Source organism: Heterodontus francisci, chromosome 1 (genome assembly GCF_036365525.1).
Source record: "Heterodontus francisci isolate sHetFra1 chromosome 1, sHetFra1.hap1, whole genome shotgun sequence".
NCBI lineage: Eukaryota > Metazoa > Chordata > Chondrichthyes > Heterodontiformes > Heterodontidae > Heterodontus > Heterodontus francisci.
In genome coordinates, this window is record NC_090371.1 from 140,124,895 (window position 1) to 140,251,307 (window position 126,413).

A 126,413-nucleotide genomic window follows, 5' to 3' on the forward strand; every position below is an offset into this window, starting at 1 on the left:
AGGATGCTGAGGACTTACAACAGGAAAGGCGCATGGGCCAACAGAGAGCATCCAGGCACCGCATGCAGGTCGAGCAGCGAGCAAGGGATGCACAGCAACGCCTTATTGATCAAAGTTTCTCCATGCCATAGGAACCACCATGGGCTCTGCAAGCCACACAGCGCCCTTGTTTACCTATTGTGCAGCAGTCCGCATCTGCAACACCTTTGTCTCAACCTTTAGAGGCAGCAGTAGACTGAGCCATTGGGTGGGATTTCATTCTAGGCGGATGGGAGCCGTCCACCAACTGAAAAGTCGGTGGCGAACCCGCTTCCGCTGGCCTAGGGAACTGATCCGTATTTTGTGGGTCCCCGGGCTTAAATTGGTCTGAGGCGGGACTTCCACCCGCTTGAAGTAGGATGTCCCGCCAATTGGAGCTGCTGTCCAATCAGTGGGCCGGCAGCTCTCTGTCCCAGCAGCTCCACCGGGTACGGTGACTACAGCTGGGACTGCACCCAGTATCACGAAGAAGATGTCAGGGAGCCCCGGAACGCAGATACGTTTCTGTTGCCTCGCTGGGCTGATTGGTCGGGCCCCAGTAAGGCAAGGGTGGTTGATTGGGAGGGGACGGGAAGCATGTTGGCTGTTGGAGGTGGTTGGGGTATCGGGGGTGGCCCTCCATCGGGCACAGGGTGCCCGATCATGAGGGCCTCCCCCAAGGCCGTCAGAGAACCGCCTGCTTTTAACATGCGGCCTTTCTCGGGCCTGACTGCCTGACGGCCATGGGTAAAATCCCTGTGGAGGTGGGCGGAGGCCCTTAAGTGGTCATTAAGTGGCCACTTAAGGACTTTGATTGGCCTGGGGTGGGCAGGCTGTTTTTAGCCGCTGCCGCCTTGCGTATAGTGGCGGCGGAGGTGGGAACCGGTCGGGAAGGGCCCCCGAGCCTCCCACTCCATTTTACGCCCCCCCCCCCCCATCACCTTCCCACTCTTTAGGGGAGCGTAAAAGTCCGGCAATTGTCCATGTTACTGCATCCGTGGACCTGCACACGAGTAATGGTGGCATTGCAATTATGTTATTCCATACATTGGCAGTTCTGAAAGGCCTGTGATGCAAAGGAAGGAGACATGAGCGTCATTCATACAATAAAAACGACACACATGTTAGTGAATAACATTTAGTGAGATAACGTTTTACAGTGTAGTGGCACCCGTGCATACCCATTTGTGTCATGGTGTTTTTTTTAATGTTTGCGAGTGCTCCTTCGCGGTGCAACCTCTGTGCTAGCAGCCTGATTGGAGGAAGGCTGCTGATCCGATTGCCCTATGGATGTGGATGACTTTGGCGGTCTGGAGGGCCCGACTGGCTGGGAGAATCCTGTGTCAGCGCAGAACATTCCTCAGACATTGTGGCTGCTGGAGCTTGACTCACCGGTGAAGGGGCCGGGGTCCACATTGGAATCACCTGGAGGGGGCACTCTAGATTTGGTGCGCAGGCTCGCCTCCTCCATCTCAGGGTTCATTTGAACCCCTCTGCTCTCCCGGGAAGGACCAGGGGCAAGGACAATCTCCATGCCCCTTGTCCCTTTCTTGCCTTGCCACTGATTTGAGGATCTGATGGCTTCGGCGAGGGATTGCAGGTCAGCATGGATTAATGGAATCTGGCTCTCCAGGAGGGCCGCCATCTTCTCCATGGATGAAGCCATGTGTTCATATGCCTGGGACATGGCAGCTGTCATGGCCTGGATGGACTCCCCCATCTTCTGCTCAAGGCAGCGCACAGCTTGGGGCGTGTCCACCAGATGTTGTCAGGACTGCTGATGCAACTTCAGCATGCCCTGTGCTGTCGAATATAGAGGTTCATCAGTAGCCTGGGGCTCAGCGTGGACCTGGCTTCCCAAAGCCCTTTGACTGTCAGGGGCGTCGGCCTTCTCAGCCTCAGTCAGCTGCTCAGGTGCGTGTGCAGTGCTCTCACCAGCTTGTGACACAGACTCTAAGGCCGACCAGATACACACCGACGTTACAGTATCTGTGCTAGTGAAAGGTCTGTTAGTGTTATGTGACGCTGCTTCCATGGAGGGTGTCTCTTCCTCTGAGGTTCGGGAGGTGTCATGGGCTGCCAGGGTCATTTCAGAGCATTGACCTGGAAGATACAATGAGAAGAGCACACTGTCAGTCTTGAGGTGGTACATATCATGATTATGACAGCATTTTCTCAAACAATAACAATTTCACAGTGATCATTGTGTATATCAAATGGCTGTATGTTCACCCAGGACTCTGAGCTCTACGTCACAGAATGAGCAATCTACATGCATCGAAGATATCTCCAGGGCCTCCTCCTTATCATCGGTGAGCCTTCTGATATTTGGCACACCTCCAACAATGCGGTTTGCCTCTCTTGCATTGTGGGCCCTCCCTTAGTCTGGGGGAGCAAGGAGGCAGATAGTAAGCATGGAAGATCAACAACACACCACATGTCACAATAGGGGTGCTGGGCACAAAGGTGGGGGATGTTCGATGTGCACTACTGAGTGAGGCACTCATGTAGGTGCCATGCTCCGAGCAGCAGACAAGGGTATGTTCTTTCATACATTCATCCATTTATGTCACGTCATTTCTCCATGCCCAACTTCCATGTCTATGGCACGGCAGTGGCATACAAGTGCCATTCTGTGTGGGCACACCCAGTTTCAGTGGAGCTATGATATAAAGTGCCACTTACTTTTGCGGAGCAGAGAAGATCATTCATCCTCTTGCAACACTGAACCCAGTCACGCTGGATGGCCCCACGGCTACAGACCTCCTCTGCCACCTCCAGCCAGGCTGCCTTGTACAGGCAGGAGGGCCTCTTCCTGCCATTGCTAGGGAAGAGGATCTCCCGCCTTGCCCGCACAGCCTGGAGGAGAGTGAGCAGGGCAGCATCACTGAACTGTGGGGCCATCCTTAAACACTCCTCTGACATCTTCTGAATGTGGGTTAGTCAAAAAATCTGGCACAATTTTTTATTTATTTATTTTATTTAGAGATACAGCACTTCAGAAACAGGCCCTTCGGCCCACCGAGTCTATGCCGACCAACAACCACCCATTTATACTAATCCTACATTAACCCCTTCCCTACCACATCCACACCTTTCTGCTACCACCTACCTACACTCGGGGCAATTTACAATGGCCAATTTACCTATCAACCTGCAAGTCTTTGGCTGTGGGAGGAAACCGGAGCACCCGGCGGAAACCCACGCGGTCACAGGGAGAACTTGCAAACTCCGCACAGGCAGTACCCGGAATTGAACCTGGGTCGCTGGAGCTGTGAGGCTGTGGAGCTCAAAGCTTCAGTGCCTTCTCTGTGCAGCTTCCTTATAATGGCTTTGAAATATTAATGATGTGCTGGCTGCCCTTTAAATAATCTCATCTTTCCAGAATATCAACCAGCGTCTCATTACAGGAACTAGCTGTTTTAAGTGAGTCCAGCAGCAATCCATGGCAGTTGCAGACCATTTCCTGATGTCTGTCCTAAATTTGCCCTTCACCAGATTTGCAAATGTTTCTTGCTGAGACTGCCAATTAAAAGTAGGAAAGTGTTGTATTCCTGAGCACGGACATCTCTCACTATGCCACTTTCATTACCCCATATCTGAGTCCCTATGCTTAACATTTTGGCTCAATTAGCTATGTTTACCATGAAGATAGATGTGTTCCATTTCTTGAGAGAATATTTTGTCCTCATACATGTGAATGATGTCCACGTTAGGGACTCAGGACAAAACCACACCTGATTCAAATGAGGATTAATGCTACTTTCTGCCTGCTTATGCTAGGGTTGAGTTGGGAACTCACTTCTCCCATTTGAAAGGGAAGTTCCTTAAACAACTAAGCTTTTAAAGGGTTCAATTCTTTTCGTTTTTGCTTATTTTGTTTGTAGCTTTACAGAAACATTTTTAGTACAGGTTTTTGTAATTCCTTTTTACTAGCATTTTTATGAAAACTTTTTCTTTCAATTTTTCAAGCATTTTTTCTTTGGTTCAAACATTTTTAATGATTTGTTACTGGAATGAGGGTAATGCTGGCATGGCCACATTTATTGCCCATCTCCAGTTGCCCTGATAAGGTAAGATATTCCAAGTTCATTGCTGTTGTTGTTATGACCAGGTGAGAAAGCGGTCTTGGGGTTCCTTTCAGCCTTCACCTTACTGTGACAGGGGTTTATTTTTAAACACACTGTGTTTTTAGCTCCCCCTTGGTGAATCCTTGTTCACTGCTTTCCAATTATAAGGTAAAGAAATGAGCACAAACCGGCTTTCTTAGGTTAAAGAAGAAAGGTGAAATTTCATTAAACCTTAAATTTAGACTCAAACTCTAATTTGGTTCATGCCTATGGATACACGATGCACCCATGCTAGCACGCCTATGTGATACATACATGCAAATAGAGACAGAAAAGAGAAGAAATAAAGTGGAAAAGGTTGAGGCAATATCTGAAGAGTTTTTTTGTCATGGGTCTTCGAGCTCACTATATAGTCCTTGATTGTAGGTCATTCTTGCTTTTCGTTGGGGCCCAGCATTCTTCTTAAACCTTGTTAACTGTAGGAGACTTTTCTCTCTTTGGTTTCATGTGTTTACAGTCGCTTTTTGGAGTTCCGTGAGAAAGAGATGGGAGCAGACAGGAGAGGCCTTTTCAATCCAGGAGCATTCAGCTTTCTGCCAGTTCAAACACTGTCTCTACAATTTAAAACTCCCCAAGTTGGCCAGCAGGGTGGTCATGTGACCTACTGGTTTGACCAGGTCTGTTCTGTGTATTGTATTGGAGCAGGGGACAGCTCCTTTTTTCCAACACTGTCTGCTAATATGCAAAAATGTCCTTCTGGCCAGGGGCCTGGCAATTCCTTGTAACAGGTCTTCTCTTCTTCCCAGCAACAATTTGAAATTTAATGTCCATGTGGTGAAATTAATGTGCCTCATTCTTGGCAGATGGGGGCCTGCATGACATTGTCCTTATCAGTGGTGGGCCTTCTCCTTAAACTGCTGCAGTTTTTGCAGTGAGGGTACTCCTACAATGGTGTTAAATCAGAAATAACAGGACATTGACCCAGCAATTATGAAGGAATAGGGATATACCTTATATATGTATATATATGCCCAAATCAGGATAGAGTATTAGTTACTTGGAGGGGAATGTGGAAGTAAGGATGTTCCCAGTTCATTGCCATTATTGTCCTTATTGGTGGTAGAGGTCACAGGGGAGGGAGATGTTGCTAAATAATTCTAGTGAGTTGCTGAACCCTGTAGACCATACATATTGCATAATGCATTGTACACAATGTTCTGGTCATGGAGGGGTTGGATATTGAATGCAGTGGCAGGGGCACCGATCAAGTGAATGGTGTCAAGCTTCTTAACTGTTGTTGCAGCTGCATTCATCCTGACTTGAGCTTCTAGATGGAGGAGAAGCTTTAAGAAGTTAGGAGGTGAGCCAAACAAAACTTAATACCCAGCATCTACCCTGCTGCTTTAGATATGGGGCCCAGCACCTGACAAGCAGCTGACCCGGTGTCGAAATACCGTCACCTCCATGTAATTTGTTGGGAGGGGGCGCATTGCGTGCATTCTAATGAGCCACCGCACTAAATATCACAGCAGCTCCGCGATGGGCGGTCCACGCGGGTAGGCCATCATCTTTGAAGTGTGCCGCCAAGATTGGCAGTGTGCTAGTAAAATCCAGCCCTAAGTGTGTATGTACTCATATATGCACATATATATATACAAAGTAATTCATGACAACGCTACGTTCTGGCATACGTCATCAGGATGCGCTGCGGTGCGCACATGCGCAGACGGTCTCATGCCCCCTGCGCATGCGCTGCGGTCCGGCTTGCCAGGACTGCTTTGCGCATGCGCAGATGACGCGGCACACGCATGCGCACACCGTCTCCTCATCTCTGCGCATGCGCTGCGGTCCGACATGCCAGGACCGTTGTGCGCATGCGCAGATGACGTCATCGCGTTACGTCGTCTTTCTCGGGCAACGCACCAGTTTGGCCTCTGCGCATGCGTCAAAGCTTCGGCGCGACTTTTTGAAAGTGGAAGGAGGAGAGGTTTCGTTGGGCATTTTCTCGCATTTTATCTGAATTATTTATTCGTTTTGGAGACTTGCTTCATTTTTATTTGACACAAGAGATTGTTCCAAGATAAGTTGCTCTGCCTTTGTAAGTTGCTCTGAAAACATTTCCATTGTCTGGGCCACCGCATGTTCTCCAGTCCCTGTTGTAAGTTGCTCTGAAAACATTTCCATTGTCTGGGCCACCGCATGCTCTCCAGTCCCTGTTGTAAGTTGCTCTGAAAACATTTCCATTGTCTGGGCCACCGCATGTTCTCCAGTCCCTGTTGTGAGTTGCTGTGTGCAGGCAGTACATGTGCTGCAACCTACCGTCTTAATGGTCACTTTTGTTTTTGTAACGTTTTAATGGAGTGCATTCTGTATTTCTTATCTCATGTCATGTTTCCCGTGTGGTCCCTTAATAGCCTTCCTGAACCTCAAACTTCGGTCATGGCAACGTCAGTAGATTCCACAGAGCAGTTCCTTGCCACCTTCACAACCCAGGAGTTCGAGAGTTATGACGACTTCAGCAGTAAACTTGAGATGTTTCAACAGGTAGCATGGTCTGCAGGCACATCCTGTGATGTGCCTTGTTATGTTTCACTATGTTAACAATGCTATTTAAATGCGCTTTACTGTTGTGCTTACAGGCAACGGGGAGTCTATTTAAAAAAGTGAGCACCCATACGCTTGAGAGGGAAAACAAAAGACGGCGAGTCGAAATTCCCATCCGCTTTAAGTATGCCTCGGTGAGGCTGTGCTGTGTACACTATGGGCAGCCACGCATCCGTTCCACTGGAGTGAGACCGAATCATAGGTAGGTGCTGCAGTCACTACATTTCCACTTGTGTAGCTTGTCAGTCCTGTAAAGCTGTTCCTTGATGTGCATTGAACCAAGACTCGATTTGCAGTATCAATACATCTCGTCAGTGAGATCCTGTGCCCACAAAGCCACGCGCATACCGCCCCCGTGTCTACGGACTGCCTTTGTTGTGATTTCCTGGATAGACCAATGGCTGGGCGACCACCTCAGTGCAACCTCCTCTGGACTGCGAAACAGGTGCGCACCAGATGTTGGGACCTTGTCATGGTGCACATGTAAACTGCTGCCAGCAACACACCTGGGGATGGCTGGCGTTTTCGTGAGGGCACGAGGCACGTGGGGCGTGCTCATTGAATGTCTGTTATTTTTCAGGTATCTTGCCCTGGGCTGTGAGGTCTTCATCAGTGTGAAATTCAATCCGAGCAAGAACAAACTGTGTGTCAGCTCCTACCATCTTGTGCATACCGGTCATGTTTTGCATCCAGAATGTTTACGCTTCTATGCAAGGAGACGACAACTGAACCACGATGAAAGGCAGAAGGTAGAAGAGTTGGTCAAGCTGCAGGCCGGGAACAAACAGCTGAAGGATTATATCGAGCGTTCGTTCAATAAGACCGTGACCCTTAGTGACATTAGAAATGTAAAATCCCGGCTCAAGACAGGGGATGACAGCATGGATGCGCTGTGTGATACGCTGGAGAAGATTCAGCAGGACGGGGCTGCAGTGCGGGTTGGCCTGCAGGGAAGCAGCATCCTCTATATTGCCTTCATGACACCAGCCATGAAGGCCCACATGCAGGCCTTTCCTGAACTGCTGTTCATGGACGGAACGTACAAGGTGAACAAATGCGGCTACCCTCTGTACCAAGTGATGGTGCAGGACAATGTTGGTAGGGGCAGGGCTGTGTTCTATGCCATGGTGAGGAATGAGACGGCTCAGATGCTGGACGAGATTGTGGGTGTTTTTGTTGATTTCATGGGATCCAGAGCCTGCCGCGTGAGATCAGCCATTGTGGATAAAGACATCAATGAGATCAATGCGATCAGAAAGCATCTCCCAGCTGCAACGGTTCTCCTCTGTCAGTTCCATGTGATGCAGAGCATGAGGAGGAAGATCAGCAGCTACCCACTGAATGGTGAACTGAGGGATCAGTTGTTTATGATCTGCAAGGAAATGGTTCATGCACCTTTGGAGGAGAAGCTCACAAGTTGTGTAGAAAGGATTGGACACCTCTACCCACCCCTGCAGGACTACCTGCTTACAAACTGGATTCCACAGAAGGAGATGTGGGCAGCATGTTCACGCAGTAAAGTCCTAACGTTTGGGAACAACACCAACAATTGCATTGAGTCAGAGAATGGCAAGATAAAGCACCTGCTCCACTCCTCCTCATCCATGAAGGAATGCATCTCAGCGCTGATCTTCCACAATAGTGTCCTGGATCGGGAGCGTGCCTATTACACATTCCTGCAGGGAGCCTCTTTCAAGCGCATCGCAGAGGCGCCAGCAGATCTGCAATCATTTTACACGGGATTCACCGGTCATGCTATGAAGCTGATGCATCAGGATCATAGCCACATTCAGCGAGTACATGTCAAGGAGCAGGATGAAGGCACAGTGACTGTGATTTCTGGTGCCAAACAGTACACACATGATGGCCAGGCTACCTGCAGCTGCATCTTCTCCATTCAGACTTTGTTGCCCTGCAAACATGCTGTTGTTGTGCAGAGGCATCTGGGTCTGCCTTTGGACAGGCTCGCCCCCAATTGTCGCTGGCGTGCATCTCAGACACCAACGATGACAGGCATGGCTGCTGCCATTGTGATTACAGAGGAACAGCCAAGGCCCCTCAGCCACAATGAAAAATACCGCTTGCTTTCAGATCAGTTGTACCAGCTACAACAGGCCGTTCTGCAGAGTGGAACGGCAGCATTCATGAGGAGACTGGACTGGCTGCGGCGACAGACTCTCCGCTGGCAGCAAGGACTGGCTGATGAGATGGAGCCATTTACTATGCCCAACAATTGCCCGGAAGCACCTTCGGATGGAGGTGGCCGCGCGCTGGACATCAGTCACGTGTCACAAACCCTGGATCCTGAGCGTCTCACCCCCTGGCCTAATGATCTGATGGACTATACATATGCCTGCCTGTTCAAATCTCCTCTTCCCCTACCTGCGGTATCCTCTCCTTGCTGCTCCGTTACACAGTCACCTGTTCCTACACCTATCAGAGCAGTGCTCATGGACACACAGTTACCTGCTCCTACACCTATCAGAGCAGTGCTCATGGACACAGTTACCTGCTCCTACACCCATCAGGGCAGTGCACATGGGCACACAGTTGCCTGCTCCTACACCCATCAGGGCAGTGCACATGGACACACAGTTACCTGCTCCTACACCCATCAGAGCAGTGCTCATGGACACACAGCCACCTGTTTCCCCATCCGACGTTGAAACAACCATGCAGAGCCTTGTGAGACTAATTGCCAGTTGCTGCCTGTCAAGCAGAGAGGGCGTCCAAAGGGGTCAAGCACTTGGGGAACATTCAGCAAGAAGAGACTGAGCACTAAAAGAAACAAGCATGCCGTGTCCAGTGGTAGCAGAAATGTGAATGCTCTTGCTGTGAACACAACTGGTGATAGTAGTAGGCAGGATTAAATGGGAATGGATGGGAAGATGCACGAGTAACATAACCACTAGCAGGGAACTGCTGGGCTAAATGGACAGCTTTATGTTCATAGCCCAAAAGAAATGTGCTTCTTTTCCAGCACCCTCACATCATTCATGTTTTCCCTGAGAGCAGCATTGAACCATCACGAGATAGGGGCAATAACATCATCCTGCCTCCTACAGCTGAGGTGGGTACTAAGTGATTCATTGGCGGTGTTATCAGTACATGCCTTTGCCGCAGAACACAAAGCATGCTCAACAGTAATTCCATTGGAGGGAGGGAAGCTCTGACACTGATGTTCTTTCCTTATTTTCTTTCATGTAAAACGTGCCCTTGAGAAAACAATCCTTGACACTTAAGGACGGCATTCAAGCAAAGGAGGCAGTGCGGGAGAGGACGCAAGGATGTGCTGATTCCTGCATCTGAGGTGGGTAATAAGTGCTTCATTGGCGACGTTATCAATTCGTGCCTTCACTGCAGAACTTAAAAAGGTGTGCACAACAGTAATTTCAGTGGATGGAGGGAGGCAAGCTCTGACTCTGATTTGCTTTATTTCTTTTCATGTAAAACATGCCGTCGAGAAAACAATCCTTGAGACTTAAGGTCAGCATTCAAGCAACGAAGGCAACTGGATCATGCTGCGGAGCTCATCACGATGTGGAAAGGAACATTGCATTTATGGATGAATTGGGAATGCACATTGGGATGCGCTTGGGGAACATTCACCAAGAATAGACTGAGCTCAGACTCTTGTGACTTTGCCTTCTTCACATGGACAATACAGTAGTGGAATAGAGAGCCAAGCGTTCATTCACCACAAGGCTCTCCAGGAACAATCTCTTTAGCTGTGCATAGCAGAGACTCGGCCTGTCTGTCTAACGGGAATGCTGGACACAACACTCATGTATCCATGCGCAGCAGTTCCTCGGATACTTAATGAACTTAATAAAACTTTTCAATAATTAAACCCAGAATTGTTGAGGTTTTGTTTTGCATGCTATTTCCCCGACTTTGCAACTGCACTTCAGATATTCAACTATGGTGGGGGGGGTAGAGGGAGGGGTGGGTGAAGAGGGGGAGGGGTGGGGAGTGCGGGGAGGGGTGGGGAGAGGGAGCATGCAAAATGCAGGGACCAAACAGTTGCAATGCCTGAAGTACTGTGGAGAAGTAGAGAAAGCAACTGGGTAGGGGAGAAAGCAACTGGATTGGGCATCTGCAGCTGGAGGGAATGGCTGAATGGAGAGGGCCGGAAGCGAGAGGCCGTAGAGAGCCGCGGGGAGCAAGCGTGCGAAGACCTTGGTGTCACCGGGTCCAGGGACTGGCCAGTAAGTCTTTTGCTGTTGTGTTTATGGCGCATGCACAGAAAAAGGCACTCCTCTTCCGTTCTGCTGCTACCCCCCCACTCTCTCCCCTTCCTCCCTCTCCCCCTCCCCCCTTCCTTACCCCTCCCTCTCCCTCTTTCACCCCCCCTCCCCCTTTCTCTCCCTCTTTCTCCCCCTCTCCCTCTTTCTCCCCTCTCCCTCTCTCTCCCCCCTCCCTCTTTCTCCCCCCCTCCCTCTTTCTCCCCCCCTCCCTCTCCCTCTTTCACCCCCCCTCCCCCTTTCTCTCCCTCTTTCTCCCCTCTCCCTCTCTCTCCCCCCCTCCCTCTCCCTCCCCCCCTCCCTCTTTCTCCCCCTCCCTCTCCCTCTTTCTCCCCCTCCCCCCTTCCTTACCTCTCCCTCTTTCTCCCCCCCTCTCTCCCCCCCCTCCCTCTCTCTCCCCCCTCCCTCTTTCTCCCCCCTCCCTCTTTCTCCCCCCCTCCCTCTTTCTCCCCCCCTCCCTCTTTCTCCCCACCTCCCTCTCCCTCTTTCTCCCCCCCCCTCCCCGGCACCGCTACCGCTGGTCTCCCCGCGCTGCTCTCCCCGGCCCCCGCGCTGCTGTCCCCGGCCCCCGCGCTGATCTCCCCGGCCCCCGCGCTGATGTCCCCGGCCCCCGCGCTGCTCTCCCCGGCCCGCTCCACTCTCTCACTCCGGCCATTGTATTCTGCCACGTGTTTGTCAGGTTTCATCTGTGTGATTTTTTGAGCAGCGCCATCTTTAGTCCTGGCAGCTGCAACAGTCGCAGGCTGTGACGTTTTCGTGGCACATGCTAGATCTGCGCATGTGCCAAAACAGCGCCACCTACCGATCGCGTTGTCAACAATTGCGGTCATATATATATACACACACATATCTATCAGGGTGTGACAATTTAGTGGGTTCACTCACTCAGTTGTTTTAATTGCTGTTTTTGACTCACTGGAATAAATCTTTAGCGCAGGAAAAGGGACTTTTTAAAATTGGTTTGATTAAGGATCCTCCCACATTCTGCTTGGGACTTGTACACTACAGATTGTTTAATATTCTCTTAGTCACAGCAAATAAACATATGCTCCTCGAATTGAAATTCAGTATCTTTTGATTACAAAATGTAATGAAATAATGCTTTACTTCAAAGTAGTTTAGAAAATTTTGTATACTCTTTATTTACTAAATGACTTGCATGAAAATTAAGTTTAAGAAATATAACAATTGTTTTTACTTTTAGAAAGCAGCAATCAGTAGGAAATGGGGCCCCTTGGCCACAGGTTTTGAAAATAAATAAAAGTCTGGACTGAACCCAAGAATTGATATTGACAGGCAGGAATTAGTGCAATTCAATCTGGAAGGAAGGGAAAATATACTATTCCTTTTCTTCACAGCCACAATGCTGCAGATCTTTGTGGCCCATTTTAACGCAAAGGGGATCCAAAGATGCAGTGAGGGCATAGACCTTGTGTGAAAAGAGAAACTTTGCATTTGAAACGTTACATTGGGCTAGATTTTGGGCTGAAGGCGGGGTTCTGCCTTTTCATGCTCCCCCAGAGCGATCCTCCGGTCTTTTTAAATCAAAGTTTCAGGAGGTGGGATCCCCTTCCCTTGAAAGACAGGGATCCCACCTCCATGTCCTGTTGGCCAATAAGAGGACTGGCAGCTTAACACTATCAGCAACTCTACTGGGATCGATGGCCACTGCTGGTACTGCAGGGGCCTTGGACCCAGGCCCAGCGCTGGAACTCCATAGAAGAGGTAGGAGGTGGGGTCACCGGGAGCAGTCCAGAAGGCCCCATGAGGACGCGGGGGGAGGGGTAATGGGGAGGGGGAGGGGGGGGGGGCTGGGGGCCGGTCTTGCAGTCCAGGGATAGGCGGGGTCCTGGGGGGTGAATTGGTTCCTGATGGGGGTCCTCTGTGGGCCACAAATTGCCCCCGGAGGAAGGACACCCCCCCCCAAGCCTGCAGGGTTGGTGCCTCATGTTACAAGGTAAGATCCCAGTGGTGGTGGGAAGAAGCCCTTAATAGGCCACTTAAGAGCCTCAATTGGCCTCTGGGTGAGAAGGCTGTTGTCAACCTATCCCGTGCCTGGAACAATCGCTGGGCGATGTGGAGGCAACGGGCCCTCTGCCCCGCCACCCATCGTGATACTCCAACATGCCCCACCTCTGATCCCACCTCATGGGGCCATACGAAATCCAGCCCATTGTTTGTTTATTTCGTAATATATTCTGAGGAGACATATCGCACTCAATTATATATACTTGTCTAGAAATATGGAACACAAAGAACACAAAAAATAGGAACAGCAGAGACAGTGTTAAGTTGAAGAAAGACCTTACAAACCTTGAAGGTTCAGCACCACTGGTCACTCCTAAGTAGGCATCTTGTCTACTATAATCCAGAATGTACCTTTTTAATCTAATATCTAATGAAATAATAGCATGACTTGAGGATCATAACAGAAACCTTGTTGCATGTATAACCACATATGTGCTGCCGCATGTATTAACCTGTCTTTATAGTAGACTGGAAAGCACGCTAGTGAGATGAAGAATACTCCAAACCAACAAATTGGTCTATTTTATATCTAATACATGAATGACCAAAATACAGCTTTCATAGTGAGATTCATCAATTTTGTACTGCTCCTCATGCAATGAAAACAACTGCTGCTGTTCTGGGCAAAAACTCACTTTCGAGCTCGCTGTTCCTAAGCTAATTAGAATTGACCTGATATGTAGTGGGAAATCGGTGTCTAACCCTGTGGCACTTCTGAATGCACAAAGCCCAGCAAATATTTGTTTTATTGACCCGTAGAAAATGTGAAATCTGCAGAAAGGAACAGAACGGATGCTTCAAACCCTAAACAGGAATTAGACTTTAGCACAAAATGTACTGGGGTTATTTTCAACAATAGGCTGTGGGGGGACACAGTTGAGAAGACACAGTTGCCTGAGAGAGACATTTGCCAGAGTGAATTTGGAAATTTGGTGCACGTGGGAATTCGGTACAGAGGGGGAAAGAGGGGTTTCTTTTCCTATCCTTTTCAGCCTCCAGCAGTTGGTGAGTCTTCTTCCTCTGACTCCAAGGTAGGTGAGTGCAACTTTCCATTACTTCAGCTTGAATTATTAACTAATTGACTAAAAAAAAGATTGTACAGAGATGGCAGGGCTGGTGGTGCCGCAACTGCAGCATGTGGGAATCTGCAGAATGCACTACAATCCCGGACAACCATGTCTGCAGTAAATGTCTGTAGCTTGCATGACTTCAGCTCAGAATTGCTGAGCTGGAGACTGAGATGCAGACATTGTGGAGCATCAGGAAGGGGGAGAGTTACATGGACACTTTGATCCAGGAGGCATTTACATCCCTTAGAGTAGGGAGAACATTAGAGATGGCCAATGATCAGGGACAGGAGGGTGTGACTGCAAGGTGAGGGGAATCAGCATTTAGTGATATAGGAACCTCAGCCCCTGACCTTGTCCAACAGGTACGAGGTCCTTGCTACTTGTGTGGATGAAGAGAAGGTCTGCAAGGTGGATGAGTGGACTGACCATGGTGAAAGATGCCATTCAAATGGGGGGGGAGTGGATAGGAATGTGGTAGTGATAGGAGACAGTACAGTCAGGGGGATAGATACTGTTCTCTGTAGCTGCGACCGGGAAGACCAACTGCTGTGTTGCCTGCCAGGGTTAAGGACATCTCCTCGCACCTGGAGAGGAACCTAGAGTGGGAGAGGGAGCATCCAGTTGTCATGGCCCATGTGGGAACCAATGACATAGGTAGAACCAGAAATGATGTCCTGCTTAGAGATTTTGAGGAGTTAGGAGTTAGGAGTTAAACTAAAACGCAGAACATCAAAGATAATCATCTCCAGATTGTTGCCTAAGCCACGTGCAAATTGGCACAGGGTCAAGCAGATTAGAGAGCTAAACCCGTGGCTCATACAGTGATGTGAGAATAAGGGATTTAGATTTTTGGGGCTCTGGCATCTGGACTCAGGGAAGAGAAAGATATTCCATTAGGATAGGCTTCACTTGAACCGAGCTGGAACCAGTGTCCTGGCCAATCACATAACTACGGCTGTGGACAGGGCTTTAAACTAATGGCAGTGGGGGAAAGGTTTGGGTAAAGGGAAATTTAGAAATCCAAAGAGAGAGGTCAGGGCATCGGAGCAGGATAGTGATGTAGGTAACTCCCAACAGAATGGCACAGGAAGGAACAGTGAGTTTAACAAAAATTGTACATTGGCAAATAAGGTAATTGTAGGGAATAGAGGTAAAAAAATGAAACTGAAGTTCCTTTATCTGAATGCACGAAGCATCTGTAATAAGATAGATGAACTAATGGCACGAATAGAAAAAATGAGCTAGATCTAATTGTCATTACCGAGATATGGTTACAAAGAGACCAAGGTTGGGAAATAAATATTCCAGGGTACACAATATTTCGGACAGACAGACAGAAAGAATGGCAAAGGAGGAGTGGTAGCCCTGATAGTAAATGATAGCATAAGGACATTAATAAGAAGGGATCTGGCCTCAGAAGATCATGAAGTAGAATCAGTTTGGGTGGAAATTAGGAATAGCAGGAGTCAGAAAACACTGGTGGCAGTAGTTTACAGGCCCCCTAACAGTAGTTATATATTGGACAGAACATTAAATGGGAAATTATTGGAGCATGTAAAAAAGATAATGTGTTAATTGTGGGGGACTTTAATCTGAATATAGACTGGGACAATCAAATTGACAACAGTGGTCTAGAAGATGAATTTGTCGAATGCTTTCGTGACAGTTTCTTGGAGCAATACGTTGTAGAACCAACTAGGGATAAAGCTATCTTAGATCTCATATTGTGTAATGAAGCAGGGTTAATAAGCAATGTCATAGTAAAAGATCCACTGGGAAATAGTGATCATAATACCATTGAATTTCATGTTAAGTTTGAAAGTGACATATTTCAATCACAATCAAGAATCTTAAACTTAAACAAAGCCAATTACCAAAGTATGAGGGAAGAACTGGCTAAGGTTAATTGGGTAAATAGACTGGAAGGTATGGCAGTAAATGAACAGTTGGAAGCTTTCAAAGGGTTCAACAAAAGTACATTCCATTCAAAAACAAAATCTCGTCCAGAAAGACCCATCTGTGGTCACTCAGGAAGTTAAGGAGAGTATTAGACTAAAAGAAGAGGCTTACAATGTTGCAAAAAATCGTAGCAAGTCTGAGGATTGTGGGTGTTTTAGAAACCAGCAAAGGGTCACCAAAAAGTTGGTAAAAAGGTAAGAAATAGAATGAGAGTAAACTGACCAGCCATATAAAAACAGATTGTAAGAGCTTTTATAAGCACATAAAAAGGAAGAAAGTAGCTAAAGTAGACGTTGGACCATTAGAGGCAGAGACAGGAGAAATCATCTTGGGGAATGAGGAAATGGCAGAGACATTGAACAAGTATTTTGTGTTTGTCTTCACAGTAGAAGACACAAGTTCCATACCAGAAATAAACAGTAACCTAGGGGCTAAAAAGAGTGAGGAAATTAAGGATATTGATATCAGTCGAGAAAAAGTATTGGAAAAACATGAGGGACTAAAATCTGACAAGTCCCTGGGACCAGATAGCCTACATCCTAGGGTTCTAAAAGAGATAGCTGCAGAGATAGTGGATGTGTTGGCTATAATTTTCCAGAATTCCTTAGATTCAGGAATGGTCCTATCAGGTTGGAAGTTGGCAAATGTTATGGCACTTTTCAAGAAAGGAGGTAGAGAGAAAACAGGGAACTACAGGCCAGTTAGCCTAACATTAGTCATTGGGAAGATGCTGGAAACTATTATTAAGCAAGTCTTAACATTGCACTTGGAAAAGCATAGTATGATTAGAACAATCCATACATGGTTTTACTAAAGGGACATCCTGTTTGACAAATTTATTAGAGTTTTTTTGATGATGTAACTAGTAGGGTAGATAAAGGGGAACCAGTAGATGTAGTATACCTGGATTTTCAAAAGGTATTCGATAAGGTGCCACATAAAAAATTAATAGGCAAGATAAAGGCTCATGGTTTTGGGAGTAATATATTAGCATGGATAGAGGATTGGTTAACAGATAGGAAGCAGAGAATGAGCATAAATGGTGCATTTTCAAGTTGGCAGGCAGTGAATAGTAGGCTTCCACAAGGATCAGTGCTGGGGCCTCAGCTATTTACACTCTACATTAATGACTTGTGTCAGGCAACTCCACCCCCCCCCCCCCCCCCCCCCCACCACATCTGCCAACACTGAGGCACACATTATTTTGCCACATGAACATTAAAACTTAAAAATTGCAAGTTCCTGATTGGAAGGACATTTGCATAGTACCAGACAGTGTGGAAACAAAGGGAGTCAGTCCCTGCCCCCAATACACAGAAAGAGACCTGGTCAAACCAGTCGGTCATGTGATCACCTGCTGGCCAACTAGGGGAATTTTAAACTGGAAAAACAGATTTTGAACTCAGAACGCCGTGTGCTCATGGACTGAGAACATTTCCTTTCCTGCCTGCCTGCCTCCATCTCTTTCCCACGGAACCGAATCTTGTGAAGACACGTAAACTCAGAGAGAGAAAAAAATCTCCTTCGTGAACAAGGTTTACAAAGAATACTGGGCCCCAACAAAACGCAAGACCATATCTTTAATCAAGGACTACAGCAAGCACTAGAAACATTAACAAGATATTGCCTCAAACTGTACAGCTTATCTTTTCTTCTGCTCTTTCCTGTCCCTATTTGCATATGTGTATCACGTGTACATACTAGCATGGGCGCGTCGTATATCTGTAGGCGTTAACTGCATTAGAGTTTAAGTTTAAGGTTGAATAAATTTCATCTTTCTTCTTTAAACGAAAGAAAGCCTGTTTGTGATCATTTCTTTGTCTTATAATTGAAAAGTTGTGAGGATTCACAAAAAGGGAGCTCAAAATACAGTGTGTTTAAAAATAAACCCTATAACAATAAGACCAGGTGAGGATAGTAAGAGACCCCTGTACACATTTCTCACCTGGTCGTAACACTTGGATGAACAGACAGAGAATAATGTATCCAAGTTTGCTGATGATACAAAACTCAGTGGAAAGGTAAGTTGGGGGGAGGATGTAGAGAGGCTGCAAAGCGATATAGATAGGTTAAGTGAGTGGGCAATAAGATGGCAAATATAGTATAATGTAGGGAAGTGTGAAGTTGTTCACTTTGGTCGTAAAAATAGAAATGCAGAATATTTTTCAAAAGGTGTGAGACTGCTAAGTGTTGATGTTCAGAGAGACTTGTGGGTACTTGTACAAGGACGCACAAAGTTAACATGCAGGTGCAGTAGGCTGTTAGGAAGGAAAATGGCATGTTGGCCTTTATTGCAAGGGGATTGGAGTACAGAAATAAAGAAGTCTTACTAAAATGGTACAGGGCTTTGGTGAGACCGCACCTGGAATACTGTGTGCAGTTTTGGTCTCCACATTTAAGAAAGGATACACTTGCACTGGAAGCAGTGCAGCGAAGATTTACTAAATTGATCCCTGAGATGAGGGGGTTGTCCTATGATCAGGGGCTAAGTAAATTGGGCTTATATTCTCTGGAGTTTAGAAGAATGAGAGGCAATCTAATTGAGACATACAAGATTCTGAAAGGGCTTGATAGGGTAGAAGCTAACAGATTGTTCCCACTGGTCAGGGAATCTAGAACACGGGGACACAGTCTCAGGATAAGGGGTCAATCATTCAGGACTGAGATGAGGAGAAATTACTTCACTCCAAGCGTTGTGAATCTTTGGAATTCTCTACCCCAGAGGGTTGTGGATGCTCCATCATTGAATACATTTAAGGCTGGGATAGATAGATTTTTGGTCTTGCAGGGAATTAAGGGACAAGGGGAGCAGGCAGGAAAGTAGAATTGAAGCCCAAGATCAGCCATGATCGCATTGAATGGCGGAGCAGGCTCGATGGGCCATATGGTCTACTTAGAACATAGAACAGTACAGCACAGTACAGGCCCTTCGGCCCACGATGTTGTGCCGAACCTTTAACCTACTCTAAGATCAAACTACCTACATACCCTTCATTCTACTATCATCCAAGAGTCGCTTAAATGTCCCTAATGTATCTGCTTCTACTACCACCGCTGGCAGTGCATTCCACGCACCCACCACTCTCTGTGTAAAGAACCTACCTCTGACATCTCCCCGAAACCTTCCTCCAATCACCTTAAAATTATGCCCCCTGGTGATAGTCCTTTCCGCCCTGGGAAAAAGTCTCTGGCTATCCACTCTATCTATGCCTCGCATCATCTTGTACACCTCTATCAAGTCACCTCTCATCCTTCTTCGCTCCAATGAGAAAAGCCCTAGCTCCCTCAACCTTTCTTCATAAGACATGCCCTCCAGTCCAGGCAGCATCCTGGTAAATCTCCTCTGCACCCTCTCTAAAGCTTCCACATCCTTCCTATAATGAGGCGACCAGAACTGAACACAATATTCCAAGCGTGGTCTAACCAGGGCTTTATAGAGCTGCAGCATAACCTCGCGGCTCTTAAACTCAATCCCCCTGTTAATGAAAGCCAACACCCCATACGCCTTCTTAACAACCCTATCAACTTGGGTGGCAACTTTGAGGGATCTATGGACGTGGACCCCAAGATCCCTCTGTTCCTCCACACTGCCAAGAATCCTGTCTTTAAGCCTGTATTCTGCATTCAAATTCGACCTTCCAAAATGAATCACTTCACACTTTTCCAGGTTGAGCTCCATCTGCCACTTCTCAGCCCAGCTCTGCATCCTGTCAATGTCCCGTTGCAACCTACAACAGACCTCCACACTATCCACAGCTCCAGCAACCTTTGTGTCATCGGCAAACTTACTAACCCAGCCTTCCACTTCCTCATCCAAGTCATTTATAAAAATCACAAAGAGCAGAGGTCCCAGAACAGATCCCTGCGGAACACCACTGGTCACCGAGCTCCAGGCTGAATACTTTCCATCTACTACCACCCTCTGTCTTCTATGGGCCAGCCAATTCTGTATCCAGACAGCCAAATTTCCCTGTATTCCATGCCTCCTTACTTTCTGAATACTTCTGCTCCTATTTCTTGTGTTCTTGTGTTTTATGGGAAAGTTGAAAAAATTTCTGGTTAATATCTCAGCTTTCCATGTTTCCTGTGTTATAAATTGTAGTCTTGATTTTCTTAATAATAATCGTGATATTTGGCTGCTGAGCTGCTTGTTTAACTTGTTTGCTCTGTTTACAGCCATTGTAGGTACTCCTTGTGGGGAAGTGCTCCAGGTAGGCAAATCTTGCTATCAATTAAAGACTAATTTCTGAGAGTATTTTCTGTGGGTTGGGAATTGTATATAACTTTCTGGAATCTGCTGTTTGGAAAAGATCAGGCTTCCAAGGTCAGAAAAACCATCAGGAGATTATTAACCCTCTTTTTTAAATAAAAATGTGACACCTTGATGGGTGATGAATGCTTGCTAGATGCAAGACTTGTAACATATATATCCCATTCTTCAGAAATCTACATGATTATTCTAATAATTTTATTGAATGATTTGATTGGTCAATTTTATGGTATTTCCTGGTTCATGGATAGAAGCTTTGAAAAAAATGAGGAAATTTAGTGCATGGTTTTTATCTGGTTACCTGTTCCTCGTTGGTACTTTTGCTGCCTGCCTGGAGATTATTTTGATTGATCATATTTAGTAAATTGAATATTTGATTGTTAACTTAATAGTTAGTGATAATTTAACCCAAGTTAAATGTTTGCACGATAAATGTGCAACGTTTTTAAGATATGATGCTTTGGAGGTGCCATATTTTAAGGTGCGATGCCTCAGATGTGTGCTAAATGCAAAATCTTGAATAAGTGACTCCTAGCAAGTAACACCTGGCTTATATATAAATAAAGAAAAAAGAAGGAAAGAACAAACAAACTTGCACTTTCCATGACTTCAGGAAATCCCAAAGCGTGTTACAACTAGTGTAGTCACTGTTGTAATGTAGGAAATGTGGCAGCCAATCTGTGCACAGCAAGGTGTCACAAGCAATAATGAAATAAATGATCAGATCATATGTTTTAGATGTTGATTGAGAGATAAGGTTGATCAGGACAACCACAACAACAACTTGATTTTATGTAGCACCTATAATATAGTAAAACATCTCAAGGTGCTTCACAGAAGCGTGGTCAAACAAAATTTGATACCAAGCCACATAAGGAGATATTAGGGCAGATGACAAAAAGCTTGTTGAAAGAGGTAAGTTTTAAGGAACATCCTAAAGGAGGAAGAGAGGTTGAGAACTGGAGAAGTTTAGGAATGGAATTCCAGGGCTTAGTGCCTGGACAGCATAAAGCATGGCCACTAATGGTGGAATAATTGAAATCAGGGATTGCAAAAGGCTAGAATTGGAGGAATGCAGATATTGCTGAGGATTATAGGGTTGGAGGATGATAGAAAGAGGCAAGGACATGGAGGAATTTGAAAACAGGAATGAAAATTTTAAAATCAAGGCATTGCTTGGGAGCCAATGTCATTCAGCAAGCAAAGGGTGAATCAGACTGGGTGTGAGTTTGGATATGGGTAGCAGAGTTTCTTTTATTTGTTCGTGGAATGTGGGCATCACTGGTTAGGCCAGCATTCATTGCCCATTCTTAATTTCCCTTGCAAAGTTGGTGATGAGCTGCCTTCTTGAACCGCTGCAGTCTTTGTGGTGTAGGTGCACCAACAGTGCTGTTCGGAAGGGAGTTCCAGGATTTTGACCCAGCAACATGTAAAGGAACGGAGATATAGTTCCAAGTCAGGATGGTGTGTGACTTGGAGGGGAACTTGCAGGTGGTGGTGTTCCCATGCATCTGCTGCCCATGTCCTTCTAAGTGGTAGAGGTCGCGGGTTTGGAAGGTGCTGTCAAATGAGTCTTGGTGAGTTGTTGCAGTGCATCTTGTAGATGGTACACACTGCTGCCACTGTGCGTTGGTGGTGGAGGGAGTGAATGTTGAAGGTGGTAAATGGGGTGCCAATCAGAATTACTGAGTATTTATTCATCACTCTGTTTTTACCTTTCTCCCCCTTCTTCAAGATGTTCGTTCCTTGCTTAATTATGGTTTCAAAGACACCTGCTGCAGCTCCCTGCTTTCCCTCCTTCCAAATGGCCATTGCTCAGTTTGTGAGCTGAGACAACAGACGTTTTGGCTGCAGGGGTGCATCACAGTTGAGTTCAGCTGATGTTCACACATGGAGGGAGAAATGTGTTCGCATAACGTTGCTTCTCACAGATTTACCTCGATTCCCCAGGGTAGGCAGTGCCACGGGCCATTACCTGTGCAATCCACATGGCGCTCTCCATTGAAGAATGCTATGACGCCACGCAGGCAGAGGCTGGCGGCATGGCATGCCCCGGGGATTGAGGTAAGTTTGTGTAGCTCCGCTAGAAATGGTGCTATGCAAACTAATTTCTCCCCCATGGACTTTGAACAGGGTTCATCAGATAGTAATCAACAGCAGAAACTATGGGCTGAATTTTATATTGGAAATGGGGTCCCGTCAATGGGCCGGAAGGCCCTCCATTGGACCCTCAGCCTAATTCAAATAACTGCCCGCTGTTTGAGATGCTGTTCCCTTCAAGGGACAAAATACCACCCCAAGAACTGTTGGCCAATCAAAGAGCCAGCAGCTCAGCAGTGCCAGTAGTATCATTGGGAGCGATGGTCACTGCTGGTATTGCAGAACACCCAGAGCAGCGAAGATGGAGAAGTCCCTCAGACCAAGGTTAAGTGGGGTCTGGGTCGCTTGGGCCAGGTAAGCAGACCCCGGCAAGGGGATGGGGGATGGGGTGCTGGTGAAAGTGGGTCTTTGCCGCCCTGTGGGGGGGGGGTAGTGTTTTGGGCCATGGATGGCCCCCAGAGGAGGGACTTGTCCTGAGCCCACTTGGAGGTCGTGAGGTCTCACTTGGTGGCAGGCCCCTCCAATGTTGGCTAAATGGAAGCAGAGGCAGGAGTTGGCCCTTAAATGGCCCTTAATGGACAACTTAAGTGACTTAATTGGCTTCCCAGTGAACTTTCCATCCACCACAGTGCCTACTGTGGGCAAAATAGCATGGGAACAGGACATCAGGCATGCCACCTCATGCCATTTTGTGTGCCCCCCACCTCCCAGCCCATCTCCAAAATCCAGCCCTATGGCTCTCTTTCCCTCCCACCCACAAAGCAAGAAGGGCTGAAGAAAATTGTAACTCACTTCCCACCATCCGATGGAGAATAGGTAGCACAACACAGAGCAAGAATCACCTTTGGGACCTTCTGAGGTGATTGGTACATCAGTGCATTGTTTAAAAAAATTCTTAATGAAGTAAATAGGCTAGACGTAGAGAAGATGTTTCCAATTATGGGGAGAGTACAAAATTAGGGGCCATAAATATACAATAGGCACTAATAAATCCAGTAGGGAATTCAGGAGAAATTCTTGACTCAGAGAGCAGTGAGAATGTGGAACTTGTTACTGTGGAACTACTTGAGTAGTTGAGGTGTGTAACATAGGCACATTTAAGGGGAAGCTAGATAAGTACATGAGAGAGAAAGGGCTGGATATTAACGCGGAGGCAGGAAGGGAGGGTGTTGGGGGCTGGAGTTGCTGCCTTGAGGTTGACAAACCTGAAAGAACTTTAATGGCAGAGCCTGATTGGCACTTTTTGTTTCCATTTCCTTGTTGCAGCCAGGCTGTCGGGTGTACAGGCCTTGAGTATTAGGTCACAGTCAAGGAGTGGAGAGTTGGGAGGGAGGGAGTGAGAGATTGGAGGTCTCAGTGTGGGAGGGGGTGGATTGGAAGAGCCGTGGGGGAGATCAGAAGAGTTGGGGGGAGATCAGCAGGGTCAGGGGGAGATCAGAAGAATTAGTGGGAGGGAGATCTGAAGGATTGGGGGGAAATCAGAAGGGGCCGGTGAGATCAGAAGAATCAGGGGGAGATTGAAACCCTTGTGGAGGAGATCAGAAGGGTTGGGGGGAGATCAGAAGGGTCGGGGAAATCAGAAGAATCTTGGCAGGGGGAGATCAGAAGCGTCGGTGGGAGATTGAAATGCTTGTGGAGGAGATCAGAGGTGTGTTAGGGAAGATCGGAGGCCTTGTGCGAAAATTAGAACAGTTGTGGAGAAGATCCAAAGGGTCAGTGCGGGGAGATCTGAAGGGTCGGAGGTCAGGGGTGGCCAGAGTGCGATCGCAGGGGACTGGTGAAGCAAGCAAACTGGATCCAGCAGGTAAATGGAAAAGGGTGCGGATGTGGGGAGTGAGCGGCCAGAAAGCGGGGTGGTAGGAAGCGAAGAATGGGGAACAATCGTCCGAGGGGTTTGGGGGGGGAACGGTGGCGGCATCTGGATCGAATGGCTGAAGGTGGGGGAGAGAGAGAGAGAAAGCGTCGAGGCCTGGAGCGAATGGCTGAGGGAGGAGAGCAGCCAGTGGGGTGGGAGAGAGTAGCTGAGTGGGGGAGAAGTGGGCAGGAGGAGCGTGTAGCTGAGTTGGGGGGAGCGTGTGGCGGGGATCGAGCTCCAGCCTCAAAGTGCCCCATTCAGCCGCCTCGATGATGTTGGTGTTACGTGATGACGCTTTCCCGCGCATGCACCAATTAGTCCTGGCAAGGCGTAGGCTGTGTATGCGCAGCATCTCACTGAGAGCAGGAGACCGTTTGTGCGTGTGCGCAGCTTGGAGTGCTTTGATGACATCGGCGGGCCGCAGCGTTGTCAGGAGTCACTCTGAAAGAAGAATGTGCAAGGCTCCAGAGAGAAGGCGGAGGAAGGTACTAGGCGAATGTCTCCTTCCCAAAGCCAGCACAGACATGACGGGCCGAATGGCCTCCTTCTGTGCTGTAACCATTCTGTGATATTATCCTCCATCCCGAGGGACTGTCTATGAGCAAGATGATTAATAACGCACCTTGGAGATTTATTTAAACTACCTGAAAGGTGCTTTATGATATAAACACGAGCTGCTGTTGGACTTGTGGTGATAATCATTCTGCTCCAGGATCTTCATTTTCCTGTTGCTCCATGAGAGATTGGACCGACGTCACGAGGGAGAGGGCGTGGTTTGGGCGGTGGTTGGCAGGCGCGAGCCGGGTCGGTTGGAGTTGGAATTGGAATGCGAGGGACTCGTGCAGCCGCGAGGATGGCAGCGGGTGCGGAGATCGGTGAGTAGGGGAGGGGGGAGAGAGAGGGTCGCAGCCGGCGGACGGCGAGCTTGCTGCCGCTCCCGGGGTGTCGGAGTTGCTGTTTCCGGGCAGGTGAGATATTGGGAGCAGTGCCCGGTCGGCTCTTCACTTTTAAATAGTTGCTGTCAGGAATGGCCGCTGGCGGTTCTGGTGTTTAGTCCGCCGGTACCGTTTTTGGTTGCGGCCGGGCTCTGGGCTGTGTAGTTTCCCTCGGTGTACTTCTGGTGTCCTGGTGCTGGAGCCGACCCGCTGCCTTTGCCTGGGGGCATTTGTAGCTTTGAGTTGTTAGTGGGTGGCAGTGAATTGCTCAGATCCAGCAGCCAACTGCAGCCCCTTAACCCCGAGGGAGGGGAGAGAACCCCGAGGCAGCCCCTTCCCTCCACCCCCAAGTCTGCCTGAAACACGATTACTTACCACTTATCTTGCAGTCTGCCAAAAGGTTTGTTTTTACTCCAGACTTGCCCTTTTGTCCAACATCCGAGAAATAAGTATTTTATAGTATTTTAGTAATTGTAAAAACTTAAAATTGTGATCATGGCTCTGGTTTGGAGCATAGAGAAATAAAAGCTAAACTAGTCATTTTATATTGTTGCAAGAATATTATTAATACGGATTAATCTGTTGAAAAAAGTATGTAGTGTAGAAATTTTACTTAACTAACCTAGATTTGGGTGCGGGGGGTGGGGATGAGAGGCCATAGGGAACAAGCTGAAAGTTTCTAACAATTTTAAACTATAGAGCAGTTATGTTCACAAAAATCTAGAATACTAGTAGAGCCAAAATGACAACTTTTAGCTTTGTATATTTTGCAGTGTGCATGTTTCCACAGGTTGCGAAGGTGGAATGTGTGACATCCATCCTTGGTTTATTTCCAAAAGTTTGATGTATTGGGTCTAACAGTGCATTTGCTGAAAACAAATATGCAGTTTTTATTATATTTTAACAGTTTGATCAGCAAATGTATTGGCTGTGTGTTTGTTTGAGGTAGTGTTAGTTAAATAATTTGACATCAATTAGAATCATAGATCATGGAGTGATTTTGGAGGGAATATTTATTGGTGAACAATTATAACAAAACTATCTGTTTTACTGAGGGGATTCAGTTGCTGAGTAAACTTTGAGTAGGAAAGACAGTAGATATATTCAAGATTAAAAAGTCATTCAGGTTCCCTGGTTGTGATTTGTTTATTGTCCTTTATTTGAATTGTATATTTAGGGATATCTGAAAATGGCGTATCAGATTTGGCTGTAATGCCCCTTAGTTATACAGTGAGCTTACACACTGCTAACACTTGAACATGAAGGAAGGGCATCCCTTGAATTAGTAAGAGTTAGTGGCCATACTAGTGAACCTGTAAATTTTAAAATGGGCAACAAGCATTAAAAATCAGACATGGCTGAATCAAGATTTTTGCTCTGCAGATCAATGAATATTCAAGTTAGCTGATTTGTGTCCTTGACAAACGCATCTGCAGCAAGTGTCATCCGTGAGACAGAGAACCGTGTGGATAGCGCGCTTCAGGAGGTAGTCACCCCGGAGCTTAAGAGAGCACAGGCAGAGAGGGACTAGGTGGCTGCCAGACAGACAACGTCAAGGCAGGTAGTGCAGGAGTGCCCGGAGGGCATCCCACTTTCTAATCGGTATTCAGTTCTGAGTACCTATGGGAGAGAGGGTTCCTCTGGAGAGTGCAGCGAGAGTCATGACCAGAGCACCGTGGGTGTCCCAGCTGTGCAGGGAGGGAGGAGAAAAGGCAAGAGAGCAATAGTGATAGGGGATTCTATAGTTAGGGGAACAGATAGGTGTTTCTGTGGTCGCAGTCATGATTCCAGGATGGTATGTTGCCTCCCTGGTGCAAGGGTCATGCATATCACGGAGTGCCTACAGGGCCTGGGTGCACAGCCAGAGCTCTTGGTCCACATTGGTATCAATGATATAGGAAGAAAGATGGATGAGGCCCTGCAGGCTGAGTTTAGGGAGTTAGGAGTGAGATTAGCAAGCAGGACCACAAAGGTAGTAATCTCTGGATTGCTCCCAAGGCCACGTGCTAGTGGGTATAGAAATCGGAAAATACACCAGATGAATGTGTGGCTGGAGAGATGGTGCAGGAGGGAGGGCTGCTGATTCTGGGGAAGGTGGGACCTGTACAAGCCAGATGGTCTGCACCTGAACAGGACTGGGACAAATATCCTTGCAGGAAGGTTTGCGAGTGCTGTTGGGGATGGTTTAACCTAACTTGGCAGGGGGATGGGAACCTGAACTCAGTCTTAGATAGGGCAATTTCAGGGCAGGGAATAGGAGGCAGAAAATTAGTGAGCAACTCTGAAAGACAGAAGAGGAAAAGGTTAAAAAGTGTGCAGCACAGGCAATTTGGCAGTGCTAAAGAATATTTATTTAAATGCGAGGAGTATAGTAAATGAAGCCGATGAGCTGAGGGCACAGATAGACAAATGGCAACATGATATTGTTGCTATAACGGAAACTTGGCTTAAGGAGGGGCAAGAATGGCAACTCAACATCCTTGGATATAGCGTTTTCAGGCGGGATGGAGAGGGAGATTAAAAAAAGGAGAGGCTGTGGCATTATTAGTTAAAGAATCAATAACCGCTTTGAGGAGGGATAATATGTTAAATGAATCATCAAATAGGTCTATATGGGCGGAGCTCAGAAATAAAAAAGGGGCAGCCACACTACTGGAGTGTACTATAGATCCCCAAATAGTGAGAGGGAGGTAGAAGAACAAATATGTAGGCAAATTTCTGAGTGCAAAAACTATAGGGCAATAATAGTTGGGGATTTCAACTACCCCAATATCAACTGGGATAGAGTGTGAAGGGCATGGAGCAGACAAAAATCTTGAACTGCGTTCGAGAACTTTGTTAGCCAGCATGTAACAAGCCCAACAAGAGGTGCGCAATTGTAGATTTAGTCTTCAGTAATGAAGCTGGGCAAGTGGAGGAAGTAACAGTGGGTGACCATTTTGGAGATAGTGACCATAATACAGTTAGTTTCGACATAAGCATGGAAAGGGGCAAAGATAAAACAGGAGTAAGAGTTCTAAATTGGGGGAAGACGAATTTTAAGAAACTGAGAGGTGACCTGGCGAAAGTGGACTCGATACAGCTACTTGAAAGAAAATCAGTGGGAGGCATTCAAAAGCGAGATTCAACAGGCACAGTGTAGGCATGTCCCCACAAAGATTAAGGGTGGTACTGCCAAATCTAGAGCCGCCTGATTCTTCAGAAGTTTACAGGATAAGTTAAAGCAGAAAAAGAAAACTTATGATGATCATACAAATCTTAATACTTCAGAAAGCCAAGAGGAGTATAGAAAGTGCAGGGGTGAAGTTTAAAAAAAGATAAATTAGAAAAGCAAAGAGAGGACATGAAAAATTATTGGCAGGTACAATCAAGGAAAACCCAAAGATGTTTTATCAGTACATTAAGAGCAAGAGGATAACTAAGGAAAGTGTAGGGCCAATCAGAGATGTACAAGGGAACTTGTGTGTGGATGCAGATGATGTGGGCAGGGTTCTTAATGAGTTTTTTGCCTCTGTCTTCACAAAGGAGAGGGTTGATGTAGACATTGTAGTTAAAGAGGAGGAATGTGAAATATTAGATACGATAAGCATAATGAGAGAGGAAGTACTAGAGGGTCTGACATCCTTGAAAGTGGATAAATCGTCAGGGCCGGATGGATTGCATCCCAGGTTGTTAAAGGAAGGCAGGAACGAAATAGCGGATGCGCTGAGTATCATCATCAAATCCTTACTAGATGCAGGAGAGGTACCAGGCAATTGGAGGTTTGCGAACATTGTACCATTGTTTAAAAAGGGTACGAGGGATAGGCCAAATAATTATAGGCTAGTCAGTCTGACCTCGGTGGGTAAACTTAAAATCTATTCTGAGGGATAGGATAAACTGCCACTTAGAAAGGCATGGATTAACCAGGGATAATCAGCATGGATTTGTTAAGGGAAGGTCATGTCTTACTAACTTAATTGAGCTTTTTGAGAAAGTAACAAGAAGGATTGGTGAGGGAAGTGCAGTGGATGTAGTCTACATGGATTTTAGGAAGGCATTTGACAAGGTCCCGGATGGCAGACTGGTCAGCAAAATGAAAGCCCATGGGATACAGGGGAATGTGGCAGGTTGGATCCAGAATTGGCCCATGGCCAGGAAACAAAGGGTAGTAGTCGACAGCTGTTTTTGTGGATGGAAAGCTGTTCCCAGTGGCATTCCACAGCGTTCAGTGTTGGGTCCCTTGCTGTTTGTGGTATATATTAATGATTTGGACTTAAATACGGGAGGCATGATTGGGAAATTTGCAGATGACACAAAAATTGGCCGTGTAGTTGATAGTGAAGAGGGTAGCCATAGACTCCAGAAGGATATCAATGGTTTGGTTGAGTGGGTGGAAAAGTGGCAAATGGAATTCAAACCAAATAAGGATGAGATAATGCATTTGGGGAGGGCAAATAAAGTGAGGGGATACACAGTAAACGGGAGGATGTTGAGGGAGATAGAAGGAGTGCATGTCCAAAGGTCCCTGAAGGTAACAGGACAGGTAGATAGAGTGGTGAAGAAGGCATATGGAATGCCTTTCTTTACTGGCCGAGGTATAGAATACAAAAGCAGGGATGTGATGCTGGAACTGTATAAAATGCTGGTTAGGCTGCAGTTGGAGTATTGCTTACAGTTCTGGTCACCACATTACAGAAAAGGCATAAATGCTCTGGAGAGAGTACAGAGCAGATTTACAACAATGTTGCCAGGGCTTGAAAGTTGCCGCAATGAGAAAAGATTGGATAGGCTAGGGTTGTTTTCCTTAGAACAGAGGAGGCTGAGGGGTGACCTAATTGAGGTGTACAAAATTATGAAGGGCCTAGATAGAGTAGACAGGAAGGACCTGTTTTCCCTAGCAGAGGTCCATTACCAGGGGGCACAGATTTAAGGTGATTGGTCAAAGGATTAGAGGGGACATGAGGAAAAATGTTTTCACCCAGAGGGATGGTGGGTATCTGGAATTCACTGCCGGGAACAGTGGTGGAGGCAGAAACCCTCAATTGTTTTAAAAGGTACTTGGACGTGCACCTGAAGTGCTGTGGCCGACAAGGCTACGGACCGGGTGCTGGAAAGTGGGATTAGATTAGGCGACCAGTTTTTTCAGCTGGCGCGGGCGCACGGGCTGAATGGCCTCCTTCTGTGCTGTAATTTTTCTGTGGTTCTATATTTTTATGTTTCTAGTCAGTTATGATTTGCACAAATGCAAACCAACTGAGTTTTAATCTGCAGTGTGCTTTTTACACAGTTCTCAATTTGCGGGATTAACTATTTTTGATTGTACTCTACAATTAAAACGTCAGTTGCTGTGACTGAAACACCGGGGAGTATTTAACAGTTGTGTGCATGTCATTTTCTGTGTGACAACATTAAATAGCCAGTCCCAAACAAGTAAAGCAGTAATGTCATGTGATTATGCATTGGTTTTGTATTGTAAATTGTATATGTTTCAAAATTTTGAAAAACATTCCATCCACAGTACAAAGTAAATATGCTGCTTGTTTTCTTTCCTGGGAAACGGGAACAAACTAAGCTCATTATCTCCCAAACCCTGTAAGTGTAGAAGGAATCATGAAGATTGCAATACTCCCAAGAATATTTTCAAATTTTAGAACATCAATCCAAAATTGTCAATGAGACAAGATTAAAATTGAATCTCAATCAGAATGGGCTGATTAAATTGGTACTTTTGTCACTGTGAAATCACAGTAAAGCACAAGTGCCTTCAAGAGAGCAGAAATTTGGGGGAGGTTGAGTGCGGGTGAGGGACAATGGTTGGACAAGAAATGTGTATAGCTGGTATTGTTCGTGGAATGCTATTTGCAATATTAAAATATGAAGTTTACTGCATAGTAATGTGCATTCAGGAATATGATGCAACTGATGTGCCCAGCTGTTTGTGTAAAGTGAAATGTCAGAGTGCTAAAGAAAGCACTTGTATTTATATAGTCCCTTATTACATCCATAGGATGTCGCAAAATTGCTTTACAAGCAATGCATATCTGAATCCTGTTTAACCACTTACCGTATTCCAGATGATTTATTGAAGATGGTACCAGGTTATTTATCTGAGCTGACCCATTTGCACATTGGGCTGCATTTTGTTCTGGTGACGGAGGCCCTGTTGGTGGGCTGGGGGTGGGGTGCAGTCAACGTCTTGGCCCTATGTCAGACCCCTGAAGCAGAAATTAACTGCCCACAGTCTGTGACGTCATCCCTTTAAGGGACAAGCTCTTGCCTGCAGAGCTGCTGGCCAATCGGAAGGCTAGCAGCGCCACTGAGAGCCATGGCCAATGCAGGTACTGCAGGAGGCCCTGCAGCACCAAAGACTGGAGGAGACCTGGCACAGGTGAGTGGGTCAGAGTCGCCAGGGTCATTCAGGCAGTCCCTGGGGAAGGTGGGAGGGGGTGGTATGGGGGGTGTTGATGAAGCTGTCTTCCTGATGGCGTGGCAGTTGCTCTCGGTGGGGGCGGGGGGTGGTGTCTGGATTGTCCCAAAGGAAGGACCCCTCTTGACCCTGCTAGGAGGCCGCCAGCCTGGTGGTGTCTCCCCAAGGCAGCAGGCCCCTCCTCTTTGCGCCAATTTTATGCGAGTAGAGGCCCTTAAGTGGCTGCGACCACTTAAGAGCCTCCAATGGCCTGGGCTGGGAAGGCTGTCCTCGATCTTCCCCCTCCTGCACAAAACAGCAGGGGGCCCAGGCAACATTGGAATGGCACTTCCTGCCATTTTGTTTGGTTCCTGTTTCAGTGCCCACCTCCAAGGGCAGAACATGGGGTAGTGAGATCTCTTCAGAGCTTCATTTAGATCCTTTGGATTGATGCATGCTCTCAGCTTTCCAGGTTGTTTCACTGCTACCATGCAGTTACTTCGTTCTGTAAGAGTTATCACTTTCTTGATTATTCCCTTCTTTTCCAGCTCTTCTATTTTGTCTTTCAGGCTGGCCTTGAGGGCAGCTGGAACTTTCCTCAGCAAATGCTGAATTGGTCTTACCCTCTCATCTACTTCGAGATGATATTCTTCAGGAAGCGCTCCTAAATCTGTAAATACATCATTGTACTCCTCGAGGATCTTTTCCACAGTCAATGGTTTAGTTTGCTGTGACATGTTGCTTATCTTTTTTGTATGTTGAGAGTTATCAGTCCAAGCTTTAGATTTGCTCCGGCTGAGATGAGTGGTTTTTGCTTGCCGTCTATGATCTGGAACTCCAGATCTTCATTCTCATCATTGCATTGGGCTCTGAGCAATTTGTCCTCTTGGCACTGGTATGGTGCCATCATATAGCCTCAACCTTATGTTTGAAGGCTTCATTTTTGGATCACTATGTTGAGCCACTTCACGCAGGTCTGTGAAGGTCATGATTTTGCATGACGCACTGGTGTCTGTCTGACACTTTATGTTGACTTGATATTCTGCTTCTGCAGTCATTCTTCCAACAGTCACAAACCATTTATCACCTATCGACCTGACTGAACTAGCCTGTTGTATGGTGTATAGTGATTGGTCAGAATCTTCGGCTGATCTCTCTCCAGTGGCTGTCTGTACCTGGTTGTTGTGCTTCCTTCTAGCGAAACACTTGTGTGCAAAATGATTCGGTTTCTTGTAGTGAGAAGACTGTTTTCCCCACGCTGGACATGCCTTATTTTCCTTTGTGTGATGTCCTCTGCAGTATTTGCATCCTGCCCTTTGTCTGTGATCTTTCTGCCCTTTCAGCCTGGAATGTCTTGGCATAATGCAAGGCCATGAATATGATCTAGCTGCTGATTTACAAACTCAGCATTTCTGCACGTCGATCGCTTTCCTGAGAGTAAGTATGTCGTTTCTCAGTAGACGTGCTCTCACTGCAGGATCACTTATGCCTAATACAATCCTGTGTTTAATTAGATCATTTCTTAGTTGTGCAAATTCATAGGATTCTGTTAATGCAGTCACATATTGATCAATGGACTTCTTTTTCACCTTGGGGCCCTAATATTGTGTGGATTAGTTACTTTCCTTTTCTCATCTACTTCGAGATGATATTCTTCAGGAAGCGCTCCTAAATCTGTAAATACATCATTGTACTCCTCGCGGATCTTTCCCTTGGGGTTCAAAGCGTGCCTTCAAGGCTTTCAAAATTTCTGCTGTCCTTTTTTTTTGTTGTTTAGAGAGATTTAGGATGGAATACATTTATGTCGCAGTCTCTCCAACAGTGATAAAAGTGTAGCTGCTCTGGTTTGTTAATTAAATCTGTCACAATTTTGTAATTTTGCCATTGTGACTGAAAAACTACCATTTATGCTTCAGATCACCTTTCGACTGGTACTAGGAGAGGAAAATTTGCAGTTATTGTGTCTTACCCACTGCTTTTAGCTGTGGCCTGCTTCTTTGTTCCTTTTCTGTGGCTTTTAGCAGCTTTCAGCAGCTCTGAACATTGTGCTTCTATACAGCTCTTCTACACTCAATCTCCGCTCCATTCTGACACCATATTACGAGCTTACAGGACAATAGCCTTGCTTGGACTGTCTTTATTGAACGGGCCTTGTGATGGCTGCCTGCAGTGAATGCCTCATGGTAGAGGTTACATGACTACAGCAAGCCAGGAGGCACATTAGTATAGTATTGCATTTCTATCCCAAACAAGTATTGTGTCTAGTTCTGGTCACCACACTTCAGGAAGGATGTGAGGATCCCTGAAAAGGTGCAGAGGAGATTTACGCGAAGGGTTCTACGGATGAAGGATTTTAGCTGCAAGGTTAGATTGGAGAAGCGGCGGTTGATCTCCTTGGAGTGAAGGAGATTGAGGGGAGAATTGATAGAGGTATGCAAGGTTCCAACAGGTTGGTATAGTGTAGATCAGGAAAAGCTGTTCCTATTAGCTGATGGTACAAGAGATAGATTGAAGATTTTGGGCAAGAGATGCAGCAGGGTTGGGAGGAAGAACATTTTTTGTGCAGTACGTGGTCATGTCCTGGAACCTGCTGCCCATGAGGATGGTGGAAGTGGAGACGATGAATGATTTCAAAAGGAAATTGGATGGGTACTGAGAGAAATAAACTTGCAGGGCTACGGGGGAATAGGACTGCTCTATAGAGAGCTGCCGTGGACTCTTTGGACCGAGTGGCCGCCTTCAGTGCCATTATGACTCTTAAAATTATCATCCCTTTTATTTAACCTTTAGTAATTGTTTAAAGCAATGCTGCAATTCTGTTTGTTATAAATATAAATTGAAGAAATTCAGGCTTTGTCTGAAGCACAAATATTTCCTATTATATACTTTAAGCATGTGAACAGCCAGCAAAATCGGAACTCAGTGATGCCATTGATTCTCTAGCCAGTGGAAAATCCCCTGGAAAGGATGGCATTACCCCTGAAATAATCAAGAGTGCCAAGCCTGCTATACTGTCAGCACTCCATGAACTGCTTTGTCTGTGCTGGGATGAGGGAGCAGTACCACAGGGCATGCGCGATGCCAATATCATCACCCTCTATAAGAACAAGGGTGACGGTGACTGCTACAACTACCGTGGAATCTCCCTGCTCAGCATAGTGGGGAAAGTCTTCGCTCGAGTCTTTTTAAATAGACTCCAGAAGCTGGCTGAGCGTATCTACCCTGAGGCACAGTGTAGCTTTCGAGCAGAGAGATCCACCATTGACATGCTGTTCTCACTTCGCCAGCTACAGGAGAAATGCTGCAAACAACAGATGCCCCTCTACGTTGCTTTCATAGATCTCACCAAAGCCTTTGACCTCGTCAGCAGACGTGGTCTCTTCAGACTACTAGCAAAGATCGGATGTCCACCAAAAGCTACTAAGTATCATCACCACCTCATTCCATGACCATATGAAAGGCACAATTCAGCATAGCGGTGCCTCATCAGACCCCTTTCCTATCCGGAGTGGCGTGAAACAGGGCTGTGTTCTCGCACCTACACTGTTTGGGATATTCACTGCTGCTGTCACATGCTTTCAAGTCTTCAGAAGAAGGATTTTTCCTCCACACAAGATCAGATGGCAGGTTGTTCAACCTTACCCGTCTTAGAGCGAAGACCAAAGTACGGAAAGTCCTCATCAAGGAACTCCTCTTTGCTGACGATGCTGCATTAACATCCCACACAGAAGAGTGTCTGCAGGCACTCAGCAACAGGATTGCGGCTGCCTGGAACGAATTTGGCCTAACCATCAGCCTCAAGAAAACGATCATCATGGGACAGGATGTCAGAAATGCTCCATCCATCAATATCGGCGACCACGCTCTGGAAGTGGTTCAAGAGTTCACCTACCTAGGCTGAGCTATCACCAGTAACCTTTCCATGCAGAAATCCAGAAGCGCATGGAAAAGGCGTCCGCTGCAATGTCCAGATTGGCCAAGAGGGTGTGGGAAAATGGCGCACTGACACAGAATGCAAAAGTCCGAGAATTTCAAGTCTGTGTCCTCAGTACCTTGCACTATGGCAGCGAGGCCTGGACAACGTATGTCAGCCAAGAGCAACGTCTCAACTCATTCTAACTTTGCTGCCTCTGGAGAATCCTTGGCATCAGGCGGCAGGACCATATCTCCAACGCAGAAGTCCTTGAGGCGGCCAACATCCCCAGCATATACGCCCTACTGAGCCAATGGCACTTGAGATGGTTTGGCCATGTGAGCCGCATGGAAGATGGCACAATCCCCAAGGACACATTGTACAGCGAGCTTGTCACTGGTATCAGACCCACCGGCCGTCCATGTCTCCGCTTTAAAGACGTCTGCAAACGCAACATGAAGTCCTGTGACATTGACCACCAGTCGTGGGAGTCAGTTGCCGGTGATCGCCAGAGCTGGCGGACAGACATAAAGGCAGAACTAAAGAGTGACTAGTCCAAGAGACTTGGCAGTTGGCAGGAAAAAAGACAGAAGTGCAAGGAGAGAACCAACTGTGTAACAGCCCCGACAACCAATTTTATCTGCAGCGCCTGGGAAGAGTCTGCCACTCTCGAATTGGCCTTTATAGCCACTCCAGGCGCTGCTCCACAAACCTCCGACCACCTCTAGGCACTTACCCATTGTCTCTCGAGCGGCACAGTGGATAGCACCACAGCCTCACAGCTCCGGCGACCCGGGTTCAGTTCTGGGTACTGCCTGTGCAGAGTTTGCAAGTTCTCCCTGTGACCGCGTGGGTTTCCGCCGGGCGCTCTGGTTTCCTCCAACCGCCAAAGACTTACAAGTTGATAGGTTAATTGGCCATTGTAAATTGTCCCTAGTGTAGGTAGGTGGTAGGGAATATGGGATTAATGTAGGAGGGGATGTGGTAGGGAATATGGGATTAATGTAGGATTAGTATAAATGGGTGGTTGATGGTCGGCACAGACTCGTTGGGCTGAAGCGCCTGTTTCAGTGCTGTATCTCTCTATGACAAGGAGGCCAAAGAATGTAAGAGTCTAATCCGCACAGATTTTAATAATTTATACCATATTTTGTGTTTAAAATGTTGTGTTTTGCAATGGACAAATATATAGTTTTTCTATTAGTGTTTTGGACTATCAAACTAGATTTAACTAGGATTGGGGAGGATCCATAAGAAGGAAGAAGCTAACAACTGTCATTTGTATAGTACAGTTCATGACCTGAAGATGGCCCAAAGTGCTTTGCAGCCAGTGAAGTACTTTCGAAGTCACTGTTGTAATATAGGAAACATGGCGGTGAATTGTACACAGCAGGAACCCACAAACAGTCATAAGATAATGACCAGATCATTTATTTTCGTGGTGTTAGTTGAGGGATAAACATTGAGCAGGACATTGGGGAGGACTTCCCTTTTCTTCTTTGAATAGTGCCATGGGATCTTTTTATGCTCACCTGAGAGGGCTGATGGAGGTTCAGTTTAACATCTCATTTGAAAACAGCACCTTTGACAGAGCAGTGCTCTTTTGGTACTGTCCTCTAGTTTCTTTTGGGCCTCCTTATCTCGAGAGACAATGGATACGCGCCTGGAGGTGGTCAGTGGTTTGTGAAGCAGCGCCTGGAGTGGCTATAAAGGCCAATTCTAGAGTGACAGGTGCTGCAGAGAAATTTGTTTGTCGGGGCTGTTACACAGTTGGCTCTCCCCTTGCGCCTCTGTCTTTTTTCCTGCCAACTACTAAGTCTCTTCGACTCGCCCCATTTTAGCCCTGTCTTTATGGCTGCCCGCCAGTATCTAGAGTGAAAGTACAACCTTTTGACCGAGATGTGAGATTGCTGCTACAGTTGACTACACTAAGGACCTCATTACAGGCTATAAATCCAGTCAAGGAATTTGAATGCTACCAACACAGCTAAAACTGGAACATTCTTCAGTACGGGGTGAAACATAAAGCCATACTGAGAAGTGTTTGTATTTCTCCCACTCTGTATTCTTTGCTCAGTAATGCATCCAATGTATTAACATCTCTTAAAATATTTCCTGTAATTGAAGAGCCATGCTCTTTCGTCCTTCTCTCACACATCAAAGATGAAGAGGGTTTTTTTTATTTATTCATGGGATGTGGGCGTCGCTGGCTAGGCCAGCATTTATTGCCCATCCCTAATTGCCCTTGAGGAGGTGAGTTGTCTTCTTGAACTGGGGTCAGTACATCCACAGTGCTATTAGGAAGGGAGTTCCGGGATTTTGACCCAGCAACTGTGAAGGAATGGTGATATAATTCCAAGTCAGGATAGTGTGTGGCTTGGAGGGGAACTTGTAGGTGGTGGTGTTCCCATGCATTTGCTGCCCTTGTCCTTCTAGGTGGTAGAGGTCACGGGTTTGGAAGATGCTGTCTAAGGAGCCTTGGTGCATTGCTGCAGTGCATCTTGTAGATAGTGCACACTGCTGCCGCTGTGGGTCAGTGGTGGAGGGAGTGAATGTTTGTTTGTTTCTGGGGTGCTAATCAACCGGGCTGCTTTGTCCTGGATGGTGTCGAGCTTCTTGAGTGTTGTTGTGTTGGATCAAATGCCTGATGACGGCAGCTTGCTGCTTAAAAGCCACAAATAGTCTGTGGGCATCTGTAAATGTAGTCAATGACGAATGCTGTTCTGTCGCTGCTGACCACAAAATTTTGGACCACTGTCTTCAATGACCTATATTCACTCTCATCTCTGGTCTCCATTTCTCACTAGTCGTAATTCTGACCTGACCAGGTCAGCTGTGATTGCGGAAGTATGTTGCTTGAACATGTGTTTATACGTATCTGGTCAGTAGTTTTCCAAAATGGGTCCAAACAGTCCAACGCTCCCTACCAAAACTGAAAATTTTAATTTTAACAGTAGTTTAAATGGAAATTTGCATTGTTTATTTACAATGTATACTTGCAATAATCCCAAGTCCAAGTGTCACACTCTGTGCAAATTTGTTGCTTTCCAAATTGTGTTCATTTACTAATCTTTACAAGGCTTGAAGTAGGATCATGTGACCAAGCTGTTCTGTTGTCCATGCTCCCTGGATTTCCTATAGGTGCCTATATGATATTCCAGCATTTGCTTTTTAAATGGCGCTTACAAAATATACTCAATACTGTTAAAACAATATAGTTGCTAACAAAATAAACAATGTGATGGAGGCAAAGCCCATCATTTTTGGCTGTTGCCAGATTAAGTGCTCAGTTGATCTTCCAACAAATTTGCAATTAAACATTAAAAGAATTAAAGGAATACATAAGATATTGGTCCAGACTTTGCAGTCAACAGCGACACCGCAACATTTGCCATTCACTACGCCTAGAAATGCCTGCAGACTTTTCGTGGGCTTTATAGCAGCAACTTGCTGTCCTTGGAGGTTTGATCCAGCATGCCGCCCTATAGGTCTGTTTGAGCAGGACAAGCAACAGCTCTTCAACCAATTAGATTGAAGAATTCTCCAAGATATGCAAAGTCTAAACTTTGTATCTGTGTAAATTGTTATGAAAGTGCTTCTATTTTTAATTTTTTTTGAGGACATGTGGTTGAAGATTGGACAAACTGATTCCTTTGGAGGACTGAAGTGATTCCATAGATGTTGCAATTTGTTCTTTTAAGGGTTATTGGAAATTCTTGAACTTTCTGTTTAAGAACTTTTACCGGATGTCACATGTCTTCATTAACAGCATGTACCTTATGACTATGGGAGTTGTTTACAGAGAAGTGACATGTCAAGATTTATGGTGGTCAAGAGTTGAGTTTCATTTTTGAAGACCTTTTTTTTTCAGGGGGTAAACCTTCGAAGAGAGAGGCCTCTTTTTTTCTCCACCTCTCTGAGAAATCCTGCAAAATCCAGTATGTGAGATAGCTAAAACCCCTGATGCTGCATTTCTCCTGAGAAGCTTCTGGAAGACTTCCTCTCGCCATCTCCTGAATGAACTGCTTCTGAAAAGATTCCGGTGACCCGTCTACAGGTACTCTGATGCCAGACTGTGTGCCATTTGGAACATATCCCTTTTTCTTCAAGAATTAACAAGTACTTTGGCCGAAGCATCTTTATTTTTCCTTTTTTGCATGCGTGCGTTGGGTATTTAGAAGGGAATGTATATATATTTACTGTCATATTTCAAACTGTGTTAAAGCTTTGCATCTTTATTGACTAAGTCTTGTTTTGTAATAAATTAATACTTTTGTTTATTAAAGAAACTTGTAGGTTTTTTAAAACAGCAAATCAACTGTTTATTGACCAATATGCCTTATCCTGAAATTGTCGCAACTGCATCCACTCACGCATTCGCTCGCGCATGTGCGCGTGCACACAAGAAACAAGGGGAAAAGGAAGGTGGTTTTTAGTGAGGGGTGGGGGGGGAAGATTACGATAAACCTGTTGAATTTTCTTCGTAATCAAGTTCTAGGTGGATGCAGGACCAATATGAGTGTAGATTTTCCTCTTTTTTGAAGATTCTTTTGAAGGCGGTGGGTTACTTCCAGCTCTCACTGCTGTATATTGTAGATGTCAGAACAGCCAGGCGCTGCGCAAATGACTACTGGCAACACCTATGCAGTCATATTCAGCTGGCCTCAGACACCAGAAACATCAGAGGAATGTATGATGGCATCAAGATCGCCCCCCTCAAATCTAAATCGGGACACAATCACTGACCAACGCAAGCAAATGGATTGCTATGTTGAGCACTACCTAGAACTGTACTCCAGGGAGAGTGTTGTCACTGAGACCGCCCTCAATGCAGCCCAGTCTCTGCCAGTCATGGATGAGCTGGATGTACAGCCAACAAAATCGGAACTCAGTGATGCCGTTGATTCTCTAGGCAGCGGAAAAGCCCCTGGGAAGGATAGCATTACCCCTGAAATAATCAAGAGTGCTAAGCCTGCCATACTCTCAGCACTCTACGAACTGCTTTGCCTGTGCTGTGACGAGGGAGCAGTACCACAGGACATGCGCGACGCCAATATCATCACCCTCGTTAAAAACAAAGGTGACTGCGGTGACTGCAACAACTACCGTGGAATCTCCCTGCTCAGCATAGTGGGGAAAGTCTTCGCTTGAGTCGCTTTAAACAGGCTCCAGAAGGTGGCCGAGCGTGTCTACCCTGAGGCACAGTGTGGTTTTCGAGCAGAGAGATCGACCATTGACATGCTGTTCTCCCTTCGTCAGCTACAGGAGAAATGCCGCGAACAACAGATGCCCCTCTATGTTGCTTTCATAGATCTCACCAAAGCCTTTGACCTCGTCAGCAGACGTGGTCTCTTCAGACTGTTAGAAAAGATCTGATGTTCACCAAAGCTACTAAGTATCATCACCTCATTCCATGACAATATGAGACGCACAATTCAGCATAGCGGTGCCTCATCAGAGCCCTTTCCTATCCTGAGTGGCGTGAAACAGGGCTGTGTTCTCGCACCTACACTGTTTGGGATTTTCTTCTTCCTGCTGCTCTCACATGCGTTCAAGTCTTAAGAAGGAATTTTCCTCCACACAAGATCAGGTGGCAGGTTGTTCAACCTTGCCCGCCTAAGAGCGAAGACCAAAGTACGGAAAGTCCTCATCAGGGAACTCCTGTTTGCTGACGATGCATTAACATCTCACACTGAAGAGTGTCTGCCGAGTCTCATCGACAAGTTTGCGGCTGCCTGCAACGAATTTGGCCTAACCATCAGCCTCAAGAAAACTAACATCATGGGACAGGACGTCAGAAATGCTCCATCCATCAATATCGGCGACTACGCTCTGGAAGTGGTTCAAGAGTTCACCTACCTAGGCTCAACTATCACCAGTAATCTGTCTCTCGATGCAGAAATCAACAAGCGCATGGGAAAGGCTTCCACTGCTATGTCCAGACTGGCCAAGAGAGTGTGGGGAAAATGGCGCACTGACACGGAACACAAAAGTCCGAGTGTATCACGCCTGTGTCCTCAGTACCTTGCTCTATGGCAGCGAGGCTTGGACAACGTATGTCAGCCAAGAGCAACGTCTCAATTCATTCCATCTTTGCTGCCTCCGGAGAATCCTTGGCATCAGGTGGCAGGACCGCATCTCCAACACAGTAGTCCTCGAGGCGGCCAACATCCCCAGCTTATACACACTATTGAGTCAGCGGTGCTTGAGATGGCTTGGCCATGTGAGCCGCATGGAAGATGGCAGGATCCCCAAGGACACATTGTACAGCGAGCTCGCCACTGGTATCAGACCTACCGGCCGTCCATGTCTCCGCTTTAAAGACGTCTGCAAACGCGACATGAAGTCCTGTAACGTTGATCACCAGTCGTGGGAGTCAGTTGCCAGCGATCGCCAGAGCTGGCGGGCAGCCATAAAGGCGGGGCTAAAGTGTGGCGAGTCGAAGAGACTTCGCAGTTGGCAGGAAAAAAGACAAACGCAAGGAGAGAGCCAACTGTGTAACAGCCCCGACAACCAATTTTTTCTGCAGCACTTGTGGAAGAGTCTGTTACTCTAGTATTGGCCTTTATAGCCACTCCAGGCGCTGCTCCACAAACCACTGACCACTTCCAGGCGCTTACCCATTGTCTCCCGAGCCAAGGAGGCCAAAGAAGAAGAAAGAAGATTTTTCCGTAGGGCACGTGCTTCCTGACTTGGCTGGAGCTCAAGGTGTTGGTTGCTCTGTGTCATTGTGTTTCTACGTGGCTACTTCACACCACCTTTTGTTTCAGAAGAAAGCATTCAATTCTGGAATATTTTTAGGATGGATTGCATTGACACCAGTTTGACTATGCAAAATGCCAACCCCTTTTTTCTTTGGCAGCTATTTTGGACTATTGTCCACTTTTTAATATAAAGGTTCATTTTTTAAAGTCTGTTTTTCATAACTCTTTGAGTTAATCCATGATTGTTGTATCATTGCACTTCTGATGTGCGTGCCACTACATTTATATACTAATTACTGCAGGCAGTGCAAGTGACATCACATGTATGATCAATAGATGGGACATCTGGGTGCTCCACATCAACTGTTTTCATTTTCTAAGTGAAAAAGTTGTTTTTTAGTTATTGAAAATAAAGATGTAACTTGTATTTGAAACCTCATTAGTTTGCACCCAGAATGTGATTATCTCACAAGGATTTACACTTTGTTTCTGCTAATTATTATGTCGCTGCAGCTTGTACAATAAAATCCAATGCAGAAGTTGTACCTCAAATTAAAGTTGCCATTTTACAAAACTATTGCATTTCACTGAAAGCGAATGTGAGACCTAAATCAAACATTTTCTTTTGCAGTTGCTCATTTGACTGAATAGTTGAAGCACTAGTTCCAATAGAAATAAAATCCAGTTCATGAAGTTATGTGCTATTGCTGCCTATATTTTGTATAGAGAGTCACCTTTGTGTTCTGCCAATGTTAATTTTAAAATAGGAGATCCTTGGGCTTTTTAAAAATTTGTGCTCAATGCAAAATCAGCTTTCATGGTGAACTTGCATGCTTCAGTTTGTAGGATGCGTACGAAGTATAACAGTATAACAGATTTAGGCTGTTCATAATTCGATTAACTTTAGACTGCCTGTTCTTAGCAGCATCTTTGCACCATGTATCAATGATAAATTGATGAATCTGAACGTCACTGAGCATGTTACTAGCGCATGTGTGCATATGTCATTCACACACCTTCAGAACTCCGAATGGTGCACAGCACCTCTTTTAATCACTTATTCCAATGACTGTGTAGAGACCACGGTTGGAATTTCATGAGGCAGTGGCCCCGCCCACAGGCTGGAAAGCCAGGGACAAGCCCGCTTCTGCCAGCCCTGGAAGTCATGACAATATTTTACAGTCGTTGAGCAATTAATTGCCTGCAGTTGTGATCTGCCCCTCTGAGACAGGATATCCTGCCTCCAAAGGCTGCTGGCCAATCAGAGGGCTGGCATTCTTTCCATCCCAGCAGTGTCAACGGAAGCGATGGCCACTGCTGGGACTGCAGCAGTCCCCGGACCCAGCCAGTCTTGGAGGTTGGAGAAGGAGGTAAGCGAGGTTTGGATTTGCCAGGGCCAATCAGCCAGGCCTGTGCAGTAGTTGGGGGAGGGCTTCCAGTGGGGGCAGTCCATACTGCTGGGGGGGGGGGCCCACCGTTGAGTACAGGGCGCCCAGCCTGCAAGGAGCCCGCTAGATTTAACTGATGGCGAAGTTCCCACCTGCCGCTGGTTTTAAAATATCAGCAGTGGAAGGAAGAGCTCCTTAAATGGCCATTAATTGGCCTAAGGTTGGGCGGGCCGTCTGCCACCTCCCCTGCCGCTGGTCAGATATCAGAGGGCGGGTAGGCAATGAGCATGGCACACCCTGCCATCCCAGCCAATTTTATAGTATTTCCCCACCCCCCCCCCCCCCCTCACCCCCCTTGTACCCCCTCCAGCCTGCTGCTGTAGGGGGGGTTGGGGTGGTGTAAAATTCCTGCCCACAGGTGTAAATAACTTCAACAGATTTAGTCAGGCAAGGTTTGGCTTAATTGTTTATTAACTACAGGCTTTAAGTATACATAATTGGCAGGTTGGTGATCAATATTTATTAATTCTGTCATCCAAGTGAGCACTATCTAATACTTGTTGAGCCATCAACATAAGCAGATGTGAGTCATCCCTTTGATGCAAGTATCTACATAATAAAGGGTAGATCCTCCGCCTGTTCTCCCTTTTGGAGACTCGGCGAAAAAACATCCTTGCTGAACTTTTTTTTTATTCATTCATGGGATGTGGGCGTCGCTGGCCAGGCCAGCATTTATTGCCCATCCCCAATTGCCCTTGAGAAGGTGGTGAGCTGCCTTCTTGAACCGCTGCCGTCTGTGTGGATTAGGTATACCCACAGTGCTGTTAGGAAGGGAGTTCCAGGATTTTGACCCAGTGACAATGAAGGAACGGCAATATAGTTCCGAGTCAGGATGGTGTGTGACTTGGAGGGGAACTTGCAGGTGGTGGTGTTCCCATGCATTTGCTGTCCTTGTCCTTCTAGTTGGTAGAGGCGCGGGTTTGGAAGGTGCTGTCTAAGGAGCCTTGGTGCGTTGCTGCAGTGCATCTTGTAGATGGTACACATTGTTGCCACTGCGTCGGTGGTGGAGGGAGTGATTGTTTGTAGATGGGATGCCAATCAAGCAGGCTGCTTTGTCCTGGATGATGTCGAGCTTCTTGAGTGTTGTTGGAGCTGCACCCATCCAGGCAAGTGGAGAGTATTCCATCACGCACCTGACTTGTGCCTTGTAGATGGTGGATAGGCTTTGGGGAGTCAGGAGGTGAGTTTCTCACCACAGGATTCCTAGCCTCTGCAGTCAGTAAAGCCATTTTAAAGTTATAACGACATTGGTATAGCCACAAGGTCTTGTACAAATACATAATCTATAGATTCTTATGATCTGGAGCAGGATAGATTTTGAAAAAAGATTTGCATTTATATAGCATCTTTCACAACTACAAGACATCTCAAATAAAAGCAAAATACTGCGGATGCTGGAAATCTGAAACAAAAACAAGAAATGCTGGATTCACTCAGCAGGTCTGGCAGCATCTGTGGAAAGAGAAGCAGAGTTAACGTTTCGGGTCAGTGACCCTTCTTCGGAACTTCCGAAGAAGGGTCACTGACCCGAAACGTTAACTCTGCTTCTCTTTCCACAGATGCTGCCAGACCTGCTGAGTGAATCCAGCATTTCTTGTTTTTGTTACAAGACATCTCAATGTGGTTTACAGCCAATGCAGTACCTTTGAAATGTGGCAGTCAATTTGCGCACAGCAAGCTCCCTCAAATGACAGTGTGATAATGACTGGGTCTGTCTTAGTAATGTTGATTGAGAGAGAAATATTGGCCAGGCACTGGCAATAACACTCCAACTCTGAAATAGTACCATGGGATCTTTTATATCCACCTGAAAGGGCGGATAGTGCCTCGGTTTAACATCTTATCCAAAGAACGCACCTCCAACAGCACAGTACTCCGTATTGCACTGGCATGTCGGCATCGATTTATATTCTAGTTTTGGCGTGGGACTTGAACCGACAACCTTCTGACGTGGGTGAGATCTGCCACTATAGTCCAACTGTGAAATATCTTCAAAATGAACAAAATATCAGAGGTTATAAACACTACAGTTGAATGAGAATGCAGTAAATCATAAGTTGCTGCATAAAAAATGGCTTGAAAACGAACTAATATTGACCCGTGTGGTCAGCAACTTCCAACCCATTTCCAATCCTAGTAACACCCATTTTCTCTCAATATTATCTCACATTTACCAATCTTAAATTGCGTCTACTACCTATCTGCCCATTCTGCTAACGTGTCTTTCTGAAATTTTCTACATTTTCCTGTAACAATATCTCCTGAAGTTTTCTAACAAGCCTCTTGAGACATGTCATTGAACATCATCTGAAAATGCATGAACATTATATCTATAATTCCATTATCTGTGCAGACAATAACTTTGTCAAAAAACCCTATTAAATTCGTTAAACATGCCGAACCTTTAACAAATGCTAGAGATTGAGATCCATTATATTAAACCCACCTCCCCATGATTCCAGTGATTCATGCAATGAATAGTTGTGCATTAAAAGCAGGTACCAGGTTTGAACCTTGCTCTGCGCCATTAGTTAATAGCTTCTGGAGGGGTGGCATAGTGGTAGTGTTGCATCAGTTGGCCTATGTGCTCAAAAATCAGTAAAGAGGGACAGAGTGACTGAACAGCGTAGATTTGTGAAGGGTAAGTTGTGTCCGATCAGTTTGGTTGACCTTTCTGAGGATGTTACAAACATGGTGGATAAGGGAGTGTCTGTTTTATGTATGTGGACTTCTAGCAGACCACTGATTTTTAAAGCTCTGCGCAGAAGATAATTAGCAAAAATGAAAAGATAGGATTGGGGGCAACCTTGAGGCATGGGTTGGAAATTAGTTGGCAGGAGACAGAGTGGGGATAAAGAGTATGTATGTGAAGGGTACTGGCATATGCAGGATGTGACGGGTGGCATTTCCCAGAATCTGTACTGGGGTCTTAGCTTTTCACTATGTATTTATCAATGACTTGGATGAATGAGAGCTATATATCAAAGTTTGCTGAGTTTACTAAGTTGGGAAACACAGGAAGTCGTGCAGATGGGAGCAGGATGTTGCAAAAGACAGATAAGTGAGTCGCGGAAAAATTATATCAAAGGGAGTTCAATGTGGGGACGTGTGAGACTATCAACCTTGGATCCAAGAAAGACAAATTGGAATATTTCTAAATGTTGATAAACTATGAACTGTGGAGTGGTCAAGAGATTCAGTTCTGGGCACCAAACTTCAGGAAGGTTACTTTGACCTTGTAGAGAATACAATGCAGACTCACCAAAATTAAAGGGTTAAATTATGAGGAAAGATTATGTATAAACCTGGCTTGTATTTCACTGTGTATGCTAGAATCAGGGGTTATCTAAACAAGGTGTTTAAAAATGATAAAAGACTTTGCAGTGGATAAAGAGAAACCATTTCCTCTCGTGAAGGAATCTAAAACAAGGGGGAGTAAGTCTTCAAATTAGAGCCAGGCCATTCAGGTGTGAAATCAGGAACCACTGAATCCACTGCAGAGTAGTAGAAATCTGGAACACTTTTTTTTCCTCCACGCAACCAGCCACCCCCCCCCCCCCACCCCCCCCCCCACCCCCCCCCCCCCCCCCCCCACCCCCCCAACCAACCCCAGAATCCGGGTTGATGTTTTCAAGACTCCGATCAATCGTTTTTATTTTTAGGTAAGGGTATTGAGATGCAGAACAAAGGTGGGTAAATGGGGTTCAGGTACCAATCAGGCACTATCTAATTAGTGGACCAGGCTCTAGGGGCTAAATTGCCTACCACTGTTCTTGGATAGCAACCCCACTGTTGGTCAGTATACAACAGCCCCAACTGGACGAGTGCGTTTGACATTAAGGGACAACAGTTTGATGTTTGACTGCGTTTTCTTCCCTAACTCTTCTCCTTCTCCCCTTCCTGTGGCTGAACTGTGTCCAGCATGTTGTCTGTCTATATTAGTACATGAGAAATGGTCACTTGGATGAGGTATTGGAGAGCACTTGGCACGTGCAGAGGTATACCCAGTCCAACTTGGAAAAAATAGTTGCAGAAGAGAAGGAATTGGGACAGAAAAGAGAAAAAAAAAGTTTAACATTTGGCAGTTTACTGATAACTTTTGTTGTTTTTCACAGAATCCCAAAGCTTTGGAGAAAAGGGGAACCAAACTACAACCAATAATGGACATCCAGAGAACATTGCATTTGTATTGGTACCTGTCTTCTTTCTCACAGGACTTCTAGGAATATTGATTTGCCAAGTTCTGACAAAAAAAGGCTATCGATGCACAACAGACCAGGAGTCCGAATGTGAAGAGAAGGTTGCTGAGGCACAGATGGGTAAGAGTATCAATTAATGGAGTGGGAACTGGAACTAGTTGGTCTTGTGCAGAATAATTCAACAATGTGAAATGTATTGATGGACAGCCATTTTCTTTTAATGCTGAATTTTTTTGTATCAGAAATGAAGATTATTTTCTTCAGATAGGAACTTGAAGACTGACTCTGGGATTTAAAGTTAACTATCGAAACTGCCCCTTTCGTATTATGGAATGGCTTCAACATCATTGGAGCAACAGATAAACTTCCTTTTGTGTTCAAATATTTGGAAATTATATTCGGCAATTTATGGCTGCTGGAACTTCTCATATCGTTAGTAGGAGTAATGGACCTGAATTTAGTATTTAGAGATTAGTACAGACCTCCAAATTATTGTAAGGAAATAGAGAAAATCCGTAGTTAGATTAGAAAGATGAGTAGGAACAACAATTGTTACTCTGGGATATTTTAATTATCCGCTTATTGATTTCAATAAAGTGAGTAAATGGGGAGCAAGGATTGAAATTTCTAAAATGTGTGCAGGACTCTGTCTTCAAGCAGTGTGTTCATTGGCCTACAAGGGCGGAAGCCTTGCCAGATATCGTTTTGAGTAATGAAATAGTTTGGGTGGGTGAGCATCTTGGGAATATGATGAGGTTTAAGATCCAACTGGAAAGGAAAAAAGTTGAAACAAAATTTAGAATATCAGATTGGATTAGGATAGATTTTCAAAAGGTGCAGTCTGAGCTTGCTGAGGTGAGATGGAAGGGGATATTGACCCACACACATTGTAGAATAAGTGAGATGGTTCCAGAACAGAGATTGCAAAAATGCAGAGTTCATCTCCAGGATCAATGTTATTCATTTTCTACAAGCATCTTGGGGTATTCATATAATGAAGTTAACCCATTGTGTCAGATTTGCTCCAGTATTTCTTACACTGCTGACCAAATGCGTTATTGTATTTATGATGCCCTACTCTGCAGTTAATAGTATTTTATTGCACTCAGCTTTGCTTTTTTGTTTTTTTCCTTAGATTTCCATGACAGTGAGTGCAATGCTGATACAGTTGGACAAATGGTGCACTATATTATGAAAAATCCAGGTAAGATTTCATTTATAAAACTACTGTTTTATTAGGAACAGGAGTGGACCATTTTGCCCCTCTAGCCTGTTCTACCATTCAATGAGATATTGGCTGATCTGTGACTTAACTCCATATATCCACCTTAATCCCATATCCCTTAATACCTTTGGTTAATAAATATCCATCAATATTTGATTTAAAATGAGCACTTGACCTAGCATCAGTTGCCGTTTGTGGAAGTGTGTTCCAAGCTTCTATCATTCTTTGCATGTCGAAGTTCGTGCCAATTAACTGGCCACTTGGGGCCAGATTGGGGGACGCCGCCAGGATCTTACTGACAATGGATGGACCCTATGCTGCGGGTGAAGTCTGGCAGGTCCCTGGAGGTGGGCTCCAGGTGGCAGACCAGGGGGCCAACAAACCCTTTTAATAATACCCCCTTCCCTCCTCCCCACTGGAGCTGTTTTGCCACATCTGTGGCTGTAGGTCATCTTGTGTGGTGGTCTCCCTCTAGAATGTTGACCTGGAAGCTGTAGCCACAAATAATTCTAAAATTTTCCTACATCTTCAGAGGTTGCCTCCTATCTTGAGGTGCCCTCACATTCTTCCTGCTACCGCAGCAGTGCCCACCTCACCTGCTGGGGCTGCTGGCATGGCAACTCTGAAGGTCCTCCCATTGGCCCAGTTTAGTGTGTGTTTCTCCGTCATGCAGGTGTGAACCCAGTTGGGGTCAGGACCTGCTTTTGGTCCCAACCTCTGAAAATCCTTGGGTGGAGTCTTATCTCTTTAATGTGTGATAATTTACTTGGCAATTATAGCACTAATGCTGTTTGTGCTTTAATAGAGGTTTTCCCAGCTCATTGCAGGTGAAACACCTTGAGGTAACCTGTTCCCACAGGTAGAAAAACTATTTCCAGGCATGACCAGGAATGAGCTGAAGGTTATTTCAGTGGTCACAGCCTTTGCATTGCAGGGTTTTGAATAAAAGATTTGCGTGGTCGGAAAAAAATTGTTGAGAGGCGAATGCCTGCTTGAGGACTTGGAGATTGGGGGGATGGAGCGGGAGGAATGATCATGCTAGCAGAAGAAAGGGGGAAGGGTAACCATGTGAAGCGGTTGGGCTATTGACCCAGTTTAATTAGGCCTGAGGTGAGTAATGCTCTGGAGAATCGCAGTGCCTCCCTTGGAGATTGAGCAGGAAGGACTTGTTGGGAGTTAAGTATACTGTAGATTGATGAGGGTTGTGCTATCGATACTGTCTGTATGGATTTTAGTAAGGCATTTGACAAGGTTCCACTTGGCAGACTGGTCAGAAAATTAACAGCCCATGAGATACAGGGGAATGATCAAAAATTGGCTCAGTGACCGGAAACAAAGGGTAATGGTCGACAAATGTTTTTGTGAATGGAAGGTAGTTTCCAGTGGCGTTCCACAGGGCTCAGTGTTGGGTCCCTTGCTGTTTGTATATATGTATATGTGTATATTGTCGTGGTCCTGTAGTTTTTTTTTCCGGGAATATGCTGTGTACCTTTTAGGCTTGCAAAGGATCAGTACTGCTTTAAGAACCAGCAGGCCTCCGGAGTTACTGAGAAGGTGCATTTTCGTTGCCTTGGATACAGCCATTCGGATACTGCAATTGAAAGGGTGCATTTTCATTACCATGGATATAGCCACTTGGATTGAGCATCATGCGATACATCTGTTATAATTCAATTTTGAATTGGCTTTTTAGTTGGAGACAGTTTGTTCCAAGGGAACATAGACAGCTGGTGTTAGCAACTGAAAAAAGAGCTCTCAGCCATTTAAACTGAAGGAAGAGAATTTTAGTCTGTTTTAATTATTCTCTCTCAAAATTCTTTAAAAAAAAAAGTCAAGCCAAAACACAGATCTCTAACTTAAATTGAAGGAAGGGAAGTTAGACTGTGACAATCTTTTATCCCTCAAAAACTCAAGTCAGATTCTATTGAAAGTGTTTGCATGTTAATTGTTGAAATCCATCGCTGAAGGAAAGAAAGCATCACTTACTGCTGGAAGTAGACTACGGACCGTTGTACTGTGGAAGAACCTTTTTTTCTCATCAAACGGCTGCGAGGACGTCACGCAACATTGGACTGTAAATTTGCAAGGACTCTAATTTTTCTATTTTAAATGTTTATATCTTCGTGTTTAAGGTTTTTTTTAAATTTTGAATTAAACAGTTAATCTGTTGATTTAAAGACACCTGGTTTGGTTGGCCTCATTCGGGGGGTTAATAGTACAATTTGGCTGGGTCTTTCTTTAATTTGGAAAGTTTAAAATGGTATGTTAGGCGATCTGTGGAGGGACGGGAATGAATTATCACTGCGTTTCTCCCACCACAAAATTGGCCTTGTAGTTGATGGTGTATAGCTGTAGACTTCAGAATGATGTCACTGGTTTGGTTGAATGGACAGAAAAGTGGCAAATGGAATTCAATTTGGAGAAGTGCAAGATAATGCATTTGGGGAGGACAAACAAAGCAAGGGAATACACAATAAACGGGAGGATATTGAGAGGGGTAGAGGAAGTGCATATCCACAGGTCCCTGAAGGTGGCAGGACAGGTAGAGTAGTGAAGAAGCATTTGGAATGCTTTCCTTTTATTGGCCGAGGTAGAGAATTCAAAGGCAGGGATGTAAATGCTGGAACTGTATGAAACGCTGGTTAGGCCACAGCTGGAGAATTGCATACAGTTCGAGTCACTACATTACAGGAAGGACATAATTGCTCTGGAGAGAATACAAAAGAGATTTACAAGAATATTGCCAGGGCTTGAAAATTGCAGCTATGAGGAAAGATTGGATAGGCTAGGGTTGTGCAAGGGTGAGGGCTTGCCCCGGTACCCAAAAGCTCCTCGTGAGTTGGATGTCTTGTACAAATGAGTGATCTTCTTTTATTACGAGCATGCAAGGAAAAGTCCTACTCTCACGAATGAGTGATTGTCGGGATGCTGCTAGTACATTGTTCCAGTAGTCATTTTATACAGTTTTGCAGGAGGTTTACTTAATAAACTGTTTCTTAATTACATCATTTCCCATCTATTGCCTTCCCTGATTTCATCCTGCCTTGATTATATTATTCACCGCATCAACCTCTTGATTACACGATTCTTGGGTAGTCTCATAATTTGGGCGTTCCCCCTCCTCTGCTCATTACATTCTGATTAGGTATTCATATAATTTGGGTATCTAGCAGGCAAGCTTACTCAAGTTACAAGGACCTAAGTTATGTCAAGTATCCCATGATCCCCATGCCAGTCTCCCCTACAGTTGTTTTCCTTCGAACAGAGGAGGCTGAGGCATGACTTAATTGAGGTGTGCAAAATTATGAGGGGCCAAGATAGAGTAGACAGGAAGGACCTGTTTCCCCTAGCAGAGAGGTCAATTACCAGGGGGCACAGATTGAAGCTAATTGGCAGAAAGATTAGAGGGGACATGAGGAAAAATGTTTTCACCCAAAGGGTGGTGGGTGTCTGGAATTCATTGCCCGGATTGGTGATGGAGGCAGAGACGCTCAACTCTTTTAAAAGTTACCTGGACCTGCACTTGAAGTGCTGTAACCTGCAAGGCTACAGACCAGGTGCTGGAAAGTAGGATTAAATTGGGCGGCTAGTTTTTTTTTCAGCCGACGTAGACATGATGGGCTGAATGGCCTCTTTTTGTGGCATAACTTTTCCATGGTTCTATGGTAGATAATGTGTATAGGTGTCATAATAGGCTTGTTTGGTGGAAAAATGTCAAAGCACTAAGTGTGAAACTTGCAAGAAACTTTTTAATACCCTTTTCAGGATCACTTGTGGCATTACCCTTGGTTCCTTTGTGGCTGACCATCATTTTATTCTCTAATTTATGATATATCTCTTTCCCTGATTTTATTTTGATTTTAAAATATTAGATTGTCTTTTTATTGACATTTTGTGGGATCATTCATATTTTCAGGCTCTAGTTCTATGTGTACATATTTGCACATAATGGGCTGCATTTTAAGAATCTGCTGCCGAAGTAGGCGGCAGACGTAACAAATGTGGGCACTGCTGATATTGCAGATTTGCCAGCCTTCTGATTGACCGGCAGCTCTTGGAGGCAAGAGTTTGTCCCTGAATGCGGACAGCTAATTGCCTGCCTGCCATGGAATTGCAGTGGGGGTCCAACGGAGAGCCAAAGCGGGGTCTGCTCCCGCCTTCTGGCTCACTGCTAGGGCCCCTGTTACTGGAACAAAATTCAACCTATCAATGTTCCTTCATTGTCACTGGGTCAGTCTCCTGGAACTACCTAACAACATTGTGGGAGTACGTTCACCACATGGACTGTAGCAGTTCAAGAAGAGGGATTATCACCACCTTCTTGAGCAACTAAGGTTGGGCAATAAATGCTGGCTCTGGCAGTGATGCCAACGACACGAGAATTAAGTTTAAAAAAAAAAATTAAGATTCTCCTTTTCTGCTGTGACTTAGAATCTGGTGCCATTTGTAGGGGATCTGTGGCGTCCAATTGTGAAGTCATCAAGCAGCCTGATTAACGAATCATATTGAAGAATTCTCACAGACAGCATGCAAGGAAGTAAAAAGCATGGATCATAATTCACTTTATAATCATTTTATAGAAACAACATACACATGGGATTGAGGTAGATTTCGAACTGTCATAAACTCAAAAAAAAAAATCAGTGAAAAATCATGGAATTTCTAAATGTTATGAGGCAGTGACACACCAACTTATAAAATTAGCTTACCAAGGCCAGAGAGGTTGTTCAGAAGTAAATAGGACCTAATATGCCATAAGATACATCTCATTCAGTAAGAGTTAACATTTTCAGCAGTTATCTACAGTGAGAAAAGTGCAAGAAAAGGGTGCAGACGCGATTGACCAGAATAGCTCCATGGATGAGGGAATTTAGCTACAAGGTTAGTTTGGAGAAGCTGGGGTTGTTCTCTTTTATGGAACAAAGGATGTTGAGGGGAGATCTAATAGAGGTGTACAAGATTATGAAGGGTTTAGGTATGGTAGACAAAAACTGTTCCCACTAGCCTATGGTATAGGGACACAGATTTAAGAGTTCGAGCAACAGATGCAGGAGGGATGTGAGGAAGAGCTTTTTCACGCAGCGAGTGGTAATGACTTGCAAATCGCTGTCTGAGTGTGGTGGAAGCGGAGACTTATCAGTGACTTCAAAAGGAAATTGGAATGGCACTTAAGGGAAGCAAACTTGGAGGGCTACAGGGATGGAGCGGGGAAATGGGACTGACTGGATTCCTCCACACACAACTGGCATGGACTTGATGGGCCGAATAGCCTATTTGTGCTATAATGACTGACTATATTTAAAAAGTTGGCACTCACATCAAATCACTGATTCTATGATTGCATGTGCAAAGATGGCAACAGTACTGCCACTCAAACAACTTCAGGGTTTGCATGTCCAACTGCACATGCATGGGTGCCAGACCTTTTGTTAGTTTTACACAGTAATAATGGAAAGTGCTGATAATTTTGCTGCTAAAACTGCAAATTCAGGACCATTATATTCATGCAAACTGTGTTTTGAGCTAGGAGAACCCCAAAGAATAATTAGACTTCCTTCTTGCTGCCACTCCAAGGCCTGTATTATAGATTTGAACTTATTTGAAATAAATCAGTACTTTTTAATGTTTTTATTGTTCCTCTGTATATTGCTGCCTTTCCTCTCTGTCTTTGTTATTCTTTAATCTTGGTTCGAAGTTGTTAGGAATCTTTTCAATTTCCAAGTTAACTTTATAATAATTCACAGCTTTAATTGGATTATGTGAAAATGTAAATGAAATAAAACAAACATCAGAAGTATTTAGGTCTGAATTGTAATGGATTTTTCAAATTTTAAAGATACATTATTCAGTTTGCGATTAAAAATTATCTTTTTCTCTCTTTGCAGCTAATGCTGAAGCATTGCATGCTATGCTGGACCATGGTTCAGGAAGGTAAGATTCCCTTTGAGGCTTTATTAATAATGCTTGATCAAATTTGAGAGATAATTATATAGCACTGAAGAATTATTACGTTATTACAAATTTTGAAGCTGTTGAAAAGATGGTAACTCAGATGCTTTGCGTGTGAATTTAAATATTTAGTTTGAAAAAGTCTGAGAAACCCAATGTAATTCCTTCTCAGAACTTGGAAATCTGGACAGTTAGCAATAATCTCTGGGTTGTAAAGATGTTGGAGGGACCAATCACTGGGGCGTTTAGTACCTTGTCCCAATAATAGAGTGTGCCTGTGCAATGGTTGTTCAGTAGCTCCAGTAGATGTGGTCTCCCTGTTCAAGAAATAGACAGCAAACTCTCCATATATATATTGAGCTTTCTCTCAATATCAATGATTGACTTTGACTCCATCTGTAGAATTGTGTTACTGAAACATTTTAATGCTGTGTCGAGTTCTACTCGTTTCAGCATTTGCTTTGAGATTACTGTATTATTACCCTCTGGTCTGTAAATACTTTGTTCTCCTGAAGGGAGATATTTCTTTACCTGAAGCTTGGACCCCAGTAAGAAAATCGCATTGGTCTGGCATTATGGAGGAAAGTGAGTGCTGAAATCAGTTTTTGTGATTGGAAATAGCTTAACATAAATATTATAGCATCTTCAGATTTACCTCCTTAATTCTGCTAGTGCTATTGAACACCTCTACCATCTGTCCAAGTAGTTCTGGAGCACGCTAGCAGAGAAGGAGACCTGATTCCATTGTCTCTATCCAGATGATAAAATTAGTTTTACAAAAATGTCAAAGAAAATCTTTTTTTTAAATTATAAAATGCTACAACTGTACAGGGCACTGGTGAGATTGGACCTAGAGTGCTGCGTACAGGTTTGGCCTCCTTATTTAAGGAAGGATATACTTACATTGGAAGCAGTTCAGAGAAGGTTCGCTAGGCTGATTCCTGGGATGAAGGACTTGTCTTATGAAGAAAGGTTGAACAGGTCGGGCCTATATTCATTGGAGTTTAGAAGAATGAGAGGTGATCCTATTGAACAATATTGGATTCTGAGGGGGCTTGACAGGGCGAGAGGATGTTCCCCTTGTGGGGAATCTAGAACTAGGGAACACATTTCAAAATGAGGAGTCTCCCTTTTAAGGTGACGATGAGGAGGAATTTCTTCTCTCAGGGTCATTAATCTTTGGAATTCTCTTCCCCAGCGAGCATTGGAGGCTGAGTCATTGTCTACATAAAAACCTTGAATATATTCAGACGGTTGATCTACAAGGGAATCAAGGGTGATGGGAGGGTCAGCAGGAAAGTGGAGTTAAGGCCATAATTAGATCAGCCATGATATAATTTCCTTCCCCTTTTGAGCACTTGGGTTTTCATGTTATCCACAAATCAGATACTCTTGTAGAGAAAATTTGCCAATTACATTCTGCCCTCTCTGGGAGGTGTTGACTAGATGGCTTCTTTTCTTTTTGAGCTTTGAACAGTATTGTGAGATATATTCTATGATAGTTGGACTTTATACACACTAAACCAACTTTTAAGATTTGGATGAATGGATTTCAAAATTCCAAAGATTGGAGTAGAATTTGCAACATCTTGAAACATTTCTCCTGAAGAGATAAGAGGTCAGACCCGGATGGATAGATATCTGACCCTGTGTGGATCCTCGGGCTTTTTATTTGTTCATGTGATGTGGACGTCGCTGGCCAGGCCAGCATTTATTGCCCATCCCTAATTGTCCTTGAGAAGGTGGTGGTGAGCCACCTTTTTGAACTGCTGCAGTCTGTGTGGGGTAGATACACCCACAGTGCTGTTAGGGAGGGAGTTCCAAGATTTTGACTCGGCGACAGTGAAGGAACGGCGATATAGTTCCAATCAGGATGGTGTGAGACTTGGAGGGGAATTTGCAGGTTGTGGTGTTCCCATGCATCTGCTGCCTTCGTTCTTCTAGGTGGTAAAGGTTGCGGGTTTGGAAGGTGCTGTCTAAGGAGCCTTGGCGCATTGCTGTAGTGCATCTTGTAGATGGTACACGCTGCTGCCACTGCGTCAGTGGTGGATGGAGTGCATGTTTGCTCACTTAATCCAGTTTGAAAATCTTTACAATCCTTTGTAACCCTCAGTTATGTCAACAAAATCTGTTGGCCTTGGCCTCTTGCAGCATCTGGGAGAAACATGATTCTTTCTACATTAGGTCTGTAAGTTAGTTTTTTTTTCTTTACCCCCTCCCTCCTCTCCTGATTCATGTTTTTAACCTGACACACGAATGTTTGGTCATCTTATATTTGTTTATGATTTTGGGGATTGGCTGTGTTGTTCCACAATCTTATCCAAATTTCAACATATCTTTTGTCCAAAACTTAAGATTTCGAAAGGACCTCAAGATCTGACAACACTGGAAAACCTGCTAATGACATTTGATGTCATGCAAATACTAGAAATGGAAAAGTCCACAAGCACCTGAAAAGATGATCGTATTGAGCTATTATCTCTTTTTATATACTGACAAATCTGTTGAGCAGTTCCAGCATTTTCTTGTATGCTTTCAATTGGGTTCCCCATTATACATATCTATTATTGAGATCAAGCCCTTTTTTTGAGGGTGCTTGTCTTGTTTGTGGTGTTGTGGAGGAAAGGTGGGTGAGGTGTGGGTTTTTGTGTTTGTTCTTGTAATTGCTGACTCCATGATGATCTATAGGATTTGTTACCTCTTTTTTTATCTTTTTTAGACCTATTCATTGTGACATTTGAAGGAATGATATTTTTATTGGGATCAAATCTGTAACTTACTGTATTCTGTTCTGTTCCCTCTTGATGCATGTGTGGGGAAATGAATCTGCACTTGGGCAAAAGCACATTCTGGTCCTAAGCAATTCTATCACTACAGACTGCTTAAGTCCTGTGGTTAGCTACATTAGAATGAAACCTATTTATTTCTGAATCAGACTAAGCAGCTAAAGTTTGGGACCTGCCTAGCATTCATGCCCACCCTGACCGGGCTCAATCCTTTCCTTTTTAATTGATAGGCAATTATGCAATTGTAGTGATAGATGTGTTTAGTGAATTTAATGATCAAACAGCATTTTTGGGACAAATATAGTACTACATGGAAAGAATAGTTAATATTGGGGAAAAAGAAAAGGTAGTGAACACAAATCACTGTACCAAGGAAGGAACAGTGCAATGCAGTGAAAGTGCAGTCAAGAAGGAAATGCATTATATTGTTGGTATGCAACTGTGAAAAGGGGTGATAGTGCTAAAGAACATGCTGAGTTGAGATACAGGAATAAGCCAGGCCTCAAAATGCTACACACCAATGCCAAGAGGAGGGAGGAGGGTGGGGGGGGAACGGTCAGCGCACCTTCTAAACTTTTTTGTAGCACTCAGGCTGATGCGTTTAAGTGAGCGTGCCTTTAAATTTTATAGCAGTCATGCACATGCAGTAACTTAAAGTTGCTGATTTGTGCACGGCCTGTGCAGGAACTTTAGGGTTGTGGCTGTGCAGCTTAGAGGGGACATTGAAGGGAGTTAGATGTTTGTGAAAGAAGGCATATTGGTTAAGGAGTTGCACAAAATAGGATTGGTTATAGGTAGTGTGGAAGTATTGTGGCTCGAGTTAAATGATATTCTGGGAGGATACAAACAGTTTGGATTTGTAAAAAGCATTGCATTGAAGTAAGCTTTCTACTTAAATAAGGGAATTATGTGGCAGATCATACACTATTGTTATGGATGACTTCAGTTTATGCAGAATAGATTTGGAAGGTATAATGGGAGTGACTGGAGAGAAAATGTGATTTTATACATGATGGACTGTTATGTGATCCAAACTATTTAAAGGACCTACAAGGAACATGACATTAGACCAGGTGCTGCTGGTGCAGATTAGAGTGAGCGAGTATTTTAAAAGTAGTGATCACAACAAGATGGAGTTTAGCATCAATCTCATGTAAAGGAGAGGAGTGTTATACAAACTCTCAATGTTCAGAGTATGTATTTTGAGGGAATAAGGAGTGGGCTGGAGGGGTTGGTTGTGCCACACTTAGAATAGTGGAGTGCAGAAAAAAAATGAAAGACCTTTGAAAATATTCTATAGTCAAAGGAAAAGAAACTCGTGGGTAACCAGGGAAGTATTGCAAAGGACAAGGGTGGCGCAGTGGTTAGCACCGCAGCCTCACCACTCCAGCGACCCGGGTTCAGTTCTGGGTACTGCCTGTGCGGAGTTTGCAAGTTCTCCCTGTGTCTGCGTGGGTTTCCGCCGGGTGCTCCGGTTTCCTCCCACCTCCAAAAGACTTGCAGGTTGTTAAGTAAATTGGCCATTGTAAATTTCCCCTAGTGTAGGTAGGTGGTAGGAGAATGGTGGGGATGTGGTAGAGAATATGGGATTAATGTAGGGTTAGTATAAATGGGTGGTTGTTGGTCGGCACAGACTCGGTGGGCCGAAGGGCCTGTTTCAGTGCTGTATCTCTAAATAAATAAAAATAAATAAAAAGGGAAATACTCCAAGTAAAAAGCCACAAGTACAGAGAGGAGTATAAAAATAAGGTGAGGAGAGCCAAAATGGCGCAAATTCAGTTGAACAGATAGGGAAACAGTGGGATTCCTAAAGGATGTCAGAGGCTATTCTGTCAAGTTATCAAGGAATTGCAAGTATATTCAAAATGAATTTTGTGCTTCTGTTCATGGAGGAAACTTGAGACAGCTTTTGATTTGTTGGGACAGAATTCCAAGGGCAAGAATAATAGTTGTCAGAAAAATAGATGTAACTGAAAATGAAGAAAAGATTGTAGGAAGTCAAGACCGTGAGTCCAAACAGATTGTACTTTATGGTATTAAAGGTAACTAATGAAATTTGGCATGTTGTGTGCCAGCTGTGGCTCAGTTGGTAACACACTCCCCTCTAAGTCAGAAGATTGTTAATTCAAGTTCTAGGAGGCTGACGTTCCGTGCAGCACTGAGGGAGATGCTGTCTTTCGGATGAAACATTAAACCGAGACTCCGTCTGCCGTCTAGCTTGGATGGAAAAGACCCAATAGCACTATTTCAAAGAAGAGCAGGGGAGTTATCCCTGGTGTCCTGGCCAATATTGATCCCTCAATACACATCAAAAGAACAGATTATCTGCTTATTATCACATTGCTGTTTGTGGGTGCTTGCTGTGTGCAAATTAGCTGCCATGTTTCTTACAACAGTGACTAGACTTCAAAAGTACTTAATTGGCTGTAAAGTGCTTTGAGATGTCTAGAGGTCATGAAAAGGGCTATATAAATGCAAATCTTTTTATGTTTTGGTGGGAATCTTTAAGAAGTTATTGAAAATGGGAACTGTGCCTGAGGATTGGGGAAAGGAGTGTATAAGACCCATCTATAAAAGGCAAAAAGAAAGCCAAGGGAACTATAGGCTAGTCAACCTGACATCCACTGTAGGGAAAGCAACAGATGGTGTCCAGAAGCAGCGAATGAAGAACCATCTGGAAAAATGAAGAGTCAGCCTGGTTTATTTTAAAATATATTTCTTCATTCATTCATGGGACGTGGACGTCGCTGGCAAGGCCAGCAATTATGGCATCTCATTGCCCTTCAGAAGGTGATCCTGGGTTTGGGAGGTGCTGTCTTGGTGAGTTGTGGCAGTGCATTTTGTAAATGGTACACACAGCTGCCACTATTACGCCGATTGTTGAGGGAGTAAATGTTGAAGGTGATGGATGGGTGCCAATAATTCAGACTCCTTTGCCCTGGAGTTTCTTGAGTGTTGGAGCTGCACTCATTCAACTAAGTGTTCCATCACACTCCTGACTTGTGCCTTGTAGATGGTGAGGAGGCTTTGGGGAGTTGGGAGGTGAGTCACTCTCCTCAGAATATCCAGTCTCTAGGCTGCTTTTGTAGCCACCGTACTCTTTACTCGGTTGTGGGATGTGGGCGTCACTGGGAAGGCCAGCATTTATTTGCCCATCCCTAATTACTCTCAAAAAAGGTGGTGGTGAGTTGTTGGAGTCTGTGTGGTAAAGGTACTCTCACAGTGCTGTTAAGTAAGGAGTTCCAAGTTTGTGACCCATTGACAATGAAGGTGATGTATTTCCAAGTCAGGGTGGCATTTGACATGGAGGGGAACTTGCAGGTGTTGATATTCCCATGGGCCTGCTGCCATTGTCCTTCTAGGCTATGGAGGTTGTGGGTTTGGGAGGTGTTATCAAAACTCTTGGTGAGTTGCAGTAGTGCATCTATAGATGGTACACACTGCTGCCACACTATGCCTATGGTAGAGGAAGTGAATGTTAAAGGTGTTGGTTTGATGCCAATCAAGCAGGTTGCTTTATCCTGGATCATATTGAGCTTCTTGGAGCTGCACTCATCCAGGCATCACACGTTCTGGAGAAACAGCAGGAAAGTGGAGTTGAGGCCGAGATGAGATCAGCCATATTTGTATTGAATGGCAGAGCAGGCTCGAGGGGCTGAATTGCCTACTCCGGCTCCTAGTTCTTATGTTCCTGACTTGTGCCTTGTAGATGATTGAAATGCTTCGGGGGAGTCAAGAGGTCACTTGCTGCAGAAAAACCAGCCTTTGACCTGGTTCTGTAGTCACGTTATGTTTCTGGTCAATGGTGTTGATGGTGGGGGATCATCAATGGTAATGTCATTGAATGTCAAAGGGAGGTGTTTGGCCTCTCTCTCTGGAGATGGCCATTTCCAGCATTTGAGTGGTGCAGATGCCCAAGTTTGGAAGTTGCCCAGGCCATCTTGCATGAGGGAAAGAAGTGCTTCGTTATCTGGGGAGTTGCGAATGGAACTGAACACTGCAATCATCAGCTAACATCTCCACTTCTGACCTTATGATGAAGGGAAGGCCATTGATGAAGCAGTTGAAGCTGGTTGGGCCTAGACGCTGCCCCGAGGGACTCCTGCAGCAATGTCCCAGGGCTGAGATGATTGGCCTCCAACAACCCCAACCATCTTCCTTTGTGCTAGGTATGATTCCAGCCAGTGGGGAGGTATCCCCTTGATTCTCATTGACTTTGATTTTAGTACAGATTGATGCCACACTTGAGGGCAGCCACTTTCACCTCAATTCTGTAATTCACCTCTTTTCCCCATGTTTGGACCCTGGCCGTAGTGAGACATGCACCCAAGTGTTCTAGTGGAATCCAAACTGAGCATCAGTGCACGGCTTAGAGTAAGAGTCATTTACGGCATAGAAGGAGGCCATTTGGCCCATCGAGTCCATTATTGGTGAATAAGTGCTGCTTAATAGCACTGCCATTGACACCTTCCATTGCTTTGTTGATTGAGAGTTGACTGATGTGAAGTTAATTGGCTGGATTGGAGGACAGACATGGGGAATTTTCCACTTTGTTGGGTAGGTGCCAGAATTATAGCTGTACTACAGCAGCTTGGCTGGAGGCTCGGCATGTTCGAGAGCACAAGTTTTCAGCATATATGTGGGATGGTGTTGGGGCCCATAGCCTTTTGCTGTATACAGTGTACTGATCTGTTTCTTGATGTCACGGGTGAATCGGATTGGCTGAGGACTCATCTATGATGGTGGGGAGCTCAGGAGGAGGCTGAGATGAATCATCCACTTGACACTTTTGGCTGAAGACAGTTATGAGAACTTCAGCCTTGTCTTCTGCACTCATGCTGGGCATTGCTGTCGTTGAGGATTTGTGGAGCCTCCTCCTCCTTTCACTTGTTTAGTTGTCCTTTACCATTCATGACTGGATGTGGCACGACTGAAGAGCTTTGATCTGATCTGTTGTGGGATCTCTTGGCTATATTTAGCAGGCTGCTTCCACTATGACATTTAACTTCACCAGGTTTGAACCTTATTTTCAGGTGGTACTTTTGCTACTCTTGGCATGCTCTCCTATACTCTTTGAACCAGGATTGGTTTGATGGTAATGGTACAGAGGGGGATACACTGGGCCATGAGGTTGAAGATTGTGGTGAAATACAGATGGAGATGGCTCAGAGCACCTCATGAATATCCAGTTTTGAGCTGTTAAATCTGTTCTAAATCTAATCCATTTAGCATAGTAATATTGTCATGGACAGATGCATCTGCGACAGGTAGATTGATGAGGATGAGGTCAAGTAGGTCTCTTTCCTTCTGTTTGTTCTCTCACCGCTTGTTACAAGTCTAGTCTGGCAGCTGTGTACTTCACAATTTGGTAAGAAATGGTGCTACCAAGTCACTCTTGATGGGCATTGAAGTCCCTCACCCAGAGTACATTCTGTGCCCTTGCTACCCTCCGTGCTGCTTCCAAGTGGTGGTTAACATGGAGACGTACTGATTCAGCAGCTGAGGGAGGGCGGTAGGTGGTAATCAGCAGGAGGTTTCCTTGCCCTTATTTGACCTGATACCTTGAGACTTCATGAGGTTTGCTGTCAATGTTGAGAACTTCCAAGGCTACTCCCTCTGTACTCTATATCACTGTGCTGCAACCTCTGGTGGGTCTGTCTTAGTTTAGTTTAGAGATACAGCACTGAAACAGGCCCTTCGGCCCACCGAGTCTGTGCCGACCATCAACCACCCATTTATACTAATCCTGCACTAATCCCATATTCCTACCACATCCCCACCTATCCCTATATTTCCCTACCACCTACCTATACTAGGGGCAATTTATAATGGCCAATTTACCTACCAACCTGCAAGTCTTTTGGCTTGTGGGAGGAAACCGGAGCACCCGGAGAAAACCCACGCAGACACAGGGAGAACTTGCAAACTCCACACAGGCAGTACCCAGAATGGAACCCGGGTCGCTGGAGCTGTGAGGCTGCGGTGCTAACCACTGCGCCACTGTGCTGCCCCAACACCGTCTTGTTGGTGGGACAAGGCATACTTGGGGATGGCAATTAAGAAGTCGGTTCTGTGAGTATGACTGTGTTGGGCTGTTGCTTGACTAGGCTGGAGGACATCTCTCCCGATTTTTGCATAAGTCCCCAGATGTTAAGTGAGGAGGAATTTGCATAGTCGACAGGGTTGGGTGTGTTTGTCTTGTCCGTACTTGATATATAGGTCAATGCTGAGTATCTGTACTCTTTTTTTTTTTATTGTAGCGGTTTGGTAAAACTGAAATGTTTGCTCGGCCATTTCAGAGAGCAGTTAAGAGTCAATCACATGGTTGTGGGTCGGAGTCAAATGGGCCAGATGATTTAAGGACGTCTGATTTCCTTCTGTTACGACCAAGGCGGGAGTCATCTTTCATCTTTGGCCTCCTTGTCTCGAGAGACAATGGGTATGCGCCTGGAGGTGGTCAGTGGTTTGTGAAGCAGCGCCTGGAGTGGCTATAAAGGCCAGTTCTGGAGTGACAGACTCTTCCACAGGTGCTGCAGATAAAATTGGTTGTCGGGGCTGTTACACAGTTGGCTCTCCCCTTGTGCTTCTGTCTTTTTTCCTGCCAACTGCATTGTTAATTCAGTTCCACTACTTCACAGGTCACAGCATATCAAGAAAGTTTCCCACTGACTGAAGAATAGCCAAATTAGAAACACTATTTGTCCCCCAGAATAAAGCACACCAAACCAGGTTTCTTTAAACAGCAACATTAATTATTAGAAAAGTAATAAATCTTAATAATTAGGTAAATCTCTATATATAAAAAGATTTTTTTATAACTCATTTTTCCTCACCCACATGCGCGCGTGCACACACAAATTCACAAACCAGTTAACTGGGGAAAAGGATTTTTTGGTTTACAGCTGTTTTTTAGGAATAAAAAGGAAAAAAATTAAAATGGTTGAGTTTGTCATGTTCTGCTAGGATGTTTTCGGTATGATGAGGTGTCCAGAGTCGAATAGTTGGATGTCATTCAATCTCTCCAGGCGAGGTTAATGAACAGTCTGTCCTGGGTAGGCATTCAAGGCAATTTGTCTGCAGCAGACTTCACATAGGTCTTTCAGCAAGGTTGCAGTAACAGGTCTGCTTCGGTTTTAAAGTAGCAGTCTAGCAGTAAACGCTATCTTCAGATTTCAGGATCTCCCAAAACACAGGAGGTAAAAGGAATCTGCTACACCTCTCATACAGGGGTTTCTTCTCTGAAAAACAGTCTTCCTCTACAAAGAGAAGTAACTTTTTTTTTCTGGGTCTTTTCCCTCTCTCCAGGCAGGTCACAGCCAAATTTCAAATGCTTGCTGTTTGTCCAACTCAGTGGTCCTTTTTCAATTGGTGTCCCCTCGTCCTTTGTACCATCAGTTAATGGGAAAAGATTTTCCTTGCCTAATTTATCAAAGCCTGTCATAATCTTGTACACTTCTATTACATCTTCCTTTAATCTCCTTTGTTCTAAGGAGAACAGCCCCAGCTTTTCCAACCTAACCTTGTAATCAAAATCCCCCATCCCTAGAACCATTCTGGTAAATCTCCTCTGAATCCACTCTAGGACTTTGACATCCTTCCTGAAGCGTGGTGACCAGAACTCGATGCAGTACTCCAGTTGGAGCCTAACCAGAGCTTTATAAAAGGTCAGTATAACTTCTCTGCTTTTGTAGTGCCCGCATGCAGCAAGTGCTGGACAATGTTCAGGTTTGGGATGATGAGTTACAAGTAACATTCGCACCACGTAAGTGCTAGGCAACGACTATCGCCAAAAAGAGATAATCTAGCCATCTCCCTTTGACTCTCAATGGCGTAGCATTGTTGACTCCCCCACCATGGGAATTCTGGGGCGGGTAACTTGCTACCTGACTCCCCAAAGCTTGTCGACCATCTACAAGACATAAGTCAGGAGTGTGATAGAATACTCCCTGCTTGTCTGGATGAGTGCAGCTCCAACAATACTCAGAAGCTCAACACCATCCAGGACAAAGCAGTCTTCTTGATTGGCACCCCATCCACCACTTGAAGCATTTAAGAGGGGAGGTGGTGACGAAGTGATAATGTTATTAGACCAGTAATCCAGAGCCCAGGCTAATGCTCTGGGGACATGTTCTTGAATCCCACCATGGCAGATGGTGAAATTTGAATTCAATTAATAAATCTGGAATTAAAAGCTCGTCGAATGGTAACCATGAAAGCATTGTTTGTCATAAAAATCCATCTGGTTCACTAATGTCCTTTCAGGGAAGGAAATCTGCTGTCCTTACCTGGGGTGGCCTACCCCAAATGGACTGCAGCGGTTCAAGAAGGCAGCTCACCACACCACCTCAAGGGCAATTAGGGATGGGCAACAAATGCTGGCCTGGCCAGTGATGCCCACATCCCATGAATGAATTTTTTAAAAAAAAAGTGACTCCAGACCCACAGCAATGTGGTTGACTCTTAAATGCTCACTGAATTGACCTAGCAAGCCACTCAGTTCAAGGGCAATTAGGATGGGCAATAAATTCCCACATCCCACACCTAGAAGGATAAGGGCAACAGGTGCATGGGAACATCACACTTACAAGTTCCTGTGCAAGTCACACACCAACCTGACTTGGAAATGTATCTCTCTGTTCCTTTGCTGTTGCTAGGTCAAAATCCTGGAACTTCCTTCCTAACAGCACTGTGGGTGTACCTACACCACAAGGACTGAAGGAATGGTCACCCCCTCAAGGGCAATTAGGGATGGGAAATAAATGCTGGCCTTGCCAGGGATGTTCACGTGCCATGAACAAATGGGGGGGGGGGGGCGAAAACTTGCGTCTCTGGGTTATTAATCCAGGCCTCTGGATTACTAGTCCCGTAAAATAACTGCTATGCTACCGTACCATAACAGACATGGCAAAGAAATTGTAGACCGTGAATCTTGCTTGAAAAATCTTAGACAGGAGGAATGTAGTGAATATTGTTTGAAGATGTTATCAAAGTTTGGTTCAAAGATTGGCCTAGGTGAAGTGATTCCGTTGGCTTGAAATTTGGCTGATAGTAAAGGCAACGGAATGTATATGAAACTGGATCAGAAGTAGCTATTGGGGAACTTTGGGGATCTGTCTTGGTGCTGTTTTTATTTGTGACTTGGAAATGGAGATCGGAACCATGATAGACTGGGACTTGGGCTGTTGACATATATAGTATGGATGAATGCAAAGTCATTAGCTTAGGAAGGATAATAAACATTGGCAATATAATTGAAATGGTTGTATTCTGCAGGGCACAACATAAAATGAAAAACGCGCATTTATACAGTCCTGTTCATAACTTTGGGAAGTCTCAGACATTTCATAGTTAATGAAGTTTTATATTTTCATGTGGCTTCAGTGATCTATCCACCAGCACAATGTGAAGCAGCACTAAAGATCTCATAGTGTATTGGGTTGCAGTGTCGGGGGAAAAGAGTATAAATTGCAGAAAATGCCTGACTTTCCACAAAAGGCTGGTTCAGGCCCGCCTAGAGTAATGTACAGTTCTAGTCACACCAGGTATTGGACAGGTTATGGGGCAGCTAAATTGCTAGCTGAGTTTATGCTGTTATGCCATCATGTTTAAATTTCATCATGGCTTCACCCCTGTCTATCTTTGTAACCTCCTCCAGCCCAACAAAAGTCAAGGCACTCTGTTTCTCCAACTCTTTTTTTTTCACTCCTCCATCTCCCTTGCTGTATCGTTGGCAGCCATGTCTTCAGCTGTCTAGGCTCTGAGCTCTGGAATTCTGGGTGTACCCTTCTGCCGCTCTTCCTTTTTAATATGCTCCTTGAAACCAGCTTAGAATCATAGAATTGTTACAGCATAGAACGAGGCCATTTGGCCTGCTGAGTCTATACCAGCCCTTTGCAAGAGCAATTCAGCTAGTCCCATACCCCACCCTTCCCCTGTAACCCTGCACATTTTTTTTATCTTCGGTTGCTTCCCAATTCCCTTTCTGAAAGTTACATTTGAATTTGCCTCCATCACCCCTCTAAGCCAGTGCATTACAGATCCTAACCATTCTGTTTAAAACAAAATATTTTTTCTTGTCGCCTTAAATCTGTGCTCTCTGGTTCTTGACCCTTCCACCAATGGGAATATTTTCTTTCTCTAATCGGTTAGACCCCTCATGATTTTAAACACCTCTATCAAATTGCCTCTCAACCTTCTCTAAGGATAACAGCCCCAGCTTCTCCAATATATCCTTGTTACTGAAGTCTCGCATTCCTGGAACCATTCTTGTAAATCTTTTCTGCACTCTCGAAAACCTTCACATCCTTCCTGAAGGTTAGTGCCCAGAATTGAACACAATGGGCGAAATCTTCCCCGCCTCGCAGGGGTGGGCTTCAAGGAGGGACCGGGGGGAATTTCAGAGAAATACGCATTTGATCCATAGCCGATGTGTTCCCGGGTCAGCAGCAGCAGAGGCTACTCACCGTCAGTGGCAGGTATTCAATCTGCATAACCAAATGCCCATTTGTGGGCTGATTGGGCATGCGGAGGACAGGCCCCATCACCTGGCCCCCTACTGAGGGCCAAGCCTGGCAGGGTATGGAGGTGGATTGCTGGCAGCTGTCCTTGGGGATCTATTTTAATCCCCCAACTGCAGCTGTGGCCATCCTTTGAAGGGGTTCCCCCTGGCAATTGTGGCCACTGTTCATTGAATTAGATTAAATGCCTCTTCAAAGGGTGCCCCAAGATGGAGGCATGCTCACAGTCTCCCCCTGCAACAGCAGTGCCCACCTCTGGCAGTGGAACTGCTGTCCTTCCAAGGCTGCAGGCCCTCTGCTTAAACACTCCAGCTGAGTCCCAACTAGTGTTTTATAAGTTTTGGCCAAATTTTGTGTCACCCCTCCTATTGTCTTGTCCTTCGGCTCAGTGTCCATTTTTGTCTCATTACACTTCCATGAAACACTGTGGGATGTTTATCTACCTCAAAGATACTCTATAAGTACAGGTTGTTGAGGCTGAAATTACTTTCAATTTATCTACTTTGTGCAGAATGTAATCACAGAATAATACAGTGCAGAACAGGCCCTTTGGCCCATCGAGTCTGCACCGATGCATTAAAGACACCTGACCTGTCTACCTAATCCCATTTGCCGGCACTTGGCCCATAGCCTTGAATGTTATGATGTGCCAAGTGCTCATCCAGGTACTTTTTAAAGGATGTGAGGCAACCCGTCTCTACCACCCTCCCAGGCAGGGCATTCCAGGCCATCACCACCCTCTGGGTAAAAAAGTTCTTCCTCAAGTCCCCCTTAAACCTCCCGCCCCTCACCTTAAACTTGTAACCCCTCGTAACTGACCCTTCAACTAAGGGGAACAGCTGCTCTCTATCCACCCTGTCCATGCCCTTCATAATCTTGTACACCTCGATCAGGTCACCACTCAGTCTTCTCTGCTCCAGTGAAAACAACCCAAGTCTCTCCAACCTCTCTTCATAGCTTAAATGTTCCATCCCAGGCAACATCCTGGTGAATTGCCTCTGCACCCCGTCCAATGCAATCACATCCTTCCTATAATGTGGCGACCATAATTGCACACAGTACTCCAGCTGTGGCCTTACCAAAGTTCTGTACAACTCCAACATGACCTCCCTGCTTTTGTAATCTATGCCTCGATTGATAAAGGCAAGTGTCCTATATGCCTTTTTCACCACCCTATTAACCTGCCCTTCTGCCTTCAGAGATCTATGGACAAACATGCCAAGGTCCCTTTGTTCCTCGGAACTTCCCAGTGTCAGGCCATTCATTGAATACTTCCGTGCCACATTACTCCTTCCAAAGTGCATCACCTCACGCTTTTCAGGGTTAAATTCCATCTGCCACTTTTCTGCCCATTTGACCATCCTGTCTATATCTTCCTGTAACCTAAGACAATCGACCTCACTGTTAACCACTCGGCCAATCTTTGTGTCATACGCGAACTTCATGATCCTACCCCCCACATAGTCATCTACGTCGTTTATATAAATGACAAACAATAGGGGACCCAGCACAGATCCCTGTGGTACGCCATTGGACACTGGCTTCCAGTCACTAAAACAGCCGTCTGTCGTCACTCTCTGTCTTCTACAGCTAAGCCAATTTTGAATCCACCTTATCAAGTTACCTTGTATCCCATGTGCATTTGCTTTCTTGATAAGTCTCCCATGTGGGACCTTGTCAAAGGCTTTGCTGAAATCCATGTAAACTACATCAACTGCACTACCCTCATCTACACACCTGGTCACATGCTCAATGTGATCTATGTACGAAATAGACTGCTAAGACAGTTGATCATTTCCTGAAGAATAGTTTAGTAATTACAATTACAGACCATATAATTCATTAAATTGAAAGGCTAAAATCTTTGAAGTTGGTATTTGAAAATTTGAAATTGTTACCCATACCATTGTGGCTTAATTTGCATTGTGTCCATTAATAAGACGAGCTTTGAAATTAATTTGTCTATAGCCTTACTTTCCACTTCTTGAATTTCTATTGCAATTTTCATAGAGTGAGGACGGTCAGTTGCAGCTTTGTATATTTATCGCAGTCCAGTGCTTGTGTTCAACCATATATGATTCAGAGAATTAAGATATGCTGAAAAAGGGTGGCTTCTTGAGCTTTGGTTCTTCTACTTCCTTATCAAGGGCTGCAGAATATATGCTCATGTTTTCGGCTGCAAGTAAAAATTCAGTCCATGTTTGGACTCTGGATCAAGTCTTACAAGTTAACTGACTTGTTCTTCCCAAATTTAACTGGATTAGATAGGATTATGTTTATTCACTGATTTGTGTTATTAATAGTTAATTGACCTTAAATTCTCTCCTGCAGCAGGCATTTAAAAGGTAGGTTGTGACCATATGGAACAAAGTACAGACATTGCAGTTCATTAAATTGAAAGGCTAAAATCATTGAAGTTGGTATTTGCTACTGATTTGAAATTAAGTTAACCATACCATCATGGCCTAATTTGCATTATGTCCATTTTAAGCAGATTGGAGCATCAGTCACCCTGGCTCTCTTGCACATGTCCAAGTGACTGGCTGTTGGGTGGTATTGGCACAGCCAGAGGAAGACATTTGCAGCCCATATTCTTGGTTAGGAAGGTGGGTAATGCAGAGAATTTTTGTAGGGAAAAGGAAGAAAATTTTAAAAGTTTAGTGTCTGTTGTTGACCTTTAGTATTAACTTTTTTTTTGGTCTGCTCAGCTGGGCTTCTGACACGTGCTTGCGTTTCTAACCTAAATTATTGAAAAATCCATGAGTAAACTTTCCTTTTGTTTCCCATAGGGGCAGTCTATTTACCTAAGCTCAAAGAGGTTGTGTGTAGGTTGGTAAGAAACAAGACTTGGGGACCCCCAGTGATTATCCACACATTGTTTTGCTGGAGTTTAACAACCGAAATGTTAGTTTATCAGAGCACAAGGTGTGGTTTTGATGGGCTTCCTGTTGCTTGTTCGCCAAGAACCACCACACCCAATTATGGCTTTGACTTGCACAGGTTTCTAGGATCCAGTGGGGGATGTGCTGGACTTCCCCATCGTTTGAGGATGGGATATTTGTGGAGCTACCTCCTCCTGTTAGTTGTTTAATTGTCCACCACCATTCACGACTGGATGTGGCAGGACTGCAGACCTTTGATCTGATCCGTTGTGTCTGCCTGTTTCACCAGCCTGTCTGTCTTGGAGTCTATTACTGTCTTCTTTGTTTACTACACTTCCTAGTTTCTTGTCATCAAATTTTGAAATTGTGCCCGATACTTCCAAGTCCAAGTCATTAATGTATGTCAAAACCGCAGTGGTCTGAGTACTGAAGCTTTGGGAACTCCACTGTATTCCTCCCTCTAGTCCAAAAAAACAGTCATTCACCACAATTCTATTCTTAGCCAATTTTGCTGCTACTGTCACTTTTTTAAAAATCTTATGAGCTTCAGTTTTGCTAACAAACCTATTTTGTGGTACTTTATCAAATGGGATTTAAGCCATCAGGTCCGGGGACTTTGTTAGCCTTTAGTCCCATTTAGTTTGCCTAGTACTTTTTTTCTCTAGTGATCGTGATTGTTTTAAGTTCCTCCCTCCCTCTTGCCTCTTGCTTCTCTACTATTCTTGGAATGCTTTGTGTCTTCTACTGTGAAGACAGATACAAAATATTTGTTCAAAGTCTCTGCCATTTCCTTATTTTCCATTAATAAATCCCCAGTCTCATCATCTAAGGGACCAACACTTACTTTAGCTGCTCTTTTCCTTATACTTGTATAAGCTTTTACTGTCTTTTTATATTTCTTGCTAGTTTACTCTCACTCTAATTTCTCCCTTTTTATTATTTTCTTAGCCATCCTTCGCTGGTTTCTAAATTTTCCCAATCTTCTAGCCTACTACTAACCTTTGCAGCCTTTTCTTTCCGTTTGATACCATCCTAAAGTTCCTTAAATAGCCACGGGTGGTGCATTCTCCTCCTAGTCTTTCTTTCTCACTGGAATATATCTTTGTTGAAAGTTATGAAATACCTCCTTGATTGTCGACCACTGTTTCTCTACCATCCTGCCTTTTAATCTATTTTCCCAGTCCACTTTAGCCAACTCTGACTTCATGCCTTTGTAATTGCCTTTATTTAAGTTTAAGACACTAATTTCAGACCCAAGTTTCTCGCCCTCAAACTGAATGTGAAATTCATCATGTTATGATCACTCTCACCTAGATGATCCTTTATTATGAGGTCATTCATTAATCCTGTCGCATCACACGCTACCAGATCCAAAATAGTCTGCTCCCTGGTTGGTTCTGGAACATACCGTTCTAAGAAACGGTCCGAATACACTATGAACTCATTCTCCAGGCTACCTTTGCCAATTTTATATGAAGAATAAAAATGCTCACAATTATTGCAGTACCTTTCCTACACACCTCCATTATTTCTTGATTTATAGTCTGTCCCACAGTGTAACTACTGTTGGGAGGCCTATAAACGATCCCCACCAGTGACTACTTTCCCTTGCTATTTCTTATCTCCACCCAAACCAATTCTACATCTTGATCTTCTCTGCCAAGATCACTTTTCACTACTGTGCTGATCTCATCCTTTATTAACAGAGCGACCCCACATTCCTTTACTTTTTTTCCTATCCTTTTGAAATGTCAAATACCCTTGAATATTTAGTCCCCATCCTTGATCACCTTGCAACCACATCTCTGTGTAATGGCTATCATACTCAATATTTCTATTTGTGCTATCAATTAATTCATCTTGTTACGGATGCAGCATGCAGCCAGATAAAGAGCCTTTAATTCTACCTTTTTTATCATTTCTGTGATCTCTCCTAATTCTGTATTATCTCTCATTCTAACTATCTACATGACTTCTGTGCACCTTTTCAATACTACATCATGTTTCTCAACCTCCAGCTGAATTAGTTTAATCCCTCCCCTAGAGCATTAGTTAACCCACCGGTGAAGATATTGGTCCCAGCTACACTCAGGTGCAATCAATCCAACTTGAACAGTTCCCTGCTGCCATAGAACTGGTCTCAATATCCTGGGAATCTGAGGCCATGCCTCCAGCCAGGCATCAAACCGCCATTTCCTCTTATTTTTGTACTCTTATTGGCCCGTGGCAGTGGGAGTAATTCAACGATTGCTACCTTTTTTGAGGTCGTGGCTTTTAACTTTCTACCTGTGCTCCTTAAACTCCCCAGCCCACTTCGTCCTTTTGTCTTTGGTTCCAACATGGACCACAAAGTCTGTATTTTCCTTTTTCTTCCTTTGCACCCTCCGCTTGATGTCCCTTACCCTGGCACCAGGGAGGCAACATACCATATGGGTCTCGCGCCAACAGTAATAGAACTGCCTGTCTGTCCCCTGACAGTCAAATTCCCAATTACAACTGCATTTGTACACTTTACTGTAACTCCCATGCCAAACTCCTGGAGGATTCCTGCACTGTCTGCCCCTTCCTACCCTTCCGGGTACACACTATTTTTCTACTCTGAAATTTCTGACTGTGGGGTGATCAGCTCCTGGAGCCTGTGATTGAGAAAACATTTGTCATGTAGACCCTCGCCTGCCAAGAATGAGGCATATTAAATTCGTCATATGAACATTCATTTTTAAACTGTTGCTGAAGTGAAGAAATGACTTGTTAGAGATCACCAGACCTTTAACTGGAAGAACATTTGCCTACTAAGAGATGCTGCTTATGGAGACAAAGAACTATTCCCTGCTCCAATTAACCCAAATGGAATTTGATCACCAGGCATTGAAGATGTAAGGAAGCACATTCCAGGGACTGCTAAAATAATGCAATCCACAAATGCAGAAGTGGTTAAGCCAGTTAGTTACATGACTGACCTGCTGGCTAGCTTAGAGTTGAATTGTGCCACACAGAAAGGAACAGAAGGCAGTTTGCAACTGAAGCTGGAACAAGGAAGCCTCTCTCCTGGTTGTGTCTCTCTTGCTTTCTCCCAAGCCACCAGACCCACGGAAGACACGTAAGCGTCGAGAGAAAAGACTCTGACATCGAAATAGGTCGATGCATGAACTGGGCCCCAACGAATAGCGGGACTTACCGGCAACCAGAGACTCCACATTGAACTCAAAGGACAGTAAATAACTAACAGATATTGCCTCAAACTTTCCCCTTTATTCTTTCTACTTTTTCAGTCCAGCTTCGTAATGTGTTTTTTGCTTATGCGTGCTAGCGTCGCATATTCGTAGTCGTTAACTGGATTAGAGTTTAAGATTAATAAACTTCCACCTTGTTTAAATCTAAGGAAACCTGTCTGATTTCTTTGCCTTACAATTGGAGCAGTGAACAAGGATTCACTGAGGGAGGGGAAGGGGGGTGGAGTTAAAACACGGCATTTTAAAATTAAACCCTGTTATGGTTAAACCAGGCAAAGGCTGAGAGGGAACCCCTAGACCCCTTCTCACCTGGTTGTAACACATTTATCCACCTGTATGCCATTATTTTTCTTTTTATTCATTCATAGTGTCACTGGCAAGGCTTAGATTTTTTGCACATCCCCAGTTGTCCTCAAGAGGGTGGTGGTGAGACACCTTCTTTAATCACTGCAGTCTGTGTGAATGTACTCCCACAGTAAAGGCCTGCTCAGGTCGGGAAAACGAACCTGACTGATCCACAGCGGACCCGAGCCCGACTCGACCTGACCCAAGCCCGACGTGACCATCCCTTTACTTGCCTTCCAACTGGGAAGTTCCATGAAGCAGCAGCGCATGTGTGGTGACGCCATAGTGACGTCACTCGCTCACTGCGCAGACTCAGTTTTGCCCTGGACTCCCAGCTCAGGTAAAAAAAAATATTTTTTTTAATTTTCGGTACTTACCGGCAGAGCACTCATCATGTGTGTCCGGCCCGGACCCGGAAGAGGGGCCCAACCCCACCTGAACCCGACATGTCGTCGGGTACCGTCTGGTTCGGTTCGGGTAGCAGGCCCTTATCCCACAGTGGTATTAGGGAGGGAGTTCCAGGATTTTGATGCAACGACGATGAAAGGCAATATATTTCCAAGTCAGGATGTCACGTGATTTGTAGGGGAACTTGGAGGTGGTGATGTTCCTGTGCATCTGCAGCCCTTGTCCTTCTCGGTTGTAGAGGTCACCGGTTTAGGACATCCTGTCAAAGAAGCCTTGGCAAGTTGCTGCAATGCATCTTGAGGATGAGGAAGAGAGAGTGAATGCTTCAAGTTGTGGACGGGGTGCCGATCGAGCAGGCTGCTTTATCCGGGATGGTGTTGAGTTCCTTGAGTGTTGTTGGAGCTGCACTCATCCAGGCAAGTGGGGAATATTCCATCACACTCCTTACTTGTGCCTTGTCGATGGTGGACAGGCTTTGGGGAGTCAGGAGGTGAGTTACACTCCAGAATAACCAGCCTCTGACACTGCAGTATTTATGTGGCTGATTCAGTTCTGTTTCTGGCCAATGGTGGCCCCCAGGATGTGATGGGAAATTTAATGATAATGCCTTAAATATCAAGGAAGGAGGTTATTGACCACCATTTGTGCGGCATGCAAGTTACTTGCCACTTATCGACCTGAATTTGAATGACGGAAGGTCGTTGATGAAGCAGCTGAAGATGATTAGGTCTAGGACGCTGCCTAGAGGAACTCCTGCTGTAGAGTCCTGGGACTCAGAAGATTGGCTTCCAATAACCACAGCTATCTTCCTTTGTGCCAGATATGACTCCAGTCAGTGGAGAGTTTTCCCCTGGTTCCCATTGACTTCAGTTTGGCTAGAGCTGCTTGATGCCACACTCGGACAAATGCCGTTGATGTCAAGGGCAGTAACTTTCACCTCACCTCCTGGAATTCAGCTGTTTTGTACATTTTTGGACCAAGGCTGTAACGAGGTTTGGGGCCGAGTGGTGCTGGCAGAACCCAACTGAGCATCAGTGAGCAGATTATTGGTGAGCGAGTACTGCTTGATGGCGCTGTCAACAACACTTTCCTTTCCTTTGCTGATGGGGTGGTAGTCGGGTGCTTGTATTTGTCCTACATTTTGTGAAGAGAACATATCTGGACAATTTTCCACATTGTTGGGTAGTTGCCAGTGTTGTAGCCATACTGGAACAGCTTGGCTTAGGATGTGACTAGTTCTGGAGCACAAGTCTTCAGCACTACAGCTAGGATGTTGTCATGGCCCATAGTTGTTGCTGTATCCAGTGGGTTCAGTTGTTTCTTTATCACATGGAGTGAATCAAATAGGCTAAAGACAGTCATCTGTGATGATGGGGACATCAGGAGGAGGCCGAGATGGTTCATCCAGTCGCCATTTCTGGCTGAAGATGATTGCGAAAGTTTCAGCCTTGTGTCTCGCATTCACGTGTTGAGTTCCATCATCATGGAGGATGAGGATGTTCATAAAGCCTCCTCTTCCTCCCGTTAGTTGTTTAATTGCCCACCACCATTCATGACTGGAAGTGGCAGGACTGCAGAACTTTGATCTGATCCCTTCGTTGTGGGATCGATTAGCTCTGTCTGTAGCATGATGCTTCTGCTGTTCAGAAAACATGTAATCTTGTTGCTTCACTAGGCTAGCACCTCATTCTTAGGTATACTTGGTGTTTCTCCTGGCACGCTCTTCTACACTTCCCACTGAATCCACCTGCCCCTCACTGTAGTGAATCCAGCTGCCTCTCCAACCTTAGAAACCTTCAGCTTGGGTTTGAACAGCTGGAGGCACTTCATATGTCTTGGAGAGCAATGTGTCTAGGAAGTAAAAACAAGAAATGCTGGAAATGCTCAGGAGGTCTGGCAGCATCTGTGGAGAGAGAAGCAGAGTTAATGTTTCAGGTCAGTGACCCTTCTTCAGAACTGAAGTTCTGAAGAAGGGTCGCTGACCTGAAACGTTAACTCTGCTTCTCTCCACAGATGCTGCCAGACCTGCTGAGTATTTCCAGCATCCGCAGTATTTTGCTTTTAATGAAGACATATGAAGTGTCTGGTAGTTCCAGATGGTGCAGAAATTGCAGGCTGTTTGCAGCTGTCCCTTCATTTTAACTAGAAACTTAAAAGAACCTAAGATATAAAGTGATTATATAATTGCTGCAAATAGGTCAAGACTATTTTAATGTATTAAATTACACTGTTATTTTTCTATTTGATTCTAAAAGTGAACTAACCAAAGACTTAACAAGAACCACAAATCACTGAACACTAAGAAGCTGGATGTTCGATATCTTGATACTTAACCTCGTTACTTATCTTGGAATCCTTGGATTCTGCGACTCCAACCCTTTTGAGTTGGTCATGAGAAACTGACTCACCCTGCCCCTGCCAAATTCCTATCATCCCCAAATTCTCTGTTTCCATTCTGTTTGCAATCAACCCCAGTTGCAATTGACCCAGTTCTGCATGCAGCTCTGTGCCCAAACTCAGAGCATTAACTTGATTGTGTAATCTAGGTTGCATGAAGGCGATTTGGAGAGAAATAAGCTATGTTAAAACCTAGATGTTATTTATTGATTTCAGAAATGGGAGAAACAGTAAGAAAATGTGTATATTTGTCGCCCTCTGGTGATGATTGTAGATAGCTATGTGGCAAAAGGACAGTTTGAAATACTTGCAGACTTGCAATGTGTTTAGTTTTGGCAAATTGTAATTAAAGGTTTACAGAAACTGAAGTAGTCATCGTTTTATACAACTTCCTTATTTGGAAGGCATTTTTTTTGTTACCTAAAAACTTCCTTAGCCAGTTGAAATTGTTTTTAAAATTATGATTTGACAGCAGTTGTACACAGCCACAATTGAGCAAATTTGCCAGTCAGGCTCTGTCCTCGATCCAGACCTGGCTAGTTTTATTTTTGATGGCCTAGCTGGTGAGAGGAAACTTTTTTTTAAACTCAGATTTTTCTGCTTTCACTGGTAAACATTGTCAGCTTCCAAAATCACCTCCACATGTAAATCTTACAATGTTAAATGGATGAAAATAATCAATGATCAACTAAACATCTTAATTCTTTAACTTGCACTGTCTTCTAATACAGCACTCAGAACAGATGCATTTTCAATAATGTTCAGCAATGCTAAAGCCATTGCCTGGACATCGATAGTCCTGGGCTTCTACTGGGTCTTTCCTCCTTTCATGTATCAAGAAATGAATATATCCTAATTTTCTCTGTGCACTCTTCCATGTACTGGCTCTTCATTACTGTTTGAACAGGGTTTTTTTTAATACCTTTGTAGGAGAAAGGTTTTCTTTTTTCTCATTTCAGTAGGCACTGATTCATGCTAGGGTATGGTTTTACAGCTCTGAGCTCTCTGACCTCCTGGGCAAGGTGCCATTCTTCATGTGAGTCTAGGCAGTAAGTACTGGGCTTTTAACCATGGGTGCTTTTACAGCTGAACGCAATTTTGTCCTCATCTGATGTCTGTGTGTGCATTTTATGCTAGAGATCACTGGATAGTGAACAGAAGTGGGGTTCCCCACAGCCACGCTACTTGGGATCAGCTAACTTGTCGCAAAGCGGGGATTGAACCTAGGATTTTAAGAATGCCTTTGTATCACATCAGGTGGTAGATTTGGTCACAACCAACAGAACACCCAGAAATTATCTTTCTTTAATATTTCTTCAAGAGGAGCAGCTTCTTCAGCTCCATCAATAAACTCAACACCATCCAGGACAAACCTGCCTTCTTGATCGCACCCCATCCACCACCTTAAACAATCACTCCCTCCACCACAGGGATACAGTGGCAGCTGTGTATCATCTATAAGGTGCACCAAGTGTCCTTTGACAGCACCTTCTAAGGCCATGACCTCCACCACCTAAAGGACAAGGTCTGCAGATGCATGGAAACCTGCCATCACCTGCAAGTTCCCCTTCCAAACCACACACTATCCGTTCCTTCACTGTTGCTGGATCAAAATCCTGGAGCTTCCTTCCTAACAGCACTGAGAGTGTACCTACTCCACATGGACTGCAACGATCAAGAAGGCAACTCGTCATTACCTTTTCAAGGGCAATTAGGGATGGGCAACAAATGCTGTCCTTACCAGCGATGTTCACATCCCATGAAATAATTTTTTAAAAAAATGTATTTATGGGTCTCAAACTTGCTGTGGAGCTACTCATTTAATCTGTGTATTGTGGATCCAATTTTTGTGATCACTTATAATAATTATGCAGATCTAAAGCTCAGTTTGCACCTAATCAAGACACATATCAAGGTTGCTAACTTAGTGATTTAATAAAAATTGATTTTGATTTATTTTATGGCCTTGGGGGTTTTTTTCACCAGTGAATTCAATCCTTGAAGTAATAGCTCTGCATTGTTCTGTGAAAAGTGTAAATGTGGTGGGGTTTCTGGGATTTGGTGGCATCGAGGGATCCTTTGGTCTGGTTGTGTCGTGCAGGGGAAACCTGAGGGCTGAGAACTGTGGAGAGGAATTTGAAATTTGACAGAAGGTGGGATGGAACGTGAAGCTTCACTTTCTGGTAGATTTTTGGTGCCTTTCAACAGTGAGGGGCAGGACAAAGCGTGGACTGATAACACTGAATGGGAGTGTCTCAGGGTGTGGTGTTATGGCCAGGTGAAGAGAGAGTTACAGTCGCCCCTCTTATTCTTCCTCTTATTTGACCACAACAGGGTTTATTCCTTTTTAAACAGCAGGTGTACTTGCCATCTCGGTGAGTGTTTTACCTTTAATGCGATCGTGAAAGAAGTAATCGGACAGGTTTTCTTGAGTTTAAACAAGAAAGAGGTAAGTTTATTATACTCAACAAGCTAAACCCAATCTAATAATTTAAAAATATGCTAAACATTTACATGAGGATCTCACACACAATAGAATGGAAAGTAGATTTTTTGGTTGGATTAAAGTGCAGAATAAATAAAAGTTAAATACACAGTCTGAGGTTGTTTGATTTTTAAAAAATTCTTTCATGGGATGTGGGCGTCGCAGGCCAGGCCAGCATTTATTGCCCATCCCTAATTGCCCTTGAACTGTTTCTCGAGCTCGCTGTAGTCCTTGATTTGAAGATATGGTCCTGAGTTTCGTTGGGGCCCATTATTGTCTTAAACCCTTGTTCATGTAGGAAATCTTGCTTTCTGTCAGTTTCATGTGTTTTCACAAGATTCAGTTCTGTGGGAAGAGATGCAGGCAGACAGAAAAGGAGATGTTCTCAGTCCATGAGCACACGGCGTTCTGTCTGTTCCAATTCCTTTGGTGGGAGTTCAGAGTCGAAAAATCTCCCAGGATGCCCAGCAGGTTAGTCATATGACTAGCTCCTTATATGGAACAGTCTCTTCTAATTCTCCAACAGCCAGTTAGTCATGAGACTAAAACTGGTCTGACCACTTCTTTGTATTGGGGAAGTAACTACTGGGTCCCCATTGTTTCAACATTGGTACCGTGCGAATGTCCTTCCAGTCAGGGCTTGCAATTTTAAGTTTTTGTTCATGTGGCAAAATAATGTGCTCCTCAGTCTTGGCAGGTGGGGGTTTGCCTGACAGTTCTCCAAAATCTGGTATGGGAATTAGGGGTGCAGGTTTTATTGCAGGCTGGGGCTTTCCCACAGCCTGGCACGTGTGGCAAGTTTTACAGCACTCCACCATATCTTTGTGGAATTTTGGCCAGTCAAAATGCTGTCTTATGCAGGCTTGGACTTTTGGTACAACGACACGCCCAGTCATTGGAAGCTCGTGGGCCGTTTTTAATATTTCATTACGGTACCTCGGCGGCACCACTATCTGTTGAGCCATAGTCCACTCTTTGTCCGCACATCTATGAGGAGGTCTTCAATTCCTCATCAACACCTCATCCTTTAATTAGTAGTACTCTGGGGCTCCCTCTACTTCAGTTTCGGTTTGGGCTGTCTGTGCTAACTTCTTTAATACTCAGTCGGCTTGCTGAGCCTCAACTAGGGAAGAGCTGTTTAACCCATCCTTTGGGTCCTCTAACTTCCCAAAGAAGGTTTCAGATAATCAGACAGTAGGGTCATTTTCTGCAGTGCCAGTTCAGCCTTCTCTGAGGGAGCTTGTTTGCCCATTGACCGAACCACCACACAATCAGGGAAAATGTCAGGGACCTTCTCCTGCAACTGCTCTGTCTCCCTGACTTCTTTCGGTTCTCTCTAAAACTACTGGGGAGGCTATCACGTTTGCCCCAGCCAGATCATTATCCAGGAGCAGGTCGATTCTGTCCACAGGTAAACTAGGGACAACCTTCATGGTTTATGATCCTGAAACTAGGTCAAACTCCATGTGCACCCGGTATAAAGGTATGGGCATATGCCGCCCTTCGATACATTCACTAACACTCTAGTATTTACTGCACTTTCTAGGGGAAAGGTCGTGCCTTTTCCCAGCAGAAGGGATTTGGTGGCCCCAGTATCCCTGAGGAGGACCTCAGTGAGTGTTTTACCTTTCACCTTTAATGTGATAGTGAAAGAACCAATCAGACAGGTTTTCTTGAGTTTAAACAAGAAAGAGGTAAGTTTATTTTACTCAACAAGCTAAACCCATTCTAAAAATATTTAAAAATACGCTACATATTCGCACACATTCACATGAGGATCATACACACACAAGTAGATTAGAGTGGAAAGTAGGTTTTTTGGTTGGATTAAAGTGCAGAATAAATCAAAGTTAAAAACACAGTCTACGGTTGGATGATTTGGTGGCCTTCCAGCAGGAGTTTTTTCTTCAAGTCCTTGGCTGGTCAAAGTACACTTTGCGGTTGGCCCACTTGGCTCAGGGTTTTCTTGGAGGCAGTCTTGTAGGTGGCTGTGTTCCTCTGGTCTCTGTAGCAACTGTAGGCTTGGAGGGTCCACAGTTGCAGATGGTTTTCAAACTTGATGTTTTCTGGAGAGAGAGAAAGGGAGGCACGCAACCTTTTTTGTTGCTGCACACTCAGTTATTGTTTGTGTCTTTGTACAAGGCAACTCTGCTTTTTCCACAGATGGACAGATGGTCACATGACTGCCTCAGTGTATTCTCTGGAAGCTTCGAATGAGATACAAGGTTAAGAATTGTCTCCACAGGCTCCAGGATGCCAATATTTACACTTGTAGGGGTTTTCTCTTTTAAATTCACTGGACTGGAATTTACACCGGGAAGACGGGAACTGGCAACCAGCTTAAAAGTCGGTGGCGAACCCACTTCTGCCCAGCCCGGAAGGAGCAGGACGTCCTGCCTCATTGAGCTGCCAGCCAATCATCGGGCTGGCAGCTCTTAGTCCCAGCAGCGTCACGGGGAGCAATGGCCACTGTTGGGACTGCAGCCCTGCCGAGGACATGCAGCCGGGACTGAAATTAAGTAAGGATTGCCTCGCCGGGGAAATCTGTCACGTCCCGGCAAGGGTGGTAGTCTGGGGGGAGGGAAGTAGGGGGGTTGGGGGGCGCGTCTTGGGTCCGATGGGTGATTGGGGAAGTGGGGGCAGCTCTCAATCCGGCACCTTATACCCATTTGTCAGGCCGAATTTTTCTGTTTTCCCCCGGGCCCGGTGCCTGCCATGGATAAAATACCTGTGGAGGCGGGCAAAGACCCTTAAGTGGCCGTTAAGTGGCCACTTGAGGGCTTTAATTGGTCTGGGGCTTTCTCATTGCCCTCCCGCCACTCCCCACCGGCCCATGTAAAGTGGCCTCCCACTCAATTTTATGCCACCTGCCCCCCCCCCACCCCGCCCACCACCACCACCACCATCCAGCTCACTGGGGTAGCGTAAAATTCCGGATACTCTGACAGAATTGCCTTGACTGTTGTGCTAATGAAGCAATCCTCGGTAATTCAATTACTTAAAGCAAGCCATTACTCTGGGTCCAGGCTTCTCCGACTTCTGTCTCTGGTTGGAGGCCTTGGAATGTGCAAAGGTGTTTCAGATGCATATTGCAGTGGTCATCTTGGCTGCCAGTTTTAAAAAAGTTAACTTGGATTTTTTTCATTGAACGTTTAATGTAAGTTTCCAACCGATTAATTTATATTTTTCATTTGGCATATTGTATTTTATTGACTGGCAGTACTGGTTTTATAACTTTGTAAAAGATCTCTGCAACATTGTATTTGATGTTTTGTGATTGGCCTCTGGAGGCTCTCTTTCGCTCTGTGCCCAGTTTCTCTATCTACAAATGCTTGTGCTCACATACACTTTGGTTAAAAAAAAACTCAAGTTTCCAAGATCAAGCTTTTGAAATTTATTCATTAGCATTTCTTCAAAGATCTTTTAAAACACTAGATGCAGCGAGCAAGGCATTTGGCAGAAATGCTATGGTTGTATCCTGGTAAATTGTGTAAATTAGACACACCAGGCTTTTAATGAAAATGGCAGCGAGGCCTGGACAACGTATGTCAGCCAAGAGCGACGTCTCAATTCATTCCATCTTCGCTGCCTCCGGAGAATACTTGGCATCAGGTGGCAGGACCGTATCTCCAACACAGAAGTCCTCGAGGCGGCCACCATCCCCAGCGTATACACACTACTGAGTCAGCGGCGCTTGAGATGGCTTGGCCATGTGAGCCGCATGGAAGATGGCAGGATCCCCAAAGACACATTGTACAGCGAGCTCACCACTGGTATCAGACCCACCGGCCGTCCATGTCTCCGCTTCAAAGATGTCTGCAAACGCGACATGGAATCCTGTGACATTGATCACTAGTCGTGGGAGTCAGTTGCCAGCGTTCGCCAGAGCTGGCGGGCAGCCATAAAGACGGGGCTAAAGTGTGGCGAGTCGAAGAGACTTAGTAGTTGGCAGGAAAAAAGACAAAAGCGCAAGGGGAGAGCCAACTGTGTAACAGCCCCGACAAACAAATTTCTCTGCAGCACCTGTGGAAGAGCCTGTCACTCTAGAATTGGCCTTTATAGCCACTCCAGGCGCTGCTTCACAAACCACTGACCACCTCCAGGCGCTTATCCATTGTCTCTCGAGATAAGGAGGCCAAAGAAGATTAAAAGATATAATTATAATATGACAGGTGGCTTCCATTCTAAAAGTGAATGTAGGAATTTCTAACTGGGACAAGTTGACTAAGTATAGACGGATATTTTTAATATAGTTGAATGCAAATATATGCTATAATACATAATTACGTACTTGCTGTACAGGTAAGTGGTGGGTCATGGAACAGAATGGCAATCTTGGGATAACATATTAACATGGAGCTTGGGGGTTTAAAAACTGAATTCAGAAATTAAATATGAAATATTAAGGCACTTTGTATTGTCAGCTATGCTGACTCCAAGTGGCGCTCTCAGCAGGTTCATGGGTGTTCCTCTTTCCCATCTAGATTGCTTTTACTGATGATTCACTCCTTTTTTAAAAAAAAAAGTGCTTTTATATTCGTGCTGGGGAATGGAATTCTTTCGAGTCTCATCTTCCAAGAGCTCCCATATCCAGTATAGCACGGCATTTGTAGAGTAAGGCTCCCTCGACTCTCAATAATACGTCTCATCCCCAGTTTCATAAGAGGACTTCTTACTGCACCATTTCCATTTCCTCAACAGCTGTATTAGTGCTGATCTAGTGGCAGTTTTGTTCTGAAGGCTGTTCTCCCACTTGGTATTGTGTTGAACTGGCCAAACCCATTTCTTATAGGATTCTCGCAATTAGAAGATAGAGGAAAATTTATTTCAGTCGTTCTGTGCTAGATTTGAACTCTGGTTCCAGACATGAAAGGCTAGTGTTACACCCACAGTGTAACCCAGTTCCAGCAGAATAATAATTTAAAGATATGTTATTTGAATGCATTTGAAATAGCTTGGTAGAGAAAACTATTTGTAAAAATGTTAAGCTACACAGATGCTTGTTTGCCAGTCATAATAGTGAGAATAGTTATTGTACATTGAAAATTAATTTCCATCAATCTATTTTTTCTCTCCGCCAAGCCCTACAAGTCCTACAAGTCCCGATAGTCCTCTGAGTCCTGTTACCCCTGAAAGTCCTACCAGTCCTGTATCACCAGCTGGAAGCCTGACAAATCACTCCTCACATGGACATCATCTGCATACTGTTGGTGGAGTTGCAGGGAAAAGCACTTGCTCACGTTGTAGCCATCGAAAGACGAAGAGGTCAAAGGACCACAGAAGGAGTCGAGCTGGAGAGGTCACTGTGTTCGCTGTGGGAAGGTAAAAAAAAAAACTGCAACAAACTGAAATTATTATATGCTTTGCATTTCATTTGTCCTAGAATGTAATCAAATAACAAGCTGATGTTCAAAAAGGGTTCTTTTTGCAATCTATGGTTTTAGCTTAAAATTTAAACCCTTGTTTAAGCCTTATTTCTTTAAACCTCCATACAAGTGAAAAGAATATTGTTATGGTCAAGTGAGGAGGTGTCAAAGGGCTTCCCTCTTTTTCTTCTCCTTGTTTGACCGCAGTAGATTTCATGATTTTTTAAACTGGATGTACTGGCCAATTCAGTGGGTGTTTGATTAGTTCTTTTTATGATCATAGCAAGTAATCGGACAGGTTTTCTTGAGTTTAACAAAAAAAGAGGTTAGCTTTATTGTACTTAAACCGATCTAAGTAAAATAATTAACTAGGCTCCAACTTTCTCTCTCACACATACGTGCACACACACAGGTTACAGAGTGGGGAAGGTAGAGGTCGAGTTAGAGCCTATAGAAAAAAGGGGTAAATTGTCTGTGGAATACGTGATTCGGCTGGCTTCTAGCTGAATTCAGTGGTCCTGAGGCTTCCAGTTTGAAGAAGTAGATGGCTGATTTGGTGGGTCTCTTGGAGACAGCAATGAGGATGATTTCCTCTAAGGGGTCTCTGGTTGCAGCCGGAGTATGCAGAGGTGGTCAGTCAGCAGGCAGGGTTTGAAGCTTGCAAGCTGGAATAGAGACAGAAGGGAGGGACCCCCACTTGGGTCTGCACTTGTCAGAGTCCAGATGCTTGCCAGCCTGCTGCAGACAAACGCCAGCTTAAAGCACATAGATTTGGGGGAGGGGGGTGGGGGTGTTGGTTGTCACATGACAGTCACCCATTGATTCAAATATGGTAGTTAGCAACTAAAACAGCTCATGTCTGGGGATTCTTTTCTCACAACCAGGGTCCTATTGTTCAAGTAATAGTCTTGATGCCTTGCTAATGGGAACAGGCAGTATCCCAGGTCTAGGTTCTTGATTGAAACAAGAAATGCTGGAACCACTCAGCAGGTCTGGCAGCATCTGTGAAAAGAGAAGCAGAGTTAATGTTTCGGGTCAGTGACCCTTCTTCGGAACTGAAGTGAGTTCCGAAGAAGGGTCACTGACCCGAAACGTTAACTCTGCTTCTCTTTTCACAGATGCTGCCAGACCTGCTGAGTGGTTCCAGCAGTTCTTGTTTTTATTTCAGATTTCCAGCATCTGCAGTATTTTGCTTTTATTTTAGGTTCTTGATTGGTTGGGGCAGACATTTTGTCTCTACCTCACAGTCCTTGGAATGTAGGAGATAGTGTTGCAAATTAGGCAACCATCTTAAGTTGCTAGCAAAGACACCTTTCATCTGTTCCTTTATAATTTTTAAAAATAAATATTCAAGTCTTCAGCCGGTGGATTAAAAAAATCATTCAACATAGCATGACAGTGTTATCCCATTGTTGGAAAACTTATCAATTATTGTATATCTGGAGAGCTTTATGCACAGAGGTGGGTGAAAGCTGGGTGAATCTGCTAAACGGGGTGACATGCTAAACAGAGAAATGACAGAAATTTGGTGAAGGGAGAAGGAGGTGCTAAGTAATTTAAACCAAGGTGCAACAGTAAATAATAAAAGATATAAATCAGAATCAATAATTCAATCGAAAGGGATACCAATAGTAAAGGGATTCCGATTGTTTTATTGAACATCTGATGTACATTAAAAAAAAATAAGTAGGAGTGGTGACTTTTTAAAAAGGCATGAAACCTCTAAATGTTGACATCCAGAGGGACTTGGGTGTACTCATACAAGGAACACAGTAAGTTAACATGCAGGTGTAGCAACCAATTAGGAAGGCAGATGGCATGTTGGCCTTTATTGCAAGGGGATTGGAGTACAAGAATAAGGAAGACTTGTGATAATTGCACAGGCTTTGGTGAGACCACACCTGGAGTACTGTGAGCAGTTTTGGCCTCCATAGCTAAGGAAGGATATACTCGCCTTGGAGGCGGTACAACGAAGGGTCACTAGATTGGTGCCTGGGACGAGAGGATTGTCCTATGATGAGAGTAAGGGGAAGTTGTGTTTGACAAATTTATTAAAGTTTGTTGGCTTAGTAGATCATAGTATGATCAGACAAAGTGGATTGTTAAAACTTCACTAATAATAGATTCCAGCATTTTCCCAACTGATGTCAGGCTAATGGGCCAGTAGTTCCTTGTGTTTTTCCTTTCTCCTTTCTTGAATATCAGATGAATGCCTTCAGTGATATAATGGGCTTGAGATGATTGACCTCTAACAACCATAACCGTCCTCCTTTTGTGCTAGGATGACTCCAGCCAGTGGAGGGTTTTCCCCTCGATTACCACTGACTTCAATTTTATTAGGGCTCCTTGATGCTGCATTCAGTCAAATGCTGGCTTGATGTCAAGAACAGTCACTCTCCCCTCACCTCTGGAATTCAGTTCTTTTGTTTATGTTTGGGCCAAGGCCATAATGAGGACTGGTGCTGAGTGGTCCTGGCAAAATCCAAACTCAGCATCAGTGAGCAGGTTATTAGTGAGTAAGTGCTGCTTGATAACACTGTCGACAACCCCCGCTCCCCCTCCATCACTTTGATGATTGTAAGTTGACTGATGGAGCAGTAATTGGCTAGTTTGGATTTATCCTACTTTTTGTGGATAAAACATACTGGTCAATTTTTCACTTAGTTGGGTAGATGCCAGTGTTGTAGCTATACTGGAACAGCCTGGCCAGTGGCATGACCTGTTCTGGAGTTCTTCAGCTGTACAGCCGGGAATTTGGCATCCATAGCCTTTGCAATATCCAGTGTGCTCAGCTGTTTTTTGATATGGTGAGGAGTGAATCGAATTGTCTGAAGACAGGCTTGTATTATGTTGGGGACTCAGATGGTGGCCGAGATGAGTCAGCATTCACCATTTTGACTGAAGATGGTTGCAAATGCTTCAGCCTTTTCTTCTGCACTTGTGCTGTGCTTCATCATCATTAAGGATGGGAATGTTCAGCTATGAAGAGAGACTGGATCGGCTAGGGTTGTTTGCTTTAGAGTAGAGAAGGCTGACGGGGATCTGATTGAGATACACAAAATTATGAGGGTAATTGATAGGATAGATAGGAAGAAACTTTTCCTTTAATGGAGGTGTCAGTAACCAAGGGGCATAGATTTAAGGTAAGGGGCAGGAGGTTTCGAGGGGATTTGAGGAAAGATTTTTTTCACCCAGATGGTGGTTGAAATCTGGAACACACTGCCTGAAGGGGTGCGTAGAAACAGGAACCTTCACAACATTTAAGAAGTAGTTAGATGAACACTTGAAATGCCATAAGCATACAAGGCTACGGCCAAGTGTTGGAAAATGGGATTAGGATAGGTGCTTGATGGCCGACATGGATACAATGGGCCTGTTTCTGTGCTGTATAACTCTATAGAGCCTCTTATTTGTTTTAATTGCCCGCCATCATTCATGACTGGATATTACAGAACTGCGGAGCCATTGGTTGTGTGAACGCTTGGCTCTGTCGAACATATGAACATAAAATACAAATTAGGAGCAGAAGTAGGCCACTTGGTCCCGCGAATTTGCTCCGCCATTCAATAAGATCATGTCTGATCTGATTGTAACATCGACTGCACATTCCTGCTTACTCCCGATAACCTTTGATCCCCTCGCTTATCAAGAATCTATCTACCTCTGCCTTAAAAATATTTAAAGACTTTGCTTTTACTGCCTTTTGAGGAAGAGTGTTCCAAAGACTCATGACCCTCAGAGAAAAAAATTCTCATCTGTCTTAAATGGGTGACCCCTAGTTCTAGATTTTCCCTCAAGAGGAAACATCCTTTCCACATCCTCCCTGTCAAGACCCCTCAGAATCTTTGTTTCTATCAAGTCGCCTCTTACTCTTCTAAACTCCAGCAGATACAAGGCTAGCCTGTCCAGCCTTTCCTCATAAGACAACCCGCCCATTCCAAGTATTAGTCTAGTAAACCTTCTCTAAAGTGCTTCCAATGTATTTGCATCCTTCCTTAAATAAGGAGACCAATACTGTACACTTTTCTGTACTGTACTTTTCTCTCGAAGTTCATGTGTCCTCAGGTGGTCTCTGCCCCCTCAAGGTCTTTCTTTGTCTCTGCAGGTTCCTGTAAATACGACTAGCAACTCTGGTGTGGTGCTTCTAGTGTCTGCATTTGCATAGGAGGATGTGGGGTCTAACATTCTCAGATTTTTCGTGGTAAGCTGACCAGACAGTAGGGGTTTTCATCCGGGATTCCTCCTGGACTTCCTTTAACTTGCTCTTTTGGTTGCTTTTTCCCCTTTTCCTTTCTAACTTTTTTCCAGCCTTGTGCCTGCCTGTCCCCTTTTGTTCTCGGCGGGGGTCCCTTACAGTTCACTGGCCCTATGTTGGAGCGTCCTCCTAACAGGACTTGGGGTGTAGGATTCACTGTAGATTGGGGCTTCCCCTCAACCTGGCACATGTGACAATTCCTGCAGTACTCTACCACATCTTTGTGGAATTTTGGCCAGTCAAACTGCTGTCTTATGCAGGCTTTGGTCTTTAATATACCGGCATGTACAGCCACTGTAATCTTGTGGGCCCTTCTTAATATTTCAGTCCGGTACCTCTGCGGCACCATTAACTGGTGAACTTCTGTCCACTCCTTGCTCTCAGGTCTATGAGGAGAACTCTATTTCCTCATCAGTACCTCATTCTTCAAATAGTAGCAAGAGGGACTCCCTCTGCTTCACTTTCAGACTGGCAGCCTGTGCTAACTCTTGCAACATTGGGTTGGCTCGCTGAGCCTCAGCTGGGGAAAATTTATTTAATTTACTCCCTCAGTCTCCTAACTTCCCAAAGGAAATCTCAGACAGACAGCCCTCATGGTCATTTGCCTGCAGTGCCAATGCAGTCTCCTCTGGGGGGTGGGGGCTGGTTTGATCATGGCCTGATTCATTACGCATTCAGGGAAACTGCCGGGAACCGTCTCCTGCCACTGCCCTGTCTCTCTGACCTCCTGAGGTCTTTCTTTTGCTACTGGGGGGGCTACCACCTTCACCCCCACCAGATCATTACCTAGGTGGAGGTCAACCCCGTCCACAGACAAACTTGGAACAATCCCTATGGTCACCTGTCCCGAAACTAGGTTGCACTCCAGGTGCACCTGATGTACAGGTACAGGCATACATTGGCCTCCAATACCATTCACCCCCATTCTGGTGTTCACTACTCTGGGGGGAAAGGTCAGACCTTTTCCCAGTAAAAGGGATCTAGTGGCCCCTGTGTCCCTGAGAATTACTATGGACTTGCTTTCCCCACTTGAGGGGTATGGGGTTACTTTCCCTTCAAACACAAAACCCGGATAGCCTTCAGGAATCCTATTAACTTTCCTGCACTTGTAGTAGTAAGCATCCTGGGTCTCACTGTTACTACAGTTAAAGCCACAGCTTGTTCTGTGCTTTCCATCAGGTCCTCGGCTTCACTGAGCAGGTGTGCCCTGATCAATCCTACAGCTTTTCCCTTTATTTTCCAGCAGTCAGCTGCCTTATTACAATGGAAGCGCACAGGTCTCTGGGTCTCACTCCTGCTCACAGTACCTTCCTTATTGGCGAGAGGAGAGCCCCCTGTGTCTCCTGCTTTTCTTTCTCTGCCGGGACTGCTTGGGCTCCTATCACCTTCCCACCCTTTGTCCTTTTTGAATTTGTGGGGGTGACTAGGAAAAGTTTTCCCCTGGGAAACTGACTTATAAACGAAAGCAAACTCATCAGCCAGAACGGCTGCTTGCCGAGTTCTCTGAACCCGCTGCTCCTCTGCAAGGGTCTTAATGGAGAATGGGAGAGAGTGTTTAAATTCCTCTAACAGAATTACTTCTGAAATTCTCATAGCTGAGCTGTACTTTAAGAGCCCTCAGCCACTGGTCAAAAGCCAGCTGCTTGCTTCTTTAAAACTCCAGATAAGTTTGATTAGCTTGCTTCTTGAGGGTTCTAAACTTTTGGCGATAGGCTTCAGGTACTAATTCATATGCCCCGAGGATAGCATTTTTTGTCAGTTCATAATTTGATGAACTCTTATCTGGCAACAGGGAATAAACCTCATTGCCCTTTCCGGTGAGCTTGCTTTGTAATAAGAGACAAGGTCTCAGCTGCCCATTTTAGCTGCCTTGCCAGTTTCTCAAGAGACACAAAAAAAACACTTCCACATCTTCCTAATTGATTTTTGGATTAATTGCGATAGTTTGAATAATTCTATACCCAGCCCTGAATTGTGCTGTTCCATATTGGCCATGCTTTCACTGGGGTTACTCTGTTGTCCCCTAGTTAACTCGAGCTGCTTCAGCTCTCTCTCTTCGCATTCTTTCTGGAAGGTTCTTTCTCTCTCCCTCTCCTGCCTTTCATTTTCTTCACGTTACTTCTTTCTCTCTCTCTCTCTCTCTCTCTCTCTTTCCTCAAATTCAAGTTTCCTCTGTTCCAGTTGTATCTTTGCGAGCAATACTCTGTCAGGGTCTATTTCTAACCCTGTTTCTGCTTCAGATTCAAGGAAAAAATGGTTGGCCACTGGTCTTAGGAGTTCAGACTTCCTAACCTTGCCATGTACAGTGATCCCACACTGCTCAGCCATTTTCCTCAACTCCTCCGTAGATGGTGCTTTTACCTTATCCCAAGTTACTTCACCCTGGTTTGGGGAGCTACTAGCTTCAGTCACAGACATGTTAGTATTCAAGCAGACACAGTCACAAGAAAACCTGTATTGAAATCTTTTCTCTTTTTTGATTGGGAACAATTTGGCTTCCCCCTTCCTCTCATTTTTCTGTGGGTAAAATCCAGAACGATAGCACCCAAATTTCTGTTACGACCGGGTGAGAAAGGGGCCTAGGGTTTCCTCTTGGTCTTCACCCAGTCTTACCGTAACAAGAGTTTAATTTTAAACACACTGTTTATTTAGCTCTTCCTTGGTGATTGCTTGTTCACTAACTTCCAATTATAAGGCAAAGAAACGAGCCAGACAGGTTTTCTTCAGTTTAAACAAAAAAGATTGAACTTTATTACATTTAAACGCTAATTCGGTTAACGCCTACGGATACGCTAGCCTGCAGTTGCGATACACGCGTGCAGATAGAGACAGAAAAGAGCAGAAGAAATAAAGTGGAAAAGTTTGAGACAATATCCAAAGATGGTTTTGGTTACAGTTCAAGCTCGCTGAAAAGTCCTTGATTGTAGGCAGGTCTTGCTTTTTGTTGGGGCCCAGTATTATTCTTAAATCTTGTTCGAGGTAGTAGACTTTTCTCTCTTGAAGTTCATGTGTCCCCAATGGGTCCAGAGGCATGTGAGAAAGAGATGGGAGCAGATAGGAGAGGTCTTCTCACTCCAGGAGCAAACAGTCTTTCTCAGTTCAAACTCTTCGTACAATTCAGAAAAACCCAGGTTGCCAAGCAGGGTTAGTCACGTGACTAGCTGGTCTGACCACATCTGTTTGTGGATTCTCTTGTCTTAGCCGACCCTGGAATGTCTCTTCTTACGCACAATACCTGGTGCTCAAAGTCTATTGTGGGTTAAATTGGAGCAGGGAATCGCCCCTTGTCTCTCCAAGCACAGGCTGTTAGTATCCAAATGTTTTTTTCCAGCCACGGCTGATAGAAACATAGAAAATAGGAGCAGGAGTAAGCCATGCGGCCCTTCGAGCCTGCTCCGCCATTCATTATGATTATGGCTGATCATCCAACTCAGTAGCCTGTTCCTGCTTTCGCTCCATACCCTTTGATCCCTTTAGACCCAAGAGCTATATCTAACTCGTTGAAAACATACAATATTTTGGCCTCAATTGCTTTCTGTGGTAGCGAATTCCACAGGCTCTCCACTCTGGGTGAAGAAATTTCTCGTCACCTCAGTCCTGAACGGTTTATCCCGTATCCTTAGACTATCGCCCCTGGTTCTGGGCTCCCCCACCATCAGGAACATCCTTCCTGCATCTACCCTGTCAAGTCCTGTTAGAATTTTATAGGTTTCTATGAGATCCCCCCTCACTCTTCTCAACTCCAGCGAATATAATCCTAACCGACTTAATCTCTCCTCATACGTCAGTCCCACCTTCCCAGGAATCAGTCTGGTAAACCTTCGCTGCACTCCCTCTGTAGCAAGGGCATCCTTCCTCAGATAAGGAGACCAAGACTGCACACAATATTCCAGGTGTGGCCTCATCAAGGCCCTGTGTAATTGCAGCAAGACATCCCTGCTCCTGTACGCGAATCCTCTTGCTATGAAGGCCAACATACCATTTGCCTTCTTTACCACCTTTTGCGCCTGCATGCTTACCTTCAGCGACTGGTGTACAAGAACACCCAGGTCTCGTTGCATGTTCCCCTCTCTCAGTTTATAGCCGTTCAGATAATCTGCCTTCCTGTTTTTGCTTCCAAAGTGGATAACCTCACATTTATCCACTTTATACTGCATCTGCCATGCATTAGCCCACTCACTCAACTTGTCCAAATCACCCAGAAGCCTCTCTGTATCCTCCTCACAACTCGCCCTCCCACCCAGTTTTGTGCCATCTGCAAATTTGGCGATATTACATTTATTTCCCTCATCCAAATCATTAATGTATATTGTGAATAGCTGGGGTCCCAGCACCGATTCCTGCGGTACCCCACTAGTCACTACCTGCCATTCGGAAAAAGACCCATTTATCCCTACTCTTTGTTTCCTGTCTGCCAACCAATTTTCTATCCATCGCAATACGCTACCCCCAATCCCATGCGCTTTAATTTTACATGTTAATCTCTTATGTGGGACTTTGTTGAAAGCCTTCTGAAAGTCCAAATAAACCACATCCACTGGCTCCCCCTCATTAACTCTACTAGTTACATCCTCGAAGAATTCTAGTAGATTTGTCAAGCATGATTTCGCTTTCATAAATCCATGCTGACTCTGTCCGATTCTACCACTGTTCTACAAGTGCTCTGCTATAAAATCTTTGATAATGGACTCTAGAATTACCCCACTACGACGTCAGGCTGACTGGTCTATAATTCCCTGCTTTCTCTCTACCTCCCTTTTTAAATAGTGGGGTTACATTAGCTACCCTCCAGTCTGTAGGAACTGTTCCAGAGTCTGTAGAATCTTGGAAGATGACCACCAATGCATCCACTATTTCTAGGGCCACTTCCTTAAGTACTCTGGGATGCATACCATCAGGCCCTGGGGATTTATCGACCTTCAATCCCATCAATTTCCCCAACACCATTTCTCTGTTAATACTGATTTCTTTCAGTTCCTCTGTCTCACTAAGCCCTATGTTCCCCAACATTTCTGGTATGATATTTGTGTCCTCCTTTGTGAAGACAGAACTAAAGTATGCATTTAGTTGGTCAGCCATTTCTTTATCCCCCTGTTTAACAAGTACTTTTCTCGCTCTGGCAACAGTTTAAAATCAATGTTCATATAACAAAATTAATATGCCTCTTTCTTGGCAGGTTGGGGGGGGGGGGGTCTGCATGGCATTATCTATTATATTTCTAGCTAGCTTTCTCTCGCACTATAATCTTTCCCTCCTTATCAATCTTTTAGTCATTATTTACTGTTTTTTATATTCTGTCCAATCTTCTGACCGGCTACCCATCTTTGCGCAATTATATGCTTTTTCTTTAAGTTTGATACTATCTTTAACTTTTTTGGTTAACCACGGATAGTAGTGGATCTTCCCCGTGGAATTTTTCTTTCTCGTTGGAATGTATCTATTCTGTATTCTGAAATATCTGCCACTGCATCTCTATTGACCTATCCATTAACCTAATTTGCTAGTTCACTTTTGTCTATAGCATGCTGCTTCTGCTGTTTAACATGCATGTAGTCCTGTCTTGTGGCTTCATTTTTGGCACATCACTTTTAGGTATGCCTGATGCTGCTCCTTGCAGGTTCTTCTATACTCATTGAACCATGGTTGGTCCTCTGGCTTGATGATAGTGGTGAGGGATCTGCCAGGTCATAAGTTTATAGATTACAGTGAAATACAATTCTACCACTGCTGATGGCCCACAGTGCCTCTTGGATGCCAAAATTTGAGTTTCTAGGTCTGCTCTGAATCTATCCCATTTAGCATAGCGATAGTGCCACAGAACACTATCGTTTGCGTTTGATAAGGTTCCCCACGGTAGGCTATTGCAGAAAATACGGAAGTATGGGGTTGAAGGTGATTTAGAGCTTTGGATCAGAAATTGGCTAGCTGAAAGAAGACAGAGGGTGGTGGTTGACGGCAAATGTTCATCCTGGAGTTTAGTTACTAGTGGTGTACCGCAAGGATCTGTTTTGGGGCCACTGCTGTTTGTCATTTTTATAAATGACCTGGAAGAGGGTGTAGAAGGGTGGGTTAGTAAATTTGCAGATGACACTAACGTCGGTGGAGTTGTGGATAGTGCCGAAGGATGTTGTAGGGTACAGAGGGATATAGATAGGCTGCAGAGCTGGGCTGAGAGATGGCAAATGGAGTTTAATGCGGAAAAGTGTGAGGTGATTCACTTTGGAAGGAGTAGCAGGAATGCGGAGTACTGGGCTAATGGGAAGATTCTTGGTAGTGTAGATGAACAGAGAGATCCAGGTGCATAAATCCCTGAAGGTTGCTACCCAGGTTAATAGGGCTGTTAAGAAGGCATGTGGTGTGTTAGCTTTCATTAGTAGGGGGATCGAGTTTCGGAGCCACGAGGTCATGCTGCAGCTGTACAAAACTCTGGTGAGACCGCACCTGGAGTATTGCGTGCAGTTCTGGTCACCGCATTATAGGAAGGATGTGGAAGCTATGGAAAGGGTGCAGAGGAGATTTACTAGGATGTTGCCTGGTATGGAGGGAAGGTCTTACGAGGAAAGGCTGAGGGACTTAAGGTTGTTTTCGTTGGAGAGAAGGAGGAGGAGAGGTGACTTAATAGAGACATATAAGATAATAGGGTTAGATAGGGTGGATAGTGAGCGTCTTTTTCCTCGGATGGTGATGGCAAACACGAGGGGACATAGCTTCAAGTTGAGGGGTGATAGATATAGGACAGATGTTAGAGGTAGTTTCTTTACTCAGAGTAGTAGGGGCGTGGAACGCCCTGCCTGCAACAGTAGTAGACTCGCCAACTTTAAGGGCATTTAAGTGGTCATTGGATAGACATATGGATGAAAATGGAATAGTGTAGGTCAGATGGTTTCACAGGTCGGCGCAACATCGAGGGCCGAAGGGCCTGTACTGCGCTGTAATGTTCTTAAAAAATCTAATTCTAACACGATGGAGGGTGTCCTCAGTATGACGATGGGACTTTGTCTCCAAAAGGACAGTGGGATCATCACTCCCACCAATTTTGTCTTTGATGCAACTGTGACGTGTAGCTTGGTGAGGATGAGGTCAAATAGGTTTTTTGTATTTTGCTGGTTCCCTCACCACCTGCCCAGTCAGTACCCAGACAACTTTGTCAGTGGTGGTGCTATCTCGCCACTATTGCTGATGGATGTTGACGTCCCCCACCCAGAGTATTTTCTCCGCCCTTGCTACCCTTCGTGCTCCTTCCAAGTGACGTTCAACAGAGAGGAGTACTGGTGACCAGCAAGAGGTTTGCTTGCCCATGTTTGTCCTGGTGCCATAAGACATCATGGGATCCGGAGTTAATGTTGAAGACTCCCAGGACAGCTCCCTCCCGACTGTATACCATTGTGCTGCCACCTCTGGTGGATCTGTCCTGCTGGTGGAACAGGACATACTCCGGGATGATGATGGAGTCTGGGATGGCGGTTGCAATATATGGTTCCGTGAATATGACTATGTCGGGCTGATATATATATATATATTACACTGTCAAATGCTGCCTTGATGTCAAGGGCAGTCACTCTCACCTCACCTCTTGAGTTCAACTTTTTTGTCTGTTTGAACCAAGGCTATAATGAGGTCAGGAGCTGAGTGGCCTGGTGGAACCCAAACTGAACATCACGGAGCAGGTTATTGCTAAGCAGGTGCTGCTTCAAAAGTACTTGATTGTCTGTAAATTGATTAGAGACGTCTAATGGTTGTGAAAGTGCTATATAAATGCAAGTTTTTTTTCTTTTATATAAGAAGTCTATTGCAGCATTAGATTGAGCTCTTAGCACCCAAGTATTTTTCCAATTCATAAAGTCATCAATGAAATAGCACGTCATAGGCACGAAAAGGAGCGTATATCAGATTCTCCATATCTGACTCTCAAGTCTTGGAATCACCAAATGCTGAAGCATCTCCAGTAGCAATTGTTTATCTATATGTAGGAGCCATGGTATTGATATTTGCTTTGTGTGGGGAGGAAGGAGTGGGTGGAGGGGCAGGAAGAGAAGTAAGACCAAAGTGAATTGCATTTATGCACACTTAAGTCTGGTGGGTAAAATTAATTTCTATGGCAACAAATAGAGCACTGAGTTACAAGATGTGGGTTCATTATCATGGCAAATTCTCAACCTCAGCTGGCCCAGACTGCTTTCAGGACACAGTGGGAAGGGGGGAACAGTGTATTGAGAGTGAATTTTCATTTGGAGAGTAATTTATGTTTCAGGGGGTATTGGAACTTAAAGTCTTGGAAAGAAGGATGAACTAAGATGTAAATACCAATCCAGTATTTGTACAGTAATTCTGTGTATGACCCATTCGCACTGTAGATTAGATTTTTACTATTTATCCTCCTAGGTTTCGTGTTACACATGTAGATCCTAAATCGCATTCCAATGATCAAAAGGTGTTGCTTTCTGCACCTCCGGATGGTGCTAGTACTGAGGCAAATACGTGTGTAAATTCCAGTAACCAAGAAGTGTCAAGCTCGTCAGGGAATCTGAATGTAAAAGAGGTCAGTGAAAAGTTGGAGAGATTAACTTAAAATGGTGAGACATGATTGTTATCTGTCAAATAGATAAATAGAATTATTCTGAATTTTGTAAATTTTGGGCCTTTTAGTAACCAGGTCTGAATTAATTCTGCAATTCTATAGCCACCTCCGTAATATCACCTGACTTTGCCCCGTCTCAGCCCATCTGCTGCTGAAAATCTCATTCATGCCTTTGTTACCTCTAGACTTGACTATTCCAATGCCCTCTTGGCTGGTTTCCCACATTCTACTCTGTAAACTTGAGGTCAACCAAAACCCTGCTGCCATTGCCTTAACTCACATCAAATGCCATTCACCCATCACCCCTTTGTTCACCGATCTACATTGCATTGTCTTGATTTTAAAATTCTCATCCTTGTTTTCAAATCCCTCTATGGCCTTACCCCTCCCAATCTCTGTAATCTCCACCAGCCCCACAACCCCCCAAGATATCAGCACTTATCTAATTCTGGCTTCTTGAGCATCCCCAATTTTAATCATTCCACCGTTGGTGGCTGTACCTTCAGTTGCCTAGGCCCTAAGCTCTGGAATTCTCTCCCTACACCTCTCTGCCACACTACCTCACTTTCCTCCCTAAAACTTACCTCTGTCCAAGCTTTTGGTCATTTGACCTAATATCGCCTTATATGGCTTGGTGTCATATTTCATTTTATAATGCTCCTGTGAAGAGTCTTGGGACGGTTTTTTAAATTAAAGGTGCTATATAAATATAAGTTGTTGCAAATCTCTCAATTTTATTGTAGCATAGTATTTGAAGTAATGTGGAACTTTTATAGGAGACCTTTTATTAAAATTATGTAACTTTTTCGTCAACACTTGTTATTGAAAAAGTTTATGCCAGTAGTTGTCTTGCATGTCTCCCAGGCAGGAGAGTAGTTAACTTGAAGTTGGTAGATTTGTGTAGCTGCTTCGTAATTTGTATTTAGCTGATCGGGATGGACTGGATATGTGGTTGCATGTCCAAGATCAAAATGAGGTTGGAACCTCATACATGTCTGTCTGTTTTGTGTAATCTATACAAGCCCCTTCTCCCTTGCTGGTGGTTGTTTGTAGTGAGGATTGTGTATAATTAAAAGTACTTCCAGGCCACTTGATAGAGAAGATGTTTGACATTTTTGATGTATTCTGCTTAGAGATCCTGCTTAATTAATCCTTGCGTTTTCAGAGGTATGTTCACTTTTAATATTTCTGTAATTTTTTTCTTTTCAGGAAGCTTTGTAGGAAACAAAAGCTGTGCAATGAGTTTTGTCATCAGGTAAGGCATTTTCTTTTAACTCCTGATATTTCTAGAAGTTTGAAAGATATTGCATTATGGGGTGCCTTCCATTGTCCTCATTCTTTGAGTCATTTATCTTCCATGGTACAATAGAATAAGCACATTACCTCAGTGATGTATCCATTTAAGCATTTTGTCTGTAGGTTCTTTAGAGTTGCATAACTGCACAGACTGAGTACAACAACTTGAATTTATGTAGCATATTTAATGTAAGAATGCCCCAAGGCACTTCACAAATAGATGCCATGAAAATAGATGCCAAATCAAGAAGGAAGAGATTAGGAGATGTAACTAAAAGCAAGATCAAATAGCTAGACTTTCTGGTTATTTTTAAAGGTAGCAAAGGTGAAGAGGTTTGCAGTGGATGTTCAGAACTTTAAGACTGAGGCAGCAGAATGCTTTGCTACAGTGGTGGGGCAAATTATGTTGGGGTTATAGAAGGCCAGATCGGTTAGCAGAAATGAGATTTCAGAGATGGAATTGGGCAAGACCATGCAAGGATTAAAGATGAATCATAAAATGGTTACAGCACAGAAGGAGGCCATTCGGCTTGTCATGTCTGTGCTGGCTTTCTGAAGGAGCATTTCACCTTGCGGCATACCATTATCTTTACCCCATAACTCTGCACTTTCTTCCTTTTCAGATAATCCAATTTCCTCTTGAATGCTTCAATTGAACCTTCCTGCACCACAGTATCAGGCAGTGCATTCCAGATCCTAGCCATTCACTGCGTGAAAATGTTTTTCCTCATGTTGCCGTTGCTTCTTTTGCCAATTACCTTTAAATCTGTGCCCTCCAATTCTCGATCCTCCCACCAATAGGAACAGTTTCTCCCTATCTACTCTGTCCAGACCCCTCGTGATTTTGAATACCTCGATCAAAGCTCCTCTGAACTTTCTCCAAGGAAACCATTGCAACTTCTTCATTCTATATATGTAACTGAAGTACCTCATCCTGGAAAACATTCTCATGAATCTTTTCTTCGCCCTCTCCAGCGCCTTCATATCTTTCCTAAAGTGTGGTGCTCCGAGCTGGAGGCCAAACCAGTATTTTATACATGTTGAACAGAACTTCCTTGCCTTTGTATTCTATACCCTAATTGATATAGCCTAGGATGCTGTATGCTTTATTAACCGCGCCCTCAACCTGTCCTACCACCTTCAATGGTTTATGCACATATACACCCAGGTCCCTCTGCTCCTGCACCCCTTTTAAAATTGAGCCCTTTATTTAATATTGTGTCTCTGCGTTCATTCGACCAAAATGAATCACTTCATACTTCTCTGCACTTGTCTGCCCATTCCACAAATGTGTGTATGTCCTTTTGAAGTTCTGCACTGTCCTCTTCACAATGCTTCCAAGGTTTGTATCATCTGCAAATTTTAAATTTGTCCCTGTACACCAAGGTCTAGGTCATGAATATACATCAGGAAGAGCAGGGGTCCTAACACCGACCCCTGGGGAACTCCACTATAAACATTTCTTCAATCCAAAAAAACAACCTTTACCCACTACTCTCCCTTTCCTGTCACTCAGCCAATTTCATATTCATGTTGCTACTGTCCCTTTTTAGTTTAGTTTAGAGATACAGCACTGAAACAGGCCCTTCGGCCCACCGAGTCTGTGCTGATCATCAACCACCCATTTATACTAATCCTACACTAATTCCATATTCCTACCACATCCCCACCTGTCCCTATATTTCCCTACCACCTACCTATACTAGGGGCAATTGCTAATAGCCAATTTACCTATCAACCTGCAAGTCTTTGGCATGTGGGAGGAAACCGGAGCACCCGGAGGAAACACACGCAGCAACCGGGAGAACTTGCAAACTCCACACAGGTAGTAACCAGAATTGAACCCGGGTCGCTGGAGCTGTGAGGCTGCGGTGCTAACCACTGTGCCGCCCTCAACCTGAGCTCTAACTTGCTCACAAGTCTGTTGTGCGGCACTTTATCAAATGCCTTTTGGAAGTCCATGTACATCACATCAACAGCATTACCCTATCAACTCTTTTGGTTACTCATCGAAAAACTCAAGTTCGTTAAACACCATTTGCCCTTAATAAATCCGTGCTGGCTTTCCTTAATTAACCCGCATTTATCCAAGTAACTGTTAATTTTGTCCCAAACTATCATTTCTAGAAGCTTCCCCACCGCTGAGATTAAACTGTAGTTGCTGGGCTTATCTTTACACCCTTTTTTGAACAAGGGTGGACATTTGCAATTCTCCCATCCTCTGGCACCACCCCTGAGTCTAAGGAAGATTGGAAAATTATGGCCAGTGCCTCTGCAATTTCCACACTCTCTTCCCTCAGGTATCCTTGGATGCAAATGATCTGGTCCTGGTGCCTTATCAACTTTATGCACAGACAACCTATCCAATACTTTCAAGTGTCCGAATTACCTCCTTTCACCATGGCCTGTGCAGCAGCATCTTCCTCAGTAAAAAAAACGGATGCAAAGTATTCACTTAGTACCCCAGCCATGCGCCCTACATCCATGTGTAAACCCTCTTTTTGGTCCCTAATTGGCCCCACTCCTTTTTACCATCCTTTTACTATTTATATGTCTTTAGTAGACGTTTGGATTCCCTTTTATGTTAGCTGCCAGTCCCTTCTCATACTCTCTCTTTGCTTCTCTTATTTGCTTTTTCAAAAGCCTCTGCACTTTCTAGGTTCTAGGCCAAGAAATTTGAATTGAATGTGTTGGAGGATGGGGAGCCAGTGCAAGTGAGTGAGTAGGACTTAGTGCAAGACAGATTACATCTGGCAGAATTCTGGACTGATAGGAGGTTCCACGCTGGCAGCAAGTACCTTGTACCTGTTGGACAAAGACAAACACCGAGACTCCTCCATCTCTACATTTTGGATCTCCATATCTGCTGATTCACAGTCAAACCCTTCTACCCCTAACCATCGACCAGTTGTAAAGTTTTACTTAAATTAAGAGTGTGACTGCCTCCCGAACAAATTGTCCAGGTAACACTCTCCCTCCCTGATGCCCTGCAACATCTACAGCTCATACTCCAGCCCAACAACTCTGATCCAAAGTTCCTCATGTTGTAGACTCTTACAGCAGATGTGGCTGTCCAGGACCATAATGCTGTCGAGAAACTCCCATGTGCCACAGTTATGGCACACCAACTGTTCTGCATCTATCTAAACTGTTTAATGAGTTAAAATTGTTTAATCTATTTATTTTAGTTCTATAAATATATTTTATATAGTTAATTAAATGAAGTGATAGCAAGTTGCAGATTCCTAGCTCTGAGTTTGACTCACTTCCCTAGTTTAAGGAGCAAAAATGAAACAGCAATACTCACCAACCAATCGCCTACCTGCTATTCTGTGACTTTACTCCTTGATTTTTTTTGTTGATTGATGGTCCGCCTTTGAGTCCCTCTCACGCAATGCGCTGCTGCTGCCTTTGTCATCACTGCGCTGTTCATATATCTTCAGTACTCTCCTGCGCTGCTCCAGGCTCTGCTACTGCTGTCACCACGCTGTTCATATATCATCTTCCTCTCCTGCAATGCTCTGGGCTTTGCTGCTGCTGCTGCCACCACTGTGCTGTTATTATTTGAACCTAAGGTGGAAACAGGTGGGAATGTAGGCTGTTGTATGTATAGGAAGAGGGATCAACAGTGATATTCGTAATTAAATTAAAGGGATGTGACTGAGTAAAAGAGGTGGATAGATTAGCTCAAGGTAAGAAAAGATAAGTAGCGGACTCAACTCCAAAACAGCAGTCAAGATGTGCAAGATGATCATCAAAGAATGTAGCCAAGTTCTCGGCATGGCATGGAAATGTCTTGGATGTGGACGGAAAGAGGAGATGAGCAGCCTTCAAGTTAGTTCTTTCTCACCTGACAACAGCAAGCTCTTAATGTTGACTTTTTTTAGTTTGACAGACAGTAACCTTTTTTAATCAGTTGATAACTTGTCATAAAAGCCGAAAATGTTGAAAGTACACAGCATATGTAATGAGGAAGGATATGTTAATTTTTTGGGATGCAGTGTCTAACAGAATTGAAAAATAGGAAGCTAAACAAGATTCTTTATGGAACAAACCAAAAGGTAAAAGTGGTCAGATACTTTTACTGCTGTCAAATAAGTTGTTAGTATACTTCAGAGCTTATCAATAGATATTTTCCAAAGAGTAAACCTGTGAAAAAGAACTTTGTAAAGTAGAAAATTATAGGTACTCATCAAAAGAGTTGCGTCAGGGTGGGAGAACACTGAAGGAAAGGGCAATTATGGATGGGCAACGAATACTGACCTTGCCAACAAAACTGGCATGAAAATTTTTTTTTAAAAAGCTGGGTACTCTGGGTTGGTGTTGAAGCATGCCCAGAATACAGGACCTGCCTTCAGCTAAAAAATCAAGGCTTTTGAGGCCTTCAAGTTAAAACTTTAATGAAGGTATTAAAAGACTCAGTTCAACAGATAAATGTTATGTTATTGTGAATGTTTTGCTTTATGTTGTTTTGAATCTTAGGCAATAGAAATTTCACTTACTGAAAGGGAAAAAAATTACTTGAACAAATTTGAACCAAAAATAAAACATTGCAATTAATTTTTCTTATTAACAATGTGTAGATTTGGAAAATCAACTTAATACATTCAAATAGTTATAATACTTTCAGTACCCAGTTTGTTAAATGTTTACACACATTGGGATGGATTTTGTTGTCTCGCCACCGGAAGCAGCTGCAGTAAATGGCAGCCATCCTGTGAGTTTTGCGGTGGCGCAGCCACTTAATATGCTGATGGCGGCTGCCCCCCCAAATCACATGGCGGGGATGGCATCAGTGATTCCGTGAATGCTGTCACCTGATGTGGGAGCAGGTACTGGCACCATTTTTAAAAGGCCGCCAGCACTGCAAACAAAATGCAGAGGTGACAGCTTCCCCTCCTCGGTGGCGCCAGCTACTCGTGAATGGGAAAGTGAAGGTGCGTAAATGCCACACGTCGAACTCAAGACCGGAATGGCTGAGAAGATCACGGCAGATGACATTGAAATTTATGCAGAGAGGTATTTAAAATTTTTAAACAAGGGTCCCGTTGCAGAGCAGTGGAGGCGCCGCCATGGATCTTCTCCGCCCCCGGAAAGATGCGGCCCAGCAATCAAACTGGGTTCCGTGGCTGCTGCTGTCGCTCCAATTTACTACCCCCCACAATACCACGAAACCCGACGTCGGGCTGAGAACAAAATCCAGCCCATTGAACGCAAATTACTCACCTGGTTAGGAAATTGATTGAATGGAAGGAGACAGAGAAGGGATAATGGGCATTTACGCTAAGTGGCAGGATTTGACTAGTGGTTTTCTGCAAGGATCTGTATTGGGGCCTCAACTATTCTTCACTGTTCATTAATGACTTGGATGATGGGATTGAATGTCACATATCCAAATATCCGCATGACATAAAAATAGGCGGTATTGTAAGCAGTGTAGATGGAAGCATAAGATTACAAAGAATATTGATAGATTAAGTGAATGAGCAAAACAGTGGTAAATGGAATTCATTGTGTGCAAATGTGAGGTCATCCACTTTGGAGCTGAAGAGGATAGAACAGGATATTTTTTAGATGGTGGAAAGTTAGAAACCATGGAGGTCCAAAGAAACTTGTGGGGGTGGGGGTGCGGGGAGAAGTGGGGGGGAGTTTCAGGTACACTGATCATTAATATGTCATGAACAGATACAGAAACAATCAAAAATATCTAGAGAGCTAGAATACAAGAGGATAGAAGTTAGTCTTCAGCTATACAAAGCCTGGTTTAGACATCACCTGGAGTACCATGAGCAGAGATGGGCACTACACCTTAGGAAGGATATATTGGTCTTGGGAGTGCAGCTTAGACTTAACAGAATGATACCTGGGCACCAAGGGTTAAACTATGAGGAGAGATTAAAGTATCAAAAAAAATCTTGTATTCATATACGGCTATTCATACTTCACAGCCAATAAAGTACCTTTGAATTGTAGTCACTGTTGTAACTTAGCAGTGCATTTGCACATAGCCAGCAGTGAGATTTAAAAAAAAAGGTATTCTGGTTTGGTTGTTTTAGTTGAGGGATAAATGTAAGACACTGTAAGAGTGCCCTGCTTTTCGTCAAATGTGCCATGGAATCTTTTATAACCACTTTCCAGGAGGAACAGGGCCTCTGTTTAATGACATGCACCATTGGAGGGGCTCACTCCTTCAGTACTGCACTGAAGTGTCAGCATATATAATGCGCTCAGGTTTCTAGAGTGAAGCTTGAACCCATGACGTTCTGACTCAGGCAAGCGTGCTACTCCTGAGCCAAGGCTGGCATCCATAACTAGACCACAAATCTTTAAAATCTCAGCTAACTAGCGCCTTATATTACGAACATATGAACATACAAATTATGAGCAGGTGTAGGCCATTCGGCCCCTCGAGCCTGCTGCGCCATTTGTTAAGATCATGGCTCATCTGAATGTGGCCTCAACTCCACTTTCCTGTCTGCATCCCACCCCCTTCCATAGCACTTGACTCCCTTGTCTATCAAGATTCTATCTAACTCGGCCTTGAATATATTCAATTAACCAGCCACTACTGCTCTGCGAGGAAGCAAATTTCACAGACTGCTGACCCTCTGGGGAAAAAATTTCTCCTCATCTCTGTCTTAAATGGGAGATTCCTTATTTTTAAGCTGTGTCTCCTAGTTCTAGTCTCGCCCATAAGTGGAGACGTCCTTCCAGCATCCACTCTGTCAAGTCCTCTCAGGATCTTTTATGTTTCGATAAAATCACCTCTCATTCTTCTAAACTCCAGTGGATATAGGCCCAACCTGTTCTACCTTTCCTCATAGATAACCCCTTCATCCCAGGAATCAGTCGAGTGAACCTTCTCTGAATTGCTTCTAATACGATTATATCCTTCCTTAAGAAAGGAGACCAAAACTGTATGCAGTATTCTAGATGTGGTCCCACTAAGATTCTGTGCAGCTGTAGCAAAACTTTCCTATCATCCTCTGTGGCTGGAAATGTCTTCCTCTTGGGAGCTTGTCAGTTTCCCTTTTAAAGGGCAGTAGTTGTCCTTATCCAACATTTCAGCATTTGTTTCCGGGGGGCGGGGGAGGGCAGTGCGGGTTGCGAGGGTGGTGGTGGCACCCTGCTAAAAGAAATATTTCCTGCCATCTAAAATGACCCTCTTTGTAGATTTTGTGTGTGTGCCTGGATTGTGTACCCTCTGGTTCTACTTTCCATATTCATCTCAAATAACCTATCCAGATTAATTCAATCCCTTATTTATAATAAAATTCAATCAGATCCCCTCTAAGCTTACTTTTCTGCAAGTTAAATACCATAGCACTTTGAAGCTTTTTGACTCAGAGCTATGGTTAGGTATCATTAAGATTACTTTCTTTTGTACCTTCTCTAGAGCCATAAAAGCCTTCGTGTGTATGGATCAAGGCAGACAATGGACTAAATTGTAATGTGCAGGAGAGGGGGGTTAAAACTGGGAAAACTGACATGTCTGAAACCGTCTCCAACTCACCATCTGTGTACAAGCAGCCTTGTCAGGGAGGCAGGTCATCAACTTCAGTGTTAATCGTTCAATTACAGAGATATTGACTTGGCTTTTGCAATTTAATTGTGGATCCACACGTTCTGGGAACTTGCCAGTGAAATCAAGGTGTGAACATGGCCAATTGAAGGGACTGAAGACATCGCAGGGAAATAGGCCAGTAAGCTCTGAAAGCTCACAGCTGCTTTCTTGGCTGCTTGTATGAAAGGCTTTGTTTACAGTACTTGTGCTGAGAGGTTACTTTGATAACTTTGGATGTTTGTACATGTGATTTGCACTTTGGAGCTTTGATCTATGAGATCAGCATGGGTGCCTTTTGTGCTGTGTTACTTTGGGCCTCAGATGAGGACCAGATTGACCAGTAGCAACAGTTCTTCTCACAGAACTACAGGTTCACAGGAGAGAGGGGATCACCACAGAGGTGCAGATTGCAGGAGGCCATACCAGCACACAGGTTCTAAAGACAGAGGATAAGCTTCCTCAACATGTCAGAACACCAGGGTCAGGGTGTTGCATCAGGTGGTGAAATAAATTTACAAACAGCTGAAACAAGACCTGCTGCCAAGTGGACTTGGTGGCCATGTTTTACCAGTGGCCATCAAAGTTGCCAATGGCCTTAACGTCTTTGTCTTTGGGTCTTTCCAGGGCGCTGCCGGAGACTTTTGCAGGATCTTGCTGGTCAGCGGTATGCAGATAGGCCTATTCATCTAAATTGTTTAAATCTGGCTCCAACCTATTGATTTTGTCTGAAGTGCTGACTTCTGTACAATTTACAAATTTATGGTGTAGTACTTATTTCCCATATATGCTTATTTTGTTAGAATAGCAAAAGTGAAAATAATTGAACTGTGAAAAGAATTTTGTGTGTATATTTTGGGTGGAGGAGCCTCTTTTTGGCCTGTGTCTGTCTGACTGTCTTTTTATGTAGTGTCAACATGTGGACAGCTAATAATTTGTATTCATATTTTAACAAATGAAAACTTTTTGCTGATGGTGTTTTCTGTGTCCTGCTTCTGTTCAGGTTATTTTCGTAGACTTGAGTTTTTAATAGAGTTGATGTCTTAGACATCAATAGAGACACCATTTTTATAACAAAGACGCTCTGAAATTTTCCTTAACTAACCTCCCTCTCTCAAACACTTCACTGTTTTACACACGGGTTCCTGTCTGGAGTTTTGTAACTGCAATTAGTGAAACCTATTGCAAATTTCAGGTCTGCCTTAAATACTCTCAAGGATTAAGTAGCACTGGTCACTCTCAAATGGTTCTATGCCAAGTATCTATTTATGCGATAACATAACCTGCGAGTGTAACAATAGGACCGTTTATGATCTGAACTGGATATTGTCTCTTTCCACATGCCGTCACGTGCTTCTCTAATCTTTCAGTAGGTGGATTAATTTAATTTAGTGACACAAGGCCAGCTATGGCTTGCTAAGCTGCTTTATTTTGCAGGCATCAAGTGAATGTATTGAAAATCGGCAAGTTTTTCCTGGCTTACCGGGTCCCACCCAGACTTATTGGTACATGACAGCTCTTTGTAGTCACTGGAATTCAGGGAGCTTGTTTTCTGACCACTCCGTCGTCCAGGCCAGGAGAGCTGCCAGTTAAATTGGCACCATCCTCCCCTCATGAGCTCACAGGCAAACGAGAAATAACCAGATACAAGTGCTGCCTAGAATCATCTGAATGCGCCAGAAGCTTATCTATTTGTCTCATTCTAATAAAGATAACTATTTTGATGGCTGGCCCAATCTTTTCTAGAGAGTTTAGAGACGGCCCTTCCTTCTGTTCATTCAAATATCTGCAAGACTTTTCCCTGAATTTAAAAAAAAAAGTGCTAATACTTGGTACATTAAGATCTTCGCATCAGATATCAAAACCATATTGTAGTTTAAACCAAAATTTCTTCCCCTGTAGAATAAACAGAAATTCAGGCCACTCATGCAGACTACTTAATGAACTATTACAAAGTTGTTCTTGTGCTTACATAATATAGGCTTTCATATTTTATGGTGGTAATTATTTGCTGTGGTTTCATTAACGTGCAAGAGGAGAAAATCTTCAAGGAGATGTATTGCATGTAGCTTAAGTGTTGATGTGAAGTAGCTGATTTCGAAGTCTCAATATTACCTCCCACCCCCCTCACCTTCCCCCCACACCCCCATCACCCGTCATTGAGAGGAAAGTGTTGTGAGGGTTTAAAACCCTGAAAGCAGAGATCCTGCCTCTAAGCCAGTGCGCTCCTGGCCATTGCAATATTTTCAGCGCCAGTCAGGTTCTGGGCAAGACTGCCACTAAAACTAGGCAGGCACCTATTTAAGAATCAAAAGTTGAGACCCGATGATTTCATCAGCGTCATGACACAATTTTAAGATCCATTCAGAGATCTGCGTTTGCTGTCCGGCAGCAGACATCCAGTGGGAAGAAGCTACCTGGCCAGTGTCCGGGTAAGTTTTGAAACTAGACCTGTTCTACCCCTTGTGGGCCAGGAGGAGCAGTAATTCTCTCCCCAGGCCCACAAGGAGTCCTTGGGCTTCCCTAGCCCCAGAATCAAAGAATCATAGAAAGTTTACAGCACAGAAAGAGGTCACTTGGCCCATCGCGTCCGTGCCAGCCGAAACATGAGCCGCCCAGCCTAATACCACCTTCCAGCATTTGGTCTGTAACCCTGCAGGTTACGGCACTTGAAGTGCATATCCAGAAACCTTTTAAATGAGTTGAGGGTTTCTACCTCTACTACCCTATCAGGCAGTGGATTCCAGACCCCTACCACCCTCTGGGTGAAAAAGACATTTCCTCATCTCCCCTCTGATCTTTTTACCAATCACTTTAAATCTATGCCTCCTAGTCACTGACCTCTCTCTGCTAAGGTAAATAGGCCCATCGCAATTTTGAACATTTCAATCAAATCTTCCCTCAGCCTACTCTGTTCCAAGGAGAGCAACCTCAGCCTATACATTCTTTCCTCATAGCTGCATTTTTCCAGTCCTGGCAACATCCTCGTAAATCTCCTCTATACCCTCTCTAGTGCAATTAGATTCTTCCTGCAATGAGGTGACCAGAGTTGCACATTTCTCAAGTTGTGGCCTAACTAATGAATTATACAGTTTCAGCATAACCTTCCTGCTCTTATATGCTGTACCTGGGCTAATAAAGTAAAGGATTCCATATGCCGCCTTAACCACCTTATCGACCTGTCCTGCTACCTTCAGGGATCTGTGGACACTCATTCCAAGGTCCCTCATTTCCTCTGCACCTCTCAGAATTCTCCCATTAATTGTGTATTCTTTTGCCTTATTTGACCTCTCCAAATGCATAACCTCACACTTCTCTGGGTTGAATTCCATTTGCCATATCTTCCTGCAATCTACAGCCATCCTCCTCGCCATCAATCACACGGCCAATTTTTGTGTCCTCTGCAAACTACTTGATCGTGCTCTCTACATTTATGTCCAAATTGTTAATATATAGCACAAAAAGCAGGCGACCTAGTACTGAGCCCTGTGGAAAGCCTTCCAGTTGCAGAAACACCCGTCAACAATTACCCTTTTCTTACTGCCACTGAACCAATCACCATGATTTGAATCTGCAACTCCACCATTTTCCCCCAATCTTCATTGAAAGGAAATGCCACCTGCTCCTCCCATGACAATGTGAGGGAAACCCCTCCATGCACTACTGTGGACCATTCCTAAAGGTCCACAGATGTGGTCATACTGCTTGCTGGCCAGGTAGCTAATTTAGCAAGGTGTTGGGTGGGATTCTTGAATTATTTATTCTAATGCGTTGTGGTATTAAGACTGACAAGTTCTCCATGTCCCCGACCTTGTCAGGTTTGTCGCCTGCTACCAGGCTGCCATACACCCTTCCTGGCTTCCTAGCTGTGAAAAAAAAAAGTCGCGACCTTGGGTCAGGCCCATCAGTTAAAGGAAATGAAAAAGGACCAGATATCACAACATTAGAGGAATGTGGTGACTGATTTTAAACATTTTTTTTTCTTTTGTTTTGAGTGAAACTGAATGGAACCATGTTTAAATGGAATAAAAAGCTTAGTTGCCAGTAATAATGAAGCTGAACTTTTTCCCTTTTGTTTCTATAACAATGAATCTTTATCTCTGCAGAAGAAACTACTTCAGTCAAGAGCAAATGGGAAGAATGTTAGATCTTTCTGAATGGAAATCAAACACATTTGCATCAATGATGGCGTAAAGTGGGCTGTTTTTTTTAAAGTGTGTTCCTGTAGTATTTTTACAATGTGTGTTGTATGTGGACATCCATATGATAAACTAGCAATGGTCAAACCACATAATTAGTTTGATTTTCTCCTTTTGACCGTGAATCCTATACACTTGGATTGAACGGTCAACGTAATTGTTAAAAGTGTTTCTCCATCCACCACGGTCTAACTCTTGCCATAACCAGCTTCATAGCTACACTGCTTTTCCCTAGGAAATTTTGAAAACTGTTCTAACTCCTCACCTGATTTGGAAAAATATAAATTATCTTAATTATTAAAACCGATTGATCTTTATATGCTTATGCAAGTTTTTATGCCAGTTATTAAATTCAAATGCTCTTCAGGCTGTGTACTTGATGTTATGAATGTAGTGGGTTAGACCCTTTGGAAATGGGGACCCTATATTGGAAAATATCAACTGATTGGAAGTCTTTAGGGAATAAAAATCTTTTTCTTGTCCCTTCCCTACTCCGCTGGTATTTGCATGAAGCATTGGTGGATTAATTACGACATCGATTGGGTGTAACAAGAGTTGTATCCTTTGCAATGCCACAACAGTAGGCATATGATTGGGAGAATTCTAGATAATGGCTTAACATCCATCCCAAAATATCCCCAACTGACCAAGTATCAGCTTAATGCTGAGCTGTAATATGGTAGGAGTATATAGATGGAGCACGATCACATAAACCTTAAGAAAGCAGTATCTTCCAGCTTTTGAAATCTGGGGAGGGGAAAATGTTGCCTGACAAATAAGTTATTCGCTTTACTTCATGTTCACCTCACCATAAGTAAATGGTTTGATGACCAGGATGTCAAAATATTGATAAATAGGTTTTATAATATAACTGGTTAACCTGGAAATAAATTTGTTAAGTTAAATTTTAATACTAGAAACAATTGCAGTATAAAGTTCCTGTATCCCAGAAGATCCTAGATTTAATTTCTGCTCTGTGATAAGTTAGATAACTCAACCAGAGCAGCACTTGTGCTACAATTGGCTACTGTGCTGCAGATTTCTGGATAACTGGAAAACATTCTTTCATAGACATTGGACAAGAATGTTGGGCTTGTTTGTATTTAACCACACCGCACCCCCCCCCCCCCCCCCATGTTCTTGTAGCCTGCTGACTCTCACTGGATGGTTCCCACATTGAGAATAATCACTTAAGTGAGGCAATGATGGGCTTCCAGCACACACACAACTCTTACCTTGAGGTATGAAAATTACAGAATGAGGGTGTAGGTGAGGATAAGCTAGTGTGCTCCAGTGTGTCTGATGGATTTGCAAAGATGTGAACTCTACCAAAGTGTGCTTGCATTGCAGTTTGAACAAGTCAGTGGTGGCATTTTGGCTTAATCCTTGAAGAAAATAACTGTAGTTTGACAGTTGTCAATTACAGATGCTTAAAAATTGTTTGTTTTTAGTAACCTTTCTATGTAGGGACATCATCCACATAATGTGTTGAAATTATATGTATTTATCTAAAACAAAAATTGGGGCAAATGTTTGTCTATATTAGAGCTGTAATTTTCCACAAGGATTATCAGTCTTCATTTTAAGAATAGAAAACTATTTTGATGCAATTAAGGGAAAATGTATAATTTAGCTGAAATGCCAAATGCGATTGGTTTACAAACACTCCTTTGTGAGGAACGCTAATTCATTATTGTCTGCAAATTGACATGGTGGGTAAGAATTAGCAGGTAACAAAACTGGTGTCAACCTGAATAGATGAAAATATTGATTATTTTCTCAATTCAATAGCATTAAACAGCCATGAGATGGTTTACGGATTGTATACAAATAACCACTGCAAAGTGCTAATAGAATCAGAATTTGTATGTGCTATACATCCTTTGTAAATAAAAGCTACACACCTGCTTTTGAAAAACAATTATAAAACATAGTGCTGTTTTTTTTTAAAAAAGCTTAATGGGTAATGGCATTGCCCAAGTGTGCCACTGTGCCATACAAATCAGAGCATCACAGGCTTAATTCCTGGTCTGATAACTTCTTAGCCAGGCTGCTGTTTGGGTACTGTAATGGGAGGTGGGTGGGGGGGGAGGTCGGTGGGTTGCGTGTGGTGGGGTAAGCCACCAGAATTTCCAAAGTTGATTTGCTATCCAGCAATCTCTGCTGGGAAGATTGCATTGATCTGCACAGAAAGGGAAAGCAGCATTAAGCTCAGCTGTAATATCCTGCTGGCAATCGTCTCGTTTCACATGAAGAATGGCCACTTGATTATGCTGGTTGAGGAGAAGTGATGTCTAAGATACAAAAGCACTGTGCTCTTATTTTTTTTTTAAGTATATAAATAAAATGTTAAGGTTATGGAATGTACCACCAGTTGCCCAACCCTGGAAGAAACACTGATATGCACCAGCCTTTGTTAAATGTCCGTGTAGCGCTATAACTGTCACCATAAATGTTTACTGCGCATTGATTGGACACAGTAAAATGTTACCATGAAATATTTTTGCCCTTTTGCCCTTTAGTCAGAACAGCCAGCAACATAATTTTGCATTTAGTACATGGTTAATTGAGCTAAATGAAGCTCACACTTTACTAACACTTTTGACTGCTCCATCAATTCTTCATCCAGGAATCCCAGTTCAAAACCTATTCCTGGGAGTAGTCCATCAGGAGTGCAATCAATGGGTACTTAAGTAAAAGCATGTAGTGTCCTGAAACAATTTTAGAAAATGTTGCAACAGCTTTTTTCTGTGTAATGCGGAACATTTAATAATTTTGGCAGCTTTAGCCTTAGGTGATACACTTTAAAAGGCACTAGGCATGAATAGTGTGCGCTCTAGAAATGATTTGTGCAGAATTCATATTTTAAAATCTTCAAGTCTTCAAAGTAATGTCAAGTTGTCGAGCATTTCCTTTATATGGTTCTGTATACATTTTGAGGTCTTATTTTACATATTGTATTCTTTCTGTATGTTTCTTTACAAATGCTACACCTTTTAAATCAAACCCTTTGTGTGCATGTCTTCAGATTCTGTGAATGCTACTTTGATCATTGCAGTGTACTTTTTGAACAATGCTACAAATGGAGAAAATAAGTTTAATTGAAATCTAACTTGAAATTTAGTCCACAGTACTGTACTTGCATTAGACCTTTGCAAGTGATACTGCAAATTTACATTCAAAACATTTTAAAAACTGGAATGTAAATAGGATTTCAGCAAATAGGTGTTTAGACGAAATATCTTCTGGCTTAGTCACTGTAGACTAAATGGATATTGTCCTTTTTAAAGTTTTCCAAACAAGCAAACTAATCATTTACTTACGAAGGGTATCAAATTTGTAACTTGGTTGAATAAAACATTGAAATTTAAACAATGTTGTAATACTTTGCTTTCATGGAGTACAGCTATGCCAATGTAATCAGAAAGTTATGAACAAAAGGATCAATTTAACAAAATCACTGACGTTCCTGTACTACAGAGGTGTTAGAAAATAGTGTGAAATATCAGCCAAAAGGGGCTGATGTATACTGCAAGTTTCCAGGGATTTTTTAATATGCTGAGGAAAGAATGTTCTTATGTATATAGGTTGTGACCAGGTGAGAAGTGTTTTTTTTTAAAAAAGAATTTGCTTGTCAATTTAGTGAATGTCTAGCTGGTTAAATGCAGGTCAAAGACACACACACAGGTTTTCTTGTAAGATTTTAAAGGAAGAGGAAACTGTGTTTATTCTTAATGCCCAATAAATAAAAATAATAAAAACACTCCAACTCACTCACACATGCATCCAAGAGATTCACTCACACACACACACACACACACGTAGGTTACAAGGAGGGAGGGTAGGTAATTTGTTTTGAGTATCCAAACGAAAGTCAATTATATACAATTCTTGTAGGTTGAGACGTTGGAAGGGCTGTCGATGTCATATACATGGACTTCAGTAAGGCGTTTGATAAGGTTCCCCATGGCAGGCTGATGGAGAAAGTGAAGGCGCTTGGGGTCCAAGGTGTACTAGCTAGATGGATAAAGAACTGGCTGGGCAACAGGAGACAGAGAGTAGCAGTAGAAGGGAGTTTCTCAAAATGGAGACGTGTGACCAGTGGTGTTCCACAGGGATCCGTGCTGGGACCACTGTTGTTTGTGATATACATTAATGATTTGGAGGAAAGTATAGGTGGACTGATTAGCAAATTTGCAGACGACACTAAGATTGGTGGAGTAGCAGATAGTGAAGGGGACTGTCAGAGAATACAGCAGAATATAGATAGATTGGAGAGTTGGGCAGAGAAATGGCAGATGGAGTTCAATCAGGGCAAATGCGAGGTGATGCATTTTGGAAGATCCAATTCAAGAGTGAACTATACAGTAAATGGAAAAGTCCTGGGGAAAATTGATGTCCAGAGAGATTTGGGTGTTCAGGTCCACTGTTCCCTGAAGGTGGCAACGCAGGTAAATAGAGTGGTCAAGAAGGCATACGGCATGCTTTCCTTCATCGGACGGGGCATTGAGTACAAGAGTTGGCAGGTCATGTTACAGTTGTATAGGACTTTGGTTCGGCCACATTTGGAATACTGCGTACAGTTCTGGTCGCCACATTATCAAAAGGATGTGGATGCTTTGGAGAGGGTGCAGAGGAGGTTCACCAGGATGTTGCCTGGTATGGAGGGCGCTAGCTATGAAGAGAGGTTGAGCAGATTAGGATTATTTTCATTAGAAAGACTGAGGTTGAGGGGGGACCTGATTGAGGTGTACAAAATCATGAGAGGTATAGACAGGGTGGATAGCAAGAGGCTTTTTCCCAGAGTGGGGGTTTCAATTACTAGAGGACACGAGTTCAAAGTGAAAGGGGAAAAGTTTAGGGGGGATATGCGTGGAAAGTTCTTTATGCAGAGGGTGGTGGGCACCTGGAACGCATTGCCAGCGGAGGTGGTAGATGCGGGCACAATGGAGTCTTTTAAGATGTATCTAGACAGATACATGAATGGGCAGGAAGAAAAGAGATACAGAACCTTAGAAAATAGGCGACATGTTTAGAGAGAGGATCTGGATCGGCGCAGGCTTGGAGGGCCGAAGGGCCTGTTCCTGTGCTGTAATTATCTTTGTTCTTTGTTCTTTTTTTGTTTCAGGCGTGTTTGTTGATTTTTCCTGGATTCTGCGCAAAGACGGTTTACAGTCTTGATTGACTGTCTTTTCCTCTGAAGTCAGCAGCTGTTTTTTGTTAGCATTGAAGACGCTGCCTTTGGTGTTTGGCTGGTCATATACAAGAAGGGCACACGCTTGCAGAACGACGAGCAAGAGGGGGAACCATGAGTTCTCTTCTCGCTGTAACCCACTCATGCTCATTCTGCGATTCTGACTCACTCTGGAAAAGCAGTCCCTAACCGTTAGCTTGCTACCACATGACCTCAATTCACAATCTAGCAAGTTATTAAATATGGTCACAGCATGCTGGGAAGCCCTCATTCGAGGTCCCTCGTCTAAAGTGATGAGTTTAACTGATCAATCCACATCCACCGGAAGAAACATATTGGCTTGAATTTTACGAGCACACCGCAAATTGTGGTGGCGCACTTTGAAGTTGGCGGTCTGCCTGCGCAGATCACAAGTTGCTGAGCCCCCGCAATATTTTGCGCGAGGGCTCATTTTCAATGGAGGGGGCAGAATGACCGCCCCTGATAACATATAAAGGGTGCGGCTGCTCCATCCCTGGCACTGTGAGTATACCTACCCCAAATGGACTGCAGCGGTTCAAGAAGGCAGCTCACCGCCACCTTCTCAAGGGCAATTAGGGCCACCATGCCGGCGCCAGTGCCGTTTTTAAAGGGCATCAGGCCCTTCATTCTCATTTCAATTTATAAAGGCGCTGTTCCACTACAACCTGCCGTACAATTTTGTTTCAACTTAGTGGGGGCGATGGGAGAATGGAACCTGAGTCCTCATTTAATACATTGACATATTCCCCCGCCACCAAAAAAAAGCACTTTTTGATTTCCTGAACTTTTCCTCCTAATTTCAGAACCTTTGACCCTCATCCCCACAACCAATTACAATAGTTCTCCCCACTGTTTCCCCTGACCTCCCACCTTGAGAATTTCACTCCTCCCCACTAGTATCACGCTTCTGATCTCTGGTCGGAGATCCGAAGGCATGGGACTTCTGGTCACCAGCCGGAATTTTTTTTTTTTAATTCATTCATGGGATGTGGGTGACGCTGGCCAGGCCAGCATTTATTGCCCATCCCTAATTGCTCTTGAGAAGGTGGTGGTGAGCTGCCTTCTTGAACCGCTGCAGTCCATTTGGGGTAGGTATACTCACAGTGCTGTTAGGAAGGGAGTTCCAGGATTTTGACCCAGCGACAGTGAAGGAACGGTGATATAGTTCCAAGTCAGGATGGTGTGTGACTTGGAGGGGAACTTGCAGGTGGTGATGTTCCCATGTATTTGCTGTCCTTGTCCTTCTAGGTGGTAGAGGTCGCGGGTTTGGAAGGTGCTGTCTAAGGAGCCTTGGTGCATTGCTGCAGTGCATCTTGTAGATGGTACACACTGCTGCCACTGTGTGTCGGTGGTGGAGGGAGTGAATGTTTGTGTAGATGGGGTGCCAATCAAGCGGGCTGCTTTGTCCTGGATGGTGTCGAGCTTCTTGAGTGTTGGAGCTGCACCCATCCAGGCAAGTGGAGAGTATTCCATCACACTCCTGACTTGTGCCTTGTAGATGGTGGACAGGCTTTGGGGAGTCAGGAGGTGAGTTACTCGCCTCAGGATTCCTAGCCTCTGACCTGCCTTTGTAGCCACGGTATTTATATGGCTAGTCCAGTTCAGTTTTGGTCAATGGTGACCCCAGGTTGTTGATAGTGGGGGATTCAGCGATGGTAATGCTGTTGAATGTGAAGGGGAGATGGTTAGATTCTCTCTTGTTGGAGATGGTCATTGCCTGGCACTTGTGTGGCGCGAATGTTACTTGCCACTTATCAGCCCAAGCCTGGATATTGTCCAGGTCTTGCTGCATTTCTGCACAGACTGCTTTAGTATCTCAGGAGTCACGAATGGTGCTCAACATTGTGCAATCATCCACGAACATCCCCACTTCTGACCTTATGTTTGAAGGAAGTTCATTGATGAAGCAGTTGAAGATGGTTGGGCCTCAGACACTACCCTGAGGAACTCCTGCAGTGACTTCCTGGAGCTCAGATGATTGACCTCCAACATGGGACGGCCGTTGGGACAAGGTAAGTTTATTTGCATCAATTACAATACATTTACATATAATTAAGGCTCCGCTGTCGAGCAACGGGGTGCCGCGAGGCCTCATCTCTGCCGGAAAAATGCGGCGGGGCCTTCCCGGTTGGAAGCCGTATCAGACCTCTCCTGGAAGAATCTTCCAGGTAGCTGCCACCACTCGCCTCTTTCCCCCCCCCCCCCCCCCCCCCCCACCCCCAGCCACTGCCATAACCCTGAACTTCGGAGGGCTAGTAAAATACAGCCCGTTACGTGTGTGAATAGTTCAGATAATGGGCCATTCGCACTCGTCTGAGCTGATTGTTTTGGTGGTTCACTTCCAGACAGCAGGTCTCCTTTCTGATAGCTTTGTAATTTGCAAGGTGAAGTCATGTAAATTTTCAGCCATTTTTCAAACTGATGTTTAGGTCACTTAAAAATACTGTTTGTCAGTCTTTTCAAAACATCCCGTGGTTTCAGTCCACTCAATAAAAAGTCAGTTTTGATGAAACATGGTTTTATAACAGTACATTACTGATGTACAGAACTAATAACCTCCGTCATACGTTCCAGGCACATGCACACAAAATGAACATTTGGAGTAGGTGAATCAGATGTTGTTTAGCTCAAGCTAGTATTTCTCTCCCTGTCCCATCCTCATTTGCCTGGAAAAATGAATCCATGAAAATCTTTTGGAGGTTTATTTTTGTTCTCAGTCTTAGTTCCTTCAGCACCCAATTTGTTGACCACTGAATGGGGTACAATTCTGAGAGTGTGTTAGGACCAGGTGAGAAAGATGTCTAGGGTTCCCTTTCAGCCTTCACCTGGTCTTGACTGTAACAGGATTTAATTTTTAACACTATGTTTTGAGATCCCCCTTTGGTGAATCCTCATTCACCGTTTTCCAATTATAAGGTAAAGAAATGAGCACAAACAGTCTCTCTTAGGTTTAAAGAAGAGTGACATTTATTAAAACTTAAACTGAAGCTCTAATTCTGTTAGCGCCTAGGGCTACATGCTGCACCCCATAATAGCATGCATACGTGATACGCACATGCAAATAGAGACAGAAAAGAGCAGAAGAAAAAGTGGAGAGGTTTGAGGCAATATCGGAAGAGTTTCTTGTTACTGTGCTTTGAGCTCATTGTAGAGTCCTTTTGTAGGTAATTCTTGCTTTTCAGTGGGGCCCAGTATTCTTAAACCTTGTTCACAGTAGGAGACTTTTCTCTCTTGGTGTTCATGTGTCTTCAATGGATTCCAAAGCTGGTGAGAGACATGAGAACAGAAAGGAGAGAGATGTTCTCAATCCAGGAGCTTTGTGTCTTCAAACACTCTTTTCTCCAATTTAAAACTCTCAGTTCAAAACTTTTCAACAGCCAGTTAGTCATGTGACTAAACTGGTCTGACGCACAAGGAAGGCCAACATTGGAATAGATGTTTGGTTCCAGGTTTGGGACCAGCAAGGGTGAATGCTTTGTGTTGTTGGTGGGGGAGTGTGGGGGGTTATAGGGTGGAATATCTGTTGGGTGGAGATGTGGGGACGGTTATGGTATAGTGTTCAGTGTGTAAACTAGGTGTTTGCTGCTGTTGGATTGGAGTGGGGGTGGGGGGTGGTGGTTGTTGGTGGTGATGGAGCAATGAGTAAAGGAAAGTTGGAATTTAGTGCTGGAGTGGGAGGGGGAAAAAAAAGTATGAGGTAGGGTGATAAATAAATAATTCAAGCCATATTAATCTTAAATCTGTGCAAAGGAAAAGAGAGCATACCAGCTGGTCAGCATCCATGGTTGCACTGCGGAATGCTTTAGAGCCCTACTGTTAGTGGTGCTTTGCAGAGTGATGGCAGAATCCACCAATGGAAAGCCGTCCCCAAAGCATGATCGCACGTGTCTCCCATGCCTGCCGCTGGAACATACATTTAAATGTGGTTGCATGGGAACTGCTAAAAGCAGCAGAAGTGGAAGTGCAGCCAACTGCCAGGTCTGCTGTCGGAAGTGCTGCAAGGTGCATAAAATGCCATCCCACTCTTTTCTCTTACTCCCACGCATGCTCTTCCACTCTCGCGCACTTTCTCTCTCCCCCTCCCCCCCCCCCCCCCACCCGCGCACACATGCGCGCACATAGACACACCCCCAGCAAGAGTTACGAGGTGGTTTTCAGGTGTGGGATCCCTGACTAATACTGTGTCTAGTCAGGAATGCTGAGGCAAAGTGTAGCACCCAAACCATTGATGTAGCTGAGATATGAAACTCAACGCAGACCAGGAACCAAAGCTGTCTATATATGTAATACTACCGTTACCCACCAAACTATTGAAAAAGATTAAATCATTGTTGTAAAATACCTTTGTGACTTCCTCTGCTCACACACAATTTTGTGCTGGGACATGTTATTGCTTGCCAACAAACTTATGAACACATACAAACATAGGACCAGGAGTAGTCCATTCAGCCCCACAAGCCTGATCTGCCATTCATTTAGAATAGATCAGGGTTGATGATTGAATACTAGATTGATTTCTGAGATGAGATGGTTATCCTATGAGAAGTTGAGTAAAATGGGCCTATACACTGGTTTAGAAGCATAAGAGATGATATTGAAACATATAAGGTGCTGAGAGAACTTGACAGGGTGGATGCTGGGAGGTTGTTACCCTGGTGGGTGATTCTAGAACTAGGGTATATAGTTCCAGAATGAGGGATGGGCATTTCGGACTGAGATGAGAGCTTTCTTCCCTCAGAGTTTTGAATCTTGGTATTCTCTACCCCAAAGGGCTGTGGATGCTTAGTCGTGGAGTATATTCAAGGCTGTGATCGATGGATTTTTGGACTCTAAGCAAATCCAGGGATATGGGGATTAGGGGAGAAAGTGGAGTTGATCCTCTTAGACGATCAGCCATGATCTTATTAAATGGTGCAACAGGCTTGAAGGGCTTATGCCCTAGTCCTGCTCCTACTTCTTATGTTCTGAACAGTATCTCAATTCCATTTAACCTTTTTGTGCTGTATCCCTTGATAGCCTTAAGCAATGAAAATCTATCAATCTCTGACTTGAATATTTCCATTGGCCAAGCATCCACAGTCATTTTAGGGAGCAAATTCCAGATTTTCACAACCTTTTGAAAAAGTTCATCCTGATTTCACTGTAAATGGCCCAGCTTTAAGATTATGTCTTATTATTTGGACATCCCCACCAAAGGTGATAGTTTCGCTGTATCTAAACTATCATCTCTACCTGCTTAAACACCTTAATTGGATTCTTTTTTTATTTGTTTCATGGGATATGGCTGTCGCTGGCAAGGACCACATTTGTTGCCCATCCCTAATTGCCCTTGAGAAGGTGGTGGTGAACTGCCTTCTTGGATCACTGCAGTTCATTTGGTATGGGCACCCACCCACAGTGCTGTTAGGGAGGGAGTTCCAGGATTTTGATCCCGCGATAGTGAAGGAATGGTGATATCGTTTGAAGTGAGGATGCTGTGTGGCTTGGAGGGAACTTGCAGGTGGTGGTGTTCCCACACATCTGCCCTGTCATAGGCGGAAGAGGTTGCAGGATTTGGAAGGTGCTGTTGAAGGAGGTGTGGTGAGTTGCTGGACTGCATCTCGTAGATGGTACACACTGCTGCCACTGTGTGTTGGTGGGGGAAGGAGTGAATGTTTAAGGTGGTGGATGGGGTGCTGATTAAATGGGCTGCTTTGTCTTGGATGGTGTCGAGCTTCCTGAGTAGTGTTGGAGCTGCACCCATCCAGGAAAGTGGAGAGTATTCCATCACACTCCTGACTTGTGCCTTGTAGATTGTGGACAGGCTCTGGGGAGTCAGGAGGTGGGTTACTCATCACAGAATTCCCAGTTTCTGACCTGCTGTTGTAGCCATAGTATTTATGTGACTGCTGCAGTTCAGTTTCTGGTCAATTGTAACCCCCAGGATGTTGATTGTGGGGAATTCAGCGATGGTAGTGCATTGAATGTCAAGGGGAAATAGTTAGGTTCTTTGTTGTTGGAGATCATAATTGCATGGAACTTGTGTGGTGTGAATACTACTTGTCTCAACTTTGTAAGCTCAAGGGAATACAAATTAAGTTTCCACATAGCTTGCTTATGTGCTGTACATTCTACACATTGTGTTTCACTGCCACCCCCCCCCCCCCCCCCCCACCCCTGCTTTACATTCAATGACATTATCCCCCACCATCAACATCCTGGGTCACCATTGATCAGAAACTTAATTGAACCAACTGGATAAATAGTGTGGCAAGAAGAGCGTGTTCTAAGGCTGGGTATGCAGTGAGGGACTCATCAGCCGATGCTCCAAAGCCATTCCACTACCTTCAAGATAGAAGTCAGGAATGTGATGGAATACTCCGCACTCAGAGTGTGGGCCTTGGTGCCTGAAATTGCTATGCCATTCACCTTTCCCATACTCCTGAGGTACTGGCTCCTCATGGTGCACTGTCTCCAGGTTGGAGGGACCGCACTTTTGCTGCTAACTTCCTCGGCCCCTTCCATCCATGCCTGTCTGGTTGGAGAGACTCTCCTCTTCCTCCGATCCTTGAGAGAGTTCATCTCAGTGCAGCCCCTCATCCTGCAGCAGGACCTCCATGTAAGAGTGAGACCTGGGCTGGAGCCTTCCCAGGTCTTCTCCCCATTCCTGTGATTGCTGCAGCCTCAAAAATCCAAATGGTGGTGAGGCCTAGTAACCCATGCCATGGCCCCTTTAATTAGAAATCCTTTGGCAGAATAGATGCATCATTCTACCCGCCCTCTCCAAATGGACAGGGCAACCCGGAGGCAGAATGCTAATGTCATAGTTGGTTTAGAACCATGGCAAAGCCCACCCATTAGTAAATCGGGTTCTTGGCCCGAAAAGTGTCCCATTGTCAGGCAGGAACTCAGTCTAGAAGATTCCACCCATAGAGTCTGAGTTGCATGCATACAGATGTTGGCATGAGCCAAAGTATTTTACAAAAGCAAAACACTGTGAATGCTGGAAATCTGCAACAAAACAGAAAATTCTGGAAATACTCAGCAGGTCAGGCAGCATCAATGGAGAGAAAAGCAGAGTTAACAATTCAGGCTGAAGAAAGGTCATTGACCTGAAAACGTTAACTCTGTCCACAGATGCTGCCTGACCTGCTGAGTATTTACGGCATTTTCTGACAAACTATTTTAGTTTTGTTGTCTGAAAATGATAGGAAATTTTGGCTCATCCAAGACATGATGTTGGGCATTAATAGGAATTGCACTAAGCGTGGTGAAGGTGATGATGGACAGGGATAGGTTTCATTGGCACACATTGGCAAGCTGACCCTGAATATGATATTGTTAAGGGGTAGGATGTGTATGATAGCTAGAAAGGGACCAAAGACAGAGTCCTCGGGCACACAGGAGGTGACGAGAGACATGGGAGGAGAAATCTTTGAGAGGAGCATTGGGCAGGTAGAAGAACAATAAATGGCAGGATACTGAGAGGTGCAGAGGAAGTGAGGGACCTTGGAATGTATTTTTTTTTATTGTTCGTTTGGGGGATGTGGGGGTCACTGGTTAGGCCAACATTTATTGCCCCATCCCTAATTACCCTTGAGAAGCTGGTGGTGAGCTGCCTTCTTGAACCGCTACAGTCCTCGGGACATAGCTACACCAACAGTGCAATTGGGAAAGGAATTCCAGGATTTTGACCCAGCGACAGTGAAGGAACAGCAAGATAGTTCCAAATCAGGATGGTGCATGGCTTGGAGGGGAATATGAAGATGGTGGTGTTCCCATGCATTTGCTGCCCAAGTCCTTCTAGGTGGTAGAGGTCGCAGGTTTGGAAGGTGCTGTCGAAGGAGCCTTGGTGAGTTGCTGCAATGCAGCTTGTAGATAGTACACACTGCTGCCATTCACTGTGCATCAGTGGTGAAGGGAGTGAATGTTGAAGGTGGTGGATGGGGTGCCAATCAAGTGGGCTGCTTTGTCCTGGATGATGTTGAGTTTCTTGAGTGTTGTTGGAGCTGCACTTATCCAGGCAGGTGGAGTGTATTCCATCACACTCCTGACTTGTGCCTTATAGATGGTGGACAGGCATTGGGGAGCTTATTCGGGATCAGAGAGTGCGAGCGACTGATCAGCTGGGAAGGTCAGTTTCAAAGTAAACTTAATTTCCTTTTGTTTTCGGCAGAGACCAGGGGGCTGCTGGGTAAGTAAAACCCTATATATTTGGGCCGTTTCTGAACCCAAGACACTACACGGGTAGTGTCTCCCACCCGCCCTCCTCCTCTAACCAAAATAAAGGACTCGGTGGTGTGTAGATAAGGTAAGACTTTTTCTATTTCTCTTTTTTTTTATCGTGTGATTGGTAAAAACTTTTCGTTCCTTTTTCATTTAACTAAGTGAAGCTTAAGATTAAAAATGGCAGGAGATCTCAGACCCGTGTCATGCTCCTCTTGCTCAATGTGGGAGCTCAGGGACACAGCTGATGTCCCTGACTCCTTCACGTGTAGGAAGTGTGTCCAGCTGCAGCTCTTGTTAGACCGCATGACGGCTCTGGAGCTGCGGATGGACTCACTTTGAAGCATGCGCGATGCTGAGGAGGTCGTGGATAGCACGTTTAGCGAATTGGTCATACTGCAGATTAGGATTGCTGAGGGAGAAAGGGAATGGGTGACCAAAAGGCAGAGAAAGAGCAGGAAGGCAGCGCAGGAGTCCCCTGCGGTCATCTCCCTCCAAAACAAGTATACCATTTTGGATACTGTTGAGGGAGATGGCTCACCAGGGGAAGGCAGCAGTAGCCAGGTTCATGGCACCGTGGCTGGCTCTGCTGTTCGGAAGGCCAGGAAAAAGAGTGGAAGGGCTATAGTCATCGGGGATTCGATTGTAAGGGGAGTAGATAGGCGGTTCTGTGGTCGAAAACGAGACTCCCGAATGGTATGTTGCCTCCCAGGTGCACGGGTCAGGGATGTCTCAGATCGGCTGCAGAACATTCTGAAGGGGGAGGGTGAACAGCCAGTTGTCATTGTGCACATAGGCACCAATGGTATAGGGAAAAAACGGGATGAGGTCCTACAAGCAGAATTCAGGGAGTTAGGAGCCAAATTAAAAAGTAGGACCTCAGAGGTAGTAATCTTAGGATTGCTACCAGTGCCACGTGAAAGTCAGAGTAGAAATGAAAGAATAGTCAGGATGAATGCGTGGCTTGAGAGATGGTGCAGGAAGGAGGGGTTCAGATTTTTGGGACATTGGAACCGGTTCTGGGGGAGGTGGGACTATTACAAATTGGACGGTCTACACCTGGGCCGGACTGGAACCAATGTCCTTGGGAGTGCTTTTGCTAACGCTGTTGGGGAGGGTTTAAACTAATGTGGAAGGGGGATGGGAACCAAATGAGGAGGTCAGTGGACCGTAAGGAGGTAGTAACGAAAGCCTGTAAGGAACTAGATAATGAAGTCAGCGTGACTAAGGGCAAGAGTAGGCAGGGAGCAGATGATGAATGCAAAGGGAGTGGTGGTCTGAGGTGCATTTGTTTTAATGCGAGAAGTGTAGTAGGTAAGGCAGATGAACTTAGTGCTTGGATTAGTACCTGGGAGTATGATGTTATTGCTATTACTGAGACTTGGTTGAGGGAAGGGCATGATTGGCAACTAAATATCCCAGGATATCGATGCTTCAGGCAGGATAGAGACGGAGGTAAAAGGGGTGGAGGAGTTGCATTACTGGTCAAAGAGGATATCACAGCTGTGCTGAAGGAGGTCACTATGGAGGACTCGAGCAGTGAGGCAATATGGGCAGAACTCCGAAATAGGAAGGGTGCGATAACAATGTTGGGGCTGTACTACAGGCCTCCCAACAGCGAGCGTGAGATAGAGGTACAAATATGTAAACAGATTATGGAAAGATGTAGGAGCAACAGGGTGGTGGTGATAGGAGATTTTAATTTT

At 44.5% G+C, this 126,413-nt stretch overlaps 1 protein-coding gene across 1 annotated transcript; it reads left to right on the forward strand.

Annotated features, from left to right (window-relative positions):
* Window positions 1–24,990: 24,990 nt before the first annotated feature.
* LOC137345698 (RELT-like protein 1) lies at window positions 24,991–113,343 on the forward strand. Its single transcript, XM_068008996.1, has 8 exons — window positions 24,991–25,093; window positions 47,722–47,925; window positions 48,941–49,009; window positions 54,916–54,961; window positions 85,115–85,354; window positions 98,036–98,192; window positions 99,441–99,486; window positions 111,195–113,343. Exons 1-7 carry the CDS (start codon window positions 25,045–25,047, stop codon window positions 99,450–99,452), a joined length of 777 nt encoding a protein of 258 aa, XP_067865097.1. The 5' UTR covers window positions 24,991–25,044; the 3' UTR covers window positions 99,453–99,486; window positions 111,195–113,343.
* The last annotated feature ends 13,070 nt before the right edge of the window (window positions 113,344–126,413 follow it).

Bases quoted from the DNA above. Each gene is read 5' to 3' on its own strand.
- LOC137345698 (XM_068008996.1), top strand. From the start codon at position 25,045: ATGCGAGGGACTCGTGCAGCCGCGAGGATGGCAGCGGGTGCGGAGATC. The intron at 25,094-47,721 runs GTGAGTAGGGGA...TGTTTTTCACAG, and splicing joins GGCAGCGGGTGCGGAGATCG to AATCCCAAAGCTTTGGAGAA. The intron at 54,962-85,114 runs GTAAGATTCCCT...CTCTCCGCCAAG, and splicing joins CTGGACCATGGTTCAGGAAG to CCCTACAAGTCCTACAAGTC.